This window comes from Acinonyx jubatus, chromosome F2 (assembly GCF_027475565.1).
Source record: "Acinonyx jubatus isolate Ajub_Pintada_27869175 chromosome F2, VMU_Ajub_asm_v1.0, whole genome shotgun sequence".
In the NCBI taxonomy this organism is placed as follows: domain Eukaryota; kingdom Metazoa; phylum Chordata; class Mammalia; order Carnivora; family Felidae; genus Acinonyx; species Acinonyx jubatus.
The window spans coordinates 35,823,521-35,962,650 of NC_069394.1; the positions used below are offsets into that span (position 1 = coordinate 35,823,521).

At 43.6% G+C, this 139,130-nt stretch overlaps 2 protein-coding genes and 2 long non-coding RNA genes across 6 annotated transcripts; 2 read left to right on the forward strand and 2 right to left on the reverse strand.

Annotated features, from left to right (window-relative positions):
• The first annotated feature begins 18,523 nt into the window (after positions 1–18,523).
• LOC113600635 (uncharacterized) lies at positions 18,524–86,262 on the forward strand. The gene is made up of 4 exons (XR_008292822.1): positions 18,524–18,702; positions 22,739–28,914; positions 56,335–56,496; positions 83,073–86,262. It is a non-coding gene; the product is annotated as an uncharacterized LOC113600635 (long non-coding RNA).
• A 1,831-nt stretch (positions 86,263–88,093) lies between these two features.
• LOC106980036 (uncharacterized) lies at positions 88,094–93,858 on the reverse strand. Of its 2 annotated transcripts, XR_003421724.2 has the most exons (5): positions 93,449–93,858; positions 92,821–92,950; positions 92,581–92,665; positions 91,915–92,020; positions 88,094–89,095 (listed from the first exon to the last, which is right to left on the reverse strand). It is a non-coding gene; the product is annotated as an uncharacterized LOC106980036 (long non-coding RNA). The 2 variants fall into 2 exon arrangements; XR_001431008.3 differs by lacking the exon at positions 92,581–92,665 and having other exon boundaries at positions 88,394–89,095; positions 93,449–93,824.
• Positions 93,859–99,320: 5,462 nt separating this feature from the next.
• Positions 99,321–104,873, reverse strand: LOC113600494 (uncharacterized). The gene is made up of 3 exons (XM_053208215.1): positions 104,840–104,873; positions 102,695–103,980; positions 99,321–100,573 (listed from the first exon to the last, which is right to left on the reverse strand). Exons 1-2 carry the CDS (start codon positions 104,871–104,873, stop codon positions 102,965–102,967), a joined length of 1,050 nt encoding a protein of 349 aa, XP_053064190.1. The 3' UTR covers positions 99,321–100,573; positions 102,695–102,964.
• Positions 103,407–111,864, forward strand: ZNF706 (zinc finger protein 706). 2 transcript variants are annotated; one of them, XM_027064118.2, is made up of 4 exons: positions 103,407–103,541; positions 107,215–107,351; positions 109,303–109,410; positions 110,111–111,864. In XM_027064118.2, the coding sequence occupies exons 2-3, from the start codon at positions 107,217–107,219 to the stop codon at positions 109,396–109,398; spliced, it is 231 nt and encodes a 76-aa protein (XP_026919919.1). In that variant the 5' UTR covers positions 103,407–103,541; positions 107,215–107,216; the 3' UTR covers positions 109,399–109,410; positions 110,111–111,864. The 2 variants fall into 2 exon arrangements, with proteins under 2 accessions (XP_026919919.1, XP_014933508.1); XM_015078022.3 differs by lacking the exon at positions 103,407–103,541 and adding an exon at positions 103,747–103,893.
• The last annotated feature ends 27,266 nt before the right edge of the window (positions 111,865–139,130 follow it).

Below are 139,130 nucleotides of genomic sequence, written 5' to 3' on the forward strand. Positions count from 1 at the left end.
AGAGAAGGCACAGAAGGGTAGAAGGCCATGTGCAGGTGGGGCAGAGACCGGAGTGTTGCAGCCACAGCTAAGTAATGTATGGAGCCCCCAGAAGCTGGAAGAGGCCAGGGACAATTCTCCTCTAGAGCCTGCAGAGGGAGCACAGCCTTGCTGACACTTTTATTACAGACCTCTGGTCTCCAAAACTGTGGAAGAATAAATTGCTGTTGACTTAAGTCACGCAGTTTGCGGTACTTTGTAACAGCAGCCACAAGAAACTAACATGGGGCGTGTCTGGGAACCAGGCACACCCCAGGTTCGACTTTGTAATGCAGTGTGGGAACCCTGAGCTGTCATCAAAGCCACCAGGCACTAAAAGTGCTTTCCTGGGGGAAGCAAGGAGGGGTGATAGGAGGGATGCGAATTTCACATAAGGAAAGGGACAGGGTCCAGCCAGTCAGGGACTCATCCTGAGGTCAGTGCTGTCCGCGAGGCCGGGCTCAGTCTCGCAACACCGGCCTTGCTGAGCCTCAGTTGAAAGAGAGGGTCACTATACTGTTGGGCCTCAGTGAGGACCTCGCTGGTGGGATGGAATAGCAGTGTCCAGGCACAAGGTGGAAGCAGCACTGAGAGTGGCCAAAAGTGCAGGGGGCAGAGTGGCCATATGGCCAGGGATCCCCAGCTATACAGGTGGGGTGGGACCAGTGGCCACGCTTTGCAGCAAACACAGAGAACAGTGTCCCGTAGGCTACAGTCAGAACCCCGGGCCCAGTTGCGGGAACCAGCCCAACACCTGTGCAGGAAAAGGGCAATCCAAGGCGTGGCTGTGGTCCTAGGGATCCCAACAGAGGTGGAGGTCATGACCACACATTTACACTTTGGCTTACCTGGCATAAAAAATGATAGCTGGGACTGATGTATGCTGGCTTGGGCTAAGGGCTTGGCACGCTCACCAAACCCCTCTAATCCCCATTGTACAGATGGGGAAACCAAGGCTTAGGGAGTGTGAGCACCTGCCGGTTGCTCCCTCCACATGTCTCGGCTGGGATCTGTGCGCAGGTCTGTCGGCCTCCAGACCCAAGGGCTCACACTGCCTCTCCCTGGGGGAAGAGTTCACTTTCACAGTCACTGCAACCACTCTTTGCAGCAAACCATTTTTTCTCTTTCCCCACTTTGGAAGGAATCTCTTCATCTCTATCTCATTACACACTTACTTGCCTTATGAAATGGAGCATTGCAGATACAACCCTTGCTCAGATGGATGGCTCGGGGCCTTTATCACTGGGCTGAGCACTGCGCAGTGACACCTTGGGGCTGTCTGTCCTAGCCCTGCAGTCCCAGGCCTTCAAGTCTCACCTTCTGTTCTTTTCGTCTTCCTGTTCCCAGGCCTCCTACCCTGATGGATGAACTTGAGTTTGTCTTTGCACCTGCCCCCGGCAATTGTTCTCTCTTCCACCTCTGCTGTGTACCTGAAAACTAAGTAGCCACATTTGAATTCCGTCTGCATTAAGAGTAAACAGTTTCTAATAGGAGCTCAGTGTCTCTCTCAGGCATAAGTTACATGAATTTGTCTCTATGCATCCACTCTACAACCATTGTGTTGGTGTAAATGCTCCCCTCTCCCACCCTGATTCACTTTTAGAATGGCATCTTAACCACTGAAATTATTGGATTGGGGAATCTCTAAAGAAATGAGATATTGCTATAATCTCCATCGTCACTTTCTTTTTTTTTTTTAACGTTTATTTATTTTTGAGGCAGAGAGAGACAGAGCATGAATGGGGGAGGGGCAGAGAGAGAGAGAGACACAGAATCGGAAACAGGCTCCAGGCTCTGAGCCGTCAGCCCAGAGCCCGACGCGGGGCTCGAACTCACGGACTGCGAGATCGTGACCTGAGCTGAGGTCAGACGCCCAACCGACTGAGCCACCCAGGCGCCCCATCGTCACTTTCTTTAAGTGAGGAACCTACCTTTCTATTAAGTGACTCTGAGCCCTGTGACTAGCGCCTACTTTCAGGAGTCCAGAGGTCACCATCAGGGTCCAGTGGCTCTACTGCAAGAGGGTAAGAATGCGGGTCCCGTTCCTCACTGAGGTTCCAGGACAAGCACCCTGACGTCTACGCACCCCCCTCAAAGAAGCTGCCTGAAATATTTGTGTTACCCTCTTCATGGGAAGAAATAGGATTCAAGAGTTCAAATTGTAACCCATTATTTTATTGTAAAATACAGTTATATACATGAAAGTAAAGTCACTGTTGACCTCATCGCTTAAGAACATTAAATGTTCCTTGCGACCCAATATTGCCACCTGCTGACCAAAGCAAAAACAGTGAAATTGGGCACACAAAACAGTATGTGCAGAATGTGTAACAGCTATATCACCTTTAAAGTGAATACGGATTACAGCAATCTGTGTCTCATCGCAAAACAAAACAAAACAAAAACAAAAACAAAAACCTATGGGATTCCCCACCTTCGCCCAGGCAAGCATCAATGTCAGATTCCTTTTCCTTTCTTGACTTCTTTAGAAATATGCTTCCATGTAAAATAAGAAACCACAAGGTTATTTCTTTTTTAATGTACTTTAGCCCTTACAGTTAATAAATAAGAACCGTAAAAAGAAAATAATAATGGATGCACTCTCTGGTGATGAGCGGAACTAGAGAAGGCATGGCGTGTGCTGAAGAGAGACCTGCTTTCACAGTTCCCCTCTCCCATGTATTAGCTGTGTTAACCTGAGCCCTGGTTTCTTCATCTGTAAAATGGAAATAAGAATACCTTAGTGTATAGTCCTGCAGAATAACCCGCATTTACATGGCTCGTAGCACAAGTACTTTAGTTCGTGTTGATTTAGTCTTCTTTTATTCAAGAAAAAAATTGTTGTGTTAACTAGGCACCCATCCACCATAGCTCCTCTAGAACTATCTTAAAAGAAATATAATTTTAAAGCATAAATCCCCTACAAGACTCTAAAAGTAAAAGGAGAACTCAGATGGTAGAATAGATCTTTGGCCCTTTCTTTTTAAACTTCATGGTTCTTGGACAATGATTTTCACTGAAAACTTATCAAAAAATAAAACTTGGTGAAGTAAGATTATACTCTTAAAAACATAGATTTTACTTCTAAAGCGAAGCCAAGACTTTGATCTGAGGAAGCAGACAGTTAAAGAGATCTGAGTGCCTGACGGCTCCATGAGCCGTCAAAATCAGCAAGCCTCCAAGAGGGGACTTAGTATGTGGGTCTTCAAAAGAAAAATGTTGCCTTCGGAGAGCCAAGATGACTTCCTTGATATCTTTATCTGTTATCCTGACGTGAAGTACCTCCTACTAAAAGTATTATAATTATTTATTTTAATTTAACAGATCAGTATAGTCCCTATTAAGAGTGCACCAGTTAAGAAGGTAGATATTGGAGTCAGATTGATAGGCTCAGATTCCAGGCTTGAGCAAGCTACCCAAATTCCCTCTACCTTCCTTGCAGGGTTATTACTAAGGTTAATAAATCAGTGCATGCGATTGCATGCAGCTGGAACAGTGCTGGGCCCAGAGCAAGTACTCAGAAATGTTGTTTATGTAAAGATATTTTGTAACATGGGAGATGCCATTCTGAGATTACTTGGATGAAACAAGTTCCCAAATGAGAACTCACATGTGAAGTGCTCAATATATGTTAGCTACTGCCCTATTGATAGCAGTATTATAATAAATAATAAATTGAAATAAAGAATCACCTCCCAGGCTTGTGCTAGATGCACAAAGGTCTGGAGGGGAGAAATGAAAATACGCTATTGGAAGGTCTGTGTACTATATGTGAAGTGATACAGTATCGCTGGAAGGTAGATGGATAAATTAAATATATACTCTAACTCCTAACACAACCACTAATAAAAGAAAACAAAGAATCATAGTTAATCAGCCAATAAATGGAATCGCTAAAAATATTTAAGGAATCCAGGGGTGCCTGAGTGGCTCAGTGGGCTGAGCATCCAACTGTTATTTCAGCTCAGGTCATGATCCCAGGGTTGTAGGATCGAACCCTACATTGGGCTCTGTGCTGAGCCTGGAGCCTGTTTAAGATTCTCTCTCTCTCTCTCTCTCTCTGTCTCTCTCTCTCTCCTTCCCCCATCCCTCTCTCCAACTCATGCCCTCTCTCTTTAAAAAAAAATAAAATATAAAATATTTAAGGAATCCAAAAGAAGACAGAAAACGAGAAAAGAAAGAAGACCAAATGGTAAAACTAGAGAACAAACAGTAAGATGGTCAATTTATCTTTTTTTTCAACGTTTATTTATTTTTGGGACAGAGAGAGACAGAGCATGAACGGGGGAGGGGCAGAGAGAGAGGGAGACACAGAATCCGAAACAGGCTCCAGGCTCTGAGCCATCAGCCCAGAGCCTGACGCGGGGCTCGAACTCACGGACCGCGAGATCGTGACCTGGCTGAAGTCGGACCCTGAACCGACTGCACCACCCAGGCGCCCCAAGATGGTCAATTTAAACAAACTATACGGATCATCGTGTTACATGTAAATGGTCTAAATAAGTACAGAGACTGTCAGATTGCATTCGGAGGGAAGACCCAACTGTGTAGGGCCTTTCATAAATACACTTAAAATAGAAAGGCACAGATGGGATAAAACTAAAGAGATGGGGAAAGCTAGACCATGCCAACACCAGTCAAAAGAAAGTTGAGTAGCTATATTAATATTAGAGTGTATTTCAGAGCAAAGAAGATTACCAGGAATTTTAAAAAGGCAATTTCTTAATGGCAAACGGGTCAGCTCCTCAAGAGGACATAAAAATCCTAGATGCTTATGTGTCTAATAATAGAGATTCAAAATACATGAAGCCAAAACTGACTGAACTTTAAGGAGTAATAAATCCACAATTACAGTCTGAGATTTCAATGTGTCCCTCTCAATAACTGATAGGACAGGTAGTGAGCAAACCAGTGATGATACAGAGAGTTTGAACATCATTAGCAACCTGCTCAACCTGACATTCATAGAACACTACCAACAGCAGAATAGACGTTCTTTTCCAGTGCACACAGAACATTTACCAGAATAGACCATATTCTGGGCAACAAAATAAGACTCAAGTATAAAAAGACTCAAGTCACACACATTATGTTTCCTGACCATGATGAAATTAAATTAAAAATCAGTAATAAAAAGATCTCTGAAGTCCCAGAGATGTGGAAACGAAGTAAAATAATACACTTTGACTAACCCCTGAGTCAAGGAAGAAATCAAAAGGCAAAATAGAACTTAATGAAAATGAAAACACAAAATGCATGGGATTCTGCTAAAGAAATACTTAAAAGGAATCTCATAGCACCAAATATTCAGAAAGAAGAAAGCTGTCAAATAAAGGACTTTAGCTTTTATTTCAAGAAACCAGAAAAAGAAGAGCCAATGAAATCCAAAGAAAGGTGAAGGGGAAAATAATAATAAAGATAAGAATAAAAATCAATGAAAGAAAAAAATCTAGAGAAGTAATAGAGAAAAATTGATGAAACCAAAAGCTTTGAGGAGATCAATGAAATTGATAAATCTCTAGCGAAACTGATCAGAAAGAAAAGAGAAAAAACACAAATTACCAATATCAGGAATGAGAGAGGTAGCATTGCTACAGATCCTGCAGATATTTTAAAAAATAATAATGGGATAATGTGAACAATTTTATGAACAACTTAGATGAAATGGACAAATTCCCCGAAAAATACGAACTAACAACTCACCCGAGAAGACACAGAGAACCTGAATAGCCCTAAATCTACTAAAGAAATTAAATATTTAGTTAAAAATCTTCCTACAAAGAAACTTCCTGGCCCAGATGCTTGTTTAGTGAATTCTCTCAAACAAACACTTAAGGAAGAAATAATACCAAATCGACATCAAATCTTCCAGGAAATCCAAGGTCTAAGGCTTACCAATTCATTTTATGAAGACAATATTACCCTGATTCCAAAATCCGACAAAGACTTTATAAGAAAACTACAAAGGAAAAAAAACGAAAGGAAAGGAAAGGAGAGGAGAGGAGAGGAGAGGAGAGGGGAGGGGAGGGGAGGGGAGGGGAGGGAAGGAAGGGAGAAAAGAGAAGAAAAACTACAGACCAAAATCTATCATAAATACAGTTGTTAAAATTCTAAATAAAATTTTAGCCATTCAAATCCAACAATACATAAATCATGACCAAATGGGGTTTATCCCAGATGTGGAAGATGGGTTTAATATTCAAAAATCAGTCAACACAATTCACTATATTAAGAAATTAACAAAGAAAAGCCATATAATCATCTCCAAAAAAAAAAAAAGGATTAACAAAACTCCAGTATTCATTCCTGAAGTCTGGGTCACATGTTATGGCTGCAAAGTTTCCTTCCTCTCTGCTCCTGAGAACTACCCCCACTCCCACCCCATCCACCACCACCGTCATCCTTTCCTACTGGCCTCTGAGAGTCCCGGCCCCTCTCTCACTATCTGCCCCAGGTGCCCACAGGGGCTGAGGAACCTGTTACCGTGAAGAAGGCAAGAAGAAAGATTGGGGAACAACTGGCCATCTGACAGCCATACAGTGTTCTCTTTAGTGTTTGGGTGTCTGCCAGTGGAGATGCACCATTTCTTAGTCAATTCTGTATCCCCAGAATCTAGCCCAGTGCCTGGCACATAGTAGGTGCTCAGTAAATGCTTACTGAATGAATGAGTCAAGAGCACAAACCTTCCATTGTAAACTCAGTAAAGATAAAGTAAAATGCATTTTATGTAAGTAGCGCATTGAGGATACTCATTACCTGCATTCTAATCTCAAAGTCTAAATGAGTTCTCATTTCTTTAACAATGGAAACCTTTGCATTAGAGCAATAGACAAGAGGCAGAAAACAAAAAGACTTTACTTAAAGATGAGCTTAATCTCCCCTTCTGAGTTCTCATTTCACCCTCCTCCTTTACTCAAGACAACCACAAACCCCTAAAACCTTAGAAGGAACTTGTCTTTCTGTTGCCACCAGAGTAAGACAAGGAACTTGTCTTTCTGTTGCCACCATGATTGTCTGCCTGTCCCAGGCAAAGGGTAGCACCAATCAAGGAGAGGAGAGGGGGGATGGAGATGAGGTTAATTTTGGTTTTACAGTGTCCAGGAACATGGTATTAAAGAAAACACTGCTGGTAGGATAACAAAGCAGGGTTTGGAAAAGCTTCCTCCAGGCTCTGCCCAGCTCCCTCGCTCTGGCTCTAGCTCTGGCTGTGTTCTCTCCTTTGCTCCTCACAGAGTTCAGTCTAGTGAGAAGGGTGAACGATTACAATTCAGAATGATGGGTAACGTCCTGGGGTGTGGTCAAGATGTTCAGGGCACAGCAGAGTTGGCAGGTGGAGTGGCTGGGAGGGCTCCATGGAGCTGGTCAAGCTTCAGAAGAGATTGGAGCGCAAATGAGAATTAGCCAGCCGTGGGATGAAGGCAGGGGGTGGTTCTAGACTTAAAAACAGTTAAAGCAGGAGGCAGGAGAGCACTGGCATACACACCCAGGGAACTCCTGATGGTTCAGTGAGGCCCATGTGGAAGCTGCCACATGGGGCAGGAGCTAGGCTCACCATGCCAAGGAATTTGGATCTCATCTCTTGGTGATAGAGAGACATTGACAAGTTTTAAGAAAAGGAGTAACATCATTGGGTTGGGTCATGGAGGCATTCTGGTATGAATGGTATAGGGGATAAAAGAGGGAAGACTAGGGACGAGAAGACTAGTGTAATCATCCAAGAGAGATAAGTGAAGGACCGGCCAGGGCAGTAACAGAGAGGAATGGAGTGGGGAGGAGAGACTTGGGAGCTGAGGGGGAATCTGACAGGCTTTGAACAATGATGAGCTCTAAGAGAGTGAGAGAGGAAAAGTGGGCAAAGGTAGTTTTCAAATTTCTGACATGAGCCATTTCAAGCTTGATGGTGCCATCACATTTTAGGGAGGCACGGTTGGGGAGCAGAGAGACTTCATAAGTGGTGAGTCTGATTTTGTCACACTGAGTTTAAAATATCTGAGAGATGACCAGGTGTGGTGTCGGGTAGGCAGTTGGATCCTCTGTCTAGCTCAGGAGAGATCCATGCTGGTGAGAGATATCTAACACCCGATATCTGTTCAAGGTTCCCAGGAAGCAGGCCCTGAGATGAGAATTCATGTGCAAGTGGTTTGATCATGGAAGTGCTCCCAGAAGACACATGTAAGGGCGTGGGAAGTAGGACAGGAGAAGGTAGGAAGCCAAGGGCATTGGTTTCCCAGGGCTTCCCTAACAAAGTGCTGCCATCTGAATGGCTTGTACAGCAGAGATGTATTATCTCATGTTCCAGAGGCTAGAAGTCCAAGGTCTTGGCAGGTTGGTTCCTTCCGGGGGCTGTGAGGGAGAATCTGTTCCACGACTCTCTCTCAGCTTCTGGTAGTTTGCCGGCAATCTTCGGTCTTCCTTGGCTTGTAGATGCTTCACCCCAATCCCTGCCTTCACATTCCCCTGGCATTCTGCACATGTGTACATCTTTGTGTCCAAACTTCTCCTTTATACAAGGATGCAAATCATATTGGATTAGGGCCCACCCTTCTCCAGTATAACCTCATCTTAATTAATTATACCTGTAACTACTCTATTTACAAATAAGTTCACATTCTAAGGTACTAGAGGTCAGGACTTTAATGTGTGAATTGGGTGGTGGGTGCAAGGGGGGGGGCACAATTCCACCCATAACACCAAGCAAGGGGGAGATCTCAGGCAGAAGGCTCTGCAAGGCTCAGCCTCAGCCTCAACCTCAGGGGAACCATGGGCATAAGGAATGCCTCACAGTTGTCCCAACCTCAGCTGGGTGTTTGTGCTCCTTCTACAGTCAGTGGCTAATGGTCTTGAGACTATGGAGGAGGGGATGGGGAACCCCTGAGCACTTCCAGTGCTGTCTTTGTGTAGTTAAACAATAATTAAAAATAGCAATATTTTAGGGGACCCAAGAGGATCACGAAGCATGACATTGTCCGCTACAATAATCATCAGGAGAAAAGGTCATCACAGTTTGCCAAAGGAAGGGCTGAAAGCCAAAGACTCACATTCCAGAAGCAGGAAGAACAAGAGGGACAAGGAACAGAGTAAGTGGAGTGAAGGAGCTAAGAATTCGGGTGATGAAAGCAAGCACTCTATTCTTACAGTGATTTGGGTTCCCAATCCAAAAATCGAGACAGCTGGCTAACCAGACATGGTTGGAGACAAAAGGATATTTTAGAAATCAGGACTGAAAAATCTGAAAATATCTATGATTGTCATATCTGGGCTTGGCGGGTGCTGGGAACTTGCTGGTGAAACCCACGAACCAAGATGAAGAACACGAAGCCTCCTATTCCAATCTGCTGATGTCATTTCATGATGGTCAACAGTGTAAGAATGCACATTTTCTGAGGTTGGATTCTAGCTATTGGGAGTTTGAATGATAAAACAGCACTGACTAGTCTGGTGGTGACTAAATTCAGTCATATTTAAAATAACAATAAAAGAAAACCAAAAAGACCTGATTTGAAAAACATCACCTGAGATAAGAAACCGATTTGACATGTGAACACACTCATCGTATTTCCAGGTCTGACCAGCACATTTCTAATCAAACCACACACACACACACAAAATCTCTTCAAAGACAGAACCATCCAGGAGATGAAAGTCGCAAGAACAAGCATTGTTTTTACATACTTAAAAAAAAAAAAAAAAGATATGTGCTTCTCAAGTGCCTGGGTGGCTCAGTCAGTTAAGTGTCTGACTCTTGGTTTTGGCTCAGGTCATGATCTCAAGGTTCATGAGATCAAGCCCCACGACAAGCTCCAGGCTGACAGTGGGGGCCTGCTTGGGATCCAATCTCTCTCTCCCAAAATAGATAGATAGATAGGTAGATAGATAGATAGATAAGAGGTGTGCTTCTCAGAATGATTTGCTAAATAAGTAATTATCCAAGGGACACCATCCTTACCCTAACCATTAGTCTGAGATGGGAAAGGGTCCCGGGGAACACCTGGCAGCTGCTGCCTCAGGAAGGGATATTGGATGCTAATTGGTAGGAACGATGGCTGTCCAATGAAGGGTTTGTGAGTAGAGACCTCCCCTAGAGACAGACTGAAGGGCATATGGATCCAGAAGAGCAACTCGGTGGACGTCTCTCACAGCAGAACGGTTTATAAGGGGCTACCTTCGTGGTTCTTGTACCTGATAAGAAATACAAAAAACCCCTGAAATATTGCTGGCAGTTACTATTTAAGGATTTACTTGTTAAGTTGCTAAGGAAGTTACAGAAAACAGATGGACCATACTACTCAGGAGATGAAATCTTAAGAGTTCCTGGGGGTTATGGGGCTCCATTTCCATCCCTCCCTCACTCCATCTGGACTTTGATGTGGGCTGTGGCAAAAATACCACCACTTTCCTGCAGCACTGCAGAGTTTAAAATATGGCAATTTCATGCAGCTACATTGATGATATACCTCAGTTAGTGTCTTAGATGTCATACTTGTCTAAGGACCTTGCCTTTCAATTCCTTTCACAGTGGCTGGGAAGTAAACCTTTATGAAGTGAATAGAAGAAAATATCAACTAGTAAACAAGCAGTTGACATGTATACATCAAACTCTGGGTTAGATGCTTATACGTGTAATTTCACTTAATCTTCATGATAATCCTGAATTGATGATCGGAGACGTGCCTTCAAGAGACTATGGCTCTAGTTTGGGAAATAAAGCCAAAAAGAGAAAAATTAAATGATAAAAATAACAGGGCACAACAATACAAAATATTCATTTATTCATTCAATAAACAATATATTGTGTTAGGTGCCTGCTACGTGCCATGCACTGTCCTGGGTGCTGGAGAACCAATGGCGAGGAGCTCATGTTCTTTTTTTTTTTTAAACGTTTATTTATTTTTGAGAGAGAGAGAGAGAGAGAGAGAGAGACAGAGCATGAGTGGGGCAAGGGCATAAGAGGGAGACACAGAATCTGAAGCCGGCTCCAGGCTCTGAGCTGTCAGCACAGAGCCTGACGCGGGGCTCAAACTCGTGAACCATGAGATCATGACCTAGGCCAAGGTCGGACACTTAACCGACTGAGCCATCCAGTTGCCCCAAGGAGCTTATGTTCCACTGCAGGAGAGATTTGATGACGAGGTAAACAGAGAAAGTATGTGGGGACAAGTTAGATAGTCAAATTTCTCTGGAGAACCCAAGGCCACCTAGAGTATAATGTCAAATGAACTTCCATAAAGAGGAAGAGGAAGAGGTGGCCTGTGGCTGGGCCATCAAGAGGGAATTCCCACAGGAAGAGAACTTGAGTTTGTTCTCAAAGGATGAGTAAGGTGTAATTCAAAGTTGCAAGGTTAGTAGCAGAGCTGAGATTTGAGTCCAGGCAGTGTGATTTGCAGAGTAATACTTTTAACCAGGGGTTGACAAGCTATGGCCCATGGCCAGATTTGTTCCACTGTCTGTTTTGGAAAATACAACTGTTTTTCTGAGAGTGAGAGACAGGTCACAAGTGAGTGAGGGGCAGAGAGAGAGAATCTCAGGAGGGATGGGGCAGGGGGGTTGGGTGAAGAGAGAGAGGTGGGCCTCACCCAAAACGGGGCTTGTGCTCACCTGATGCAGGGTTGGAGCTCACCCACTGTAGGACTCGAACTCATGAACCATGAGATCATGACCTGAGCCAAAATCAGATGCTGAACTACTGAGCCACCCAGGCGCCCCTGAAAATACAATTTTACTGGAATATAACCAGGCCCATTTGTGTTGACTATGGCTGCTTTTGTGCTACAAGGGCAGAGAAACTGTGTCCCATAAAGCCTAAAATATTTACTATCTGTCCTTTACTGAAAAGTTTGTTGACCCCTGACCTTAACCATCTCACCCTAGTGCTCCTATGGGCTAGGTGGACACGAGGGAGACCAATGATAAATTAAATGGACCCTTCTCTGAAGGAAATCACAGTCCAGTTAAAATAAGGACCCTCCCCAGGGCATCCTGCTCTCACTGGGTAACGTAAAAATAATAATTAACAAACAACAATGCGGCGGTAGTAACAATGATAATCATAGCAAACATTAATGAGGACTCACTGTCTGCCAGGTACAGTTTATAGTTCTTTACACATATGAAGTCACTGCATCCCCCCAACAATCCTGCGAAACAGGCACTCTTATTATTGTCACTGTAGGCAGGAAGAAGTCGAAGTACAGAGTTTAACAGCATTACTCACTGAAAGTTGGGATTATAAAGACACAAGCAGGCATTCTGGACAAGGAGAAGAATGCAGGGAAACAAGAAAGACAAGCACCAAATTATGGCAATGCAGGCTTCAACCTCCACACTAATGGGTCAGGGCAGTAGCTCCCTGGTCAATTAGAATTAGAAATGTAGAAGATACATTTTACTGAAGGACCTGATCATTAGAAGAAATCTATTCTGACAAAGTCTGTGGCAGTAAATCCCACCAGGAGGTACCCTACTTCACCATCAAACCTTAATTTCTCATAAATGGGAATCTAAGCGGAGTCTCGTGAGAAGAATGCCAGCATCTCTGAAATCACTGTTGTGGACAAAACTTTTGCTTTAGAATAGCAACTCACATCAATAGGCGCTCAGTAAATGCGTCTGGAATTGAAGTATATTTCTAAAGCACAAAGATGGAATGTTCTTCTAACCATTCATTTCCTGTAGCATCAGGAATGACTCACATGAGCTCAAATGGCTCAAATGGCTCACGTTGTTCCTGTACCATTTCAAAATGAGGAGAAGAAAAGGAGCTTATCTCTATTCAAGTGCCAAGTACTCTGCTAGGTGATTTACATCCCCAGCATATTACCAGGTTTAATACAAATTTTGAAAATATGAGGATTTTTGCTTCTGTCCAGGGGCCAGATTCACCCTCTTACCTTAAGCAACTGGATAAATGGGCAAAATATATGAAATGATGTCTTTCAGACATTAAACAATAGGTACTACAGGGCAGTGATCACTGAGAGAATGGAAACAAAGGAGGTGAGTCCTATGAGTATCCGAGCTTGGGACTTGGAATAAGTTTACAGGCTGCAGTGCAGTGAAGATGGCCCCAAACAGAGTCTAGTAGTCTCACTGAGTTGAGAAGACTGAATTCAGAGCACAGGGAGGCAAAAATGATAAACTTTGCAGAGATAATGCTGGAGAAGACACATGCAGCGAGCGAGAGAGAGAGAGAGAGAGAGCGGAACACTTCAAAGTTCTTCAGAGGGATCTCCTTGTAATCTTTGGTTGTGTTGTCCTCATCTCCATATGCATGTAAGGAAACCACTGAGCAGGGAGGGGGAATAATCCCTGGAATAGGTTAGATATAACAATTCCAAGAGTTCTAACAAATCCTAGATGACTAGATTAGTTCATATACACTAGCCCAATTGGGAAATCTTCCCGTGGAGCACTGGATAGTCATCATAGGGTGTTCCTCGATAGTGGGGCCAAATAAGTTCTAGATAAAAGACTATTCTAACCATTCCTTCCTAACTAATCGTAAATCAAGCTTTGAAAGGATCAGACTCTTCCGAAGTGATGTAACTGAATTCCAGAACAAAGCCCAACAATATTTAAAGAATATATCAATATATCCAGCATCCAAGAATGTAAAATTCTCAACATCTGGCATCTAATAAAAAATTACCAAACATCAGGGCACCTGGGTGGCTCAGTCAGTTAGGCAGCCGACTTTTGATTTCAGCTCAGGTCATGATCTCAGTGTTCATGGGTTTGAGCCCTACATTGGGCTCTGTGCTGACAGTGAAGAGCCTGCTTGGGATTCTCTCTCTCTCTCTCTCTCTCTCTCTCTCTCTCTCTCTCTGCCCTCCTCCCTTGCCTCTCTCTCTCAAAATAAATAAATAAACTAAAAAGAGAGAGAGAGATTACAGGTCCACAAACTTTAAAAAAAATTACTAGACATGGAAAGAAGGAAAATACAACTCATAAACCAAAAAAAAAGAACAATTTTTAAGTGAAACATACACAGAAATAGCATAGATGATAGAACTGAATTAACAGATATGAGTGGTACATGAGCTATTAAAAATACAATCCATGTTTAAAAAGTCAGAGGAAAACATGATGTGACAAGGAGAGAAATGAGAGACATAAAAAGACCCAAATGGAATTTCTTTTTTTTTTTTAAGTGAATTCATTTATTTTAAGAGAGAGAGAGCTTGAGTGTGCATATGAGTAGGGGAGGGGCAGACACAGAGGGAGAGAAAATCCCAAGCAGGCTCTGCCCTGTTCAGTGCAGGGCCAGACAGGGGGCTGGAACTCACAAACTGTGAGATAATGACCTGACCTGAGCTGAGATCAGGCTTCAGATGCTTAACCAACTGAACCAGCCAGGTGCCCCCCAAATGGAATTTCTAATATAAAAAGTGCATAATCAGACATGGAAGAAGAAAATGTTAGCATATTTGAAAACAAAACAATTGAAACTATACGAAATGAAACAGAGAGAGGAATAAAACTGAAAAAAAGAGTGTAAGAACAGAGTGTCAGTAATCTGTAGAACAATATAAATTGGCCTATAAATTGAAGTTCCAAAAGAAGAGAGAGAGAGAGTATTATAAGTTAATTGTGCCTGCCCTCCCCAATTCATATGTTTAAGTCCTACCCCCAGCACCTCGGAATGTGACATTATTTAGAGATAGTTTCTTTAAAGAGGTATTAAGTTAAAATGAGGTCATTAGGGTGAGTCATACTCCAATATGACTAGTGCCCTTATAGAAGAAGAGAAAATTTGGACATAGACATGCATAGTGAGAAAACCATGTGAAGATACAGGGAAGACATCCATTTACAAACCAAGGTGAGAGGCCTCAGAAGAAACCTGCTTTGGATTCTGTGTCTCCCTCTCTCTCCCCCTCCCCTGCTCATGCTCTGCCTCTCTCTGTCTCCCAAAAATAAGTAAATTAAAAAAAAAATTTTTTTTAAGTGAATTTAAAGGCACCTGGGTGGCTCAGTTCGTTAAGCTTTGACTTCAGCTCAGGTCATGATCTCACAGTTCATGCGTTCGAGTCCTGCATCAGGCTCTGTGCTGCCAGCTCAGAGCCTGGAGCCTGTTTCAGATTCTGTGTCTTCCTCTCTCTGCCCCTTCCCCGCTCACACTCTGTCTCTCTCTCTCTCTCTCTCTCAAAAATAAATAAATATTTAAAAAATTCTTTTAAAAAGTGAATTTAGCAAGATCACAGCATACAACAATATAGACAAATTGTTTGTATTATTAAATACAATCATAACTGAAATTATTAAAAATGCCATAGGCAATAACATTAAAATATTAAATTCTTTATTCGAAATTTCATAAAACATGTATAAGTCACGTACATTGAAAATCATGAACCATTACTGAGAAAAATTAAAGGCGGCTAGATATACCATATTCATGGTTCAGAAGACTCAATATTGTTGAGATGTCAATTCCCCCCAAATTTTGATATATAAATGCAACACAATCTCAGTCAAAATCCTGGCAGGCTTTTGTGGAAATTGACATGCTGGTTCTAGAGTATACATGGAAATGCAAAGGAGGTACCATATGCAAAGCAATTTTAAAGCAGAAGAACATCTGAGTTATACTAGCTGATTTCAAGGTGTGTTCTAAGTCTACAGCGATGATCAAAAGTGGTATTGATGTACATAGGTATATAGATCCTAGAACAGACTAGAGAATTCAGAAATAGAAATGTGCATGGCCATTTGGATTTTGGCAAAGAAGCCAAGGCAATTCAATGGGGAAAGAATAATCTTTTCCACGGGTGGGGCTGAAATAGTTGACTATCCATATGTAAAAGAAAAAAAAAAGAAAAGAAAAATGAATGTTGACCCTTATCATACACTATAGATAAAAATTAACCCTGAATGGATCCTGTGACCTAAGGGTAAGAAAACCTTCAAAGCTTTTCGAAGAGAACACAGGACAAATTTTAGTGACCTGGGCTGGGGAAAGATTTCTTAGCTTGGACACATGAAACATGAACTACAGAAGAGAAGGTTAATAAATTAGACTTCACCAAAATGAACAACTTTGGTTCTTCAAAACACATTGTTTAAAAATGAAAAGACAAGCCACAGAATGGGAGAAAATATGTGCAAATCATGTATCAGATAAAAGACTGTATCCAGAATATATATAAAGCAGTGTTACCACTCAATATAGTTCAGAAAAGGAACTACTCAATACAAAAAAAAATAAATAAAATGGGCAAAATATTTGAACAGACACTACACCAAAGAAGACACATAAATGGCCACTAAGCACATAAAAAGTGTTACCAGAAAAACAAATGACAATCAAAACTACAATAAGTTACTACTGCAAACACATTAGAATGGCTAAAATTTTATTTATTTATTTATTTTTGAGACAGAGAGAGAGCATGAACAGGGGAGGGTCAGAGAAAGAGGGAGACACAGAATCTGAAACAGGCTCCAGGCTCTGAGCTGTCAACACAGAGCCCGACGTGGGGCTTGAACCCACGGACCGCGAGATCATGACCTGAGCCGAAGTCAGACGCTTAACTGACTGAGCCACCCAGGCGCCCCTAGAATGGCTAAAATTTTAAAAGACACATAACACCAAATGGTGGTGAAGATGTGGAGTAACTGGCACTCTCATACATTGCTGGTGAGAATGTAAAATGATATCACCATTTTGGAAAACATTTTTTATGGAGTTAAATGTACACCTGCCATATGGCCAGCACTCTCACCCTCAGGCACTTACATTGCAGAGTACAAATGTATGTCTGCCCAAAGACCTTTATACAAATGCCTGTACTAGCTTTATTCATAATAGCCAAACACTGGAATTGAATGTCCATCGACTGGTGAACAAACATATTGCATAATATTCACAAAATAGAAAACTACTTAGCAATAAAAAGAAATGAACTATTCATTTTATTTTTACTTCAGGCTAATCAAGTGAGGCAGTGGGCGGGGAGAAGAAAGAAAGAAACCTGTCACTGGTTGTGACAATTCATTATAAAGACCACTGTACTTGAACTGGCCGGGAAGAGACTCTTGATAATAGCAACAACGTGGGTGAATTTCAAAAGCATTACGCCAAGTCGGGGAAAAAAGAATAGAACACAAAGATTATAATACTGTATGTTTCCGTGTGTATGAAATTCTGGAAACAGCAAAATTGTGATAATGGGAAACAGAGCACTGGCTTCCAGGGGCTGGCGTGGAAGGGGGGTATTGACTGCTAAGGGGAATGCGGAGAGAGAGTGCAGGAGGGACAGAGAGAGAGAGGGAGACAGAATCCCAAGCAGGCTCCTCACTGTCAGCACAGAGCCCAATGCAGGGCTTGAACTCACAAACCATGAGATCATGACCCAAGCCAAAGTTGAAACCAAGAGTTGGCTGTTTAACCGACTGAGCCACCCAGGTACCCCTTATTTATTTTAGTTTAGTTTAGTTTAGTTTAGTTATTTTAATTTAATTTTACTTTACTTTATTTTTTAAATGTTTATTTTTGAGAGAGAGAGGGACAGAGTGCAAGCAGGGGAGGGGCAGAGAGGAAGAAACAGAATCTGAAGCAGGTTTCAGGCGCACAGCTGTCAGCACAGAGCCTGATGCGGGGCTCCAACTCACAAACCTTGGGATCATGACCTGAGCCGAAGTCAGACGCTTAACCGACTGAGCCACTCAGGTGCCCCTCATGATTTATTTAAGTAACCGCTACACCCAATGTGGGGCTCGAACTCACAACCCCAAGATCAAGACTCTCATGCTCTTCTGAGTGAGCCAGCCAGGCGCCCCCGGGGGGGAACTTTTTAGGGTGATTATGCTCAACATCTTTACCGCAGTGGTGGTTGCACAATTACATGTGTAAAACAAAGCTCATCAAATTGAACACTTAAAATTGGTAAGTTTTTGTTGTATGTAAATTATACCTTTCGTAAAAGTGACCTTGCCCCCAAATGAAGCATGTGTCATCTCCAGTCCACAGCTGAAGAAACTGAGGCATATAGAAGGTAAGGAACATGCCTAAGTCACAGAACTAGCCGGTAGTGGGGCTGGGATTCAAACACAGGTGTCCATTTGAGTCCGTAGCTCATCTTTTTTCGTCTGTGTTTCGCTTCCTTCCTTGCTATTCATTGTATAAATAATTATTAAAGAATTGTATTAAAAGCACTTAAAAACTAGCAGAACAGGACCTGTATTATGAAGGCCCCTTGCCCAAGAATGTCTGGTAGTCTTCCCCTTGTGATTCTTACTCCGAAACCCTACCTTCACCTGGCTTCGTTTGGAGGCAGTACACCCGCACAGGGCGTGTGTGTCCTCCCTCTGGGACTGTCGGGTTTCTCGAAGGCGCTGCCGTGCCCACACTGCCTGCCTCGCCCTGCACCTTCTCCTCAGATCCAAGTCTTAGCTTCCCTTACCCCAGCCTCGAATTCACCCCATCCCATGTGCAGCATTTACACTTGTATTTACCAGTTCCACGTGTTTGTTCTTATTTATCTTGTTCTTTCACCTGCAGGCCTACAGAGTCCCTAACTAAGCCAGAAGCGTTGTGGAACGCTGCTGATCGGGTCTGGGTGTCCCTGACTCCCACCTCACATTGCCCGAGACGACATCTTTGACTCCCACCTCACATTGCCCGAGACGACATCTTTGACACGCCTAGAGCTCCAATTTGGATCTTCTAAGCTCAATTTGGTTCAGGTGAGCCAACCTTTATTAGGTGTCCACTGGGTCTCAGGCCTGTGAAGCTGCCATTACCCATCAGCGCCGTGCGCGTGGTAACAGGAGTGTGAGTAAGGCCCAGGCCACGACAGCAGACGGCGCGGTCTCCAGGGTGAGCGGGGGGCGTGATAGAGGGTAGTGTGGGGAGGGAGCTGTCTTCACAGAAGAGGTGACCCCTGTGTTGGGTTTGAGTGATGGAGAGGAGATGTACAAATTCCTGGGAATATCCGCCCAAAAGCATGGAAGCATCCATGAGTGCACGTGTCTAGCAGAGGCTGGTACTGTTGGGTACAGAGGCAAAGGGACAGGGCGGGAGCTGAGGGCCAGAAGGTAGCAGGAGCCACACAAGGGCAGGCTCCCGATGCAAGAATCGGGAGCCAGGTGGGGTGCCTGGGTGGCTCAGTCAGTCAAGCGTCCAACTCTTGGTTTCAGCTCAGGTCATGATCTCAAGTTTTTGAGTTCGAGCCCTGCACTGGGTTCTGTGCTGACAACTTGGAGACTGCTTGGGATTCTCTGCCCTCCTTTTTCTCTCTGCCCCTCCCCAGCTCTATTTATTTCAGTTATAAATAAACTTAATCAAAAATATAAAAATAAAGGAATCAGGAGGCAGGTGTGCTGTTACCAGGTGAGCTGTTACCAAATAGGGGCAGACTCTGGCCCAAGTACAGGATGCAAAGTGATAAAGGGAGCATGTATGAGCTTTGACTCTGTGTTAGGCACTTGTAATCACTTGACGTGTGTTAGGTCACTAATCCTCACAATCCTATCAGGTAGTAAGACCATTGTTAGGCCCATTTTACAGATGAGAAAACAGAGGCCTAGAGAGGGTAAGTAATATGTCCACAATTTTTTTAAATTTTGTTTTTTTAACATTTATTCATCTTTGAGAGACAGAGAGAGAGAGTGTGAGTGGGGGAGGAACAGAGAGAGAGGGAGACACAGAATCTGAAGCAGGCTCCAGGCTCTGAGCTGTCGGCACAGAGCTGGATGCGGGACCTGAACTCACTGGCTGCGAGGTCATGACCTGAGCCGAAGTCAGAAGCTTAACCGACTGAGCCACCCAGGTGCCCCCACAATTTGTTTTTAAGATGCGAACCCAGGAAGTCTGACTCAAGAGCCCAACTTTAACCACTTTGCTACTCTTGTCCCAGAAATATTGGAAGGACTTCAGTTATTTATTTATTTTTTTTATTTTTTAAAGCTCATGTATTTATTTTGAAAGAGACAGAGACAATGGCAGGGGAGGGGGAGAGAGAGAGGGAGAGAGAGAATCCTGAGCAGGCTCCGTGCTGTCAGTGCAGAGCCCGACGTGGGGCTTAAACTCACAAAACCATGAGATCGTGACCTGAGCTGAAACCAAGAGTCAGATGCTTAACCGACTGAGCCACCCAGGCGCCCCAGGACTTCAGTTTTTTAAATGCCTCCAAATAGCAGTAGGCCTATCAGAGGGAGCAACTAGAGTGTAGGCAAAAATTTTAAATAAGGGAAATAAACCAGTCTCAAAATACCAAGGCGAGAGGTATTTCCCCCCCCCCCCCCGAAAAATAGCAAGATATTTATAGACCTCTTAGTATCTGGAATAGAGGGTTATCATCTGTAGAAGATTGTAATTTACAAACATCATAAAGTAAAAATTCGTTGATGACCCTTTAAGGCAATGCTGCTCCGATTATGCCTTCCGAGCTGGGTTTCAAACGTGTCTGGAGGGAGGTGGCATCTTCCTGGGCCACAGCTACCTTTTCTCCCAGAGAGGACCCAGCGGTCCCCCCCGTGCCTGTACCCAGATGTTCAGGACACAGAGGGGACACCCATGAGACCCAACACCCAGGCTCAGAACGTATGTGAGTCACAGCAGTCCTTTTGACCACTGGCATCTTCAAGGTCATAATTAACATCCTGTTGCTCATGAACAAAGTCCAGATTCCTCAGTTTGGCCTTCGCGGTCACCCACAACTACCTTTCCCAGTTCACCGGTCCCCACCTAGCCCCACGTATCTCTCCTCCAGCCCACACGACCCACTCTCCTAAATTTAGACCAGACTTGTGTATTCCTAGGTCTGGGTCTACATTCCCACTGTTGCCTTGGCCTGGTCACACCCCCTCGTCTCCCTCTCAGCTGTCCTGTCAAACAAAATCCGACCCATCTCTCCAGCCTCAGGTCAAGGACAACCTGGTCATGCCCATGAGAGGCAGCCTCTCCTGGGGGGGGTTAGTGCCTACTGGCAACATGCCTCGCTCCCAGAGGGGCAGGACTGGGTCATGCACAGGCTTGCATGCCCCCCAGGGACCAGGACTGGCCCTGACATAGACTGGGCACTCGTTAAATATTCGCTGAACGACTGCCGGGTTTACTTATTTTTTCATTTCCTCCAATTCCTGAGAACCTTCAATTCCAGAAATCTCAAATGAGTATCTGTCACACATTGAAAAGACACAGGGAAGGTATTTCAGAGCTTCTCTCCATGACCTGGTCTAGAATGTGGTATCTCACTGTTGGGAAGTTCATCCTGCTGTTTAATTCAGCTTCTCCAGCCACACTGTAGGCTGATTTTTGTTGTTCTTGTTCTTGTTATCACCTCTGTACTTTGGAGAACAGCTGGTGCCCATATTTGGCATAACAATTTTTGGTAGACCTTAGAATTCTGTCACATGATCTGCTATCACACAGGGTAGCGTGATGTCCCTGAACAGAACCCCATAAGGTGGAAGCCTCCACACGGCATGACGAGCACACACGCATCATAGTCCTGTTTTTCTCTAATCAAGGCCTCCTGTGCATTTGAAGGTTCTATGAAATTAACTTTCTCCTTCTTGGTTAAATAATCTCTGTTCCCCCCAGAGATTATTTCTGGCCTTATCCAATGTTTTCAAGTTGAAATAGAAATAAATATTCTTGTAAGGGTCTAAGGAAACTTCTAAGTATATTAAATCCTGTGTGTACCTGTATGATGTGTGTGTGTGTGTGTGTGTGTGTGAGAGTGAGAGAGGGGTGTGTATGTGGGGTGTGTGTGTTTGTGATGGGTGTGTACGTGGGGTGTGTGTGTGTGTGTGTGTGTGTGAGGGGTGTGTATATGGGGGGGTGTGGGTGTAAGTGAGGGGTGTGTATGTGTCTGTCTGTCTGTCTGAGGGAGACTGAGAGATTATTGAGCTGTCCTTCTAAAGATCAGGTTACGGTATAAAAATGCTAAACTAGGGGCGCCTGGGTGGCTCAGTCGGTTGAGCGTCCGACTTCAGCGGCCTGCGAGTTTGAGCCCCGCATCGGGCTCTGGGCTGATGGCTCAGAGCCTGGAGCCTGCTTCTGATTCTGTGTGTCCCTCTCTCTCTGCCCCTCCCCCATTCATGCTCTGTCTCTCTCTGTCTCAAAAATAAAGGTTAAAAAAAAAAAATACTAAACTAGTCTGAAGTTTACCGAACATGCGGTAAGCATTTGGAAATCCGCTTAAGTACTTGGAATCTTCTAACAGCTGGGCCCTCTGTCATTTTAGCTCCAGGAAATTGATCAAAGACCATCAATTAGCCCTTTATGGGGTCACCTCAGTCTGGCCTCAGAGCAACAGATGTGGAAAGGGGCGAGAGAGCAGTGTTTCCCACAGAGTGTGAGCTTGGCATTTTTCACTTTTGAGAGCTACTTGAAGATTCCTAGGTGTGACTTTCCTGGCACGGACCCAGCGATTCTTCGCTGCCTGGATCAATCCTAGAGGAGTGGCGGGTTTTGGTTTTGCATTTGTGCTTTAGGTACAATCTTCATCATTGTCCACACGTGCACACACACCCACAATTTCATCCACGGTAAAATCTCAATCATTGTCTCCATTCTCTCTCTCTCTCTCTCTCTCTCTCTCTCTCTCTCACACACACACACACACACACACACACACTCATCCATCGTGGTGCTTCACTCAAACTGGTGAATGTGCTGAGGATGAGGCTTGCCTTCTGCTCTCTTCCAAGGAGAGCCGCTTTGAAACAACCCACCAGGACATTAGAACAAACCCGCTTTTGTTTTATCCAGCAGATGGCGCTGTGCACCACACTCTGCTGGGCCATCTACCGGTAACGTCGAGGGACTCGACAACCTCAGGGAGGTTGTTCCTCCAAAGCCTGGAGTTAGGGCGAGGCTCCACTCTGATCCACTCTCCTCTCCTCTGCAATCTTATAGACATTATGCATCCACCACAGCCGTCAATGGATCCTAAAACGTATAAAAACTGCTTCCTGCTAATACATTCATTCAGGAACCTTCCAGTGAGTGTCGCCTGTGTGACAGGTGCAGTTCTCAGAGCTGGGGGTATGGGGGCGAGCAAAGCAGATGACTAAATGATGCCCACTGCCCGTGAGACGATGAAAACATACAAATAAATCTGTCACGTAACGTAATCTCAGTCATCAGTCGTACTCGGAAGAGAAAATAAGCAGGTTCTTTCAGTGGGCTGGTCTGAGAAAGCCTTTCTGTGGGGTGACAGGTGAGCAGAGGCCTGAATGATTCACAAAATGTGGCTCCAACCTCCAGGGCCCCTGAGAATGACCTGAGGAGCTTTTCAGCACCCCTGAGGTGTGCTGACCTAATTGGTCAGGGCCAGGGTCGGGGCGCTGGGGGTTTGAACTCTCCCAGGTGGTCTTAATGTCCAGCCGGGGTTGAGAACCATTGACTCTCAATACCTCAGCAGAAAATCATGCCCCTTGGTAGAGTATTTTCCTGTAACTGAATGAAAAGGGTTCCATGATAGGACTCAGAAAGGTGTCAGCGACTCTTCTCGCTGCTGCTGACTGACATATGGCGGGCTGCATCCTGGAGGCCTTGGGTTGGGATTGGACCGGTGGTGACACTGTCCCAGGCGGCTCCCTGAAGTCCAGCCAAGCTGGGCGGCTGAGCTCGCTCGGCCGGCCGGAAAACACACCTGACCCTGTGCCAGGCCTCCGGGCCCAGGAATCATCTTAGAAAGGATCCCTCTCCTACCCCCATGTGAGTACACTTGGGTGCCCTACCTGGGAGCAGAGGACCCTCCTACCACCTGTCTGTCTTAAGGTAGGGAGCACGCTTTCTGCTGTCCAGGTGACCACCTTAAGCTGCTTCTCCTACAACTACACCTCTCTGGCTTTGTACCTAACTCCCTGCCTCTCCGCCTTCTGCTCTGGAATTCATCAAGAGTCTCAGGCTAAACACAGAGGACAAACCAGTGGCTGCCAGAGGGAAAGGGCGTGGGGAGTGGGCAAAATGGGTGAAGGGGAGAGGGAGATACAGGCTTCCAGTTAGGGAATGAATAAGTCACAGGAATAAAAGGCACAGCATAGGGAGTAAAGTCAGTGACACTGTAAGAGCATTGTATGGTGACAGGTGGTAGCTACACTTCGGGCGAGCATAGCCTAACTTACAAACTTGTTGAATCACTATGTTATACACCCGAAACTAATGTAACTTTGCGCGTCAACTACACTCAAATAAATAAATGGGGAGGGGGAATCTTTAAGGGAAAGGGGCTCTCGGGACTAGATTCTGGAACTATTGAGTGGGCCCAGGTGTGCTCTGGGAGCCTCATGGACTCCAGCCCTCAGCTGCTGACACTGATTCTGTCTCGTTTGGGACACATGGGTCCCATCTCCACTGGTGCCCAACAGTGAGCTGCCTTGGAGAGCATTTCCTTGTTTCAGACAAGCTGGAGGTTGTCTTTCCCTCGTCTGAAATGCTGGCCAGGAATGGCTCGCCACATCCACCTTCCTGAGACTCGTGCTCCAGGGCAGATCTTGCCCTCAGACACTGAAGTGCTCAAGAAGGCGAGCGGAGGATCTAGGCTGAGAACAGACATACTAAAGGGAACCCTCGGGGCGCCTGGGTGGCTCAGTCAGTTAAGCTTCCGACTTCAGCCCAGGTCATGATCTCACGGCTCGTGGGTTTGAGCCCCGCTTCGGGCTCTGTGCTGACAGCTCAGAGCCTGGATCCTGCTTCAGATTGTGTCTCCCTTTCTCTCTACCCCTGCCCATGCTCTCTCTCTCAAAAAATAAATAAACGTTAAAAGAGAGAGAGAGAGAGAGAGAGAGAAGAGAACCCTCTGTAATGAGATCTCCATGGTATTTGTCCTGGGGCCCAAGGCCACAGTTCTCTTTCTCTTTATTTTTAATCATAGAAAATTCAAAGCAAACACAGGAGTAGAAAGAATTGTAAAGTGAAACCCCAGGGACCCCGTCATCCAGCTTCAACAGGTTGTCATCTGTCATCATAACTCTAGGAGCCGGGGATAGGGAAGTACAGTAGGTTTCAGATAACATGTCATGGTACCCATAAATATGTCAGAGGCACATCTTTAACAGCATTTTCAACACGCTCACCATGCATTTATCACCTAATGCCACAGTAGTTCATATTCATATTTCCCTGTTGTCTTTTTTTATTTGGTTTTTTTTCAACTTTTGAGTGGGGGTGTAGAGGGAAAGAGAGAGGGGAGACTCTTAAGCAGTTCCATGCTCAATTAGGAGCCCAACACAGGACTCACTCCCACGACCCTGGGATCATGACCTGACCCCAAATCAAGAGTCGGATGCTCAACTGACTGAGCCACCCAGGCGCCCCGCCCTATTGTCTTGAAGGTCAGTTTGCTTAAACTGAGACCAAATTGTTCCTTGATATGGGCAAATATCGTATTCATTTTCCATTTAACCCACTTCCAACTCCCCAGTTCTTGTTGGGTGAGGAGCAGGAAGTTAGGTAAGAACATTGACAGTGACTTGAGAGGTTTAGTGGAAGGCACGTGTGGGATCTGGATGAGCCTTCTCTTCCCTGCTCTCTGAGGGAAAGACAAGCTTACTTGTTATGAGCCTTAAAATTCACAGACAGTGATCTGTTAAGTACTCATCAAAAGCAAATAAGCATTATTACATAAATCCCCAACAGTATTTCGCTATATATAAAAAAAAAGGTATTAGTTAAGCTCTATTCTCTGATGTGAAAAGTCAACTGAATCACTCAGATAATTCTTAAGAAATGCATTCAATGTTTAATGGCCTTGTTCTTAAAAGAGATACCCTCCCCCACCCAGTCAAACCACTCTTTTGAGTTTAGAAGTGTTACTTAACAAAAACAAAATCCACTGTTCTTCCTTCCCTCGGTCATTAGAAGATGGTCTTTAGCTCTTGGTTAGTTTTCATTCTTTTCCCTGGAAGAGGTTCCCCTTAGAAAGGAAGGGAGAGTAAATCGAAGAGTGCAGGGCGTTAACAGGGATCTAGTGGAGGGTAGAATGCTAAATTGTAACTTCTCGCTGGGCAGAAGAAGATTTTGCTATATTTTATTTACTAGGTTGACTCCTTTGTTGATACAAATCCCATGAGATGTTGTAATCTCTTAGCTATGCTTTAGAGGAAGGTTTTAGTCTCCTTCTGCTACTGTAACACATTGGTCAAACTCGGTGGCTTAAAACAACACACATTTATCATGGTATGGTTCTAGAGATCAGAAATCTAAAATGAATTTTACAGCACTAAAATCAAGATGTTGGCAGGCCTGGTACTTTCTAGGAGCTCTAACCGAAAATGCGTTCCTTGCCTCTCCCAGCTCCTAGAGTCCGCCCACATTCCCTGGCTCGTGGTCCCTTCCTCACATCACTCAGACCACTTGCTTCTGCATCACATCTCCTGCTACCCGCCCTGGTCTCCTGCCTTCCTACTATCAGGATCCTTGTGATCATGTTGGGCACCCGCAGGTCATTAGGATGATCTCTCCATCTCAAAATCTTTCATTTAAATACATCTGCAAAGTCTCTTTTTTGCCATATATGGTAATATTTACAGTTCAGGGGATCAGGATTTGGGCATTGCTTAAGGGAAGGAATGAGCTGTTGAAAATCCAGGCCTCATAAACCACCCCAGAACTCTCTCTTCTTTTAGTCTTCTTGGGGGTGGCCAGTTGACAGTCACATACACTGTACTCTGGGAAATCCAAAGCTGGTCATTTGTTGAAGGGTAGAAATTTGTGGGCCCCGAAGCAGATAATATGCATTTTCTCCCTTGTGAATCAAAATTGTTCAAAACTGTGAGTATCCATAGACAACTATTGAGATATCATCATCAAATAGCTTCAGTCTTGGACTTCTGTGGTTTCTATGGGGTTGTGCAAACATTAGGTACATTTGCCATCCCTCTCAAATCGGGGCAGGGTCTAGGACTGCTTTGACCGTGTCCAGGCCTTAGGAGTCAGACAGCTTTCACTTCCTGTCTCCCAGAACCCTGGATCTGGAGGCCTAATCTTCCACGTAAGAAGTCCAACAACCTTGCTGGGGAGATTGCATGGAGAGGTCTGGAGGTTGCTGGGAGAGGAAGAAAGCCACAGCCTCCCAGCTATCCCTGCCAGGGCACCATTTATGTGAGCAAGCTGTCGTGGATCTTCCAGACCAGCTCACTCCGGCTGAATACCACCGAATGACTCAGTCTACACCACAGGCAGAAGAACCACCTTATCAAGTCCTCTCTGAATTCCTGATCTACAAAATTGTGACATACAAGAAAGCGGTTGTGGTCTTAAACCTCTAGGTTTAAGTCTGTTCTGCAACAATTCGATGACCAGACAGAATTTGGTGGCCACTACTCACACACGGTGTGCTAGTCACTCTCTAGAGGGGCTAAGGGTAGAAACGGAGGGGGCAGCCATCCCCAAATCCCAATCCACAGTATCATCAGAGAGTATAGATTTGGACCTTTCCTGTCTACATAGTGAGAAACTGATGGATTGACTCATCTCCGAAGTGAGGATCATGGCAACAAAGAGTCAGAGTTTTTTTGGAGTGACAAATGGAATAAGAAGAGTTTTGTAATCTGAGAAGGCCTATCCGGATGTCGTACTTAGTAGTGGTAGTTATAGTAACGGTGTTATAGGAGAATTAAATGGAGAACACTCATTCTCTGCTTGTTTAATATTGTCTCCAAGGGTGGGTGTTGATAACAGGTTTCGAGCAATATGATTTTGCATCATAACTCATTTTCACTGTTGAGAAGGAAGAAAAGGACAAGGGAAGAGGAAAACAAGTTATTATTTTTTTCCTCCCAGAGAGTTTGGGACCTAGAGTGTTACTTGCTAATGTATTACGTAATTGTAGATTATGTAATTTGTGGACACATGTATTCTCTTCCTGTCCTGAGCTGACCCTCCCCTCTCTTGCTTTCTCTGATCCCCGTGCAATTTTCTGTGTATCTTGCCACTACAATAGAATGAAAATGTATTTTTTAGACCTCAGCTGAGCCTGTGACTGCCTATTTAAAACCAATTGCCCTCCAGAAAGTTTGATCAAGCCTCGTGCAAACAATGATTAAAGAGCTGGAGCGGAATAAGTCGGCCTCTCCAGGGAAGACAGTTCATGCAATCAAGGCATGAACTTGAGCCCAGAAAAGAGCCAGCACATGTAGTGCCTTTGCAGACATTTCAAGTTTAGTCTGTCCATACTGAGGTCTGCAAAAGATTAGAAGCTGGAATTCTAGGCCTGTCAGGAACCAGACCCACACAGCCTCTGGGACCAGAGGCCTTTGGTCACAAGATACGGGGGCCTCTTCTCAAGCAACTGAGACAGAACATGCAAACACGTATTTCTGTCTTGTAGAGTAAGATTCCTGGGCCGGATGTCCATTTTCAATTTTAAAAACTGGTTCAGAATTCTCCCTGTGTTCTTAGCCATAAGAAAGGCTTTGCTCACTGTTGACTAGCCTACCCTGATGGAAAACAAACAGAATGTTAGGTTTTGAAAACAACACAAATCAGACTTCCCTGCCGGACCACCCTGTTTAAGGACAGCAGGAGAGATCCAGGTGGCTTTTCTGTGCTTGAGGTTTTCACCTTTTCACTGTGAGAGTTGCTCTGAGTACGGTTAGCACAGCTCTTGTGAGGTCAGGGTGCCATCTTCCAAAGACAGGACCCCTTATTTTGAAAGAAACCGGCTGCATCCTAGGCCAGATATTGGAAGTCAGAGACCGGAGGGCATCCCACGGCCTGGAGAGAAGGGGAAATTGCCAATACTGTGTTTCCCGGTGGTGAGCTGTGTTTGTTCAGGCGGAGAAAGCAATGAAAGTGTTCCTTTCTCCCGATGAGGTGAAATTTCTCCAGACCAAATTCCCTGACACCCAGTGATTATACCTCTGAAGCGGCCAAGCCCACAGCACACAGGAAGCAACAGTGACGTGCCCTGGAGAAGACACAGGTGCTACTGAACTGAGACGGTGAGGGCGGAAGGAGGGGGTGGAAGCTCACCCCGGGGATCCAGCAGGAGCTGGGGACGCAGGGCTGCACACGGGCCAAAAGGAAGGGATTTGGGATGGGCACACTTGACTTTGCCATTGGTGTGTGCCTTTGGCGAGTCCTCTGACGACTCTAAGTTACATTCCTCATTGGGAGAATGGGGATATCGTCTATTTCATGGATTCTGGGTGAGAGTGCCTGTTGCAGGTCATGTTCACGGCACAGGACGAGGGAAGAATGGGGCCGCTGAAACATAAGAAACCGGTGAGACTGAAGTCATCGATACAAGTCATTCCCAGCTTGGGGGCAAGGATGGGGCTTCTGTGCAAGGCTTAGGGCCTCAGTCAGGATTGCTCTGTGGGATCCAAGGAGCTGGTGGTGAGTGGTCCTGAGTCTCTGCGGGGTCATTAACCTCTTCAGCTGTGCCACGAGGCAGGCAGGGCCTGGGACTGCAGGCCATAACAGAGCTGACACCCACGGCAGGCTGTGCATACTCTCCATTCTTTTTATTTTAAAAAATTGTTTTAATGTTTATTTATTTTTGAAAGAGAGACAGAGTACGAGATGGGGAGGGGCAGAGAGAGAGAGGGAGACACAGAATTGGAAGCAGGCTCCAGGCTCTGAGTTGTCAGCACAGAGCCCGACACAGGGTTTGAACTCATGAACCACAAGATCACGACCTAGGAGGAAGTTGGATGCTTAACTGACTGAGCCACCCAGGGGCCTCCATACCCTCAGTTCTTAATGAAGGCTTGTAGCGACCCAACTCGTCTCAATTCCAGGTTATGCCGCTTTCCCAATCTTCATGTACCCATCTGGCAAGCTTTCTTTTTTTTTTTTAATTTAATTTTTTAAATTTACATCCAGGTTAGTTAGCGTATAGTGCAATAATGATTTTAGGAGTAGAAGCCAGTGATTCATCCCCCACATATAACACCTAGGGCTCATCCCAACAAGTGTCCTCCTTAATGCCCCTTACCCATTTAGCCCAACCCCTCCAGCAACCCTTCCATCAACCCTCAGTTTGTTCTCTGCATTTAAGAGTCTCTTTATGTTTTGCCCCTCTCCCTGTTTTTATATTATTTTGCTTCCCTTCCCTTATTTTCATCTGTTTTGTATCTTCAATTCCACGTATGAATGAAGTCATATGATATTTGTCCTTCTCTGACTAATTTCGCTTAGCATAATACCCTCCATGTTGTTGCAAATGGCAAGATTGCATTCTTTTTGACTGCCAAGTAATAGTCCATTGTATATATATATAAATCATGTCTTCTTTATCCTTTCATCTGTCGATGGACATTTGGGGTCTTTCCATAATTTGGCTATTGTCAATAGTGCTGCTACAAACATTGGGGTGCAGGTGCCCCTTCGAAACAGCATACCTGTCTGTATCCCTTGGATAAATACTTAGTAGTGCAATTGCTGGGTCCTAGGGTAGTTCTATTTTTAACTGTTTGAGGAACCTCCATACTGTTTTCCAGAGTGGCTGCACCAGTTTGCATTCCCACCAGCAATCCATCTGGCAAGGTTTCACCCATGAAGACTCACCCACTCTGATGAAAGTTGGACTTTAAATGAATATTTGGAAAGGGATTAGGTGGCAGGTCTTCATTTCCCATTCCTTTTTTGCAGCTGGTATTCCAAGTCACCAGTCACCAAAATAAGCCTGCTTTTTTACTTTAAGCCAAAAATTTCTGTTGATAGACTGATGGTGTACAAATGGTGACCTTTCTGGATTTGCAGAATTCTTTGAATACATTATTTATTAGCTCACAGGTGCTGCATAGAGTTGTAAGATAGATGTCGAGAAGGCCAAAGAAGAAAATGCTAAAGGAAATTCTATTTGTGATAGGAGCTTCACAGGATTTCTGAATATGTTGTGAAACCTATATTTCGGCGTCTGCCTCTGCAATGGCCATGGATGTTAGGGTAAACAAGTAAACAACTTGGCTTCACTTTTATCGTTTTGGGGAAGTCTAGCTTATTCAGGGGGAAAAAGGGCCAATAGCAAGAAATAGTATCTTTGCAATAATGCCTTTTCCAAATGTTTTGCATTTGCTCATCCATGAGATAATTGTGACAACCTTGTGATGGAGCAGGAGTTAGGTATGGTGTCAACATCGACACCTGTGGGAACAAAGTCAGAGAGCTGTCTCTCTAGGGCCCTGGCAGAGGTCACAATGATAGTGACAGAGAAGGGTTGGAGCCAAGGTTTCCTGTCGGCCTCTTACTGATGAAAGTTTTAAAAATGTTCTTTCTTTTATTACGAAAGTAATACAGGGGCGCCTGGGTGGCTCAGTCTGTTGGGCGTTCGACTTCAGCTCAGGTCATGATCTCACCGCTGATGGGTTCAAGCCCCGCATCGGGCTCTGTGCTGACGGCTCAGAGCCTGGAGCCGGCTTTGGATTCTGTGTCTCCCTCTCTCTCTGCCCCTCCCCTGCTTGCACTCTGTCTCTCTCTCTCTCTCAAAATAAATAAACATTAAAAAATAATAAAATAAAAGTAATACGTACTCATGAAAAAAATTAGAAAATAGAGAAAATTAGAGAACAAAAATTACTCCCAATTCTACCACTCAAACACCATTATTGTTAACATCTTTGATCCAGAAGATAAAGGACTTCTGTGTGCTCCCCTCTACACGCTCAGGTATGCAGTGAATACCTGCTCTTAGCAATCTTACACTAAGTGAACTGTCATACAGATCCTTGCTTGGCATTCAGAGAGACAAGTGGCTGTCTACTCAGTATGAGCTGAGCGGCACCAAAAGAGAGCCAGTTGTGCCCACTCCCTTCCTCTGGGACCATTATTAAGTCACTTCTTAGGCTAAGTAACCATGTCTCCAGAAAGCAGGTCCCTATTAGTTGTAGTTAGGTCTTATGAGATGAGTAACCCATTAGCATCCGTGAACAGAGACCGGTTTCTCAGATTAACTGGCTCAGAACAAGACTCTGATGGAAGGGAAGGATGGGTAATTGTTTGGTTTTTTTAACAAATTAAATGCATTATTTACTTGTTTATTTTATTTTTATTTTTTTTTATTTTTTAAATTTACATCCAAGTTAGTTAGCATATAGTGCAACAATGACTTCAGGAGTAGATTCCTTAGTGCCCCTTACCCATTTAGCCCATCCCCCTTCCCCCAACCCCTCCAGAAACCCTCTGTTTGTTCCATATTTAAGAGTCTCTTATGTTTTGTCCCCCTCCCTGTTTTTATATTGTTTTTGCTTCCATTCCCTTGTGTTCATCTGTTCTGTGTCTTAAAGTCCTCATATGAGTGAAGTCATAGGATTTTTGTCTTCCTCTGACTAATTTCACTTAGCACGATACCCTCTAGTTCCATCCATGTAGTTGCAAATGGCAAGATTTCATTCTTTTTGATTGCCGAGTGATACTCCATTATACATATACCACATCCTCTTTATCCATTCTTCTGTCAATGGACATTTGGGCTCTTTCCATCCTTTGGCTATTGTTGATAGTGCTGCTATAAACATGGGGGTGCATGTGCCCCTTTGAATCAGCACACCTGTAGGATGGGTAATTGTTAAAACTAGTGTGAGGAGTGTTTTCAAAGCCATAACAGGGGCGGGTGGTCTCTCTGGTCGATGACACCTGACATTCTACTGCTGCTGTCATCATCATATGACAGGACAGATGGTTTTCCAAAGATGGAGATATCTATCTCATACAGCATGTCCTTCTTACAGTGCGACTGACACCCAGTCACTGAGAGGTAGAGTCTGTTTTCCTTTCCCTTGAGTCTAGGCATGAGCCTGTGACTGTGCTGACTACTGGGGAATGGCGGAAGTGAAACTGTGTGACTTAGGCTGCTAGATCCCAAGAAGGGTAAAGCTTCCACTTGGTGCTTGCATTTCTCTCTCTTCTTCCCTTCCCCGCCATCTTCTCAATGTTCACTTCTGGAATCCAGCCACCATGCAGTGAGGAAGCCAAGACTAGTCCAAGTAGAGAGATCACATGGAGAGGAACTGAGACCTTCGGCCAACAGGCAGCACCGACCACCAGACACGCAAGTGAAGGAGCCTTCAGAGGATCCCAGCTCTCAGCCTTCAAGGCTTCCAGCTGAGGCCCAGCACTGCAGAGCAGACACAACAAGTTATCTCCATTCTGCCTCGGCTGGATTTCTGACCCACAGAACCCATAAGCGTGCTGGGTAGCTGTTTATGCCACCGAACTGAGGGGGTAACTGTTACATAGCCATAATACTGGCACATGCATCTAAATGAAGAAAGACACCTACCCAAGAAATCAGATGCTCGCTTTGTAGAAACGTATCAGTAGCTTCTGACCCTCATGCTATAAACCCTGCAATCTAAGAGCGAAGACAAATGCCCCGCCCAAGTTCACCTTCCTTGCATCTTTACTTGACTAATTCTCCACTTCACCCCTTCCCCGGGTCAGAGGTGCTCTAGCCAAGGTTATCTGGGGACCATATGGTTCCTGTAGAATCCACCCTTTATCTCTCTTCTTCTAGTGTCTCCTCAGTGTGGAGGATGGTAGAAATTTGGAGGAATGGGACACATAGGCTTGTACGAGGGGCAGCAGGTCAGAGGTTAAGGTGTACAATCTTTAGACACATGCTCCCAAGAGTGTGTGGTCGCTGTCATGTCTAATATTTTTAACCCAGCCCAAAGTAGTGCATGTTCAAGATTTTTTAAAAAATCCAAGTCATGCAGAGAGTGAGAAGTAAACGTTTTCCTATCCCCTCTTCCCATGCCAGCAGTGGTCACAATTAGCCCTGGGTGGGACAGTGTTAGCACAAACCCTGGAACCATACCCCCTCACCTCGAATCCCTGCTTTGTGAGGGGACTAGCTATGTGACTTGGGCCCCAGGTCCCTCATGTGTACAATGGGGACAACTTATCCCCTAAGTCGTGAGTTGCTGCAAGAGTTACACGAGCTAATAGAGGTAAAGCACTTAGGACAGGGTCTGACGCACACAGTCCTACTTGGGATTAATCATTCCTACCATTACTGCTGCTGTTAGTATTATCATCATTCCTTGTAGGGTTTTCTGTGGCCTTAATGGGTTCAGGAGATGGAAGGTATTGGGAGGAAGCTAGAGTTAGGGAGAAGGACTCCCAGACCATAGGGTGGCCGCTGTGGAATGTAGTGAACACCCTCCACGTCTCCTCACTGCAGCCCCTTCAGGGCTGGCTAAGCCCTGGACGCCTCTGCCAGGTGTCTCTAACCACACTTTCTAGTTGGTGGTAGAGTAAGAGGCTAAAATGTTGCTACAAGAAAGGAGGGAGGCCCAAGCTGGCCCAATCCTGACGGTTTGGGAATCCCGAGAGGTTGTGAGATGAAAATGTATTCACCTGGCCCTTTTAAGCAAGGACTCCCTCCAGCTTTCATCTTTGGAATTCTGGGAGGTTGTCACACATCTGGTGCCTCCTGCCCCTACCCCCATGGTTGTTGGAGGTGAGTGTTGCACGTGTAGGCATTTGGTAAATGTCGCCAAATGAATGTGCCTGTGATGTTCCCAAGTACCTGGCAGAGAGGGCAGAGTCTTCGGTTTTCTCCATGTAAGAGGCCTCAAGGGGCAGTCAGCCTGGGCCCACTGATAGATAAGTCATCTCATCTCTTGAGTGGAGTATGGTTCGGGACCCAGAAATTTTCTTTTCTGTATCAGTTTGGATGCTTTTGGTAGCAAACAATAGAAAAACCTGACCAAAAGTAGCTTCAATATGAAGAAAAACTAACTATTTCACCTGACCAGACGCAGAGGGAGGGAGGCCCTGGGTTGCTAGCTCTGGGACTGACAAGGGCATCAGGAACTCAGGAGATTTTTCACCAAGGAAAACTTTCCCATGGTGCATCCCCTTCCCTCCGATTTTATCTTACATCTCGTTGGTCAGAGGTATGTCACATGACCATGCCCAACCCAGTCATTGGCAAGAGGAGTGGAGTTACTATGATTGTCTTAGACTAATTGGCATTCATCTGAAGACCTGTCCAAACGAGCAGGCGTGGGGAAACAGGGCAGAAAGGCGTGCTGCAGATAGGTAGTGGATGACTTCGCTTTCTTATTCCAGAAAGCTCTCTTCAGTGGCACATGCAATTTAACAAGATAATATTCAACAGGATTAAGTGATGAGGATGGAGAAAAAAGAAACGGAAACAAGGATACAGAAGGTGAAGCCTGAAATACTATCGAGTAAAAAAATGCATGCCACAACATCCTCTAGGCTTGCGAAGTGTAGGCCATGCATGTGGGTTCAGTAGTCAATGCCAGGAGGGTTTGCCTAAAGTTGCAAATGGCGGCTTGTGGGCCAAATGTGGCCCACTGATATGTTGTTTGGGTCCTTCCAGTACTATTTGTTTATGTTTCAGTTGGATGGTCGCCAACCTTAACAAATTGAGACATTTCCTATTGTTGGAAAGCATTTCTGGCTTCTCTTTAAAAAAAACAATCAGAAGATATGGAAGGTACAACAATACTGGGCCTGCCTTCCCAGATGGCAGCATCAGCTGGAGCTGACAGCTCCCCTCTGAAGGACACACGTGCTCTCAGTTCTCACGTGGCCCACCCAGCCCACGCTCCTCATGGGAAATGCCCCATGGGCCTCCAAGTGCGTGAGCCCAGAGTTAGCTGACAGGGTCCCTAGGATAGTAGCCAACCAGTTCCTCAGGAGAATGTGGGTATCCCAACCCTAAGCCTGGACCTCACACAGGGACCATTGGGATGGGATGAGCTCCCCCACCTCACCTCACTGCAGAGCCCTGGAAAACTCTCACAGACTGTTTCTTATTAAGGCTTTCTACACAAACCAGGGGGCAAAGATGGGGGTGGGGGGCACACGGACAGATAAGGAGAGGGGCATGGACGCGTTCCACCACGTAGGGATAACTTTCCAAAAGAAAGCTTCCAAAGGTGCTTCCAGTTTGAAGAGGGCTGGACTGAGGGCAGAAGAAGAATCTGTCTCCATAGTTTTGAGATTAAAGGGAATAGGAAGAGGTTTGGCATGAAGACTGGATTTGGAGAATGATTCTCACTGTAGAACAGTTTTACAATCTGTCTCTATTTGGAACCTCTGATAGTTCCCTCCAGAGTTAAAGAGGCCTTAGATTCTAAGGCAAGAATTTTTCAGTCATGTTACTGCAAATGTGAAACTCTTTCTCCAGAAACAGGTAAAGAGGTCCCCAAGCAGATGCACACACAGATGGGGCTTATCTGATTTCCTGTCCATCCATGCCCACACACTGCAGGCTCTCTGGAAAGGTTAGATAATGACAGTGACTCAAGAAGCCAAGAATGTGAATTATGTGACGTGCAGCCCAGATCTGACCCATATATGGTTATTGTTCAACCCACCAGAGCAGCCTGGAAATGAGCTGCCATCTTGCTTTTTTTTTTTTTTTAAGTTTATTTATTTTTGAGACAGAGACAGAGCATGAATGGGGGAGGGGCAGAGAGAGAGGGAGACACAGAATCGGAAGCAGGCTCCAGGCTCCGAGCCATCAGCCCAGAGCCCGACGCGGGGCTCGAACTCACGGACCGCGAGATCATGACCTGAGCTGAAGTCGGACGCTCAACTGACTGAGCCACCCGGCGCCCCCATCTTGCTTTCGAAAAGGGGGAGTTTTGCAACACATTTGTGTCTGTGTAATAAACAGTTTGTTGGAGAGAGAGGCAGATAGAGACAGACAAGAGAGATTAGACCGAACCAAAAACCTGCTTTTGACTCCCTGCAGCATGCACATACCGCATTACCACTTACCCCCCAATCTGTGCTACCTGGTCTCCATCAGAATGGTAAAGGCCTGCAGTGGAACCAGAGCAGGAAACCAGAGCTAGGATGTTAGCTAAAGCAACTGGAAATCCATTATAGCATTATATGCTTCACTGAGCTCCTTAACCACAGAGAAGCAAGCACAGGATCTACTGCCATGATGTGACAAGTGGGGACAGCTGCTGTCCACCTAGACCTCGAGGGCAGGGAGACCAGGGCCTGAACTGCTGCTGGGATCTAGCGGGTCAAGGAGAGGAAAGAACAGAGACACTCAGAAGAGCTTAAGTGGATGTGGCCACCCTCGTGTTAACAAGATTTTGCCAGGATTGAGCCCCTTGAGGAAGAGGAAAAGCTCACATCGTGTGGAGATAGCAGACGACCAGAGACCTGGGGCTCTGGAGAGAGACAGCTTGGCTTTGAAACATGGCTTTGCCCTGTATGATCTTGTACCACCCATTTAGCCACCCTTTGCCTCGGTTTCCCTACCTTTGAAATGGGTATGAGACTAGCCCCTTAGAGGAACAACGAAGAATTGTTATGAAGACAAAATGAGACTATATAGGTAAATCTGGACCCAGGGCTGGACACAAAGTACTCATATAATGTTGGTTTATTCCTAGCCCCCTCCCAAAAAATGACTGAAATTGTCATATAAAATACAAAATTTATCCCTGACTACAATCAGAAAAAAACAAGAAGTCAAATGAGGGAATACCCTTGTATTCCCTTGTAGCTTGATAGACTGCAACTCAAATTTCAGAGTTCACTAATGTGATTTCAAAGAGGCCTAGCATTTTTCAGCAGAGGAGGGAAAAATCAAGTTAGAAAGTGTTCATTCCATTTCCACCATGTGCCTATCACTACTGGGGGGAAAGGGTAGAATAATAATTACATAATTAGTACCAATTTGCATACCAAGTACTGCCTACGAATGATCTGTGTTCTACGCTATCCTTCAAGCTAGAGATCATCCCTACTTTAAAAACGAGGAAATGGAGGGGCGCCTGGGTGGCTCAGTCGGTTGAGCGTCCGACTTCGGCTCAGGTCATGATCTCGTGGTCCGTGAGTTCAAGCCCCGCGTCGGGCTCTGTGCTGACAGCTCAGAGCCTGGAGCCTGTTTCGGATTCTGTGTCTCCCTCTCTCTGACCCTCTCCCCAGTTCATGCTCTGTCTCTCCCTGTCTCAAAAATAAATAAAGGTTAAAAAATAAATAAATAAATAAATAAATAAATAAATAAATAAAATGAGGAAATGGAGACACAGGTTAGGCAACTTGGCTAAGGTCACAGGATCTGGGATCGGAACTCGGGTCTGTGGGCTGCCACTGGTGAAGGTGATGTTAATTACCGAGTGCCTTCTGGATGCCAGGCAATGTGCCGACCTCTCCTTCCATTGCTTCATTTGCTCTTTTCACACCGCTGCAGTGGGGCAGGTAGTAGGGACAACTATTATGCCCATTGTACAGATGGGGAAAGATTAAGTGACGAAGGGTCACAGTCACATAGAAGAAGTGTCAGGTGTCTGCCCTAGGTCACGGTGGCCCAAAGCCCAAGCACTTACCTCTGTCTTAACAACAGCAAGAGGCACAACCGGTCACAACACAAAACTCTGCATAATTACAAGGGCCCTTGGTTTGTGTGAACAGCCTGACTTTGGGAAGAGACTTTATTTTTTTCTTAGCACTACAGATGGTTATTAGCAAACACTCTCTCCTAGGAAGATGTATTCAATGTGCCTGCCAAGGAGGTTGTTCTCAACCTCTCATGGTGACCTAATAAACCCAAGGTCATGGGAAACCTCGTCTCTAAGAACATGTAGCTGAAAGAACAAGACATACTAAAGTAGCTTGGATGTAGCTTGAACTTTACCGAGAGAACACTTGAGTGATTTTATATGAACTAATTACAAGACCTAAGAGCATCCTGAGGGGGTGCCAGCCTTATTTATAATTAACGCAGGTAAGTCTATGATTTGTGAGTCCTATCTTTTATGGACAGCATCAGTGAATCATCCTCCAACTACACAACTTTTTTCCACAGACCCAGGGGAAAGGGAATTCTCAAAAACCGGGGTTTTCACCCCACCTCTTCCACACCCCTTCTTCTTATCAATCCCCAACCCTTGTTTTTTAAGAAGTCAAAACACTTTTTACTTCTATAAAGAGAAAGGTATGGTTGACCCCTAATGTGTGCTATCCGATATGATAGTCACAAGCTACATGTGGCTAGTAAAGTATAAGTTAGTTAAAATTGAGTAAACTTGAACATTCAGCCTATCAGTCACACTAGCCACATTTCAAATGCTTCATAGCTCTCCGTGGCCAGTGACTCTCGCTATGGACAGCAAAGATCTAGAACATTCCCATCGCGCAGGAAGCTCTATTGAATAGTCCTGATCTACAAGCTCCAATGTGAGGCGTAGGGCTTCTCCTCGGGTGACTGTTTTTGCTTGGACTTCCCCGGAAGCAGACTGGGGGGCAAGTGGTTTATCTGAGAAGTACAGGGAGCACGGGCAGGGAAGCGACCCAGAGAGAGGGGCAGGCAGCGAATCACCTGCTTAAATGTGTGGTGAAACTGAGAGATGGTGTAAAATAACACATCTCCAAATTATCCTTTCCAAAGAGAGGGGGCTGGGGCATTTGTACACCACTCCAGAGAACTGCTTCCAAGGCTCAGAGTTTCCTAACGCTTTTTTTTTGTTTTAGGAAAAATTCCATGATGTTTGTTTCTTTTTGAGAGACAGAGAGAGACAAAGCGTGAGTGGGGGAGGGGCAGACAGAGAAGGAGGCACAGAATCTGAAACAGGCTCCAGGCTCTGAGCTGTCAGCACAGAGCCCAACATGGGGCTTGAACTCACGGACCGCGAGATCATGACCTGAGCTGAAGTCGCACGTTTAACTGACTGAGCCACCCAGAAGCCCCGTTTCCTAGCACTTCTGATCTACGTGCAGGTGGGCAGAGATTTCGGAGGTTGGGCAGGGGTGGGAGGGGAAGCCCCTAAGTTCAGAGGCAGAGACTTGCAGTGGATGTTAACAAGAGCCCCCAAATTCTGAGAGATATGGATGTGGCATAACACTGACTGCTATACGAATGCTTAAGGGTCACATCCTTCCCAGAATTTTGCCTAGAACATTACGTCCATGACACTTCCCTAATGTTGGCACTGAAGGTCTCACATCCTGGGAAATTCCTCAGTCCCAGGAAAACTGGGACAGTTGGTGCCTTAGTCCATTCAGGCTGCTCGAACAAAATACCACAGCCTGGGTGGCTTATACACAACAGAAACTTCTCATAATTTTAGAAGCCGAAAGCCCAAGACCGGGGTGGCAGCATGGTCAGTTGAGGGCCCTCTTCCAGGTCACAGACTTCTTGTATCCTCACATGGCACAAGGGGGCTTGGGAGCTCTCTCATCGGGTCTCTTATATAAGAACACTAGTTGCATTCGTGAGGGTGCTAGTCTTATGGTCTAAGTACCTCCCAAAGGCCCCACCTCCAAATACCATCTCATTGCAGATTAGGATTTCAACATATCAATTTGGGGGTAACACAACCTATCAGACCATAGCACTTGGTCACCCCAAATTTAGCAGACGCGGTTGAATGGTGGCAGGGTGTTCAGGAAGAGGGGGGAATCAAGAATGAACGACCCGTTTCAGATTTGATTAATCGTGGGGGCTGCCAGCACCTGTGAAAAGGAACAAAGGGGAAGCTGGTTTTGAAGATACGATGGTGCCATCAGTTTGGGACAGATGGCATGGGAGGTGTCTTTGGGACATATAGGCAGAGGAAACTGGGCGTGGTGAACGTCACCCTGGGAAAGAAATAGCTCGATCTGCTATGACCAGGAATCCTTCCTGATGAGCACTTTGCTTTCCTTTGATCCCAAACCACATATTTGTCTAGAATACCAATTTAAAACTTTGTGACCGTCGCCTGAAATGGTTATGAAGGCCACTCTGGCACTCAGAAAGCAGTATGCCATGAATGTCTAGGATTTGTTCCTCGATGCAGCCGTCTGTCACCTAGCAGGGGACAGGCAGGGATCTGAGCGCAGGGAAGGTCTGATGGCCACTGTCAGTAAAGTTGCAAATACAAGTGTCCTTGCATGAGGGAACCACACCAGCTGGTGGGAGGTTGTACCTACGGCCAAAGGGTGGGATGGGAGCGGATACCTGGGAGGTGGGAGGAAGGCTCTACGAGCAGGGAGGGCTTGGAGAAAAAGAATGAAAATCGTTTGGTACCAAGCTTGACAGGTATATGAGAGGCCTTAACACTCAAGCCCCCCCTTCACTGATTTGCCCAAGACAGACTCTGGTGGCTCTGGTTAACCTCCCCTCTCCCCCCGCCTCCCACCCCCTTTACTTTGATACAGCTTCTCCATGGTAACTGCTCCCGTTTTCTAACAACTCTGACATTCTTTGTTTGGCTTTCTGGGCACCCTTAAACCAGCCAGGGCGATACACTCATTGTTGTTAACACAGTAGATCACCTTCTACTACTTCACACTTACTACCTTGCTTGATCCCCACAGTCACCTGGCGGATGAGGACTTTCATTGCCATCTTCGTTTTTACGGAAGACGAAATTGAAGCACAGCGAGATTTAGGCAACCTGCCAGAGTCACTCAGCTGGCAAGTGGTAGAGCTGGTGTGTGACCAACATGATGTCAGTGACTAGGGAGCTGGAGAGAGGTGTCCCAGCGCGGGCCCTCAGCCCTGCAGCCCTCTCTTTCCCAGCCTGCAGATCCTGGAGAACAGCCTCTGCCCTCCCAACCGCACGGCTCCACTTCCCTAGCTCTAGCTGATGATGCCCGCGGTCCCCTGCCTTTGCCACCTCTCTCCTGGGCTCCTTCTTCATCCCACATTTATTTTATTTTATTTTTAAGTTTATCTATTTGAGAGAGAGAGAGAGACGGTGCCAGTGGGCGGGGAGGGAGGGGGTTGGGCAGAGAGAAAGGGAGAGAGAGAATCCCAAGCAGGCTCCACCCTGTCAGTGTAGAGCCCAACGTGAGGCTCAAACCCGTGAACCATGAGCTCACAGCCAGAGCCGAAATCAAGAGTCGGACGCTTAATCGACTGAGCTACCCAGACGCAGCTCACCCCACGATATCATATTAATGATTGAACGGATCAATACCTTTACTCCTCTCCTTCAGAAAGCATAGTCCTTTTTAGGCAGCTATGTACTGTGCTACATCCTAACCCGGGCTGGGAGTCAGGGACCTGAATTTGACACAAAGCATTGTCTCTTTTCTGTGTGTTTCTGGTTGCTTCCCATCGTTGGGTCTCCCTGGCTTCCCACATCTAAACAATTAGTTGTTAACTTGGTTGGTGTTTTTCGGCACAGACAAAGGATATCAGAACCATGGGGTGTAGGGGGTTCGGGACTGCTTCTAGCTGTGTCGTTCAGGCTGTCCTTGGTCACCTTTATCAAAATGTATCTGCCCTGTGTTGCCTTTCCCCCAGACCTCTGCCTTCTAGATGACACAAAGCAAACCTGACAGGTACCTCCCCCAACCCTCTGTGATTCCAAATGTGACCCCCCCCCCCCCCCCCCAGTTAGAATCACCGCTTTAGAAGGGTTCCTCCTCCTGATCGAAGTGTGTTTCATCCTGTTAGAGGGCTGGGTGGAAAAAAGATTGTGAATCACTCATGGTTCCAGATGATCTTTCAGATCCATGGCAGTGCTTACCCTCCATGAGACTATGATTCTGATAAAACGCTAGTGTGAACACCTAAGTCACCTCCCTGTGGTTTATGCCGCAGAGCAGAGGAAAAGATAATTAGCCTCAAAACACAATGGAAGGGGTAGAGTAGTGGAGGCAGGACCGATAAGCCGGTCGGTCACACTGTGAGGCACAGAAATGTTCTGCATAGTAGGTCATCAAGAACTACCCTGGGTTGTCTGGGGGAGGTGGGGAGGCTCACCCCTGTAGAGACAGGTCTCAAGATTCACATGAGAACTCAAAGCTGCTCTGTCCTAGGAACTCTGCTCAGTTAAATCTCTGCAGAAGGGGCTGTCCACTCTATTCCTCACATCACTGATGAAATCTGTCTGTCCTGTTCTCAGTGCTATGCGTTAAGTCAACATAAGCATTTACTGAGCCTAGGATTGGGGCCAGATGGGGAGCAGGGGAGGAGGGGGCAAAACCCAAATAAGCTTTAGGCTCTGCTCTCAGGAGGTCTCAGTCCAGCCTCCTCCCTTAATAAGGGGAGAAGGGAAGCTTGGGGAACGAACTAAAAATAAGGCCCTATCCTCATTTATTCATTCACAAGATTCTTCCGGGTGATGAGCACACCTGGAGTGCTGACAGTTTTCTGAAGGGAGTGAGGCCAGGGTGTTGTCCTCTGCCCCACGCCAGGCCTTCCCTGCTTCCCCCAGGCCTGGCGGATGGTCCATTCCAGTCCACCGGCCCAGGCGATGACCCACTTCCCGGGCGTTTGGACAGTTGTGCTCAGACCTGAATTCTTCCAGCTCCCCTGGAAACTCAGAATCTGGGCTGCCATCCCCACGAAAAGATAAACACACCAGCTTCACGCTTCTGCCTAAATTATATTTCTACAAAATTTCTAACACAACAGGGTTTTTCCATTACCATAGTAACTCCTGCGTGTGAACAGCAGACTCCAGAGAGAAGAGAATAAAAATGCAGAGAAACCCAGGCTTCAAAATGGTACCTGGGGAAAGGGGCAGGCAGGTGAGGCTGGCCAGCCATAGGCCTGGCCCTGCGGGGGAGCCCGTGGTCTCCATCTGGCCTGATCCAGGCCGTCGGGGCCGGAGGGATCTGTGATTCCTTTTGCAGCTATTTTTGCCCATAAGTTACAGTATCTGGAGGCCCAAGGACACTGACATTGCCCTGGTTTTCATTTGGTTGACTTTCTCTTTCTTTTCTTTTTTCTTTTCGTTTCTTTTCTTTTCTCTTTTCTTGCTTGCTTGCTTTCTTGCTTGCGTTCTTTCTTTCTTAGATCTAGGGGAAGATACTTTTGTTTGCAGATGGTGTCATTCTGTGGCATAGTTTGAAAGAGACAGGATGCAAACAAGGCTGAACACGATATGGGTACGGAATCAAAGAGCCGGAAAGGAAGAGCTGCCATGCCCCAAAGCTGAAAGTGCTCTGTCCCCCCTCACCAGGGTGGCCGGCCCTTTGGTCTTTGTCCCTTCTGGGTCACAAGGCCATGGGTACAAAGAGCCTCCATTCAGGCTTCCCCAACAAGAGCAACAAGCCAGCAGTATCTCCCGTCTCCGAGTTAGGCAGAGTATTATAAGGTCCATCTGCCCATCAAACATTCCAGGTCTACAGGAAGTGGCCTACAGCCTGGGTTGAGGGGAAATGGATAAAGACAAGGGCATAACTGACGTCATGCAGGCAAACTGCTGACCACAGTGCCTAGACTTTGAGCTAACAGGTTTGCTGCTTTAAAATAGCAGCGGGAGGATTGTTCCCAGGGTCCCTGCATCTGAGAAGCAGTGGGCTTCCTCCTAGGGTCACAGTTCGTGAAACAGGTCCTGATTCCTGAGACAAGAATTATCGTTGAACTTTTGGAGAATGTTGCCTCCGCGTGTGTGTGTGTGTGTGTGTGTGTGTATGACTCAGATACACGGACACAAACTTTTCAAAACGCTTAAATCTCTCAGTGACGTAGATGGCGACACTCCTCTGTGTTATGCATTCCTCTAGACACCAGGGCGGGAAACACGTAAAGGACTAAGGTTTCAGTAACAACAGACCGCGGAGCACTAGGAAGGCACCGTGTCTCATCGCTGGGCCTTCACAGGCGCTGGCCTCTCTTCCCAGATCCCTTCCCCACACTCTCCTGTGCCTCTGTCAGTGGAACTCTGAACATCCTCTCGTGCTAAGGGCTTCCCTAACCTAGCTTGGTTAGGAGCTTAGCCTAAAAGAAGATGCACCGTTTCCTGCCTGCGATTTGACTAAGCTGCCGCCACCGGGGCATGGAAGTACCTCTGCTAGAGCTTGGCAGACAGTGCCGAGCAGACCAGAACAGCTGCAAAGGCAAAACACCAACCATCATCCCTTATCAGACACTTCCTGGGGGCAGGGTCTCTGCCCCGGGCGAGGTGGTTTCATATCTCATTTAAATTCTCTCACGGGTGGGTGTCTTCGCGTGTCCAGCTTACAGATCAAGAAACTGAGGCTCAGGGTAAAAAAAAAAATAATAATCTTCCCTAAATGGGGATGGGATGTACAGCACAGTGAGTATAGTTAACAATACTGTGTCACATATTTGAAAGTGACGAAGAGAGTAGAACTTAAAGGTTTTAGTCACAAGAAAAAAAAAATGTGTGACTCTGTGAGGTGATGGATGTTAGCTTATTGTGGTGATCATGTTGCAGCATATACGTATCATTGGGTCATTACTTTGTATACCTGAAACTAATGTACTATTATATGTCAATAACACCTCAATCGAAACAGAGAGATCGGTACTCCTATTTAAATTGTGGTAGTGTAACAGTGAATGAAATAAAGTTGTATCACTTTTTTAAAAGGTTTCTTAAGTAGGAGCGCCTGCCTGAGTGGCTCAGTCAATTAGGCGTCTGACTTCAGCTCAGGTCATGATCTGACAGTTTGTGAGTTCAAGCCCTGCATGGGGCTCTGTGCTGACAGCTCAGATTCTGTGTCTCTCTCTCTGCCCCTCCCCTGCTCGTGCTCTCTCTCTCTCTCTCTCTCTCTCTCAAAAATAAATAAACATTAAAAACATTTTTTTTAAATAAATAAATAATGAAAAGTTTCTTAAGTCAAACAACTATTAAAGGGCAAAGCAGGTGTTTAAACACAGGACTTGGGCCAGTGCCCATGATCTTTACTAAGTGGCTTCCTTTACACGTTCCCAGGCTTTCTGTGGTGCTTTCTTCACCCACGTGTGTAGACAAAGATTCTAAAACAAAGCAATGTGGCCATTTTGTGCCGATAGCTTCCTGCCTCCTTTGTAAGCCTTGGTCCGAATCCTGGCAGCAACAAATCAAGAGCTAAATTCTGAAGAAGTGATGCCCAGGCATCACTGGCCCATGCAAAGATCTGGGCAATTGGCCCAGGGAAGGTGTGTGCTTTGTTTGGGGTAGGTCAGCATTTCTATTCATGCTCCATTGATTTCTAGACAAAATTTATGTAAGTCCTAAAAGCTGGAAGCTCTGTCTTGGATTTAACCCCCACACAGTCTCTTCTTTCTGATTTGTTTTAAAGATATAAATAAATGTTTTTAATTTTATTTTTTAATTAAAAAATTTTTTTTTGAGTTTACTGGCTTATTTGGAGAGAGAGAGAAAGAGAGAGAGAGCACAAGCAGGGGAGGGGCAGAGAGGAGAGACAGAATTCCAAGCAGGATCTGCACTGTCAGCACAGAGCCTGATGCGGGGCTCGAACCCACCAACCGCAAGATAATGACCTGAGCTGAGATCAAGTTGGAAGCTTAACCAACAGAGCCACCCAGGTGCCCCAATTTTATTTTTTTATTAAGATTTTTATTTTAATTACAGTATTAACATGGTGTTATATTAGTTTCAGGTGTACAACATAGTAATTTAACAATTCCATATATTACTCAGTGCGCATGATGATAAGCGTACTGTTTAATCCTCATCACCTATTTCACCCATCCCCCTACCCACCTCCCCTCTGGCAACCATCAGTTTGTTGTCTATAGTTAAGGGTCTGTTTCTTGGTTTGTCTCTTTTTCCCCCCTTTGCTCTTATGTTTTGTTTTTAAATTCCACGTATGAGTGAAATCATAAGGTATTGGTCTTTCTCTGACTTACTTTGCTTCGCATTATACTCTAGCTCCATCCATGCCATTGCAAATGGCAAGATTTCATTACTTTTTATGGCTGAATAATATTCCATTGTATGTATATACACCACATCTTCTTTATCTGCTTATCAAATGATGGACGCTTGGGCTGCTTTCATAATTCGGAAATTGTAAATAATGCTGCAATAAAGACAGGGGTGCATGTATCCCTTTGAATTAGTGTTTTTGTATTTCTTGGGTAAATGCCCAATAGTGTAATTACTGGATCATAGAGTAGTTCTATTTTTAACTTTTTGAGGAAGCTCCATACTGTTTTCTAGAGTGGCTGCATCAGTTTACATTCCCACCAGTAGTGCACAAGGGTTCCTTTTTCTCCACATCTTCGCCAACACGATTTTTCTTCTATTTTTTTTTTTTTATTTTAGCCATTCTGACAGGTGTGAGGTGATATCTCATTGTAGTTTTGATTTGCATTTCCCTAAAGATGAGTGATGTTGAGCATCTTTTCATGTGTCTGTTAGCCATCTGTATATCTTTTTTTGGAGGAATGTCTATTCATGTCTTCTGCCCATTTTTAATCAGATTATTCATTTTGGGGTGTATTGAATTGTATCAGTTTTTATATATTTTGAATACTAACCCTTTATTGGATATGTCATTTGCAAATTCAGTAGGTTGCTTTTTGATTTTGTTGTTGACGTTTCCTTCACTGTGCAAAAACTTTTTATTTTGATGTAGTCCCTATAGTTTATTTTTGCTTTTATTTCCCTTGTTTCACAGACCTATCTAGAAAAATGTTGCTATGGCCAACGTCAACGACATTACTGCCAATGCCCCCTTCCAGGATTTTTATGGTTTGGGGTCTCACATTTAGGTCTTCAATCCATTTCGAGTTTATTTTTGTGCTTGGTGTAAGAAAGTGGTCCAGTTGCATCATTTTGGATGTTGCTGTCCAGTTTTCCCAACACCATTTGTTGAAGAGACTGTTTTTCCCATTGTATATTCTTTCCTCCTTTGTCGAGGATTAATTGACTGTAAAATTGTGGCTTTATTTCTGGGTTTTCTATTCTATTTTATTCTTATTCCATTGCTCTATGTGTCTACTTTTGTGCCATTTTTTACTAAGGATAAAATGCACTTTTTTGTAAAAAATGTAATGTTTATCATAGAAAATCAAACTAGGTTTAATCAAATGTATCAACAAGAGCATAATATATTGTCGTAAACAAGGATTTCCAACCTGCTGTGTAACTAAATAAGAAGTCAGTTAAACACCTGGTTTAGCGAAGGGCAAACACGAGTCACTGCCACCTCATCCCATACTTCCATGCTGGTTCTCATTTAAGGAAAACACACAGTGGTCTCCCTGGCTCTTTCCGTTAGAAATGCATTGGAAAGCGACAAGCCCAGGGAAAAAGAGAAGAAGCTGTATAGCAAGGTAGAGGTGAAGTCAAAACTCTACTTCCATTACCTTGGGGGAAGTGGAAGAGACGTTTGTTATATGTTCACCAGGTCTACATGGAAGACAGTTTGATCACAAAACAGCCCAGGGTTAAGATTTCATTTGTGGGGCATGGGAAACATGGCCATGTCCTAATTCTTTCTTGGGGTCTCAAAGTGTCTCTGGTCATGTACCCATGTTTAGGGCCGAAGGAGATGTTAATGCTGTGCCCGCAGGCCCTCCACAGATGCCACAGTGGCTCCTGCCTTGAGATGACTAAAAGGATGGCCCTCCTTTCCTTAGACAGACTGGCTCGGTGTCAGAAGTAGAGGCAGGGAGGTATTGTCAACTGCAATGAGTCGAGTCCACAGTTTATCCCACAATGGATGCATTCGGCTTTTTTAGAACCTCAATGAGATTTTCAGTGATAGTCAATCACCTGTGAGATATTTTCGCCTCTATGAGACGTTTCTTACAAGTCTCTCTTGGGTTTGACTCAATTGGTTGAAAGCTTCTCTATTGTTCTTGAAGACAAATGCAATTCCTTTTAAGTTATAAACCAGCACTTAGGTCTTATAGTTTAATATGTCTTCATACCACCCCCGTTTGGAGCCTCCATAGAGACGGATGCATTGCACTGCTGCACGGAATATTCCATCTCAACCAGTTGGCAGCCCCCAATACTCAGTCCGTGAAACACAATCATAAAGTTCCTGGGCAGTAGATTAGACACTTTTATTTACCTCATACTTGATGGGGAAGTTATCGAGGTCTCAACATTTTGATAATTACTGGTAGAGGCCCAAATCCTTTCATGAACAGGAAGCAGGCTGAGAAGTCTTCTTTCTGATTTTTGAGGCTTAAAATTCTTCTTTCATTCAAATTTGTGTTTCTGATGAGGATGTGTCAAGGCCGATTTGAAAATGTCAGACGCTGTTCATCACAGAGAGAAGCCAAAGGAACCCATCTGAGACACTGGATGTGTATAACTTTGGAAGATGGTGCGTTTTCTACTTAATGCAATGGAGGAATGTCATTCTGAGTGGTGCCTTTGTTGCTTCTCACCCCCAGGCCACCACACACATACTGGTGAAGGGACAGCCAGAGGTAATATGGCATGGTGAAGAGCAGGCCTTTGAAAAGACTTGCCTCCCCAGCTTGCCACTTGTGTGAGCCTGAGTGCCTCCATTTCTAGTCTCAGATTCCTCATCTGTAAAATGGGGACACCAATGCTCCTCTCAAACAGATGTTGAGGGAATCAAATAACATCGTGTATATAAATCATTCAACAGCAATACCTAGAATACAATGAATACTATAGTTTGGCAAACAAATCTAATGGACTTCATATTGGCCAATGAGGGAGGTTTAGTTCTAGTCAGGTTCCTTTGATTCACTTCAAATTCCCTTTTGACAAGAAACTTCCTATGCCAAAATATGACTTACATTTTTCTAGAGGTAGGAACTACATAGAGATTAGGTCCCACATGAGTGCAGAGAGTAGGAGCAAAGGAGAGGAAAAGAGAATAATGGGTAGAGTGGTCAGAATTCCACATGGCCCCCAAGATTCCCACCCCCCTGGTATATATTCTCTGTCTAATCCCCTTCTCTTATATGAAGAGGACTTGGGAATGGGATGGGATAGTCATGCCTGTGATTCCTTTGTGTTACATACAACTTCCATCTTAGCTGGACTGGCAAGAAAGATTTGTCCCACTGGCCTCAAAGAGGGAAACAAATTGCCATGTTGAGAACTGCTTATGGGGGCACATGACAAGGACCCGGGGAGACCTCCAGGAGCTGAGAGCTTCTTTGGCTGATGGCTGGCAAGAAAGCAGAAACCTCAGTCCTAAAAGACCCAGTACTGATTTCTGCCAACTAACTGAACTTGGAAGTGGCCCCTGAGCTCCAGCTGAGATCACACGCAGCTGATGTCTTGATTTCAGCCTGGTGGGACCCTGAACAGAGAGTGCATCTACACCTGGACTTCGGACCCCACTGGAGATTCTGAGATAATGAATGCGTGTGGCTGTAGGCTGCTATATTTGTGCTAATTTGTTATGTAGCGTTGAAATCTCTACAGAAAGAAAAGGCAATGATTAGAGAAACTTCTTCTTGCCCCTTCTGCTTCTCCCACAAGTAGAGAGGGACCTTAGAGAAGGCATGGAAGAGGTGCCCAAGGTTAAGAGTCTTCCAGCTTTTGGCACACAGGGCCCTCCACACCGCTGGTCCTTCTCTTGCATTTGGGCCTCCCTGCCTCCAGTCTCTAGTTCACCTCCCATGTTGCTGCCAGATTTTTCTAAAGTAGAAATCAGATCACATTACTCCCCCAAAAACCCTTCAGCGGGTTCCCCATCGCCCACAGGTTGGAGCAACTCTCAAGGTCTGCAAGGCTTCTGGCTCCATTACTTAGGAACGATTTGGGCACTTACAGAACATCCAACTAACAGAGGCTTCCGCAAGCACAGACCTTTCATGACCTCACCTAGGAGAGGTCTAGAAGCAGGCCATCAGAGTGGGAGCAACAGCTCACCCTCATCAAGACTCATTCTTCCACCTTCCCTCTACATCCTCCTGACTTAGCACGTGGGTTTGCCAGCTCGAAGGTGCACGCGTATTGCTGGCACTCTGCGTCTGCATTCCCGGAAGCAGCCAGAGCTGCCCGAGCCGCCCGAGCCGCCCGAAGGAACGCCTGCCTCGGGAGGGCGGAGCACGTTTCTGCCGCAAAGACCCACCCACACGAGCTTACGTGTCATTGGCCAGGACTGTCACGTGGTCCTCCCTGCACCGGAAGGGGTGAAAGGCGGGCCTGGCTTCTCCAACCGCGGAAGGACGGCTAGGGACTGTCGCGTCAGTCCAGCAGCACCGGGGCCATCGTTGGTGGCCACTCCTGCTTTGCCCAGCCACCCGCCCCCCGGAGCAGCAGGCCCCTGGTGGATTCTGAGTCTGCAACATCCTCCCCGCCTCGGCCGCCTGGCGACCCCGACCCTGGTGCAGTGCCTTCCCTGCCCCAGGCCCCAGCCAGCCCTGGCTGCTCCGAGGCATCCTGGCGACTTCCCCGCGGCCTCATGCTGGGACAGCAGGCGCTCCTGCCACAAGGGCCCTCGTTAGCCGTCTCTTTGAAGGCACGTATTTGCATCTCGTTCTTATTGTCCCAGATTTCAGGCCTAAAACCGGAGTCATACCTCCTTTCCTTGTTTCCTCGTCCCGTATCTGATCCATAGCAAATCCTATTAGCTCCATCCTCAAAATATATCTGGACTTCCGATGCTCCCTACCACCTGGACACCCCTCCCCCCCCCCCCCCCCCCCCCCCCGCCTGCTCCGCAACATCGGCCTGTCACTCCTACTGCGGGGGCCTCCACGGATCTTCCTGCTTCTGCCTCCCGCGATCCCCAGCCAGTCAGTTGTTACCCCAGCACGTTATGTCCCTCCTCTGCCCTAAAACCTTCAGATGGCTCCCCGTTTCACTTTGAGAAGTCAAAGTGCTTCTCACATCCTGTAAGGCCCATATGATCTGCCTCTACCTATTTCCCAATCTCACCTCCCACCGCTCTCCCCCTCATTAACGCAGTCCCAGCCACATTACTGGCGCCTCACCGGTCTTTCCAAACACTCTTGTGCCTCAGGGCCTTGGCATGGCTATTCCTCTGTCTACAGGGCTCTGCCCCACACATCTGTAGATGCTCCTCATTACAGTGAGCCCTTCCCTAACCACCTTATTTTAATTTATTTTATTTTAGAGTGAGTGAGCAGGGAAGAGGGGCAGAGAGAGAGAGAGAGAGAGAGAGAGGGAGAATCTCAAGCAGGCTGCATGCTCAGCACAGAGCCCAACCTGGGGCTCTATCCCCCAACCCTGGGATCATGACCTGAGCTGAAATCGAGAATCAGTTGCTCAACCAACTCAGACACCCAGGCGCGCCCCCTTCCCCCCCCAGTTTTAAGTTTATCCAACACTTTATCTCTCTCCCAGGCATATTTTTCTTCAGGCACTCACCTAACATGGTATATGATTTATATATGTAATTTGTAAATTTGTCTTTGCCACACTCCCCATAAATTATAAGCCCCATGAAGCCAGCTGTGTTTTCTGCTGTGTAACTGGCACCTAGAACACACAATAGTAGCCTAACAAATATTGATAATTAATGGGTTGAATGAATGGATCTTTGCATCCCAGCACAATGCCTGGCCCACGGTAAAAGATCAGGAAATGTGTCGAGCTCATGGACAAATAACTGGCTGAACTCGGAAGTGCAGATCAGAGAGAACAAATGTGCTGTGCAAAGTCTCTGTGAAGAAGCTGGCATTAGGACAGCGTGTCAGGAACCCAGCATCACAGCACTGGGAGCAGGAGTGTGGGGACGGGAAGAGGAGGGCAGTGACATTCAAGCCATTCATTCCATCCGGGATTAAGTTCAATTAACCCCTCAAAAGGCAACTCAATTCTGTGTCCTCTTTCATCCTTCAAGTTCAAGTTCTATTAGCAAAAGCTGCTGCCCACGGCATGAATCTTGATTTAGAGGGTAGGAGGAGGGCTGGTTTTTGTGCAGATGGAGGAAAAACACAAGAATAGGAAGCCCCACTGACTATTGGGTGGGCCGTGGAACAAAGGTCCAATTGTGCTGGTGCGTAGCCTGGCCAAAGACAAAGTGCGGAGGAGAAGAAAGGTCTTGGTGCAGTGCCCAAAATCTGGTCGCTTTTGTCACACAAGCTGTGTTTGTGACCCATTTCAACTGCTGTTGGTTGTGTCGGTCATAGAGTCAAATCTGGGCAAATCTGGTGGCTGTTTTGGGAATCTGATTCAACTTGGATACATTTTGTACCGGGTTTCTCTCTGGTGAATCGTTTCTCCAGTAAGTGGATTCATTACCTCAGACCTGGACTCCCGAAGAGACTGTGTCTCAACTGCTCAGGGTGGAAAATCCTTAACACCCGTCAGATGCAGGGAAGAGGCAGCTATCCTTGTACGCACTTTGCGAGTTTTTGAATATTTGTGTAAATAGGTTTTACACAGGGCATCTCCAAAGTGGGAAGAAACTTAAGCCCCTGGGCACGAGGCTGCAAATGAACTAGATGTGGTGGTGGGTAATTTACAATCTTTAAGATCAAGCAAGAACAAACGTGTATTTAAGGAGCCTCCGTATGTATGGTTCGGAGTTTAAATTTTGGGTTTTTTTTTTTATAGTCACCTACAGAGAATGCAAATCTTATTTAAAAAAAAAAAAACTATCATGCGACTCTATTTCGATTCCCTTTAAATCCATAAAACACTTATTAAATCTGAAGAATGTTTTCTCGTAAAATACTCCAGGTTAAGACACAGGGAGCTTAATTTTGTTGATGTTGTAAAATAGGCAACTTAAAGCTGCTTAGTATTGTATTTAAGGATAAATTGTCCCAAGAACAGCATAAAATGAGACAGTCAAGTAACAGAAGCCTGTTTTCATATTTGTGTAATTGTAATTTTACAAGCAATATAAAAATGTAATAAAATTATATTGCAATTAGGTTTTTATTAATTTTAAAACCTTTAAGAAATGATTTGGCTGCTGTGTTTCCATGTTTCTGGAGCATAGCTTTTTCAAATTAATGCTAAAACTTCACTGTTTCTATTTGTCATAAAATAAAGTCCCTGGCACGTTGTTGTCACCAGCTTTTCTTGTGAGGAAAGATCTGGTGGCAAAGAATTTATAATCTCATTCTTCAAAATTCTAGACATTTGCCTGACCTACATGTTTCTTAAATCTTTCTGAAACTTCCTTGAAAGGAAACCAGAAGAAAAAAACAACAACAACCCTGAAAACAAAGATCAAGTTTCCTTTAAAGGCTTTTTGTTTTTTTTAATGTTTATTTTTTATTTTTGAGAGAGACAGAGAGCACGAGCAGGGGAGGGGCAGAGAGAGAGAGAAGGGGAACAGAGGATCCGAAGCAGGCTCCATGCTGACAGCAGAGAGTCTGATGTGAGGTTCAAACTCACGAACCATGAGATCGTGACCTGAGCAGAAGTCAGACGCTTAACCAATTGAGCCACGCAGACGCCCCTCCTTTGAAAGTTTTGAAAGAAAAATGGATCATGACATTAATCGAAGATCACTTTTTTTCCGTGTTTGAACTGTTGACTTTACTAATTTCCTAATCTGAGTTTTTGAAAAGAGTATCGTTAATGATCAGAGTTCTGCACTTCCTCTTAAATATTAATCCTGCCAGGTTTCTTAGAAGAAACCTATAGTAATCAATTTCTATTAAACTTGATTTCAGTATTCACAAAAGGATTAATCGAAGTTGTTTAAATCACCTTAATCTTCTTGAAAGAAAAAAAGAATGTGAATTTAAAAAAATAAGTAAGTGTGGCTTCATACCTCATAGCATCATCAATGCAGCCCCACTGGCCCCAACTTTCTGGGATAATCCTGATCCAAGTCATTTTATTTTTTCCACTGATGGCAATTGGTTACATGTATAACTGAATGAGATTTAAATCTGATGAGCTTTCTTTTTCATAAGACCAAGTTCTGAAATTAGCAAGAACCATTGGTAAGACCACATATCCTGTGTTTTAGTTCAGAAAATACTGTCACTGTGGCCATGAACTCTTTTTTTTTTTTTTATAAGATTTTATTTCTTTAAGTAAGCCCTACACCCAACGTGGGGCTCGAACTTACAACCCCGAGATCAAGAGTCTGCATACTCTACTGTCTGAGCCATCCAGGCACCCTGACCATGAACTTCCTTATTGAGAACTTTAATACTACAGCTGGTGGGGTTGTCTTTAATTTCTTCCAGTTTCTCTGAGAGAATGCCAACTAAAATGGGTCTGCAAAATCTCCTTCAAAACTGGATGGCAAATTTGCCTTCTGCAGGACCACGTTCCCAGGTCATGGGGCTAAGAGATAGGGAGAGGAGGACCCCAGGCCACAAGCACCAGGTCCACGCTACTAAGTGGGCTGCTCTAAGTCCCTGTTTGCTCACTTGCAACATGGGCCGGATAAACTGTACCTTCCTCCTCCTTGGATTTTTGCAACATCGCATGAGATGTCTGTGGAACTGCTCTGGAAACCATCAAGGGCTGTCTGTCATGAGCCAAGCTAGAAGACAGGCACTCTGGATCCAACGGCCCATGGAGCCGTTCCTCCTTGCAGGAACTCAGCTGGGACGCTTGTGTGGCTGAGCTTGGCTGAGAGGCCACAACCCGGGTAGAGCTGGGCCCAGAGAAGCTTCCCCCCCATGGCAGGAGAGAGCAGGGAAGGCAGAGCAGGGCTGAGGCAACAAAAGACTCTGGGTTTGAGGGCCTGCTGCCTCTGCTCAGATGAGTATCTGGGGTGAGCTATGTGTGTCCCTTGACTACCAGCTTGACCTTTGGCTGTCTTGGGGGAGATGGTCTGTGGGACCACCCCAAAAAACACCCTGGGCTATGAACCGTAAAGGGCAAAGATGCACGGTCCTCTTCTTTTGTAAATTCACGTGACTGAATAAAAAGTAAATAATAACATTGACCCTCCCTTTCTATCAACTCTCGCCCCAGTTCTCACCCCTGCCTTTAAGAACCCACTTTCCTTACTCCTGGGAAGAAAGAAAGCAGCTCTTTCTGCTGATTGCAAATGATCCTAGTGATAACCCTGAGTTCTAGTTACACAAACGAAAGGGAATCTTGTGATCAGACCCAGATTCGCTGTGTCACTCGTATCCACCTGTATACAGTTAAAACCTCTCACCGAACTAGAGATCCATTTGTACATGTAGCAGTCGTCTGAGCACAGTGTAACCTTGGATACCAAGAAACCCAACTTTCTCAGTCTCGTTGCTAAGGCAACAGGACAGAGTGGGTGTGGGGGAGCCCAGCATGTCTATCTACATGCTGTGCTACCAGCAGGAGGAATGGGATGGAGGGATGGGGAGGGTCTTGGGCTGCCCACCTCTCCGAGGCCTTAACTACAAAGGCTGCAGGGATAGTGTAATGTCCTCTGTCACTGATAGCCGGGGAACCTCTACGTGAGACCCTATTTTATACTCCTGGAGGGATGCACAGCAGACAGAGTAGGCTGGGAGGGAGGTAGACAGAGGTGGGGTGAAGGAGAAGGACGCTGGTGAGTTGAGAAGTGTGGGGTAGGGGGAGACAGCAGCCAGATGAAGCTTGGATCCTGATATTACCGGTATTGGTACTGTGCCAGCAAGAGTCTGGTATTTCTGCCACAGAACCGAACATAAGTGAGTCTAGAACATAACCCTAGCCACAAAATTCACACCAGTGGATTATGCATGTTGGCCTGGTTAATCCTATAATGAACCACCAGGGAATGGTTGAAAAGTAAAGCCGAACACTTTAGAATATTCTAAAGATCAGGTAAAAGGAGAGAAAGGTACTAAAACAAGAAACAGTCTGCTTCTCCCACATTGCTCGTTTGACCCGAGACCCTGTGTTTACTCTGATCTACAGAGCCCAGTGCCCTTGTTCTCCTTCAGGACGCGGAGGGAGAAGAGGGTCCCTAATGCCATCTGGACCGTCGTGGAGAATCAACTCTCAGGTGCCTTCCATCCAGGCAGTGCCTCCAGCGCCAGGCCTTCACGACCCCGAACCACCTGTATCCACCCTATTCAGGTATCATTTATAACTCTTACTATTTTGTTAGAATAATTTGTAACCTGTTTAAAATATAGGGAAATTCACCAAGACACAGAGGCAATAGGACATTAATCACTGAGTGAAAAATTCATCAAATTTTCGAGGGAGGGCAAGGTCAGTCAAGGAGCAGATAGGAATGCTTATGTTGGCTCAGCGACCGGACCCAGCCAGAGCCAATGAGATTCAGTGGTGACCACTGCAGGGACTTCTGGGGAAGAGAGCGCTGTATCTGCCGGGCATGTGGGGCCACAGCCATCTGGCCAAGCTGTGGAGCTCGAGTATGGAGCCAGCCAGCACACAGAAGAGTGGAGCCAAAAGATGCAGCAGAGAGACCTGGGTCCTCATGACTTTGACTGAGGCCCCCTCACGCTGCTCACGCTGGGCCTGAGCCCAGACTCCTCTTTAGCTCTTCAGTGCGATGCACCAATACATTTGTTCGTTTGTTGCCACAGGCAAGTGAAATAGCCCTAAACCAAGGGATATATCCTGTCTGACGTTGGGATGAGACAGAGGTGGGGGGGAAGTCGGTGGCCAAGGACAGAGGCCTCAGGAGCAGGAGTAGCATGACTGATACGTAGAGAGGGAGGGAGAGAAGTATGAGTCACTCAGGTGTAGTGGTTATAAGTCTAAGTGAGGCAAAACCGAAGCACTCCTAGTTTTCTTTTTTTCCCATGTGGTCGAAGAAGTGATTTTTGTATACTGTTGCAGAAATACATGGTTGGACCTTTTATTTAATAATCGCTGGCACTGGCTTAGTTCCTTTGCATAATTCTACCATATTTCCAAAAAGCTGAAGAGAGGAATGTACTCCCCCCAACATATCCCACACCATTCTCCTCTGCCCTCTACCATACCATGTTTATGTAGCATATGTTCTTTTCAGGGCATGTTTTATTTTCCCCTTCGGTGACAACTGTCCAGGGCAAAAGAGCTCTTTACATAGGTGCTGCTTTGTCCCCAAAATCTACTGCCCCAGTTTGGTAGAGGACTAACCACTACCCTCCCTTTCCTCTTAAATTCCTGTTGTCTGGCAACAGAAGGACAGGTTCTCTGGTTATCTTCAAGTATATCATTCTCAGCCTCACTTCTGTTTCTAGAACAGTCATTAAATGTGATCTTCCTTGGATTTGTATCTGTTTTCCAAAGTGGGTCGAGAAGAACGCAAGTCCTCTGAGACGTTCCTCAAAAACAGAGCTTGAAGTCCAATTTGGAAAATATCACACACCATAACCCCCATTGGAGATTCAGTGTGCACTTTGATCTTGTGGCCTTGAGAGAGTCCTACAATTTAAATTTTGCTTAGCCCACCTTTTCCCATGTTCTGCTAGCAAGGGATTTTCTTTAATGTTGTGTTGCTAACATTCTTCTGAACAGGTATTCTATAGAGCATGCTTTGTGAACATCTGGCTTAAAATAGAGTGAATTGTACACAATCTTTTATTAACTCTATTGTTATAAGAATGTAACTTTAAATAACCTGAAGCAGATGAGGAATGTTCTTTCACCTTCTGCTTTGATGAAAGCAGAGGTTTTTTTAATGTGCAAATGGGTATGAATTCATCATTTTCATTATTTTTCTTCAATCCTGCAACTCCAACTGTTGTTCGCACTGTAGCCGTGCAGGAGGCCAAGCGAGAGGAAGAACAAGGAATGCCTCTGGGTTTTCTCTCGGGGAAAATGCATGATATAAGCAGGAACAAAGGTAGTAGCCAAAAACAGGCAGCTGAGGTAGAGGAGAGCTGCGAGACAGAGCTTGGATCTGTGATGATGGCATTGAGAGTGTTAGAAGAGGTGGTGTGGTCTCCTTCGTTGCTACCTTCCGCTTCCCAAAGGTTCAGAGGAATACGGAGCCCAGGGAATGGAGAGGCAGAGCTGTTTGAGGTTCAAGACAGGGGTCTTGAAAGGACATCTTTTCCCTTCTTGTTCCCAGCGTGGAGCCGCGTATACAATTATGTTTTGAACACAATACGTGCCGAGCACAGGGCGAAGAGTTTAATATACAATGTCTCATTTAATACCCACAAAGGCCCCGAGAATGTAATTTTTCACCGATATGCAGATGAGGAAACAGATATAGAAGCTGACCTCAGGTCATCTAGGTGAACTGGTCGAGTCCCTGTATCTCTTTACCAGGATGCTACAAAGTCGCACATCACGTGGGCAGCTCACCCCCCTTCGTCCCAAAGAGATGACATGGGAGTGTGGCAGGTGTGTCCAAGGCCTCAGGCCCACAGCCTGATAAGACTGATCTGTGTTAACTGACAGCCCTAAGTTGGGACGTGGGCACCTGAGCACCAGTCTGGGAGGAGACCGGAAGCCAGTTGACTGTCTCCAAAGACTTGTGAGCGGTTTTCAAAGTACCTGGATAGCTACTAAAAGGAGAGAGATGTAATTGGTGTATTTGACTCATATTTTCATTTTGCAGTAGCATGAAAATGAATTACTTTTATAATTAAGCGAGGCTTCTTGGTTTGAATAAAAATACAAGGGGAGTAGATAGGGGAAAAAAAAACTAGTCTTTTTTGGGTAATAGTTATTACCCAAATCAACGACTTGTAATAATCAAGGACTCAAGAACAAGTAAGAATCTTAACACCTTCTGAGTTTTTTTTTATGAACCAGGGAATTTTGATGAAAATGACATGAGGAAGTTTTGGACGATCCGCAGCACCGTCTTCGGTGAGGAAGGGATGCCCACACTGAGTTGGGGGGTGCCTGGCAGTGGAAAAGAAACGAGGGAGAAATGTCTTTGAGGAGTATTATCTGCCAGGCTACGTATGTTTTCACCTTCACCTGCCGTCTGAGAGCCGGGGCTGGGTCACCCTAGCTAAGGCACACATTTACCTTACATAGCCATCTGTATAACTTACCTAGTACCTAACTTTGCCTGGTAGTATCGTTAACTGTTATGTGTCTGATGCCCCCGCGATTTCATACTTAGACATTCCGCTTAACATAAGCAATGGTAAGAGTGAGAAGCTGAAATCAGACTGATCTGGGTTCCCATGCTGGCTTTGCAAATTGGACAAATTACTTCAATTCGGTTTTTTCCCCTATGAAATGGGGATAATAAGAGTCCCTTTCAGAACAGTGAATAATACTGAATTAACTTTGTAAGGTGACAGACGGTAGCTAGACTTATTGTGGTGATCAGTTTTCAGTGTTTACAAAAGTCAAATCATTGTGTTATACACACACGCAACTAATAGAATATTGTATGTCAGTTATATTTCAATAAAAAATAGTCCTTTTCTCAAAGAGTTGTTACGAAGTTTAAAAAGCATGATGCATGGGAAGTTCTTAGTATAGTGCCCAGCACATAGGAAGCACCCAAAACATAATAGTTTCCCTTCTTAAGAGGAAAGCTCTTTGATAATAGGTAAAAATTTAATAACTATTTGTAAAGTATTTTTATGCATATTATCCTGATCCTTATACAGGGCCTTGCAATTAGGAAGTAGGTTATTGGGGAGAAATTGGCATTCTTTTGCAATTATGGCGGAAGAGTAATTGATCCAAATCTTTCTGGAAGGCAACATGGTAACAGACCAAAGACGTATCCTCAATGCTTTGAGACACGTATACAAACAGGCATATGCAGAAAGGTTCATCATAGGGGCACTTGGCTGGCTCAGTCAGTGGAGCGTGTGACTCTTGATCTCAGAGTTGTGAGTTTGAGTCCCATGTTTGGTGTAGAGATTACTTAAAAATAAAATCTTTTTTTAAAAAGGTTCATCATAGGGGCACCTGGGTGGCTCGGTCAGTTAAGCGTCCGACTTCAGCTCAGGTCATAATCTCACAGTCAGTGAGTTTGAGTCCCACATCAGGCTCTGTGCTAAGCAGGCTGGAGCTGCTTAGATTGTGTCTCCCTCTCTGCTCCCCCACTCACGCTGGTCTCTCTGTCATCCAAGATGAATAAATTAAAAAATAATAATAAATAAATACATACATAAAATAAAAGGTTCATCATAATCTTATTATTAATAGTGAAATTTTAGAAACAACGTAAATGTCCAGCAATATCAGATTGGTTAATAAATTCTGCTACATCCATATAACATGTATGAGGAAACTTTTAGTTGCAAGTTACATATCATTGCTCATGCTAGCTTCTGTCGAAAAGGGGATTTACTGGCTTAATCAGGAGAGGCAGGCCTAGCTCAGATGCTACTGCTCTGTAAGCCTTCTCTGACCCACCAGGCAGGAGATATAGATTTTTTTTGTATCCTTTTATGCATAAGTCCTAAAACAGTGCCTACTCTAGGCTAGGAGCTTAAATTAGCAAACAAATAAATCAATGGTTTTAAGTGAGGGATCACAAGGAAATCAGTGTGGCCTAGAGGAAAGAGGCTTGGAGGCAGAGAGACTCAGTACAGGACCTACCTCCTTGGCTTTTTAGCTGTGCGACCTTGGTCAAGTCAACCAACCCGAGCCTCAGGTTCCTCATGTAAAATCCTAGAAGCCGCTTGAACAGATAACTGTAGAGGACTGAAGAAGCCATCTATCTCTTTAAAAATATTTGAATATATATTTTTCTAATTATCAAAGCAAGGGAATGAAATAACATCTTTTGATGCCCCCTGTGTAACTTCAAGATTTTAGCCTACTTTTGTTATCTATATTGCAGGTCTATATAAATATAAGCCGGGATTTTAGATGTTTCTTAAAGTAACGTTCTTTCATTCATTCAGTCAATGAACACAATATACATCAGGCGCTGTATACAAGTTCTGACAGAGAAAGAGATTTTTAGAGAAATAATAGCGAGGCTATGTGGAAAGGGCTGTCAAAGAGGTGTGATTAAGAAGTCTGCTATGGAGGGGCACCTGGCCAGCTCAGTCAGAAGAGCATGAGACTTTTGATCTCAGAATCATGAGTTTGAGCCCCACGTTGGGTGTAGAGATTACCTAAAAGTAGGTAAGGATACTACTATGGAAACACATAGGGGTTGGGGGGCTAGAATTCTAGGGCAGATGGAGGAGAGTCAGTCCTTCCCCCAAATCACTGCCATATGAAGCTTGGAGTTTGCTGAAGATGTGGGGTTTTTCTCCAAGTGCGGAGATAATGGTCTTCCAGTGATGTCATGCGGTGGCAAAAAGGGCAGAGAAGAGGTGCCTTTGATGGGATGACCGGATTTATGGTTTCTTCCCATGAGGTAGGTGTGATAGGACTGATCCCTTGCACTGGGGAAGCCCCCCAGGGCTCTGGGATTCCATGCCCTGATGAGGGACGGTGTGGACTTCCTGCTAATGGAGGCATGAGGGGCCTCCACTCCAGGGGCGGGAGGTTGTTGTACCCACCTGGTAGAGCAAGAGACCTTGGTTACATTAGAAAACCGTGTTCCGTGCTGTGCTGGCATCCCCACTTGCCAAGATTCTATCTCCGGTTCCAGTTACAAGCAGGAGCAAAGGCAGAGTTAGCCGGCAGATGTGTCTGGGGCCCCCAGGCTAATTCCATTCCATTCCATTCCATGTCTGTTGTCTTCTAGTGTCTTCAGCTTCCAAGGTCCCAGATTTCTGAAGCCCTAGGGCTGCCTGTCTTGGTGGCCACCACATGGGCATTCTAGCTCCCATCACCTTGCCAGGAAGGGTAAGGAAACACCCAGGCTTCAAACATAGGAGCCCTGGCTCTGGGTGCCCCATCCTGATTGTCCCCAGTGCACCTCCTTTTTTCTGGTTTTCCCATTGTCCTAGACCCACACCTATTTCTTCCTTTCAACTGCTAACACCCTCTCCTCTGTCATTCTGTTGAGAACAGTGAGAACCTCCAAGTGCTCCCTGGTGCTGAGGCCTACAAGAAAAGGTTGGATGGGGTGTATTTTGAGCTGATCCCCCTTCTGCCCACTTGCCCTGTAAACAGGAGCCACCTGCCATTCCTCCTTCATCTCACAGCTTGGAACGTGAACCATGCACCAGGGATATGGAATCTGCAGAGATGCATTTCCTGCACCTTAGGCCATCCCTGCATCCCTTCAATCTCAGGATTCTCCATCATCTCCTGCTGGGTGCTCTGAGGACACAGCCTGTGCAGAAACAGAACCAGGCAACACTACCCGGGAGCATTTGGTGGGTGCTGGGGAAGTACTTCCCCACGATGCTAATGATGGCAACTTGGCGCTGAGAAGCTCGTTAGCAAAAGCATTGAAGACGCCTGCCATAGCTTTCAAACGCTGACAATCCGTAAATTGAAATTAACAACGAATAAAAAGATAAGGAAAGCGCACACTCTCCCTCACTCCAGCTTCTGTGGATGTTCTTAGTTACCGAAAGAGAACTGAAGCAGGAGGGAGAGAGATCCCGGCTGCGTTCCCCTTGCCACCCTTCTTCCCGCAGGTTTTGCCTTTTCCCAACCGCCTGGCGTGTGTGCGTGTGTGTGTGTGTGTGTGTGTGTGTGTGTGCATGCGCAGAACCTCCCTTCTGTTCAGCTTGCCCCCTTGCCACTCCCCATTTTGCGAGATTTCAGCTCACAGTCAAAATGGGGAGATGGCCAAATTGTAAAAGCAACTGCAGGCTGCTGCCGCCCGCACTCAGTGGGGGTGTCTCGATGCCTCGTCACCGCGGCCTGAGCAGGCCAGTGGGTGCACATGTCCGTGCGTTTCCTTCTGCACTGCACCAAAATACTGTCACTGGAAGGTAGATGGAGCCGTAATTACAGCTAACCGTTTGCTATTCAAAGGCTGTCCTTTTTGGCAGCTTCTACCTTTTGGAAGAAAACGAAGGGAGTTGACAGCAGGGTCAGATCTTTGCTTTGCGAGGATGGTTCTGGAAGCTATGTGGAAAACAGATCTGAAGGGTGCATTAGCTCGGGAGGTTGGTGGCTGCTGCAGGTAACTGGGAGAGAGATGATGTGGGTGTTCTCTAGTGACCCAGGACTTCCTGTGTCCACACCCTTTTGTGATGTGGCATCGCCACTCCTCTGACGAAGAGGTGTTTATCCTTCACACCTTTGAATTTGCCCTCGTCTTGTCACAGGGTTTTATCAGTAGAGTGCAGTAGACATGACCTTCTGTGACTTTCAAGCCTAGGCCTCAAGAGGCCATGCAGCTTCAGGTTCTCCCTCTTGGAACTCTGAGACCACCATGCTACCCAGAAGTCAGGCAAGCCAACTGGATGATGAGAGACAAGGTGGAGAACTGAGCATCCCAGTCAGATAGTCATTCCAGCAACCCTCCGCCTACAACTGCTAAGTGAGCCCTGGCAAGACCAGCCCACGAACCACCCATCAGAATAATAAATGAGTGTTGCTTTAGGGTAGGTTTGTGAAGCAGCCCAGATAACTGAAATAGACAGTGTTAGTGGGATTCATTCATTCAACAAATATGTTGGGGCACCTATTATGTGGCAGGCTCAATTGCAGGTACCAGGAATCCTGCAGGTGAACAAAATGGATGCACGAGCCTGCACTCTAGCGGGGGGTGGACTGGAGAAGGGGTAAGTGTGAGAAATATTTAGGGCCTCATGACTGACTGAAAATGGAGGGTGCAGGGGAGAGGAACAAAGTATGGCTTCTTGGGTTTCCAGTGTGAGCAGTGAGGGCAATGGTTGGGCCATCCCGAGATAGCAAAGCAGACTGGGAGTGGTCCAGTTTTGAACACATGCGCACCCATGGAACAGCAAGATGGCAGATGTAAGGAGGCGTCTGAAGCTTAGGAGGGGTATCAAGATAAATATTTTGGAGTCGTTTTATACCGTACAATTCAGCAAATATTTATTGACTGACAACCATGTCAATCATTCTGAGGCACCAGGAAATACAATGACAAACAAGAGATGGTTTAGTGAAAAAGATGAAAACATTCACTGTAGCAAGTAGTTTAACAGAGACAATGCAGAGCTCTGACACAGACACGGAGAACCGAGAGATTGAATATAGACTGTGGTTGAAATCATGACACTGAGTAAGGTTATCCTTGGACTGCACAAAAGAAGAACAGTGGATGGGCCAAGGACAAAATCCTGGGAAATATTAACATTCATTTTTGTGCTTAACAGTAAGGGAGAAGACATACAAGAAAGGGTAGGAGATACTGGGGGCCAGGGAGGGGCAGGAAGAAGACGGGACCAGGGAGAGGAAGAGAAAACAAGTTGCTTTTTTGTCACTGACCAAGGATTTTAGGGGCAAGAGGCTGGTGAGAAAGTAATAGGCTAAGCATGTTCAAATTGTTTCGGGGTTGTTGGTGGAAACTGTTGCAAATAGGTTCTGATTTCGCCTAGATGTGCTGTGGGCTCTCAGAAGCTTTATGGTGGGGGGTGGGGGGGCACTGATGGCTGGTCTGCTTCCAAGAGTGCCCAGGAGAGGCTTTCCTTCTGCAAGTCCCTAAGGGGCTCTGAGCCCTGCTGCTACTATAACATCAACTGCTTTGTTTTCTCACACGCAACCCTGGATTCCCTTTTAAATGGTTGATTTATATTAATTTTGCTCTTACTCTTTGTTTCTTAATATCAGGGAGTCATCTCATCTGGGGCCCCAGGTTTCGTGAAGCTGCCCCCAGCTATAGCCTATCATTCCCCACAGGAAGATGCTCTCCTTCATGAAGGCAGGACACAGAGATAACCCCACAGCCAGCTCTTACTGTCTGCCTGAGGAGGACACGCTAGCCCAAAGAATTCTGTTAGGAGTTGAATTGTGCCCCCCAAGAAGTTATGTTGGGGTACTAACCTTCAGTACCTCAGAATGTGACCTTATTTGGACATAGGATCTTTACAGAGGTAATCAAGCTGAAGTGAGGTCATTTGGGTGGGCCCCAATCCAATATAACTGGTGTCCTTATAAAAAGAGAAAATTTGGACACAGAGACAGATATGCACACAGGGAGAACACCATGTGAGGATTGGAATACGCTGCTACCAGTCAAGGAACTACCAGAAACTAAGACAGAGATTTAGAACAGATTCTTTGCTAGTGCCTACAGAGGGAGCATAGCCCTGCAGACATCCTGATCGCCGACGGCTAGCCTCCAAAAGCGTGAGACGATATATTTCCAAGTCATTCAGTTGTGATGCTTTGTTGTGGCAGCCCTGACAAAGTAATACACACAAAGTAATACAACTTCCAGGTCTTGAATATCCCAGAATTATTTGATTGAATCTTTGAAATGTATCAGAATAGAATTTTTATTCAATGGGATTCAACTGGATCAGGAATTAGGATGAATTCAGAAGAGCACTGAGTAAATTTTATCTCTGTCTGCTGAATGAGTAGCATAAAAGAGGAAGCATACACTACTCGAAGAAAACAAATTGTTTTCAAACTCTCATTTGGTTTAGAAGTACTTATTTACATATAACTGAGGCACTAACTAAATGCGGTTTCTTATTTATTTACTGAAGTGATCACCCTCCCCCTCCACCCCCCCGCCAGGGAACATTCCTGATTCCCATGCTGGGTCTCATAGGCTAGTTGGTAGTTCAGATGTGTCTTTAACTTAGATTGACTAGTTGTCTCCTCAGCTAGTCAGAACAGGTAAGATTTTATTTTGTTGTTGTTGTTGTTGTTGTTGTTGTTGTTAGAGCATGCATGGGGGAGAGGGACAGAGGGGGAGAGAGAGACAGAGAAAATCTTAAGCAGGCTCCATGCTGAGCGTGGAGTTAACGTAGGGCTCGATCCCATGACCTGGGGATCACAACCCTAGCCAAAATTAAGAGTCAGACACTCAATTGACTGAGCCACCTGGGTGCCCCTAAACAGGTGAGAGTTTAATGCTAGCTCTCCTGGGTAGTTTCTGCTTGCCTGTCCCTCCTATTTTAAGCCCTGGAAGGCTGACCCCTGTGGACTGTAAAAACAGGTTCCCTTCTAGTTGGGTTCAGCTGAAAGGAGGTGCTGGTGGGAATCGAGGGAGGGGGAAGGAGGAGAGACAAGGAGCAGCATTTATTCCCCAGGGTGTGGTGCTCCCTCCCTTCAGATCACGTGGGCTGGCTGTATTCCTCTGGGGAAAGCCACAGCTCTGGTCAGGGCGGTGATCCCTGCAGCCCTGTCTGGGTTCAGCGAACCACTCCCTGCCCTGGCCCTAACTCATTGAGGGCTTTTACCTTCAGTGTCCCCACATTACTGCAGTATCCCTCGTCCTTACCCCTTATAATGCTGTCCATACCTTTGTAAATTCCTGTAGACCCTTTATTAAGCCCTCCTGGGATTATTTAGTCTGAACGTGCCATCTGGTTCCTGCCAGAGCCCTGATGAATTTGCTAGTGAAGTGTACCAATGCTTCCCATATGTCTGAGGCTGTGCTAAGGACTTCATGTGCATTCACTCATTTAATCCTACCAGCAAGCCTTACAACATTTAATCTTACTAACAACAGACTCACCTTCACACCGTGTTTTACTCAGGCTAATATTAAAAAGTGCTTGCATTACCTGAACAGCCATGACAGATACCAGAAGAACTTGGGAATCCACAGGGGTGCAGGAAATGTCATGCTGGGTTAGATATTTACCACGAAGGTGGGAGGAAGAGATATTCAACTATGAGTAATCAAAATGTACCTTTTGTAAAAAGAAGTTGGCTCTCTAAATAACGAGGCCTGGTACGGATGGGAGTGGGGAAAGGGTACCTGGGGAGGTGCCTTTCAGCGAGGGGCAGGAATTCCTTTGCAGCCAGTGGCAGTGTGCCCTCTATCCCTCGCCCCCACCCCCCATTGCCCTCTGTCTTTTACACATTAATAGTTCTTTATAAATATTGATGCCCGAGATGGCCTCATTAATATTTATTAGCCCATGCCATCCTTCTTCACCTGGGGTTTAAGGAGTGAGCCATCAATTTGGTGCTGTCAGAGGTGACGTGTGCAAGGCTCCCTGGTGAGAAGCAATTAGATGGTCTCCCCTCCAAAAAGTATTCTGATATTCTTAAAGCACCAATATTTGCTGGGGGGACTTCAATAACATCTTTAGATTTTTCATTTTGCTTGACTCCTACTTACATTTTCAAGCTCAGAAAACTCCCTAAACAGCCTGGTGGCTTTTAAGGTGACTAAATTGCAAACCCTTCATCCCCAGGGGTTCCCCAGTGGCTAAGGCCGAAGCCATTCATGCTCTGCTGCAGGAAAAAAAAAGATTTGGAAGGCAAATTCCTCCAGGACTTTGAGTCTGTAGGTCTGTGGGTGAGCAGAATTACAAAGGCCACACGCGCCTTAGCACCACCCCTCTATGTCCCAGTCCCTGTGCCAGGGCTAACATCCTGAAATTGAAGCTCAGTGTTCTTTCTGAAACAGTGGCTAAAACAGGCTTTCAGAGTCAGTGATCCTACCAGGCTAGTGCCCCAAATCCTGTTTGCCTAAACACAAAGAAACCCTGGTTAATTAGCAAATGTACTTTGCTGCTCATGTTCTTGCTGCTGAAATGAATAGTAGTAACATGTGACTTGACGGACAGTTCTGTATCTAGATAGCCGGTTCTCTCTACTAAATTTAAACTTTCAGAAGTCACCGAGGAATTTCAATAACAACTATATGGGAAAAATAGATCAGAGAGTTACCGATCTTTGGAGCGGAGCAGAGCTGAAATTCTTGTTTTTATAGGAGACAGAAGGTCTACAGTCATTGACCCAAAACCACACGGCAGTGTTTCACGGCAAAGGGTCCACCACGAACTCTTGATTTCAAGTGCGGTGCTCTTTTCACAATGCTCATTATATGAATAGTGAGATGCTCTGGTGGTCCATTGAAAACATCACCGGAAATCCCAAGGTCTGCTCTTTCATTCTTGCAGTTCATTCATAATCTAACTCTGACTACCCACATAATCTGCATCTCTTTCTATGTATCAAAGAGCTTGGCCAGAAAATAGCATAATTTTTAGGAGTGTGTTTGATATAACAAAATTCAAAAATTGCAATAATGCAGAATATACAAATAATATAATATGAACCACACTTTTGTGGCCCAGATATTTTGTTCGTTCTATTAGTGTTTAGATAGAATGCATGAATCACGGGGGCAGGGACTATATTGGTCTTCTTCATGTTTTCCTCAGAGTGCCTAGAATATAGTTAGTACCTAATAAATATCGCTGAATATGGGACTGTTATGAAATATTGGTACAAAAATTAGAACTGTATAGGTCATATCACACAAAAGATATTAGGATATTCTTAAGATGACATCATGATTGTCAGATTTTTTCTTTTTGTCTTCAGATGCCTTTATATCTCACTGCTGGCCTAGGGATATTATTTGCTTCTGACATTAACTATTGTTTTTACACAATATTACAATTTCCATGAGGTTAAGGACTATCTCTATATTATTCAACTCTGTACCTCTATAACTGAGCCCCAAGCTTGGCACGGAGTAAGCACTCCATAAATACTGGTGGTTGTGTTTCTTTTTTACAACTCAATAAGAGCGTTTGCTGAGTCGCCATTTTGTGGTTGTCAACAAGATTTGCAGCTCTTCCCTCAGAACACTGGCCGATTTCAGGACTCTGTAGCTAGCTTTAACACTTAAATGGTAACGAAAGACAACAAGCTGCCTAACTTTGGGCCAGATGAGCTCTTAGCATTTATAAACACAGTCATAAAGTGCCAATGAGAGTACCAGACAGTTCGGCTGTGGGACGGAAGAAGTAAGAGTCCCATAAGCCTTCAAAGGACCAACAAACCTCCTTCTTAACCAACAGGAAAAAACAACTGGCAGCTCTCTTCACCAACTCTACTTTCTCACCCAAGGGGAACGTTCCTAAAGTATTCGCTCTTTTGAGAGCTTACAGATGGCAATGACTTAAATGCCTCTTTAATACTAGTAACACACTGCCTGATCCTCACCAAATTCCAAATGGCACCAATTGACTAGATTTGCAAAGTCAGATGCTTACAAAAGTCCGTGCCAAATGTCTGTCAATTACATTCTGAACTAGTAGGCAAAGATGTGAAGGAAAAAGACATTCCAGATAAGGGTATGACATGGAGGAAAGTATGGTGATAGGAAAAGAACAAAGAGTGGTTGACATGACGTACACCAGTGTAAATAAAGCCGTTTCTGAACAAAAGATAAGATGAAGCATATGGGCCGGGCTCATGAATTCCTATTCAAAGTTCTCAAATTCCACGTGACTTAGCTGTTGCCGCATAACAGACCATCATAAAATTCACTGGCTTAAAATAATAAATATTTAATGTTATTGCCCACAGTAATAATATCTTGGGCAGTTCTTTGGGTCTTCTCCGGACTTCTGCAGCCTGCTGTGGTGTGGGTAGACAGCCCTGCTGATGTTGGCTGATTCCTCTCACATGTTACACGGTTGGCCGGCTGTCGGCTTGTCCAGGAGAAAGTTAACAATTGTAGGCTGATGCTGCTCTTTAGAAAGACCTGCTTGCAGAGATGACCCTTGGCTGGTATCTGGGAACTTGAGTTTTGGAATGTTCTCTATGTTATTAACTGTATTGTTTTTCAACTGCTGATGTAACAAGTTGCCACAAATTTAGTGGCTTAAACTAACACAGGTTCATTATGTTACAGTTCTGGAGATAAGAAGTCCTTGCCTTTTCAAGCTTCTAAAGGTCATCTGCATTCCTTAGCTCATCACCCTTTCTTCCATCTTCAAAACCAGGACCATTGCAACTTCAAGTCTCTCTCTCTCTCTCTCTCTCTCTCTCTCTCTCTCTCTCTCTCTAACCTCTGCTTTTGTCATCACCTTTCTTTGACTCTGATCCTAGATAATCCAGGAAAATCTTCCCATCTCAAGATCCTTCAGTTATTCACATCCTCAGTGTCACCCTTGCCATGTAATTTACCATATTAATAGGTTCTGGGCATTAGGACATAGGCATATTTGTGTGTTTCAGGTTCACTAACTGATGATGGAGAATACAGTGGGTTAACAAGCTGGAAATTTAGAGATTAAAGCCATTAGAAGGTTATGGGAAATTGTTCAGGATGAAATAATCAGTGATTGGAGGTACGAGTCAGAAAAACAAGTTATTTACTTGAAACTGGTAAACAAACAAACTAACAACAAAACCTGTGTTAGTCAAGACCAGGTTGGGTAGAGCTTGTGGTATTTATATTTGTTCATTCAAATATTTATTGAGTGTGTACTATATGCTGAGACTACAGAAGGAATAAAGTAGACATGTTTATATCTCCATAGAGTTTACCTTCCAGTTGGATGTTTCTAAGAAGGTTTAGGCTGATCCCTAAAGAATGGAAAGAGGCAGTTCCACAAAAAAATAAGGGGTTCCAAGAAGGGAAATGGCATGTGCAAAGCCCTGGGGTTGGAAAGAATGTTATCCTCTGTAAGTGTAATCAAAGTTCTAGGAGACTGAAGAATAGAGAATGAGGGGGAAGGATGTACCTAAGGTGGCAAGGAAGGTAAACAGATGCCAGTTCATGCAGCAGGGGCCTTATGGCCACAAGAAGGACACTAGATTTCATTCTTAGCATAACTAGAGTCCCTGAAAGGTCTTGTTCTTCAAAATGGTAACTTTACTGTTGAGGGACAAGAGTTGTAGTGGGAAAATCAGTTAGTGCCTTACTACTCAGTGTGATCCATAGACCAGCAGCATCAGAATATTAGTCCCTCCCCAAATCTAGAAATAGAATCTGCATTCTAACAAGATCCCCAAATGATTCATTTGCACATTAAACTTTGAGAAGCACTAAGCTGGAAGATCATGGTAGCTTGACCCAACAGAGTGACTGGGGAGGTGGGAGAGTAGAGGGAATGTCTTAAAGATAGTCATAGGCATACAGAATTTGAGTTGGGATTTAAGGCTGGTATAGGGAGGACAATGTTTAAAACACAGATATTAGTTAGATGCAGGCATGGAACACTAGTCTTTGGTGTCAGAGATGTTTTCAGGCAGAAGTCCAGTACCCTGGAGAGCTCCCCTAAACCAATAGGTTTTTGGAACTGAAGTCTAAGGATCCACAGAGATGCCTTTTTAGACTCAAAACTTTGAAGTCATCCTTGACTGTATTCTCTTGATAAAGCTCTGATGATCACTGGGTTAAATCCTATGATTACTGTAAATCATCTTCAATACCCAAAGAACTTTCTGTTCCACATGATAGAATGGCCGTGGTATCTGCTCTGACTTGCACACTCTAGTGTGTCCTAAAGGAGGCCAATAGGCTGAGATGAGGTGAAGGTAAGACCTTTTCTTCCTGACACTATTTTCCCTCAAGGATGTCTTCTTTTCTGGAACAGGAGCTAGAGTTTGACCTAGCTTCAAGGGCTCAATCCCAGAATAAAAACTGTCAGAGCATTAAATACAGTGATAACTCTGAAAGGGAAAAGGGTGTAGAAAATGGGGGAGATTATGAAGGAAATATCAGCAGAACTTGGTGAAGTATAGGGAGAAGGCAAGTGTGGAATTCCAGAACATGTAACTGATGCCAGGATCCTCCTATCGCCCTCACCTGTCCTGCCTAGAAGTGTGTGTAGCAAGTGTAGAGAATTCCATTAAAATCCCACTGACCCTGTCAGATACCAGCAATATCATTCCCAGTAATACGATTAAACTGAAAAACAAGTATAAGTGAGGGTATGAAGCAATTCATGCATTATTGGTGGGAATGTAAAATGGTAGACCATTATGGGAAAAAGATCTGACAGTTTCTTAGGAAGTTAAATATATACCTACTGTGTGACCCAGCAGTTGCACTTGTAGATAAAACATACATCCACAAAGACTTTTTAAGAATCTTTATAGTATCTTTATTCATAATAGCCAAAACCTAGAAACAACCCAAATGTTTCTTAACTAGAGGAGAGGTAAACAAATTATGGTGTATTTGTATAATAGAATATTACTCAGCAGTAAAAAACAATGAGAGGCTCATACACACAGTAATGAGAGTAAATATCAAAAACATTATGGATACAAAAATTGTAGTATATTCATATAATGAAATATTAGCAATTAAAAAAATCAGTTACAAATGCATGCAACAAGGATATATCTCAAAAACAAGAATCCAGGCACAGAAAAGTAGACCAAAAAATAGCATACTGTATGATTACATTTATAAGAAATTGCTGAAAAGGCAACTAATTCATGCCAGTGGAAGACAGAAAAATTGTTGCCTACTGGTTGGGCAAGGATTAAAAGGAAGTGGACAGAAGACAACTTTCTAGGATGACAGAAATGTTCTACATCTTGACTGGGGGGATTGGTTACTTAGGTATATACTTTTGAAAGAATTCATCCAGTTGTAGTCTTAAGATCTCTTGAGTAGTATTGAATATAAATTTGGCCTCAATAAAAATAAGTTTTTGAAGCACCCGGGTGGCTCAGTCAGTTACGTGTCCAACTCTTGATTTCAGCTCAGGTCATGATCTCACTGTTGATGAGATTGAGCCCCACATCGGGATCTGAACTGACAGTGTGGAGCCTATTTGGGATTCTCTCTCTCCCTCTCTTTCTCTATGCCCTTCCCCCTCCTTGCCACCTCTCAAAATAAATACATAAATGAACACTAAAAATAAGTTTTTAATTAACAATAAAAAAATCCCATTGATCTCTGCTTCATTCCAAGGGCACATGGACCTATATATTGCTGGCTTATTTTACTCTAGAAAAATTTGTGATGGATACTCAGTCTTTCTGGTCTGGAAAGAATGTGGCAGAAGGGCTGGCAGTTTGCCCAAGTTGATGCAAAACTTGAGGCAGCTGGGCTTAGCAAAAGCTTTCACCCAACCTCTGAACAATGCTTGTAACCACAAATTGTAACATCCCCACTGGAGCCTGTGTGTCAATAGAAATCTAATTTAGAGTGGGCTCCCAGTCCTTCTAAGCCACAAGAGCCTGATGAATTGCTCAGCTGTTCTTTCAGGCTGTTCCAGTGTCAATGGCAACCAGGGAGGAAGAAAACCCAGGTTTTCAGTGTTGCAAAAATTCAGCCTAGTGTAAAGGGCCCTGAAAGAGGAGCCAAAGAACAAGACAACAGAATAATGAGACCCCATGCTCCTAGATCTCCTCTTTTTTCCCCATCACCAATTTAGTCCCAATTCTAGTTGGTTCCCACCCAAAGTGGATTACTTCAACCAACATGTTGTATTTACTATGACCCAGGTGCTATGCCATGTACTTAGAATGCAGGTAAAAGATCCCAGTCCTTTAGAAACTGTCTGGTGGTATTACCTGCTATCACATCCGGCATCTAATTTGATCCTTACAACCTCTCTGAAAGGTAAGTAAAGCAAGAATAATTACAACCCGTTTTGCAAATGAGGAAATTGAGGCTCAAGAGAAATGAAATCATTTGCCCAAGGCTACATAGCAAGTAGTAAATTTAGGATTTGAATTCAGGTGTTCTTGTGCTCGGTCCCATGTTCTTTCTAATGCATATTAAAGATGTATGTAAAACAGGTATGTGTCCTTCATCTAGTCTAAATTCATTGAAGTCTTGAGTCTGAAGAATATTGGGACTCATAAGCACAGAACTGATGGGGAGAAAAGGAATTGGGACCAGTCAGTGCTTAGCCCTCCAGGGGTAATCCAAGATATTACTTGTGCACTGTCTGAATAGACACAGAGGGAACAGGCTTTGCTCATTCAGGCTTTGCTCATCCACATCCACAGTGATGTGATCTGATGGAGGAATCTGATGAGGGATGGTGAATGTTTAACCAGCTAAGTAGCTGGTAGGTTAACTAATTTCATTCATTGTCCATCAGTGTCATTCATTAGTCTCTGATCTATGGGTGAGAGGCACCAGAGGCCCAATGAGGTAGGTGGAGCACCAAAGTCCCAATCTAGTAGGAGGCAACTCAAAGCAGCTTTTCACATCTCTGTCCAAGTTCTTGGTAGAAAGCCACAAATTTGGACTCTAACTCCCTTTAACAAAAATAATCTATTAAGAATACAGGTGGAGACGCCTGGGTGGCTTAGTTGTTTGAACTTCCGACTCTTGATTTCAGCTCAGGTCATGATCCCAGGGTTGTGGGATCAAGCCCTATGTCTGGCTGTGCTGAGTAAGGAAACTGCTTGGGATTCTCTCTCTCTCTCTCTCTGCACTCCCTTTCAAAATAAATAAACAGTAAAGAAGAAAGAATATAGGTGGCTCACAAATCCATAGAAAACTTGAACATCCAGCCCTCAGGACAAGAACTAGAGTGATTCTGAGGATTCAGGTAACAAGGACAAAGGGAAAATCTCTTCCTAGTGCCAACTTCAACAGTTTTCTGTCCTTTCTTCTTTTCAATCAAGATTCATTATCCAAGGGGAGACAGCCTGATTGGCTTAATATGGGCCATCTGCCATTACTTTGGCAGTCCCCAGAAAATTGCACAACAGTCTCCAGAAAATTGTATGCACTATGTGAAGACTTGGTTCCTCAAAGGAAAATCAGAATCCCATTAATTCTGTTTCCAGAAGAAGCAATGCTGAGAAGGCAAAAAACTTGGATGTCCACTATAGGATTCATAGGAAACTGAAAGGCTAGGAAGGGAAAGCAATAAGGAGACCGGGTCAGAGAATTAAACAGCAAGAAAAAGTGAGAGCTCCTTGTAGCCCAGAACTTACCACCATGCACCAACCCCAGGTAAAGAGCAGTAGTGAGTCTTAAGCTAAGGCTCATGAGATCTTTATTGCCTTACTCAGAACAGGCTCAGGAATTGGAAGAATTTGAGACTGCAGATAGAATAATAACAACATTACATATAACATCTTGAAGAAGCTAAAAAAAAAAAAATCAGGGGCTAGCTGGAAGGAAGGAAGGAAGTATTCAGCTCACTGTATTTTGTGGATAGTAAACAATAAGAATCAAATTACTTGGATTTAAATGATTTAAATGATGAAAATGCATTACAGATATAGGAAACAAAAACAGCTGAAGATGTCTTAGCATTAGATACACTTCATCAGAGAAAAACAGTCCATTGGTTTGAAGTTTGTGCCATGATGCACCATTCAGAATGCTTAGGTTGTAAGCCATAGTAAAGCTTTACTTATTCTGGCTTAAACAAAGGAAGAAAGTTAGTTTGTTCAAAACAAGATACACAGAGCTAGGGCAAATTCTAGTAACAATAAAATTACTAATTCAATGATACCATTACAGCTTATACCCAGTTTGAGTAGTTCTCAAAACTATTGGTCTCAGGACACTGTTGATGTGGGTTATATCTATCAACATTTGTTGCAGTAAGAACTAAAACTGAGAAATACTCAATGTTGTTTTGGTTTCAAGTATATGGAAAAAATCGGTCTTATACAGATAACGTAGTTAGAAAAGAAAGGAGCATTTTAATAGTCTTTTCAGATATTATAGGTATTCTTCTTTGATACTATACTCAAACCCAAGATTAGTTTCCTGAAGATTGGTTATAATGTGGATCTGAAACCCTATCAGTGAAGTTTTTATGTTCTGTTACATCCATTGATCTATCTTGCATGGATCTTTAACTCTTGCATAATCTTGTTAAAGTCAAGCATTGGTCATTTGGAAAATATTAGTTCAATGAGTTATGCAGATCTTTTAAATATTGACATATTTCATTATACAATATCACAGTAATCTAATTAATTAATATCACCACTGATCTTATCAGAAAAGTCTTTAGGGGCGCCTGGGTGGTTCAGTCGGTTGAGCATCCGACTTCAGCTCAGGTCATGATCTCGCAGTTTGTGGGTTCGAGCCCCGTGTTAGGCTCTGTGCCGACAGCTCAGAGCCTGGAGCCTGCTTCGGATTCTGTGTCTCCTTCTCTCTCTGCCCTTCCCCCACTTGTGCTCTGTCTCTCTCTGTCTCTCAAAAATAAATAAATGTAAAAAAAATTTTTTTAATAAAAAAAAGAAAAGTCTTTAAATATTGGGAAGCTATAAGTAAGTATAGGAAAGCTATCAAGCTCACAGAGACAAATACAAATTTTCCAAAATTCTAATTTTGCTCAAAAGCTTGCCCTTTATCACTGGTAACAGATACTGTCCATTGTTTTCTCTGAAGTGACTCACTTTGTCCAAATTTGAGATAATGTCTACCAAATACTCAAATTTAAGTAACCATAGTTGGTCAGTCCTTCTTTCAAGTAAAAAAGGAGCTAAACCGCAACCCCACAATCACATGCCTGCTTTCCCTCAAGACAATTATCATATTTTTCAATAGGCAGAGAAGAAATTTATGAAAACTTGCCGTTTTTAAAAGTACGGATATCAAAAATGCATATTCAAGGGTCAAAATTTAATGAATTAAATTTTTTCTTCATCATCAAAGACATTAAGTAAAACTAGTTGGGGTGTTTTTTTCTGCAAGTGCATGGTGCAGTGCAAGAATACAATGATACTACTACAGTGTGTATAATATGTGCCAGTGACTCGATTCATGCTGATGCACCGACAGTGCTTTTGCATCATGAGTGCAAATGTCAGTTACAGAGGAAAGGGCAAATAATATCTTAGTATTATTATGAAGATAGTTTTGATCCCATAAAACTCCTGAAAGGGCCTGGGGAACCATACTGTGAGGACAGCAGACTTAGGCTTAGCAAGATCTGGAGTACAGGGTGGGATCACTTTACCCTGAATCATATAGGAGAGAAGTAGGTACTAAACAAAACTAGGATTCTGTTAGGAAGAAAGAGGGAATAATGGATACAGGTAGACAATCAGCAGTGTCTACTGTGCATGGGCACAATACATGGGAAGTGTAGCACAGTTAATATGGTTAGCTGCTGTGGAATTAAACCAACAGTTATAAGCACCTTCCTAAGTATTGTCAAGATAACTGGGTATATACCTGCAAAGTATGAAGTTGGACCTCCACCTCAGACCGTATACAAAAATTAACTCAAAATTGGTCAAAGACCTACATGTAAGAACTAAAACTATAAAGCTCTGAGAAGAAAACCAAAGGGTGACTTTTCATGACCTTGGGTTTGGCAGTGTTTTCTTAGATATGACACCAAAAACACAATGAAAGAAAAAAAATAGATGAGTTGAATTTCATCAAAAATAAAACTTCTGTAAATCAAAGAATTAAGTAAGTGAAAGGACAATCCACAGAATGGGAGAAATATATGCAAATCATACATCTGATAAGGGCCTACTATCCAGAACATATAAAGAACTCTTAAAACTCAACAACAGAAAGACAATCCAATGAAAAAAATGGGCAAAAGATTTTAATAGATAGGTATACAAATGGCCAACAAGCACATGGAACGATTATCAACATCACTAGTCATTGGGAAAATACAAACCCAAACCACAGGGGGATATTCACACCCACTAGGATGGCTATAATAAAAGAATAAAGAAATAACAAGTGTTAGCGAGGATGCAGAGAAATTGGAACCCTCACTCGTTGCTGGTAGGAATGTGAAATGGTTCAGCTGCTTCTCATAAAGGTAAACAAAGAATTGTCACATGACTCAGAAATTCCTCCCCTAGGTACATACCCAAAAGAATTGAAAACAGGTGTTCAAACAAAAACTTGTACACAAACATTCATAACAGCACTACTCACAGTTGCCAAAAGTTGAAAACAATTCAAATGTCCGTCAACGGACGCATTGATAAGCAAAATGTGGTATGTGGATATAGTGGAATATTATTCAGCCATAAAAAGGAATGAAGTGCTCACACACACGCACATATATATATGTTCATATATACGCCATAGATGAACCTTGAAAACGTTATGCTAAGTGAGAAAGCCAAACACAAAAGGACACATATTGTATGATCCCATTTATATGAAAATTTAGAATAGGCAAATCCATAGAGCCAGAAAGCAGGTTACTGGTTGCCAGGGGTTGGGGGAGGGGGAAATGAAGAATAACTGCATAATGAGTACAGGGTTTCCTTGGGGGATCATGAAAATATTCTGGAACTTGATAGGGGTGATGGTTGCACAACATTTTGAGTGTACTAAAAGCTACTAAATTGTACACTTAAAAATGGCTACAATGGTGAATTTATATTATGTGATTTTTTACCACCACTTAAAGAAAGCAAAACCAAAACCAAAAGACCCTTCCTAAGGTTGCACAATAGCAAATAAGTGGCAGAGATGGTAAGGCAAGTGAGTTAGCACAGTGCTAGAAGTCTAAGTCCTCCAGCTACTGCAGAGCAACCAGCACATAATCCGCTAGGTTCAAATCACACGCGGCAGGCAATACCCGATAGAGAGACAAAGATTCTACCAGACTCACCTGATAAGGCTGTGAGTGTGAGGCCAACATAGCTGTCTCAGTGGCAATACATAAACGCATTGATTGAATATACCACCCTGGAAAAGGAGACCTGGCTATGGATGTCACAGTTAAAACAGACCTTGAGGGGCGCCTGTGTGCCTCAGTCAGGTTAAGTGTCTGACTTCGGCTCAGGTCATGATCTCACAGTCCTTGGGTTCGAGCCCTGCATCGGGCTCTGTGCTGACAGCTCAGAGCCTGGAGCCTGCTTCGGATTCTGTGTCTCCCTCTCTCTTTGCTCCTCCCCTGCTCACACGCTCTCTCTCTCTCAGAAATAAATAAAGATTAAAAAAAAAAAAAGTAAAAAAAGTAAAAAAAAAAAACAGACCTTGAAAATATTCTCATTAAATATGTAAAACATGTTTCAGAAATTTCAGGAAAGTCATGACATGCTTAGGGAAACATAGCTGGTTAATGGAAGAACCAGGGAAACATAGGTGGTTAGGCTTAGGGAAACATAGCTGGTTAGTGGAAGAACCTGGTCCAAGAGAACCAATGTGTCTTGCCTCTTTCTACCACAGGATCTTCAGAGTTGGAGAAATTCCATAAACATCTTCCAGAATAGTTACAGTCTGAGTGTTTAAGCCAGGGACTATATTTCCCCTACACATCCCCTGAAATATGTGCACAAAGAGAAACCTGCTATCTACACTTCTAAAATAGCTCCTACCTGTGTGCTCTCAGTCTTGGTTTGTGCCACACCCAAGTTAGAGAGCTGGCTTTTCTGGGACCATCCCCCTACTTCACCCAGAAGCCAGTCACCAAACCTGCCAATTTTCATGTTGGAACAACGGAGAGGATCTGAACACTCTCCTGTTCTCATCACGATTCCCTAATCTTTGGCTCGGACTGTTTCATACACGTCTTAAATGCTCAGTGTTACCTATGGCTCTATCTCACATGGACTCAAGAGGCACATGAACTGTGGATGGGAACTTAGAGAGTTCCAATCTCTATGTATGACACTTCTGGTAGGTGGGATTGGATCTGGGCGGAGCAGTGTTCTCCTCCTTGGGCCTGGTTCCAGGTTAACAGTGACCATGAAAATAAGCTGTAAATTAGTTTACAAGACTGACCTCAACAATGCCAATTGAGACAAAGTCTTGATAATTGATTCCTTCAGAGGCACAGAGAAAGCGATCTTGACTTAGTGGTACCAACACTGGATTGTCAGGTTTCCTTAGCAACCTGCAGTCCTGCCCTTGGTGACAAATTGGGAGCTCCAATTTCCTTCTAGCTCTAAAAATTCTCATTCTATGAATATCTGTGGCTTTAGAGAGCTTACTAAAGGGAGAGTGGTACAAAAGAAAGACTATTAAACTTGACTATTAAACATGGACTGTTGAAATAGAAGCAGGGACACAGATGGCTGGCTAGGAGGTAATGTGATGGAAGTCAGAGAAGCAACAGGCTATGTTTCGTTCTCCCATGGGCCAAGTATGATATCAGGAGCATCCAATGGCAATTCTAAATTAACACAAGTTTAAGCTTGCTCCAGCCCACTCTGTTAACTAAGGCAGGGTAATGAGTACATATTGTTGAAAGCTTTCTTTTTAAAATGGCTATACACTATGAACTTCAGGAATTCAGTTGTCACATTTTAGAGAAAATGTCATTATCCAGAACTATTCTTTGCTAACACACGCTGAGCTATTACTATGTTGTACCATTAGAAGCACCTGTTTTAAGTCCAGACGTTCAGACCCAAGGGCAGAAGTTCATGTTCGATCTGATCCTGCGGCATCTGGAGGGACAAGGAGAGAAGTAGGAAGACTGTCAAATGGGGCCTGAACTTCCCAGTTCAGGACCTGCAGTGATACAGGTTATCCGTCTTACAGGAACAAAGTACATAATAGATTGCAATCAGTGTTCTTGAGCAAGATAAACTAAGGGTGGCTGTTCCCTTTTCTGTAAAATATGTGTGGTTTGGGACAGGGAATCTGAATAACATCCACCAGTCCCTTGCTTGTGGTCCCTTTTGTTTACTGTTGCTGTTAGTTTCTCTTTTGATGCAAATATCTCCATGAAGAGTTTGGGAGAAACTTGTCCACATATATCACAAAGAAGCCAAAAAGACAGTCAGGGATGTCACCAGGAGCCCCAAGGGAATGACAGAGCAGGCCAGGACATCTTCTTCCTCTGCTGGAGGCCAAGGCTTGCCTGCAGAAGCCTGGCTGCCCATAGCATTTTCCAGGCCCGCCAGGGATCCAGGAAGAGCAAGTCCCCAAGTTCTGGACAAAAGAGGTAGCAGAGAGCTAACAAAACTCCACCTTTGCTGCTAGTGAAAGCTAGGTCAGGGAGCATACCTCAGGGTCATTGCCCAAATGGGTCTGCTAACCCCGGTCAAAGGTCAGCCTCCACCCAAGGGAAGGTGGAATCTGTAAAGTAAACACATTTGCAGGGGGCAGCCTCTGGTTGGCCTGGAAGGAAAATAAAGGAGAAGAATAAAGTCAACTCATCCTTGCTGAGGAGCTACGGCCAGTCACTCTGCCCCGGCAACAGACTTGACCAATGACTGTCAGCCACCACCCAAGGTCTTACCCACCTAAGACCGCAGAGGAAGCAATGTGGTAAGAGGGCAGCTGTATGGAGGGAAATCCTTCACAGCACCCCTAAGACAAATAGATATTCATGGGAGGCTAGGAAAACTTATTAAATCTTGCCAGTTTAGAAAATAGGAGTATCTCAAATATTCATCCCCTTCCTGCCGAGCTTTGGATTCTAAAGGCTGTTTGTTCACTTGTAAGATCTATTTTGCCAAGGCCTTGAACCTGAAAGTCTGGCAGAGGGGGGTAGGGACAACAAGTGGCTTCCATACCTGGGGCTCAGTGTGTGCTTGAGGACAGGGTGGCTGCCCCCTCCCCTGCTGCCAGTATCTATGGGAGCCTTGAGCTGCCTGCATTCTATTAAATACCACTTGGATGTGCCAGGGACACTGGTCATCTGCCCAGAGCTCTGTTCCCCCTCCAGCTCCCTCTGAGAGAAGACCTGGCCTTGAACCTCTTCCCAGTTGGCTGGAGGCTCTTCCCCCTCAGTCTGGTTCCTGCTAGCTCTTTTCCTGCCTAGATTTCACCTCCTCTCACATTGCCCAGATGCTTCTAGGATACCCGCAAATCCCTGAGAACTATTGGCACTGCCCTTCCCTTGTTCCCTCCCTCCCTTCCTCCTCCCTTCTTGGATCAAATATTGGCTTGAGAATAGCTGGCACTCAATCCAGAGAGGCAAAGAGAACTGGCAGTAAATGGGCAACCTCCTCTCAGTGGGCATTTGCCCAGCATGGCACAGTGAGATCAATGTAAGAACCTGGTCCTATGCCCCCCCCCCTCCATATTTCTAAGCATCCTCTCGTTTATACTCTTACCCTCTTCTTTCTCTGGCTCTTTTTCGTTGTTCTGCCTTATTGGCTATGTTCCTTCTCTTCCTCTTTCTATCTCTAGGTGTTAATTTGGGTTTTTTTTTTCCAGCCTCCTCCCCAGCCCCCTTTCACTTCTTCCAGCTACTCAGCCTCTCCCACACATAACTGTAATCTGGTTGCCTGGATTTGTACAATAGCCTCCTAAAAAACCCTCTGTGGATGCAGCCTCCACCTCTAATTCTTTCTCCACTTTAGACAGAGTGACTACTTTATGTCACTCTCTGATTCAAGACCCTGCATTGACTTCCCAGCAGCCACAGAACTGAGTCCAAACTCCAATATGGCAGACAATGTCCTTCATATGTGCCTTTCTTCCGTCCACTCAAGTGTTTATTGGTTTAGCAAACAAATTAGTTCAGCCAGTGAGTGCCTACCATGAGCAGATATTGTACCAGGAGCTGAAGATAAAATAAATACACAAATATTTTCAAATAAAACCATGTCTGGGATTTGCTTCAAAATAATCCAAGGAGTAGGGGAGGAGAGTTGGTCAAATGGAAGAGGCATAGAGAAAACAAGACTGACCATGAATTGATAGTCACTGAAGCAGGCTGATGGAGATGGGACTTCATTCTGTTATTCTCTCTGCCTCAGTGTAGGTTTGAAAATGTTCTGTTAGAAAAATGATGGGTAGGGGCGCCTGGGTGGCGCAGACGGTTAAGCGTCCGACTTCAGTCAGGTCGCGATCTCGCGGTCCGTGGGTTCGAGCCCCGCGTCGGGCTCTGGGCTGATGGCTCAGAGCCTGGAGCCTGTTTCCGATTCTGTGTCTCCCTCTCTCTCTGCCCCTCCCCTGTTCATGCTCTGTCTCTCTCTGTCCCAAAAATAAATAAAAAACGTTGAAAAAAAATTTAAATAAAAAGAAAAATGATGGGTAAAGAGAACTGGCAAGTCCTTGGCTTCCCTTTTCTCATGACTCTCCCTGTGCTCTATGCTCAGAATCCCTGAAGCAGCTTATTATCGCATGATTACAATTTGTTGTAATTGCTTGTTTAATTGTCTGCCTTTTCTACTAGGCTACAAGCTCTGTGTGCACTAGGCACTCAGGAAATGCCCACTGAATGAATGAGTCTGATCAACTCTGGAGGCAGTTGCAGAAGCACCGGCACAGCAGAGTCTGGTGGAGGACAGGTGAGGCAGAGGACGGGCTAAGTGGGCACGCTGGCTGGGCACCACAGTTAGGTATTTGCACCCTGGTCTAGCAGCTTTGGGGCAGGATCCACTTAGAGTCGTGTCCTAGACATTTTCCGGACAGAAAAATGTTGAAGCTCATTTTGTAACGTCTGGATGAATGATCTGGTAATACTTTTTCTGGCTTTTCAATAAATTGTGAAGTGAGTCAAGAATGACATTTCTTGTAAGTTCCTTCTCAATAATACACCACCTGCCTCCTGCCATACTTGAACGCAGAGCAGATAAATATGAGTTGTATGAAATGACATGATTTATTATTCAATAGAAGTGTCAAGTGCAGGACACTTCCACCCGGTGGACATACATAGCTGGTCATCAGGCCTTTCCTGAACTGTCCCGGAAGTGGCCACTCCAGTCTTGCTGTCTCCTGTTATTTTGTAAATAGCATCAATCACCGCCCACAGTCATGCGTAGTGTCCTGATTGGTCGTCTGCCTCCCTGCCTTAGAGTGTAAGCAACCTATAAACAAGGGCTCTGTCTACTATTAACTGGGCACAAGGTAGGTGTTCAGTGAATGCATGACTGAAGCTGGTATTTATTACCGAGCAGAGCCCCTCTGCAATAACAGAAGCAAACGTTTTTTATATAGGTTTGTTTTTTTTTTTTTTTTTTGGTCTCTGCATCCATGCAAGACTTTATAAAAGCATTCTTTCAGTAAAACATACAAAGGTAATAAAACATTTTAACAACATGAATGAAATGAGCAAAAGAAAGACCTCTCTTATCCCGTGATCTCTCTCTGCGATGAAAAGAAGTTCTGAGTAACATAGAGGGCTTCTGATATAAAATGTTGACAGTGTAATCTCCTTTTATTTTTTTACAGTGGAGTTCTTACATAAGTACTGTCTAACCAAAGAACAGTCTCTAGTATTTACAGAAACGAAACCATATTTACAACCCTTTGGGATTTCTTCCATGATAGGATTTTTAATGACTACATGTTTTGTTGTATGGATTTCCTTATTATTGTGCCTTTCAGTTAATAGTAATTTTCATTATTTTAAGTGCTGTTGCTATTAAAATGTTTGTATTAATAGTTACATCTTTGTGCTAAATAATTACTTCTATGGAATCAATTCCCTATAAACAAATTGTTAAATTGAAGGATATAAATATTATCAAAACTTGGGCTAGCTTTCCTTATTTCCAAGTTCTTGATCTATAAAACTGAGTAGATTCTTAACTCCTCCCTGGAACTAGAGTCCTGCTTTTTGTCCCTCCCAGTGGCTGGGAGATTGGCTCTCGTATATCGGCCTCCCAGATGTCTATTTTATATCACAGGCGTACCTCTCTGTCATGGCTCCCTTTCCAGATTTCCAGATTCTCTGCCCCACTGTTCTGTCTTCTGAGGCACACCATTTTTCTGAACCATATTTGACATTACCAGACCCCTTGCACAGGGTCACCCTTGCCCTGGTGGGTGTCCGGAGTCAGGTGCTGCCTTCCCCTAATGCCCTCTCTATCTCGTGTGTAAACATACACAATAGTCTTAAGCCGTGACAACTGTTACAACGTCTTGGCTTTTATGGCATATTTCTGGTCATCTCTGAAACTTACACATTCCTGCTTCCTTGCTCATGTACTCCCAAATGTAACTCTCGATTGTAACTTTATTCCTTTAATAAAATATGATCTTCTTTATAATGATCAACTATGTGGCATGGGTTCTGGGATGCCTCATGGGAAAACCGCATGACAATTACTGACAGCCCATTAAGAGTAATGACTCTAATTATCTTAATCATAAAGGAATGATATTTAACGTGTTTTAAAATTTGTTTTATTACAGTAAAATACATACAACATGATGTTTACCATTTTAACCATTTTTAAGTGTATGATTCAGTGGCATGTAAGTACACTCATAATGTTGTGTGACCATCACCATAATCCATTTCCAAAACTCTTGCATCACCCTAAACAGAAATTCTATAACCATTAAGCAATAATTTCGTATTCCCCTCTCTCCCAGCCCTGGAAACTTGTATTCTACTTTCTGTCTCTGTGAATTTGTCTCCCCCCCCCCCCCCACCATGAGGGAGGGAGATCATGAGCAGGGGGCAGGGGCAGAGAGAGAGAGACAGACAGAGACAGAGAGAGAATCTTAAGCAGGCTCCATGCTCAGCAGGGAGCCCAATGTGGGGCTCGATCTCACAACTGTGAGCCAAAATCAAGAGTCAGATGCTCAGCTGACTGAGTCACCTATGCACCCCCAACTTTTCTATTCTTGATATCTCACATAAGTGGAACCATACAGTGTTTGTCTTTTTGTGTCTGACTTATTTCACTTAGCATCATGTTTCCAAGGCTTATCCATGTGTCAGAATCTCATTCCCTCTTTATGGCTGAATTATATGACATGTTCAACTCAGGACATTATTACTGCAGTTTTAAGCAAAATCCACCAGGTGGCAGAGGAAAGGACTCAACAGAAAACATGCACATTTCTAATTTAAATGAATAATGGCAAATAGCTGATTACTTCTGTTAATAGAAAAGACCTGCAGACCTTTAACATGAAATTCACTCTGCGAGACATAGAACTAAATGGGCGATTTAAATCCGATTTAAACCTGAACGCCAATCTTTGCCTGAAGATATTTGCTACTAGAAAAAAAAAAATGGTGCTTATTCTGATTTGCCTTTGCACAATTTCCTTCTTCTGGGAGAGAGACTTTCCAGTTCTCCCCTCTCACAGTTCACAGGATGCACCAAGTGCACCATCTCCCACCCCCACTGGGCTCACCGTGGCCACAGCCTCCCCACTCCCACCAGTGCCCAGCAGCTATGGAGCTTCTCCATGCTTCACCACTAGTAACAGATTTTTTTAAAACTCAATTTATTTAAGCTAAAAAACCTCACAAAACAGTTCATCCATTGCTCCCACCCCTAACCTTCTCCCACCCCCTCTTGTGCAACCACCAATCTGTTTTCCATAGCTGTGAGCTTGAGATATATATATTATATATATATTTATAATATATATGTTATATATATATAATATATATATATTAGATTCCGCATATAAGAAAGATCATATATTATTTGCCTTTCTCTGTCTAATTTATTTCACTTAGTGTAATTCCCTCAAGATTCATCCATATTGTCACAAATGGCAAGATCTTATTCTTTATTATAGCGGGGTAATAGTCCATTGTATATATATACTACAGCTTTATCCATTCTTCCATCCACTGATGGACATTTAGGTTGTTTCCATATCTTGGCTTTTGTAAATACTGCTGCAATGAACATGGGGATGCACATATCTTTTCCAATCAGTGTTTTTGTTTTCTTCAGGTAAATACCCAAAAGTGGAATTGATGGATCATATGTTAGTTCTATTTTTAATTTTTTGAGGAAACTCCATGCTGTTTTCCATAGTGTATGGTTGCAGAGCTTACATTCAGATCTTTAATCCATTTTGAGCTAACTTTTGTATATGGCATAAGGTGGTGGTCAATTTTCATTCTTTTGCACATGGCTGTCCAGTTTTCCCAATACCATTTATTGAAGAGACTGTCATTCCCCCATTGTACATTCTTGACTGCTTTGTCATAAATTAATTGACTAAATGCATGGATTGATTTCTGGGCTCTCCAGTCCTTTCCATTGATCTATGTGTCTGTTTTTATGCCCGTATCACACTGCTTTAATTACTATAGCTTTTTAATATAGTTTGAAATCAGAGAGCATGATGCCTTCAGCTTTGTTCTTCTTTCTCATGATTGCTTTGGCTATTTGGATGTCTTTGATGGTTTCCTGCAAACTTTAGGACTCTTCTATTTCTAAATTCCTTCCTAACAGATCCTTAAATACTACTCTTTTTATGGAAAAAGCATTAAGGAAATGCTTTACCTGCTGTGAAGGCAAATTCAAAGTAACAGAAGTAAATGATGTAAAGAGAAAAAGAAAAAATATTCCCTATAATTACAAAGAGGCCAATAAGTAAGCAGATTAGATATTTTGAGTTATTCATAGAAATCAACATGTTTTATATATAGGATCAATCTCATGATTATTTCATTTGAGAAGTCCTTGATTTGTTTTCCATAAATTTCCAGAGGGATTCCCAATTAGTCTGCACACTGAATTAAGACAGTCCCTCTACATTTCCCCTCTCTGACACATACTTTGGGATGGCAATGAAGCAGGAATGATGTAAGAAATTTTCAACAGTTGTCTAGCTTATTTTTTGTTTGGAAGGAGGAAGAAGATGAATAAGAAAATAAAACTCACATTTGTGGAGCCAGAATTCCTTTTAGCAAATAGATTGATCATATGTTTAGAGGGTGGAAAATGACTGTCCATTAGTAATTCTGCAGGTGCATCATGGCACAGGGACACTTGAGGTTTTGGTGTGAGGGAGTCAGTGACATGGCATGTGAAGTATTCAGCTGGAAAATGCAGAACATCAGTCAGCTGCTCTCAGAAACGAACTCCACTGATAATACCAAAGCCCTGCTCTGACATTAAAACCCTATGGCCCGTTTTGTCTTATTGAAAAACACAGTGCTTGGCAATTTTTTCTAAGCTGACAAACATCATCCTATGGGAGCAGAAGGTGAGAGCTGTCCCATAGTTTCAGAACCTCATGTTAGTCTCGGTTGGACTTGTCTAGCGAGTCGACTCATCCATTTCCCAACGAGGCAGCAACCAGATATATTGGCATTATTCAGGATCACGCCCTGCTGTAAATGCTTATTCAGCCGCATTTCCAATATTTTGGAGCTGCTACTTTCATTCCCATTTCAATACATGTTTATGACCTGAATTTTTAACTCTGCCGCTTTTTTGATCACAAATCAGACTAAGCATTTATATTATGAAAAAAATAATGCTGGGCCAGCTGAAAAGTACACTCTAATTACAATAATAATGTAACAGGAAAAGAGACTTTATCTGATAATTAAAGAACTCTGGCGCATCATATTATAGCAAATTTTATGGGATGCTGCATTTTATTGATGAGTAAGAAAAACAGGGGTTGGAATAGATATGTTTCCTCAAAAAGTTTTGACTCAAAAACAGGAAAAATTCTCTTCCTATTTCTTTCAATTTCTTTACTTTTCTTTTCCCCCTATTGAATTTCCTCCAAACTGAAAAAGTTCTTTTAAAAAAAAGCCAGTTTTCAACTTAGTTGTAATTAGGTTTTAATCAATGCAACTGTTTTTAACATTGTATACTGTCTTTCTCTCCAGTTAATTGGATTATCTTATAAACCAGTTAACAGCCTGCAGTCAACATATTCTATCGGGCAAAATATTGGCTTCCATTAAGTGTCACGGAGGTGTTATTATCTCTGGGGGAAAAAATGTAGAAACGGAGACACAAAGAAGTAGCATGAATGGCCCAGCTGATGTGAAAATGTCACATTTCCTGAACTGATTGGTGAGAATAGTTGGCTACGCTTTGGGTCCAATCCCCTGGTGGGCCAGATAATAATATGCTATCCTGGTCACAGATTCTGGCGAGCCAAACGTCTGACCTGTGTAAGCCACATGTCAAAATATAGATCAGGCACAAGAAGAATCTGTGTATATACCTGTCCTCACGGGCAGAAAGACCGCCGGAAGCACGAGCCCTGCTGAGACGGACGAGTAGTGAAATTAAACACTAAGGTTGACACATACACACACATATACCTTGCAAATGTGAACTATGCCAGGTATGCTGAAGTATCCTGATGACTGTGTTGGAGGAACCCACATGTCACGCTGCATTTGTCCCAAATGACACATCACTTGTTTATTAAAGACATCCTTCTCTTATTTGTCCTTTAAATTCCAGGCCACTAAAGATAGCTCTCTTTAAGGTTAACCAATTCATGTTCTTTGTTGACTTTCTGAAATTATAAGAAAGAAAAAAAAAAGTTAAAATGTCAGCTAAATAAAGTGAACACTTGGGTATTTGGGTACTCCAAACCTACTTTGGAAATAAGAAGGCTATGAAATATAAACTTCTCATACATCAGATGTAGCAAAGTTACCAGCATATTTTAAGAATCCAAGTTGTGGGGCGCCTGGGTGGCTCAGTCGGTTAAGCGTCCGACTTCGGCTCAGGTCATGATCTCGTGGGTTCGAGCCCCGCGTCGGGCTCTGTGCTCACAGCTCAGAGCCTGGAGCCTGTTTCGGATTCTGTGTCTCCCTCTCTCTGACCCTCCCCCGTTCATGCTCTGTCTCTCTCTGTCTCAAAAATAAATAAACGTTAAAAAAAAAAAAAAAGAATCCAAGTTATCATAAAAGACAGCTGTCTACTCCAAATCCCTTGTTTTTTCAGATTAAGAAACAAGAGCCAGACATGATAAGAGATATCCCTGTGGCACCCAAAAGAGCAGCAGGGCATAGTCGTGGCAACAGAGAGAAGCTTGCCGCCCATGTTAACCACTATTTAAGTCTGATGCAGGGCATCAGCAGTTCACAGGCACAGAAATTCTCCACGCTGGAATGCATTCCTGAGGCAGTGTGGTGTAGGGGAAAGAAGGCAGGGTTTAGAATCAGCTTTCCATTCCCAGTTCTGGCTCTTTTACTTACTAGCTCCCCACCCTGTAGCTGTGTGACAGTGACAAAAGTAACCTCTTGGAGCCTCAGTTTTTTCGTCAAAAAATTGGGGATAATCAGACCTAACTGTGAAGGTCTGATGTGAGGATTAGAGACACACAGTAAGTGGCCAAATTATAGCTATTATCATCGATAAGAGGCTTGACATAATCGTGAATTCAGTTTTTTATTTATTTTTTAGTGTTTAGTTTCCATGCAAGTTAGTTAGCATACAATGCAATAATGATTTCAGGAGTAGATTCCAGTGATTCATCCCCTACATACAACACCCAGTGCTCATCCCAACAAGTGTCTTCCTTAATGCCTCTGACCCATTTAGCCCATCCCCCCACCCACAACCCCTCCAGCAACCCTCAGTTTGTTCTCTGTATTTAAGAGTCTCTTATGTTTTGTCCCTCTCCCTGTTTTTACATTATTTTTGCTTCCCTTCCCTTATGATCATCTGTTTTGTATCTTAAATTCCATATATGAGGGAAGTCATATGATATGTGTCTTTCTCTGACTAATTTCGCTTAGCACAATACCCTCTAATTCCCTCCACGTTGTAGCAGATGGCAAGATTTCATTCTTTTTGATTGCCTAGTAATACTCCACTGTATATATATACCACACCTTTATCCATTCATCTGTCGATGGACATTTGGGCTCTTTCCATACTTTGGCTATTGTTGATAGTGCTGCTATAAACATGGGGGTACATGTGTCCCTTCGAAAGAGCACACCTGTATCCCTTGGATAAATACCGAGCAGTGCAGTTTCTGGGTCATAGGGTAGTTCTATTTTTAATTTTTTGAGGAACCTCCATACTGTTTTCCAGAGTGACTGCACCAGTTTGCATTCCCACCAGCAGTGCAAAAGAGACCCTCTTTCTCTGCATCCTCGCCAACGTCTGTTGTTGCCTGAGTTGTTAATGTTAGCCATTCTGACAGGTGTAAAGTGGTATCTCATTGTGCTTTTGATTTGTATTTCCCTGATGATGAGAGCGATGTTGAGCATTTTTTCATGTGTCAGTTGGCCATCTGGATGTCTTCTTTATGAATTCAGTTTTATATGGGAAGACAATACTAGGGACCTAGCTTCAGTAGGGCATGTCCTATGACTAATGGTTCCAAAATAACAAGCTGAAGTGATTATCTGTCATTCTCCACCTCTATCCCCACATGCCTGTCACATTATACTTTAAGATAAAACATTTATTTTGGGAATTTGACCCAGTCTCGGGGTTGGATGCGTGATCATGAAATGCTATAAAGCTACATGGCCTGCGTGGGGACTGAGTTAGAAGTCTGGATTATCATTTGTAAGGTGTCCTAAGCAGGTGAGCCAACCATACCTACAAAGAACATGGAGGCCAGGGAATTCTCCCAGTTTCCACACTCAACAAACATTGAATGTAGATCATTGTCTCATTTGTACCCATGAGATTTTAATTTATGGAAGTAATGGAATGACGAAATGGCGAGGTCAATGCCATTGAAAAAAGAGTTTATTACTTACATTACCACAGAGAAGGGGGCCCACCACACCACGCAGGGTCACAGGGGGGGTACCAGGTTGTAGTTAGGACACAGAAGCAGGCCAGGGGAAAGCCTAGGCCAGCGCCTTTATCGGGGTTTGTGTGGGAAAGTCAAGGCTGGGCAGATCAAACATTTTAGAATTAGCCAGTTTGAATAATTCAGGCCAGTTTGGGGCTATAGGGATGATCTCTGATTGACTGGTACCTGGCCCTGGGATGACTTAGGTCGGGGTTAACACTGGTGTGCTGTCGGAGAGTCAGGGAGAGTGTTGAGGGGATACACATGAGACTATACGTGCATACGGAAGGCATAGTTCTAGGCAGGTTGCCATTATCCTCAGGAAGTAGCTAGCACCGGGAGGGGCAGTCTCTCCCTGGGGCTGGAAGGCCTCCCAAATATTAAAACGCCATAAGACACGGGAAACAAAAAACATGATGAACACAGTGACATTAGTTTCAAACAAGTGTTTCCTTCTTCATACTATTTTCTAACCATCCCTCAAACACTTAGAGTTCTCCTATAGTATGCAGAAACTACATTGTCATCTTCTATGTAAATAGTGAGCACCCTTGGTTTCAAATCTGTACCTGGGTGGGGCACCTGTGTGGCTCAGTTGGTTAAGCATCCAGGTCTTGATCTCAGGGTTATGAGTTCAAGCCCTGCATTGGGCTCTGCACTGGGTGTGAAGCATACCTTAAAAAAAAAAAAAAAAAAAATGCAGCTGGATGGAGTTTGGAGTGGTTTTAATTCTGCCTTTCATAAATAGAGTTCTTTTAAAAGACCATGAAGTTCATGTTGAGTCATCAAGTCATAGACGTTCAAGGACTAGAGGGGTCTGGGAAGTCACTCAAACCCCCTCTTTCATTTTATATCTGGGGAATCAACCATTAAACATTCTCCGGAGTCTCAATGGCTTAACTACTATTAAAATCAAACACAGAATATAATTAAGCATGTAATTAGAAACATTAATAACCATACTCAGCCAAAAAGTAGTTACATTTCAGAGTGCAACTAAATGCTTTTTCTTGTCTTCTCTCCTCCAAAGTAATGGTTCAAAGTGGAGACGTTAGAAAAATGTCTCTGCAGATCAGCAGAAGTCAGGGGAAACTACAGGAGTCATTTTCAGGACAGATTTCTCCGTATGGAATCAGCCTGCCGCCACCAATGCAATCAGTGGACTTTGGACAAAATCAAAGCCATCAGCTAGACCAAGACAGCTCTCTGGTTAAGATCAAGGCAAAGGCCCTCACCCAGTAGACATCTGTATGAATTGCTGTCTGGGGAAGAATGAAACACTCCATTCTTGACTTTTCTGTTTTGTCTCGGTGTTTCCACCTGTTTAAGAGTAATAATGTAAAGGCAGCAAGGACAGGCACATTACATTTTGGATACTTTTCCCCCTAGCTGATTCAGCTGCCTGAGTCTAAAGATAAAGACGGTATGCCGAGAACTAGAAAAATGGAACAGGGGAAGCCAAGGCATGTCCTTACCTGGAATGAGAAGCAGAGACTAACTGCAGGGAGATGCCAAGGTGCTAATAAAACCTGGACTCATTATAATACCCGGAATTGTTCATCCGTCTTTCTGAAGCACCGAGCACTATGAAGACATACATACTGCCTGGAAACAGATACTGTTAGAAAATGATTAGAAACGCAGACTATTTTGTTCAGTTAGTTGTTGTTTTGTCACAGTAACGCATGCACACAGTTAAAACACCCTACTAGTCCTATCAGGCTAGTTAGGAAAAACAGTTTCAGTTTCCTGCCTGCCGTTTTCTCTCTTTTCAGCCACAGCTGTGTACAATCCTGTCCGTCAATTCTTTTGGTATTTACCTCTACACTTCTGCAAAATATTCTTATACTACCATTTCCTGCAAGTTTTTCTCAGTGTTACGCATCATCCAAGGACTTCCCACTGTGGCAAGTAAGAATTTAGCTCGCTTTCAGTGCTCTTCCCACCTCCTTGGCCCCATCCTGCCTCGACTTCGCATCCCTGCATCCTCCGAATTAAGTTATATTTGTAGTTATAATTGTGGTTAGATCCATATCTACATTATTATTGCTGTGTAAATGCTATTACAGCATGCTCTGTGATACTTAGAGGAGGACTTCTAACCTAGTATGGAGGGATCATTCAGGTGTATCTTCATTCGACAAGTGTTTATTGATGCTTACACCCTGCCAAGCACTGTGCTCAATGCTGGTTACACAGGGGTAACCAGGGAGCTATGGGCCTTCCGTTGTGATGTAGAACAGTCAGCCCAGGATCTGGAACCAGACTGCCGGGGTCAAATATTTTCCACCTTCGGCGTGCCTGGGTGGCTCAGTTGGGTAAGTGTCTGACTTCCACTGGGATCACGATCTCTTCGTTGGTGGGTTTGGGTCCCACATCGGGCCTGCATTGGGCTCTGCGCTGGTGGGATTCTCTCTCTCCCTCTCTCTCTCTCTCTCTCTGCCCTACCTCCACTCCCACTCTCTCACGCGATCTCTCTCAAAAATAAATAAATAAACTTAAAAAAAAATCTTTTCCACTTTCTAGTCATGTAATCTTGGGTAACTTACTTAACCATTTTATACCTCAGTTACCTAAGAATTGTTGACACAATTACATGAATGAAAATGTGTGAAGTACTATCAAGTATGTGTAATAGTACCTGGCAGAGAGTAGGCAATACAGAAATGTTACATATTATTGTTTTAGGAGTCAAATGGAAAGGAAACATTTACATATATTCCACGAACTTATATATATAATTATATATGGTTGTATATGTATATACATACGTGTTTATGTATATGTGAATATGATGTCTATATTTATAATAAATTACTAAGAATGAAAAGTACAGAGTGCTACAAGAGTACTAAACCAGACGAATCCTTGTTTGCCTGTTTATTTGTTAACACTTTAAGTATATTCAGTTTATTGTGTGTCAGTTACACCTCAGCAAAGCTCTTTTTATTATTTTTTTAAGTTTGTTTATTTATTTTGAGGGACCAAGAGAGAAAGCATGAGGAAGAGAGGGGCAGAGAGAGGAGAGAGCGAGAATCCCAAGTGGGCTCCGTGATCTGAGTGTGGGGCTTGGACTCATGAACCATGAGATCGTGGCTGGAGCTGGAGTGGGACGCTTTAACTGACTGAGCCACCCAGGTGCCCCAACGGAGCTCTTTGTAAAAGTAAGTACCTGAAGGTTTTCCTGCATTCATTAGCCACCCTTAAAGGAATCAATAACCTTGACGCCATCCACTCAAATACTGTTCCACACCCCACTCCATTATAGGTTTTCTATTCTTTTTTTTTTTAATTTTTTTTTTTTTTTACGTTTATTTATTTTTGAGACAGAGAGAGACAGAGCATGAACGGGGGAGGGGCAGAGACAGAGGGAGACACAGAATCTGAAACAGGCTGCAGGCTCTGAGCGGTCAGCACAGAGCCCGACGCGGGGCTCGAACTCACGGGCCGTGAGATCATGACCTGAGCCGAAGTCGGACGCTTAACCGACCAAGCCACCCAGGCGCCCCTAGCTTTTCTATTCTTTGCTATTCAATATTTTTACTTTCATGAGCATAGTCGACAGTATAAAATGCTTCCCTTTCTTAGAATTGCCTTTTGTATTTGTGTTTCTCTCTTTTTTTAATTTTCTTATTTGAGTATAATTGACAATGTTATATGAGTTTCAGATGTGCAACATAGTGATTTGACAGGTTTACACATTATGCTATATTCACCACATGTGTAGTCACCGTATATTGCTGTTACAATATTATTGACTATATTCCCTCTGCTGTGCGTCTTATTCTTATGACGTATTTACTCCATAACTGGAAGTCTGTATCTCCCTCTTTCCTTCGCCCATTTTGCTCATCTCACCATTTCCCTCTGGCAACCATCAGCTTGTTCTCTGTGTGTATAGGTCTGATTTTGCTTTTCGATTATTTATTTTTGTTTTAGATTCCACATATGAGTGAAATCATGTGGTATCTGTCTCTCTCACTCTGACTTATTTCACGTAGCATCTGGGTCCATCCATGTTGTCTCAAAAGGCACGATCACATCCATTTTCACGACTGTGTGATATTCCAATGTGCGTGCACACTTGTGTGTGCGTGTGTGTGTACCACATCTCCCTTATCCACTCATCTATCAGTGGACACTTAGGTTGCTTCCACATCTTAGCTATTGTAAATAATGCTGCAATAAACATAGGAATGCATATGTCTTTTTGAATTAGTGTTTTTGTTTTCTTTGGGTAAGTACCGAATAGTGGAATTATTCGATCATATGGTATCTCTATTTTTAATTTTTTGAGGAACCTCCACACTGTTTTCCACAATGGCTGTCCAGTTTACATTCCCACCAACAGTGTATGAGAGTTCCTTCTTCTCCACACAGAGGAATCCTCATTTAGATGGGGGCTCAAGGAAGGAAGGTTTTTCTGAGAATGTGATATTTTAGCTGGAATTTGAAGAAGGAATATAAAGTAGACATACTGGAAGGGAGGGCAGGGCATACAAGAGAGGGGAGGGCATATAGCAAGGCCCCATGGTAGGGGGGTGGCTCGGTCAGTTAAGCATCCGACTTCGGCTCAGGTCATGATCTCGCGGTTTGTGAATTCAAGCCCCATGTGGGGTTCTGTGCTGACAACTTGAAGCCTGGAGCCTGCTTTGGATTCTGTGTCTCCCTCTCTCTGTCTCTCCCCGACTCACACTCTGTCTCTGTCTCTGAAAAATAAATAAGCATTAAAAAAATTTTTTTAATATAACAGTTTTATTGGGATATAATTCACATAAGATACAAATCACTCATTTAAAGTACACAATTCAGTAGTTTGCAGTATATTCAGAGTGGTGCAATCATCACCACAGTCAATTTTAAAACATTTTCATCATCCCAAAAGAAAGTCTGTACCCATTACCATATACTTCCCATCTCCTTCCAATTCTCCCAGCCCTAGGCAACCACTAATCTACTTCATCTTTAAAGACTTGCCTATTTTTGACATTTCATATAAATTAAATCACACAATATATGATCTTCTGTGACTGGTTTCTTTCACTTAGCATAATGTTTTCAATATTTGGCCATGTGCTTCATGCATTTTTATGGGTGTATAATATTCCATTTAGGGATTTTTTTTTTTTTAAATATATATATATTCCTTAAATGGAATATTATATATATAATTATTATATGATATAAATTATATAATATAAAAATATAATATATATAATTATTATATATATAAAATGTGTATATATGGTGTGTGTGTATATATATATGATGTGTGTATATATATATATATATATGGTGTGTGTGTGTATATATATATATATACACCACTTTATCAACTCATCAGTTGATGAAAATTTAGGTTGTTTCTACTTTTTGCCTATTATAAATAGCCAAAATGCTATTTTGAGCATTCATGTACAAGCTATTGAGTAGATGTATGTTTTCCTTTCTCTCAGATATAGATCTAGAATAGGAATTCCTGAATCGTATGGCAGCCCTATATTTAACCTTTTGGGGAACTGCCAGAATATTTTCCAAAGAGGCTGCACCATTTTACATTGCAAGTATGGGGGTCCCATTTTTTCCACATCCACTCCAACACGTAATTCCGGTCTTTTTTTATTACATCCACCATTTTAGTAGGTGTGAAATACTATCTCAGTATTTTGATTTGTATTTCCATGATGGCTAATAACAGTGAGCACCTTTTCTTGTATACATTGGCCATTTGTATATCTTCTTTGAAGAAATATCTACTCAGATTTGTTACCCATTATTTAAATAGGTTACTTCTTTTGTCATGAATGCTTTTGGTGTCATATCTAAGAAAGCTTTGCTTAACTGAAAGTCATGCAGATTTATTCCTATATTTTCTTCCTAAAAATTTTATACTTTAGCATTTACACCTAGGTCTGTGATCCATTTTGATTAATTTTTGTGTACGGCATAAGATAAGGTTTCAATTTCATTCTTTTGCACGTGGATATCCAAGTGTTCCCCCACCATTTGTTGATAGGACTATTCTTTCCCTGTTGAATTTTCTTGGCATCTGTGTTAAAATCAGTGTGAATATTTCTGGGTTCTCAAGTCTATCTGATTGACCAAATGCCTGGGGTTTTTTTTTAATTTTTTTTTAAGTTTTGATTTATTTATTTTTGTGAGAGAGTGTGTGTGCAAGCAGGAGAGGGGGAGAAAGAGAGGGGGACAGAAGATCTGAAGCAGGCTCCGCGTGGACAGTAGGGAGCCTGATGTGGGGCTTGAAATCATGAACAGCGAGATCATGACCTGAGCCGAAGGCAGATGCTTAACTGACTGACCCACCCAGGTGCCCCCCAAATGTCTGTTCTTCTCCAAGTACCATAGTCTTAACTACTGTAGCTTTACAGCCAAGTTTTGAAATTGGGAAGGGTAAGTCGTCCAACTTGGGTCCTCTTTTCAACGTTGTTTTGGCTATTCTGATGTAAATAGAGAGCAGACTCCTCCTCCCCTCCCCGTGTCTCCTCTACTCCCAATACTTCAGAACAACACTACTTCACTTCTGACACCAGACATGTAGGTTTTCCAAACATCAAACAATTTTGCAACATCAGCTGGGTGTCCTACAGTTTAACTCAATTCTGACACTATCTACCCTGGGATATCATCAGGTCTCACAGGTTAACAGCTCAGTCCTACAAGACAGTGCCCTCTGCCACCACCCCTGCCCTTCAGATGTCAGTAGCAAGTTCAGGCTGTTACCTGTGCTTGTGACTAACCTGCTATAAATTAGAGGTCCCCATGATCACCTCCTTAGGTTTGATTAATTTGCTAGAACAGCTCACAAAACTCAGAGAAACATTTACTTATGTTTAAACTGTTATTATAAAAGACATTATAAAGGATACAGATGTGCAGCCTGATAAAGAGGTACATAGGGCAAAGTTCAGAAGGGTCCCAGGTGCAGAGGCTTCTGTCCCCATGGAACTGGGGACAGTTCCCCATGGAACTGGGGACATTCCCAGCATGTGGATAAGTTTGCCAACCTGGAAGCTCATCTAATCTTGCTCAATAGTTTTTATAGAGCTTCATCTCCAGCCCCCTCCCTTTGCCTTCCTAGAGCTTGGTGGTTAGGGCTGAAAGGTTTTTTTTTTTCTTCCAAATTTTTATTTAAATTCTAGTTAACATATAGTGTTAACATTGGTTTCAGGAGAATTTAGTGATTCATTACTTACATATAGCCCCCAGTGCTTGTCATAACATGTGCCCTCCTTAATACCCATCACCCATTTAGCCCATCCCCCACTTCCCTACCTCCATCAACCCTCAGTTTGTTCTCTATTGTCAAGAGTCTCTTATGGTTTGCTTCCCTTTCCCTTTTTTTTCTTCCCATATGTTCATCTGTTTTAATTTCTAAATTCCACAGATGAGTGAAATCAAATGGCATTTGCCATTCTCTGACTTATTTCACTTAGCATAATACACTCTAGGTCCATCCACGTCATTGCAAATGGCAAGATTTCATTCTTTTTGATGACTGAGTAATATTCCATTACACATATATTATATATAATATATACATATATATGTATATAATATATGTGTAATGGAATATATATAATGGAATATATATAATATATATAATGGAATACATATATAATATATATAATGGAATACGTATATAATATATATAATGGAATATATATGTGTGTGTGTATATATATATATTTATATAAAATATCTTCTTTTTCTAATGTTTGTTTTTGAGAAAGAGAGTGTGAGCAGGGGAAGGAGGAGAGAGAGGGAGACATAGAATCCAAAGCAGGCTCCAGGCTCTGAGCTGTTAGCACAGAGCCCAACACTGGGCTCCAACTCACAAACCACAAGATCAAGACCTGAGCTGAAGTCTGAGGCTTAACCCACTGAGCCACCCAGGTGCCCCTATATACCACATCTTCTTTATCCATTCATCTATTGATGGACTCTTGGGCTCTTTCCAATAGTCTGGCTATTGTTGATGAAAGTTTTAATCCTTGGGGCTCCTGGGTGGCTCAGTTGATTAAGCTCAAAGCCTGGAGCCTGCTTCAGATTCTGTGTCTCCCTCTCTCTCTGCCCCTCCCACCCCTCCCTCAAAAAGAAATAAACATTAAAAAAAAAAAAAAGACAGTTTTAATCCTCTACTCCCTTGTTTGATATGTTCACCAGTCTTATCTGGAGACCATCTAGGAGCCCCACCCTAAGCCACGAATTAGCATAAATTCAGGTAAGCTCAAAAGGAGCTCCTTATCAATGACAAAAGACACTCCTATCACTCAGGAAATTCCAAGGGTTTAGGAGCTTTGGTTGAAGACCAAATCTATTTCTTATTTTACCCCGAGTTCCTTGGAATTTCCAGGTGAATCTCAAAATAAGCTTGTTGATTTATGCAAAAATGACAGCTGAGATTTTGATAGGGGAAGCACTGAATCTGCAGATAAATTTGGGGAATATTGCTAGTTTTATAATATTACATTTTTTGATCCATGTACATGGAATGCCTTTCCACTTATTTAGGTTTTCTTTAAGTTCTTTCAACAATGTTTTGTAGCATTTAGAATATAAGTTTTGCACTTCTTTGTAAAGTTATTCCTAAGTATTTTATTCTTTTTGATGCTATTCTAATAAACTGCAGTATTTTAAAAACCAATTCTAACATCTCTGAAATTGAGATACTGTACAATCAAGGGTATCTTAGCATTATGCCATAGTACAAGTGGCAGTAATTTTTTTTTTTTTATCTTGGTGGAGATAAATGTGATTTACCATCAATAGGTTCTTTGATTCAATACCATACGGTATTAAATGTGAAATGTCTATAAAACATTAAAGTGGAAATGGAAAATAGGCATTTGGATATATCAATTTAGAAATCAGAAGAGAATTGAACTAGAAGATAGATGTAGGGTCATCTGAAGTTCATTATTTTATTATTAAAAAATTTTTTTTTCATGTTTATTTATTTTTGAGAGAGAAAGAGACAGAGCACAAGCAGCGGAGGGCCAGAGAGAGGAGACACAGAATCCAAAGCAGGCGCCAGGTTCTGAGCTGTCAGCACACAACCTGACACAGGGCTCAAACTCACAAACCATGAGATCATGACCTGAGCTGAAGTCGGATGCTCAACCGACTGAGCCACTCAGGCACCCCCGAAGTTCATTATTTTAAAGCCACAGCAATGAATGAGATTCCTTTGGGAAAACAGAGGTTCCTGCCCTGAGAAATCACAATAAGAAGTCGATTAGAAGAATAAGATATAGAAAAGGGAACATTTTTGTTTTGAGTTATTGTTGTCATTATTGCTATTATTATGCATCACTAAGTGGAAGGACCTATGGGGCCAGGACCTTGCCTCTTTTATACTCTAACTAACGAACCTCTCTAAGCTAAGCACTTTCCTATATTTAGCTATTAACCTACATATCACAGATAAATTGGGAAAAGTGATTCAGAATAATCCGTTCATTTGAGAAATAATATATTGATTAACCATCAGCTCTCTCAGCCCTGAAAATCAGACATGAATACAAATAAATCAGTCTTTTCAAGTCTCCAGAGAAGCATTTTAATCTGATTGTGATTTTGGATTGAAAATAGGCACATGCTTATTGCATATTAACCTAGAGTAATTTTCTAAAGGTAGAAGAAGAAAACCAGTCAGTAGAAATACTGCAGCATTCACAATTAAAAGCAGAAATGTGTATAAAAATCCTTCCAAGGCGTTCATATCCCATTTGCTGCCACATTTCTATAGAATAAGTAGGACACCAGCTGGTAGTAATGCTAATTCATCCGCCTTTCCTTTACTGTTTGTCACTTCTCAGATGCTGAATCTTATCCATTCCTTTTTTCCTTTTTTCCCTTCAGATTTCAAATGCCCTAACCAACATATAGTTACTATAATACCACACCCTCTATGCAGTAGTTCTCAACCAAGGGAGTTTTTTGACCCCCAGAAGACATGTGGAAAGGTATGGAGACATTTTTCTTTTGTCAGAACTGGAGATAGGGTGCTACTGACTTCAAAAGGGTACAGGACAGGGATGTTGCCTCTCATCTTACAATCCCCAGGGCAGCCCCTCATAACAATGAATTATCTAGCCCAAAGCATCAGTAGTGCCAAGGTTGAGAAACTGTACCAATGGGGCTGAGTTTTTAGGTATATGAACTTTCCGGGAGCACACTCCTTAGCTTTTACCAAATTCTCAAAGGTGGTATAATGCAGAATTTTAAGGAACACTGGCTTAAATGGATGTTTCACCTAGGCCTTGGTAACAAGTGGCATATTAATACTATTTCACAGCAAAAATCACTTCTCTAGTTAAGACGACCTATCTTAGCTGGCCAAATTTTGCTGTCCCTTTCCACTGCCCACTATGATTCATGGCCAAACACAACTCTTTGGATTTCCTGTCTCTAGGTTCTCCAAATACCACAATCCCCTTCTAGTAGACAGGTTAATACAGTTATTATGGTTATGGTGAATATTGATTAAGCTAGAGCTTCATGATATGCCAAGTTTTGGTTTCTCTAGACACCTCCAGTTCCTTTGGTCAGTATCTATTTGGGCATGTGGTGATGAAAATTAGCTTACAACTGAAAACTAAAGAGATTAAAAAAAATTTTTTTAACATTTATTATTGAGAGACAGAGAGAGACAGAGCAAGAGCATGGGAGGGGCAGAGAGAGGAGGAGACACAGAATACCAAGCAGGCTACAGCCTCTGAGCTGTCAGCACAAAGCCTGATGAAGGGCTTGAACTTACAAACTGTGGGATCATGACCTGAGCTCAAGTCGGAGGCTTAAGCGACTGAGCCACCCAGGCGCCCCTTTCCTGGTTATTTTAAACAGTTCAGTTGTAATATTTGTATCCCAGTCCAGCTAACCTGGGATGTAGTTATATTAATAGCAACTCCTGCGCACTTACAGGCAAATTTGGGAGAGTGGAGGCTATGGGCAAGGTGACTGGGTCAAATGCCAAAGCCTCCCTTTTCCTTGTTACGAATAAATCTAATTAGAAACCAACAAGGGGGGGTGGGGTGGGTGCACGAGAGAATAAAGCCAATGTCTAAAATGCCCTTTCCAGATAATCAGCAGATACAATAATCGTTACAATCACAATCGCTCTTAATCAGATACTGGAAGTTGGCTGTTGTGGCCTATAAATCAAGAGAAACCAAACCAACCCAACTTAGCCATTTCCCCCAAATATTAGCAACTCTGTATAGTTAGTAGTCCGCTAATCCGATCAGGGAGCCCTAGCCAGCAACACTGCGGCTGGAATCCTGAACTCCCTAAAAACTCCAGATTGGTAAAATAAATAAATAAGTAAATAACCGGGGTTTCCGTGGGAACGCGGTAAAGGGAGGCCGATGAGAGAACAAAGGCCGCGTCCCTATTAGGAGCTGCCGGGCCCACGGGCCGCACTGGGGGCGAGGGCGGCGGTGCGTCCGGGTGGCGGGCTGCCCGGTGTCCCACGCCGCCGCGGCGCTGGCGCACCTCTCCCGGCCAGTCCCCGGAGCCACAGCATAACAGGGCGCCGGCGAGGCGGGAGGCGAGTGCGAAGGGCCGCGGGGGCCGAGGCTGGCCGCCGCCCGAGTGAGTGTGCTAGCGAGCGACTTGTGAAACACGCCGCGGGCCGTCACCCAGCAGGACAGCGAACACGCGGCGCGGCGCCGGCTGAAGCCGCCTACATAGCGCACGCGGGAGAGGAGGGGCACCGGGGACAGAGGGCGACGTCCCCTGCAGTTCCCGTCTCGCAGGGGTCGCCGGCGCCGCCAGGCCCCGCCCCCTGGCGCTTATGTAATGGGGGCGCGCTGCCATTGGCCTGCGCGACCGGAAAGGGCGCAGGCGTGCGAGCAGAGGAGGGGCGGGGGAGGTGGCCGCAGCAGGAAGGCGAGTGGGCGGCGAAAAGCGGGCGGGCGCTGGGACGACTGGGAGAGCTGCGCGGCGTGCGCGGGCACGAGCGTAGTGGCCTCCCCCGAGGCTGAGGCGGCGGCGGGCGCGCGCGGCGGCGGGTTCGAGGCGCGGGCTGTTGTGCTCTCCGCTCTCCTCTTTCCCCTCCTTGGCGGGTGGAGGAGGCCGAAGCGGTGCTGGGCGCGCTCCCCCTTGCTCTCCCTCCGGCCACCTCCCCCGGCCCTCTCGCGCTGCGCGGTCTCTCCGACACAAGACTGTCCCGGCCCGGGTGAGCGGCAGTGGGGGCGGCGCTGACGCCGCAGGACGTCCGGGAGCCGGGGTGGGGGCCCGGCGGCGGGGTCGCCGCGGGTCGCGAGGGGCCGCCGGCCTCCCCGTCTCCCGGGCGGCGGCCCGTCCTGTCCCAGCGCGGGCCGCGGGCAGGAGGGAGAGCTCGGGCGCCTGCCAGGCCCTGCAGGTGGCCGGGTTGCAGGCCGCGGAGCGGAGCGGTAACCTTACCCCTTGGCGACAGCAGCTGGTCGGTTTCTCGAGGCCCGGGCTCCCCGTGGCCGAAGGGGCCGGGTTTGGGGCGGCCAAAGCCTCGGGGAGGCGCGTCTCGGGCCGGAATCTGTGCGGAGTGGCGGGTAGGTGGGGGCTGTGTGGCCGGACCGGGGAAGGAGCTCCCCGAGGCTGGAGAGGCCGGTTGGGAAGGAAGGTGGGCCGGGCTGCAGCTGGGGTCGCTCAAGTGTTGGGTGAGATAGACCTTACTCCTGGTGCTTTTCTCTACCCTCGGTGAACGGATGTAGTTAAAACGTGGGGGTCAGGATGTTGATCACTGCCTGGGCCTCTTCGTTTCAGATGGTTATGGAGAATGATCCTACTTCCTGGATCGAAAAATCTTTTCTTACTCAGTTGTTTGGGTTTTAAGAGGATCTTAGGGGGCACTCCTTACTTGTTGCCTCCTGTAAAAGCTCTTCATTTTAGAACAACTCTTTATTCGTTCTACTTCCCTCTTTGCAGCCCTCTCGGAAAATTGCAGTAAATAAGAGTAACATTAAAAATCTGCGTTTAAGGTATTTGTAAGTGACTTGTTGCCCCTGAGTTTGTCGTATGTAATTAAGAAGTTGTGCTGAAGATTGCGTAGAAAATTCGATTTGGCTTGAGAGCATTTCTTAAGTTGAGCTGTCCAAAAGCAGGTGGCTTGTTCGTTTGCATTTCTGCTTTCAGAAAGGAAATTAATGCAGTGAGTTGTTGGAAGTTAGGGGCCTACCCCACGCATTTAGACTGTTGATTCGATTTCCTTTACGGGGTGTTCAGTTTTCTGTTTTAAAAGTAAGAACAAGCGACAACAGTCGTTACTTATCAAAGCTTTTATGGTTTTATTTACTACTTTAGATGACAGTGGAAAATAGGTTAAATCTGTGGTGTAATGTTATATTTTAGGAGAAGTGCTAGGTGCAAAAGTTAAAAATAATATTCATCTCATGACATTGTACAGAGCACTGCCTGAAAGTGGTATCAGAATAGCTACTATCTGGTAATTACCAAAGAAATTTCTGGAATTAGTGGCATTAAAACAATTGAGGTTACCCGCAAAATCAGTGTTCGCATGCGTGGCAGACATTGTGTAGAAGAGTTCAGAAGCCTGAGAGGACTGAAGTATTCTAACATAAGGTACTGATACGAGATGTTATAATAGGCTGGGATACATAAAGATTGCATACCTATTAGCATCCCCATCATAACTCAAGTATCTCAAAACGGTTTCTGTGGGAACAGGTTTGATATGCTGCCGTAACATTTGTAGTTAAATATACTTAAAATCATTCCGTTTGGCTCGGAAATAATAAATATTTGGCTTTTGAAAAGCGAAAATGGAAGTTTGGTGTTCAAGGACTAACACATCTGGTAATATTTACCATTATATGGGAACGGGGTTCTTACATTAGGCTAGCATACTAAAAATTTTTGTAGTTTGTTAAAATAGCTGGCTTTTTAGAAAAGCATTGAGTCCCTTCTATATTTTACTTGACTTTCAGTTCAGTGTTAAATACTAGTGGGAACTTGTCCAAGCAGTGTATTTATGTATTCAGTTTCCCTGTTTCCTTTTTTCGGGAGAACCTCATGTGCTTCTATGAAATGCTTTGCTTTTATATTCATTAACTAATTAGGATCCCAGTCAGAAAAAGCCAGTACTGTTTTCTGGTTAGAGGTGATGTAGGTCCATGTTATGTTCATGCCCTGCAGTGATTTAGAAGTTTAAAACTTAATTGCATTGCTAGTCAAAGCTATACATAGGAATTCTACTTAGGACCCAATTTCAATACATTTAAAAGGTAGCTGGGGCTCCTAGGCCCTTTATGAGCGGGTTTAACGTGTGTTGCCCAAAAGAAGACTTTAATGTTTTTTTATTAAGTTTTTATTTTAATTCCAGTAGAGTTAACACGTAGTGTTATATTAATTTCAGGTGTACAATATTAGTGATTCAATAATTCTATACATTACTCAGTGCTCATCATGATGAGTGTATTCCTTAATCCCCATCACCTATTTTCACCCATCCCCCTACCCACCTCTGATAACCATCAGGTCTTTATAGTTAAGAATCTGTTTCTTGGTTTGAGAAGCCTTTAATTTTTTTTTAAGTTTCTGCAGTTCTTCTTTTTTTTGTTGTTGTTTTTTTGTTTTTGTTTTATAAGTTTATTTGAAGAGCGAGCAAGAGCAGGGGAGGGAGAGAGAGAATCCCAAGCAGGCTCTGTACTGACAGTGTGGGGCTTGAACTCAATAACCGCGAGATCCCGACCTGAGCTGAAATCAAGAATCAACCAACAGCCACCCAGGTGCTCCAAGAAGACTTAAATTTAATGAAAAAGTAAAAGTAACTTTTTCAGTGACATTTATTTTTAACCCATTTAGCTTCATTTCAGACTATCAGTAGTAAAAAGCGGTACCTTTCATTTTTGTAAAGGTACCTTTACCCTTTTTACAAGGTTTATTCTCTCAATTGGGAACTAATTTAATCTTATTTAGTAATTTCTCCAGCAATCCTGCAAAGATCAATTGTTTAGAAAGATTTAGAATAGCATAGTGGTTTTATGTAACCTGAGTATTTAGGAGAACAGTTCCCACTGCTCTTAGGATCTCCTTCAGAACCTTTAGATGACAGCTCTAAATTTCTCTTAAATTGTAAGAATCTTAATTCATGACAGTTAATACTAGAAAGGGAAAGTACCTTTGCAAAGTGATCAAGCAATTGCTTGGGGAAGAGTGCTAAACTTTTTTGGTAAAGTTTTGAAGATTACGTACGGCAGAGTGTACAGATCTTAGATGTACAGCTCAGTGAGTTTTTACAAGTGAACACACCTATGTAACCATTACCCTGATCAAGAGAGACAACGTATCAACTGCCCCCCATGCCCTTTTTTCCCAGTCACCACCTCCTAGATTAGCTTTGCCTGTTTTGAACTGTATGCAACCCGTATGTTGTGTCTGGCTTCTTTTCTTCAACACTGGATACGACCCTGTTACTTGTAACCATAGTTTTTTCTTTGTGAATGCAGGTAGTATTCCATTGATAAGTATACCACAAGTTATGTATCCATTTTATTAACTGGAATTTGCACTGTTTCCAGTTTTGGAAACAAGTACTCTGGACATTCTTGTACTGCCTTTGGGTGGATATGTACATTTGCATTTCTGTTGGGAAATGCAACATTTCTGTTGGGTGTATATGTACATTTGCATTTATATCGGGAGTGGAATTATTAGGTTTATAGAGTACACCAAAACAGTTTTCGACAGTGGTTGTACTAATTTATTCTCTAGTAGCATTGTATGTGAGAATTTGAAAACCCATACATTTTGACTGACAGCTCTATAAAACTTACGTCTTCAACTCTTGAGAGCATTACCATACTTTGATTACTCGGTATTAATCACTCTAATGCCTCAACTTCTGTTTTTAGATATGGCTCGTGGACAGCAGAAGATTCAGTCGCAGCAGAAAAATGCCAAAAAGCAAGCTGGACAAAAGAAGAAACAAGGACATGACCAAAAGGCTGCTGCCAAAGCTGCCTTAATATATACCTGCACTGTCTGTAGGGTAAGGGGAGTGGGACGGCATAACCCTCCTGTGGACAGTTCTTTGCTTAGACGTTGCTGTATCGAGGTTAAAGTTTTGCAGCCATGGCAAAATAGATAGATTGGAGAGCTGCTTATTTTAGGTTTCCATCCTCAGTTGTCTCTTCCATAAGTATTTTTTTGAATGGCTCCTGTGGACAGGCACAGTTCTCTAGGTGTTGGGGGAAGGGAGTGAGCAAAGCAAAGTCCTTTTCCTCGTGAAGAATAAAGATGTCTTCTTCAGGGCAGATACTACACTTTGAACTTTGTAAGAAGTCAGATCTACATTCTTAGTTTAGAGCTGTACGAGACACAAGTATACCCCTGGTTATGTAATTGTCTTTTTTCTTTACTAAATTCTTAGGAGGTCTGCAAAACTCTACGGAGTATTTTTACGTTAGGGCCTTTCCTAGAATTCATACGTTTTATTAGATTTGAAGAGTAGTCATAACAACTATTGAGTGCTTATCTGGTGTTCTACACGTATGAGCCCATTAATCCCCAAAGTCACCCTCTGAGATAAAGGACTTTTATTATTCTCATTTTACAGAAGAGTAAACTGAGCCATGGGGATTAAATAACTCATGCAGGGTCATCCAGCTAGTACAGAGAAGAGCTGGGATCTGAAGCTGGGCAGTCTAGTTCCTGAGCCCACCCTCCAGGCCACCATACCACACTTCCTTTCAAAGAAGTTTTTCTTCAGTTCCAAGCCAGTTTCTTTCTTGCTTTTTTGTTTAAGCTCAGCACCTTTGAAGTTCGTGAATAGAAGTGCCAAAGGAAAAATACATAGTGACGGTGGTCCAGTACATATGCATGTGTACATATGTATATGTATTTTTTTCCAAAGCCCCACACCTTGGTAGGGTTGTGGGAAGGGATCTTGGTAAGACACGATTCCAAAACTAAAGTTTATCATCTGAAGGCATTACTGATGAAATTGAAGTTTCTAACTACATGAAAGTTCTTGTTAAGAGAGGAAACCTATTACATTAAGTATCTTGTTCATACTGAGCTTTGAGACACTGAAAATAATGCAATTGAGCAACTTTAAATTCTCTTTGGAAAGAGACAGGGTAAAAGTAAATTTCATTAAATTACTGATGAGTAAATGCTTCGATTTGAAAGTACTACAGTAGGGGTGCCTGTGTGGCTCAAACATCTGACTCTTGATCTCCACTCCTGAGTGGGATTGAGCCCTGCAGTGGGCTCTCTGCTGACAGCACAGAGCCTGCTTGGAATTCTCTCTCTGCCCCTACCCCGATTGCACGCGCCCCTCCCTCCCTCCCCCCCCCATACACACACACACACACACACACACACACACACACACACACACACAATAAGTAAATCAAGTTTTAAAAAATAATAAAAGACCTAGAGTAGTTCACCTCTTTAAACTCCCAAAAATAGCCAAAATAGCCAAAACTTGTATTTCGTGTTTTGTTTAACTGCCTGAGCAAGAGAATAAATTACTGAAGGTCCTTGCCTAGGGAAGTTGGTGTAGTGTAACATTTGAGAACTGAAGTACAGTATGAGGTTGAAACAGGTCTTGGGCAAATTACACTCTAGGTTTTAGTTTCTTACGTGAAATGAGGAATAATAGTAGGAACTAATTTAAGATTACTGGGAAGGTCCTATGAGAATTCAGGTAACCTGCTTAACATAATGTGTTAAGTAAATGTTATCTCTTGTTTCCTGTTAAACAAGCGGAATCCTTTATGTAACCCACCTATTCTCCATATGTGAAATACGGTTATACGTTAGGAATTTCTTTGTTACAAGGTCCTTTTTCATATGTCAGCCACTAGTTGCAGGAACTTCAAAGTATTTTGAGACGATTGTCTATCGTGAGCAGGCTCAGGATTTGAAAAGTTAACACATTTTTATTTCATGAATAAGGTCTAACTCTTTTTCTGCACATTTTTAAAAATTAGACACAAATGCCAGACCCTAAGACCTTCAAGCAGCACTTTGAAAGCAAGCATCCTAAGACTCCACTTCCTCCAGAATTGGCTGATGTTCAGGCATAAAGTTGTTTACAGGTAGTTGACCTTTTGTCTTTTCATTTGTTAATGTCAAGGTTGTATAGGAGAGCAAAATTATCTTCTGTAACTGAAATTAATGTCTACCTTTTTTCTAGCTGAGATTTTATTGCTTCCCCTTTTTTAAGTTAGTGTTTACCTTCACAACTGTTAAAAACCCATTTTCCCAAATCAGATCTTCTCAATGCCTTTGAAACACCCAAGTTTTTACTACTGTAGCCCAAAATGGGGGGCTGAGGTGATGCTGGCCAGCTCTGGTCCAAGAATGGAAGAGACTTACCAGCCTAAAGAAAGTAACCATTACAAAGGCATTTGAGGGTCTTGCTCCCAGAAATGATGCAGAACAATGTTCCTGAGTGCCTTGTTGCAGGTATTTTAGAGTGTTTAACAGAGCTTCTGAATGCGTTGAAATATGTAGCAAAATGTGGGCTTACACTGTATAAACTTGATAGTGGCTTGAAAATAATCAGTTTACATTTTTTGTGTGGTTTTTGTTTTCCCTAAGTGGTGGTGATGGTGTGAGATAACTTCCTTTTTAAAGTAAACTTATCAAAGATTTGTGTATAAAATCATTGACAGATCCATCAGAATGACTTGGTAGCTTATGCATGTGGTGCATTTTTCTTAGACATTTGAAATGCATATAAGTGGTATTTGTGCAATGCTTGCATTCACTGAAAATTCCATTTATGTTTTATAGGTGAATTCACGACACCTTTGGCTCTTCTACTGTCTCAGACCTTAGGTAACAAACCTGCAGCTGCTTTTCTAACAAACTGTTGATCAGCAAAAATAAAGGGGCTACAGAAACACTCATTTTTATGCTGTTCCCTTTTGGGCTTCATGCAAAGACAATTCTGTGTAAATGTACAGTTGACTCTGATTTGGAAATCTGAAAATCAGTCCATCCTTGTTATAAAAAATTTTTTTACAATTGTAATTATATTGATGTTCATATTGTGTAAAATAACTCATTTAATAAAGTAGTACTTTGATTTTACAACATCACAGGATAAATGGTTCTAGAAATTCTGTTCTAACCTTCCACATTATTTGCCTTATAAAAATCTAATGAATTCGTCAGCTAGAATTGCAAGCGCAGTTCCTATCTCCCTTTCTCAGCTCAGTGGCAGGTTCGCTAGTTACATTGGAGCAGACTCATTCATAGTTTTATTGGCAGCTGCTGGTCTAGGTGAAGAATGACTTACCTGCTGCCTTAGTATGTTACCACCATGTGTCATTTCCCCCTCTGATCATTTCCTGTGTTTGAGGTTGGAATATTTTGGCCTGCTGTGTGACCTGGCCGTAGCTGCCAGCCAGGTATACCCTCTAGATAACTGACAAATTCCTAATGTGGTTGGATTTTCAGTGAGCCCTTCTGAAAGAATAGGTTCTGAAGTATATGCCGTAACGAAATAATCCAGCTTTCGTTTAATACAAAACCTGATGGATCACATGTGAACTGGTAAAGATCTATCTTATATAAATTACACCTATGGATTCTTTCACAATTCTTCAGGTTCATTAATTTGAGATTAAAACTCCAAATTTGATGGAATTTATTAATAATTTGGCCAATTTTATGAGTGGTTTTCCTTAATAGGAAGATTGGAATGACTTGCTGCTGGGTTAATTCCCAGAACCTTCTCCCTCCTTTCGTTTGTAAGTGAATGGTTGGTTTTAGAAGTTTACTTTGTACTGGTTCCTGAAATCAAAGACTGTACAGTATGATTTGTCTGAACTAGAAAAGTATTAAAATAGGCCAATGTCCACATTCTTTTGGCTCTAAGGATGGGGAAGTGGGTTGGTTCCGATGGATGAGGTATATCCCATCCAGTTAAGGAAGACTAATTTTAGGGTCCTTCTAATTTGCTTTTGTCAGCTATTAGCTTTACTAGTGAAACTGCTTTAACTCGGTTTAAAATTTGAAGTTAATATAATAGGAAGAAAACTCAACTATTTACTGGTAATTGCTTACAGCCACGAATCTGATCCTGTGGGTCACAAAGCGCGTTCCCTCTTTCTGCTGTAATTCATCACTGCATTTGTTTCATAGCTGTGCGTATTCTGCCCACCTTGTTTGACTTCACTGTAAGTTTAAAATAAGATATTTACGAGGAAAAGCTTCAGTGGTGATAGTTTCTTAGCAACTTCTGTTACGTTCTTACTTTAAAATAGTCTTTTTTTTCCGTGTAATTTCCTAAGTTCAGATTTAATATCTGTTGTTTCCTAATATGTTGGTTACCAGAACATTAGAATTTGCCTGATTGCTTGTGGTGGGTATTACAGAAGTTCTGGTTAAATTACAATTTAAAGGTTTTTAAAAGTGCTTTGACCATATGTATGTTTACATTTAGTAACAAATCATTTACAAACCATTCACAAGTTTTGGTTTTATTTTTTTTTTCATTTGTTTTACTGGCTGTAATTCAGAATAAAAGCTTTTTGTTCTTGCATTTAGCCCTTTTTTATAAGCAGCTGAAGACACCATATTTAACTTTATATCTCAGTGATAGGAAAATAGCTGCATTGGTCTTGCATAAGACATTGACTCTCATGCTTCATGTAAGGATTATTAGTTACAATCCCTTCTTTATTATGTTTGAGTTAAATTTGCTCCAAGGGGAAAATTAAAATTCTTAAGCATCCTCATTATTTAATTTGAAGATTCTTTAACAGACCACAGCAAAGTTCATTATAAAACTTATGGTGTCTTCAAAGACTTTATAAAATCTGAGACACTGAGAGAGAATTGGTCCGTTTGTATTCTGTATTTCCACTAATTGCCAAAAGCAATGGGGTTAAGGTTAAATTTGTTTCATTCTACTTCATATGGATCTACATCCCCATGTTTAACTGACACGCTGGGGGCTCAGTTGTGTGCTGTAATGTCTTATTAAAGAAGATATTAAAGAAAACTAAACTAGTCTAATTTCTTCTACATTCTAGGAGATTTTTATATTGCCTCTTCCCATTTTTTTTTTTTTTTTTTTAATTTCTCAACTCACAGTTGCCTCTTGAGTGTAGAGCTCAGTCATTCTAAAGGCAGCAAGAGATTTCTTTCATTTCTCATCGTTTTTCCTGAAGTTTGGTCTATTTTAGGTGTACGGAATACTTAACAAGGGGAAAGGAAAAGGTTGTCATTCTGAAGCCTTCCTGTGTAGAGTAAGTGTAAGTTGTTGGAAGGGAGAAGTAATTGGCTATTAATATGAAAATAATACTAAAATGAAAAATGTTTAGGTCAATAAATTGAATGGGTAAGTCCTTTAGGACACAGACTCCGATTTGAGATAACACTTTGCTTTTATATTAAGGCTACTGCATAGCTAGTTAATCACATCATAATGCAAACTTGAGCTATATGTAGCATGAATAAAATAGAATTTCCAATGTTACTATTTTGGCGAAAAGAATTCTTGTGTTTCATTTTTATTAGTATGTGGAATATGCTCTATCTGTTTTAAAATGCAGTTAATGTCAAAGCCTTTTTCTAAAATACAGTGATAGCCACAGTCCAAACTGTAACTAAAATACCATATTTAAATTTAATCTGAATAATTTATTTGTGCTAGAATTTTCATTTTGGGGAGTCTTTGGTTTGGTTTGATTTTGGTCAGACATATGCTTTTTTGAGTGTATAAAAATGAAGATTAACACTAGGGGTTGTGTTTACTGAAATCTTTCAGGCTTCCCTAATTTTATCTGTTGTAAATGTTTCAGAAAAACCTTAGCCCTTCCTATGTATAGATTTAATAAAACATCTATATACTTTATTGAGAAAATAGATGTTTTATTAATGAAAGTTCAACCTGTCATTAGTTGCAGATTACCATATTGAACTGAAATGTCTTCTATTTTAAATGTTCTTTGGGTAAGCTTTTTACTGAGTTACCATCTTTTTGGATTTTTTAATTTTTGGTTTTGAATAGGCATTCTCCAATTTTTTGTACATAGTAGGGCTCCAAATTTAAAATCTGCATATATGGAGCCAGACTTTAATCATTTGTGTCCATATGGGCATATCTGCAATGTGAAGTAATTATGTTAAAATCCTATTACTTTTTCATCATTTTTTATGTATACACCATCATTGTTTTTATAGGTGATATCATTAGTAAGCTTAGGTTTTTGTAGACCAAATAAGTACCTTACTTTGTCACTGTCTTCAGTCTTATAAAATTCTAAGTGTGACTTGCTTTTTGGATTCCGTATTATTAAAATTTTAATTAGTAAGTAGGCCATCATAATATTTCCTCTACAAGAATATAAAGGTGTTTCTCAAAATTAGATTTACAGTTAGGGTGACCATGCATCCTGGTTTGTCAAAGATAGTCTTGGTTTAAATATTAATTTAGTACTAAATATCAAATTTAAACTAGATATTAAGGTTCTTCATTATAAATCTTAATATTACCTCCTTTTACTTACACATGTCGAGCAGTTCATTGGTCACTTGTCAAACAACCAAGGTCTTTTTTTAAAAAATGTACATTTTTGGGGCACCTGGGTGGCTCAGTCGGTCTAGTGTCCGACTTTGGCTCAGGTCATGATCTTGCGGTCCATGAGTTCGAGCCCTGCATCAGGCTCTGTGCTGACAGCTTGGAGCCTGGAGCCTGCTTTGGATTCTGTGTCTTCTTCTCTCTCGCCCCTCCCCCGCTCGTACTCTGTCTCTCAAGCATAAATAAACATCAAAAAAAAGGTTTTTTTAATGTACATTTTTTTAAAAACCTTATGGCACCCGTACTGCTTAGGTTTTGTCTTTTAAAGTGTTTCCATCTATTTTTATTTAAGTTTGTTGGTTGGTTGGTTTTTTAAATCCTACTGAGACTTAAATATCTGGTCAAATGAACTAGATTCCAAAACCTTGAAATGCCTTTATTCACAAGCACTCATATGAACTTAATATTGTTTGTGCTGAGTTGTTCAGACTTTATTTTTTTTTTAGTGTTTATTTTTGAGAGAGAGACACAGCACGAGCAAGGGAGGGGCAGAGAGAGAGGGAGACACAGAATCCGAAACAGGCTCCAGGCTCTGCACTGTCAGCCCAGAGCCCGATGCAGGGCTTGAATCCATGAACTGCGAGATCACGACCTGAGCCGAAGTTGGACGCTTAACTGACTGGGCCACCCAGGCGCCCCACAGACTTACTTTCTGATCATCTTTTCACCCAAAGGACTTAAGGAAAATGTCCAGTTGGGATTAGAGGTACTGCCGCTTAGTACAGAACATTTTTACTGAGGAGGGAAGGGAGACCTGCAGTCTTGGCTGCAGGTTAGGTGTCCCCTGGGCTAATAATAGCAGTGAACACTTGAGGCAAAGCTTGTGATTTTTGATACAGGAAGTTTTAAAGGTGTAGTATAAAGGCATTCTCATCCCCGTGCCCAGTATCAGTTTATCCTACTGTTACAATCTTAAACATTACTGTGGTGTGTTTATCACAACCAAGAAACCAGCATTGGTATTTTACCATTTATATTACCATTACCAGTTTGTCTATTAATTTTTTTTTTTTTTCTTAAAAGATCCAGTCCAGAATACCACATTGCACTTAGTTGGCATTCCTCCTTGGTCTCTTGCGGTCTACAGTGGATTCTCAGTCTTCTCTTTGTTTTTCATGACCTTGACACTTGAGGTGTGTGGCAGCATGTTGTATAATGTTCCCAGTTCGGATTTGTTTTTCTCACGATTGCATTAGGGTGTACTAGGTTTTAGTGAGGAAGACCACAGATAAAGTGCCCTTCTCGTTGCATCCTGGGGGAAGATGATCCCCACATGACATCATGGGTGATGTTAGCCTTCATGGTGAAGGTGCTGTCTGCTAGGTTTCTCCACTGGAAAGTAACATTTTTTTTTTCCCCCTTTTTTCCAAGTCCAGCCCTTAACTTAAGGTGAGTGGGGATTTGGCTCCACCTCCTGGAAGGGAGTATCTATGTGTATTATTTGGAATTCTTCTATATGGAAGATTTGTTCTTCCTGTTATTTATCCATATGCACTCTTGATATTATTTATTTTGTTATTCAAATTAGTTCAGCTTTGGCCAGTGAGAGCTCTTTCAGATTGGCACCTGTATCCCTTTCATATGCCCCCTCTTTTTTTGATCATTTCCTTACTTTTTACTATAAGAATTGCATGCTCATCTTGTATTTTCTCTGCCCTGGTCCTCAAATGAGCCATTTCTCCAGAGTCCTGAGTCCTTTTATTAGAGAATGGTGTTTAAAAACCGAGATCTGGGGGCACCTGAGTGGCTCAGTTGATAAAGTGTCCAACTTTGATTTCAGCCCAGGTCATGATCTAACAGTGGGATCAATCCCGGCATCAGGCTCTGCACTGAGCCTGCTCGCACTCTCTCAAAATAAAGAAATAAACTTTAAAAATAAAGACCAAGATGTGGCCACTAAGTAGGAGGTTGTTGTTTTAAGTTACCAGGATATTTACTGAGAATAATACATGTGAAATTGCTTTATAAACTGTAAAGCATAATATAGAAGTAATTCATTATCATGAAAGAAATAAGCAAAGGTCAAAAAAAAAAGGTCCTTTATCTTTAGAAATTAAAATGCATTTTACATAATTTTAGGCTATGGGGTTAAGTGGTGTGTTTTATAAATAATAACTTCTACAGGAATCTATACAAAGGAGAAGACTTGTGGGTTAGAGAGGTTGATTTGTGCCTGGAAGGCAGGGAGTCAGCTGGGGAGGAGTGGGAGTAAATGGGGGGAGTCCAAATGAGGGTGGCTGAGTGAGCAAAAGCTCAGTTTAAGTACATAAAGTTTCTTTGAAAGAAAGTGAGTAGGCCAGCCAGAGCATAAGGCTTGAGAATGAGAGCCTTTGAGCCCATGGGTGGGAGTAGGGAGCAGTCATTAGAATGGGGCCAGACTGCAATGTGTGCACATCATAATAAATAGTTCAAATTACTCCCAACGCTGTCAGGACACTTCCAGGGTTTGGGGGCAGGAGAGTGACACGATGGTAGGAAGACTCATATTTACCAAATATTCAGTTGGTGCTTTTTATTTTTAATAGAGATCTTTTTACAACTTTTTGGACTTTTTTTTTTTTAACAGTATACTGTCTGTGGTTTCACTCTTGATTATGCAAGTTCATTATGTATGCAGATTTACAGGCAAAAATTTTGTCCTGCTATAATGCAATGATACAGCTGGGCCCAAAGAGCTGTATTTTGAGATGTTTGCTTGGCCCTAAATGGTCCCAGACTACAGTGTATCTCTACATGATCCTTTTTGTGTTCTGCTTCATTACAAAAATAACATCTTCAGTGCGTACAGAAATTGGAAGAATATAGTAAAGTTGGGTTTTATGTAGTTGCTCTTTGCACATTATGTTTTCCATGTCGCTTAATATTATAACAGGTGGGGTCTTTTCATGTTACAAAGTTTGTATAAGCCATTTTTGTGGCTGTTTAATGATCCATGCAGTAGATTTGCTATAGTCGGTGTTTTTTCTTATGTTTTTAGATTCCACTAAGTTTGTACGTTAGGTCAATTCAGGAAGTTGCAGTAAGAAAACAACCTTTCATGTTTCTAGAGCTTATTTCGGATCCGCATTTTGTTAAGTTCTGTTATTTCATGTTTCTGTATATGTATATGGATTTTCATAGTAACAAAAGAGATTGTATTTAAGTCTTGTTTTGAATAGCCAGGAATATTTCTAATAGGAACAGTTTCTCAACTAGGATAGGAGGTTGTAAAACATTTAAGGCGGTAGTTGAATGACCAGTAAGAAAGATGGCAGCATTAAGGTTCAAATTCGCCTCTGCTTTTTCCCAGCTGAGTGAATGTGGACAGGTTACTTCACCCTTCTGAGCTACCGTATCTTGTCACATTAGGAAACACAGAACCCAATCTCTACCTCAAAGGATGGTTCTAACTTAAAGAGAAAATGACATACAAGTTCTTACGCAGTCAGTTGGTGCTCAAGAACTTAGCTCTCTTCCCACTATCTTCCTTCTGCTAAAAGTTAGTACGTAATATGCCTCACACACGCCCTTCTTATTTTTTCCCATTTCTGCTTGTGTTTTTTCTTACTGAAATAGCTTTTTTTCCCTCTAACTCCAGTCTCTTCCTGTGGAAATGCAACCCATTCTTCAGGGCTCAACTCAACTGCTGATATTTTTCTGAAAAGTGTCTAGGTTTCTGAAAAGCAGTAAAAAGGAATGGGTGTTGCAGAGCACTACCTCAGCAATGTCTATTTACTTGCTATGTATTTTGTAAAAGGGAAACAAACCCAATATGATGGAGCCCTGAAGGGGAACAGGATTTCCCTGGGTCTTCACTTGGCCCTGGTCAATCACAACTCAGAAGGCTGTAGGAATTTGCAGTTTGCCAGTAAGTCTGAAGTGCCATCATTCTTAATTTTTTTTTTTTTTAACATTTATTCATTTTTTGAGAGACAGAGTGAGACACAGAGTATGAGCCGGGGAGTGGCAGAGAGAGGGAGACACAGAATCTGAAGCAGGCTCTAGGCTCTGAGCTGTCCACACAGAGCCCGATGTGGGGCTCGAATTCACAGACTGTGAGAACATGACCTGAGCCAAAGTCAGACGCTTAACCGACTGAGCCACCCAGGCGCCCCTGAAGCACTGTCATTCTAGGAAAGTAATACCAATGAGAAGCTATTCTAAAAAATATAGATAGGTAATCTGTCTTGATTTTCATAAAGCACAAAAGAGGATATCAAAGAAAGGATAGGATTTTAAATTTTCTCATAGTCTCTGGGTAATTAATTGCGTGCATTAGCTTTTAATTGTGAATCCCCTTTTCCTCACCTGCACTGGTTTTTGTGTGTAGTTTTCTAATCTCTTCCCCCAACTACATTTACTTTCCCTGCAATAAGAAACTCTCTGGAAGCACAGTTCAAGCCACATCCCCGCCTCTGAAGCTGTCAGGTGTTCCCACCACATGAATATACCCCCGTGCTGTGGGACTGACAAGTCGCCTGCAGTCTGGTCACTGCACTTCCTGCCAGCCCCTTCTGCTGCCCTGTCTGATCCCATGCTGTTCCTTGAGTAACTCTCACTACCCTTTCCCTGCGTCCACATGATTTTTCTGTCTCTTAACTAGTGTGCCATCTTTCTCTTCCATTCTTTCAAGTCCTAACTCTAACTTTTCCTGGCGCCTAGGATCACTCTTTCTAGCTCTCAGCCACTTGGAATAGTCTTTTATTTTTCCAGCACGATGTATACTGTTCTTACTTAGGATTCTTAGGAACCAGGAATTGTCTTGTTATGTGCCTACTTGAATGTTTATGATGGAGTATGCAACTGTTCATTACCTTTAAGTGGAATATTCCCTGAATTGTAAGAAGTCGTTCTTGTTGCTTTTGTGGATTACTTTTAAAATTTTTTGGATTTCCTTTTTTTAGATTCCTAAAGTCATACCGAGTGCTTGTTACAGGCAGTGCCATACATGTGGAATACTTCATGGTTTTCAAAGTCGTTTTTCCTTTTTGAAATGCACACAAAACATGAAGTCAGGGGACAGCTTGATAATACATCTTAATTTCATCAGGGCAGAGTAATGTAATATAAGTGGACTTAAGCTAATTTTGAACTTCTGTACTGATACGTTTAATAGATGTTGTCAACGTATCACCTTCCATAAACCTCTGTCTTGTTCAGTTTAAAGTGTGTGTGTGTGTATTAGCAGTTTGCAGGTACCACAAAATATGGAGGGAAGCCAATAGAGAATTACAGTTCGGAAAGATTTTAGGCTGAAACACTAAAGTGACACGAACAAGAATTAGTTTAAATGGAATAAACGTTAAGTCCAATTAGGATTAATAAAAATCGTATTGTATGAGCCTAAAATATGGACAGAAATCTGTCTTTTATTTTCTTTCTTTCTTGTTTTTTTTTGTTTTTTTTTTTGTTTTTTTTTGATGTGAGAGCCAATGTGTTTGTTATAGGCACATTTGGAGTCATATTTTGATTCAAATAGGATTTCCTTGCTTTAAAAGGTGGGAATGCAGCCTTACTTTAGGAGAACACACATAATTACACACAGTGTTCCTCATTCATTGATAGCCAGTTTTCATGTGAAATTGGTGTTTGATTCTTGGTGTCTTTGTTTTCGGTGTTTTCAAATGGAACAGTGCTTGGCTAAATTCCATTCGGTGGGAAAAGAGGTTTAGTATGTTGAGTTGACTTGAAGCTATGTTTGTAAGGGAGGCACTTGGAAAGTTGTTGATTGTTCTAGGGGCTGGTCTGGAAGATCATGGAAGTCATTACCTGACTGTAAGAAACGTCGTCACAATGCTGGATCTGGCCCAGGAGCAGAATGACTGGTTATGGACTGAGCTTCCCTTCCCTCAAGTTCTTAGCAAGGCAGCTGTCTGATCATGTCTGGGACAGCGCAGCAGGGCTTTCTAGCACGTGGAGGGAGGTAAAGTAAATCAATTCCAAGATCCCTTCTCATTCAATAATCCTATGATACCAGGGCACGCACAGTGCAGGAGCTATGTAGGTAGTTCTGTACTTTGAGCAAGTTTTGTCAAGAGAGAAATAGAAAAAGTAGTGGGAAGAACTACTCTTACATTGACTTATTTTAACATAAAAACCACTTGATCTTTAATTTGTCCTCATCTTTCTCAGATGTTTATAAGCTTTACATGGGGAGAATGTTGAGTCAGGATAGGTGTCCGTATGTCTTTATCACATTTGGACTTGAGATGTACATCCAACTATAGGGTATATTTGTGTTCAGTATTTTAATAGGCTCTTAGATCTCAAACTTAGTTTAGAAGTGTTTCTTTCGGGGGCACCTGGGTAGGTTAAGTGTCCAGCTCTTGAATTTGGCTCAGGTCATGATCTCATGGTTCATGAGTTCAAGCCCCACGTCGGGCTCCACACTGAAGATGTGGAGCCTGCTTGGGATTCTTTCTCTCCCTCTCCTTCCTTTCCCCACTCACTCACTCTCTCAAAATAAGTAAACTTTTAAAAAAATGCTTATTTTTGTCACCTGGTGAATGGTATATAATAATATATATATAGTTTAAGTCAGGACTATTCTTCATGTCCATGGACTCCAAACTTCAATTATAAAATTATGTGAGTAAAAAAATTCTTGACTGGGGCACCTGGGTGGCTCAGTCACTTAAGCATCCAACTTCATCTCAGGTCATGATCTCACAGTTTGTGAGTTCGAGCCTCACGTCAGGCTCTCTGCTGTCAGCCTGTCAGCATAGAGTCTGCTTCAGATCCTCTGCCCCTGTCTCTACCCCTCCCCTGCTTGTGCTCTCCCAAAAAGTACATAAATATTTTTAAAAATTCTTGAATATACACTACTAATGTATTTATAAATTATATACATGTGTGTTCGTTGTAATTATAAAGCAACACAAAAATAGACCTTAAATTAGGATGAGATGAAAAAATTCTTTTTCTCTTCTGTTTTTTAATTGTGGTAAAAGACACATAACAAAATTTACAATCTTAATCATTTTTAAAATTTACTTATTTTTAAATTTATATCCAAGTTAGCATGTAGTGCTAAAATGATTTCAGGAGTAGATTCCAGTGATTCATCCCCTACATATAACATCCAGTGCTCATCCCAACAAGTATCCTCCCTAATGCCCCTTACCCATTTAAGCTCATTCCCCCATCCACAACCCCTCCAGCAACCCTCAGTTTGTTCTCTGTACTTGAGTCTCTTACGTTTTGTCCCCTTCCTTGCTTTTATATTATTTTTGCTTCCCTTCCCTTATGTTCATCTGTTTGGTATCTTAAAGTCCTCATATGAGTGAAGTCATAACGATACTTGTCTTTCTCAGACTGGCTAATTTCGCTTAGCTTAATACCCTCTAGTTCCATCCATGTAGTTGCAAATGGCAAGATTTCATTCTTTTTGATTGCCGAGTAATACTCCATTGTATATGTATATATATATATATATATATACCACACCTTTATCCATTCATCCGTTGATGGACAATTGGGCTCTTTCCATACTTTGGCTATTGTTGATAGTGCTGCTATAAACATTGGGGTATGTGTGCCCCTTCGAAACCTGTATCCCTTGGATAAATACATAGTAGTGCAATTGCTGGGTCGTAGGTTAGTTCTGTTTTTAATTTTTCGAGGAACCTCCATACTGTTTTCCAGAGTGGCTGCACCAGCTTGCATTCCCACCAGCAGTGCAAAAGAGATCCTCTTACTCCGCATCCTCACCAACATCTGTTGTTGCCTGAGTTGTTTATTTTAGCCATTCTGACTGGTGTGAGGTGGTATCTCGCTGTGGTTTTAGAAAGAACATTTTAATAATTTTTTTCCAACATCCCACTGAATCATATTAGCAGCTGGAACACACACACCTCACTTTTTTTTTAATATATGAAGTTTATTGTCAAATTGGTTTCCATACAACACCCAGTGCTCATCCCAAAAGGTGCCCTCCTCAATACCCATCACCCACCCTCCCCTCCCTCCCACCCCCCATCAACCCTCAGTTTGTTCTCAGTTTTTAAGAGTCTCTTATGCTTTGGCTGTCTTCTACTCTAACCTCTTTTTTTTTTTTTTCCTTCCCCTCCCCCATGGGTTTCTGTTAAGTTTCTCAGGATCCACATAAGAGTGAAGCCATATGGTATCTGTCTTTCTCTGTATGGCTTATTTCACTTAGCATCACACTCTCCAGTTCCATCCATGTTGCTACAAAGGGCCATATTTCATTCTTGTTGCCACGTAGTACTCCATTGTGTATATAAACCACAATTTCTGTATCCATTCATCAGTTGATGGACATTTAGGCTCTTTTCATAGTTTGGCTATTGTTGAAAGTGCTGCTATAAACATTGGGGTACAAGTGCCCCTATGCATCAGTACTCCTGTATCCCTTGGGTAAATTCCTAGCAGTGCTATTGCTGGGTCATAGGGTAGGTCTATTTTTAATTTTTTGAGGAACCTCCACACTGTTTTCCAGAGTGGCTGCACCAGTTTGCATTCCCATCAACAGTGCAAGAGGGTTCCCGTGTCTCCACATACTCTCCAGCATCTATAGTCTCCTGATTTGTTCATTTTGGCCACTCTGACTGGCGTGAGGTGATATCTGAGTGTGGTTTTGATTTGTATTTCCCTGATGAGGAGCGACGTTGAGCATCTTTTCGTGTGCCTATTGGCCATCCAGATGTCTTCTTCAGAGAAGTGTCTATTCATGTTTTCTGCTCATTTCTTCACTGGGTTATTTGTTTTTTGGGTGGGGAGTTTGGTGAGCTCTTGATAGATTTTGGATACTAGCCCTTTGTCCGATACGTCATTTGCAAATATCTTTTCCCATTCCGTTGGTTGCCTTTTAGTTTTGTTGGTTGTTTCCTTTGCTGTGCAGAAGCTTTTTATCTTCATAAGGTCCCAGTAGTTCATTTTTGCTTTTAATTCCCTTGCCTTTGGGGATGCACACACACCTCACTTTGGAAACCATTGTTCTTTGGCATAGAACTTGGGACCTTGGTTTCCCATTTGTTTTTGAGCTGAAGAGCTTCTAGCAACTTAAGGATGCATATGGATCCATAAACGAGTAAAAGTCAGTGAAATGTATAAAGGGTCCACGCTGCATATAAAACATGCAAAGCCTGCAAAAAGTATAAGACCCAGTGTACCCTTGAAAAAGTAGACTGGTAGAAGGTACACGGCAGCACTTCTTGAGTAGTTAGCCCATTTAGTTTGGAATGTGACACTGTGACTTAAGACTGAAGAGAGAGATTTTCCTTAATGTGCATAATGGTGATCTTTGAAACCCTAGAAATGGTGTTTATTTCTAAGGCAGTATATAGTAAAAAGAAAAAGCTGTGTGTAAAACTTTGGAAAGCCTTGCCATTTGGAAGATGGGTAGAGAAGGAGCCAGGAACAGTGACTAAAAGAGCAGGTGACAGGGACACATTGAGCGTACCAGGATACTACGGGCTCCGGGAGTCCTGTGAGAAGAGTGAGCAAAGGCCGGGCAGTCAGAGGCGCGAACTGCCATCATTCAGTGAATGCCTGCTTCGTGCCAGGGTGTGGATTCGATGCATTTCTGAACTGCAGCGGTCGTCATCCCAAATGCTGCTCTGAGGTCAAGGAAATGCGGTTTCGGGAAAATAGACGGGTTAGAACCTGGGTAGCAAGGAAGCAGATGTAGACCACTGACTTGAGAAGCCCAGGAAGTGTCCTGTGGTAAATGTCCATACCTAAGTCAAGGCTTCCTTCAGAGAGGCCCGGAGCCCTGATGGCCAGGGAAACCTGATTGTAGTTTGGCACCAGTGCTCGAGCTTAAAATGTACTTGGCGTTGTCTATTTTTTAGGCACAACTAGCTTAATTTATATTTAAAGTGTTGGCATAAAATACTTAGAAACAAATATGCCATATTCAAATATAGCATCTTAACCGACGTTTTCAGTGTTTTAGTCCTCGGTGACATAAAATATACCAGTCATTCTAGGTAGCATGAAAATAGAGGATACCAAGTTATTGGTTCATTTATTTAGGAATATATTGACATTACGATATCCTTCCTGGCCAGTTGTTTAAACTATGAGACTTATTTTAGTCTTTTAACTCAAATGTAATAGTGGTTATTTTCTCAGAAAAACTCCCAGAAGTGCAATTTTGGAGTTAAAGGTCTATACACAAGCTTCCACCCTGGCTGTCCCTTGACGTGGGTAAGGAGGCCATGCGTCCCAACGTGTTTTGCGTGGACAAATGGCAGAGGAGCCGTTCGGAAGCTCTTGTTAGCGGTGCAAGGAGGATATTTTTAAAATCTATGTTAAAGCGTTTTTGTAAAGTCTCGAGCCCTTTGAGGTGTAGTGCAGTGTTCTCCAAGACCGTGTGCGATGTGCTGGTGTGTGCTTTCACGCTATGAAAAGCAAGCTGTTAACTAGTGATTGCTGTAAAGTACCAAAGCTTGTAGACTCTTCTATGAATTAGAATGGTTTCAAGACTGTCTGTCCCCTGCAAGAACACCACGTAGTAGCATTTCAGCATGCTTTCTTCAGAGGGAGAGAAAGAGCTCGAATTACGTGCAGCAGGTAGAGAACCACACATATAAACTCCAGGTATGCCTGGTTGTCACAGATGCGAGTGTGAAATCGCATGTGCATCATAGCAGGAAGAAGATAGTTAAGAGTCACTGATGCGGGGGAAATCGCCTAGGCCTGTGTCAGTCGGGCGAACTTAGATTTGAATCTATCCCTGCCATTGAGAATCTGAGTGACTCTGAGCAGTAAACTCACTGCACATCTCTGAATCCCACTGTTCTCGTCTCTGAAATGAGGATAACCACCAGCTATTACATGGTAGAAAGGAAAAGCCTCAAACGTGGCCCTTGGCCATCTGACAGGTAGCAGCACTCCCTGGAAAAGGAGGTTGTGCAGATACATTCTGGCCCAGAGCATCCGGTCTGGATAGGTGCAGATATTCAAAATATTTGATGCTGTTTTGTGTTTTGAATGGATAGGTGGTGGGAAATACCTGTCTTAATTTGGAGCTTTTCTCCCCTTCCCTTGTTCTTTACAGTCTGGGTGGTGGTAATTAGTTTGTAGATAATAAAAGTAACTCGTGCTTTGTGGTAAATCATTCAGTCCGTACAGACAGATGGAAATAGAAGCCCCTTACTTTTCCATCCACACTGTGAAACTGGTTTTGTTTGTTGGTTGGTTTGGTTTGATCGGTTTGGGTTTCGGCTTCCAAATTCAAAGTGCCACTATTTTTTAACGGTTTGTTTGCACTGTGTAAAGGGGGAAATTCCCATGACCAGAGTCACCCTGCTCAGCTGGGCCTCTGTGATTTAAAACACCTTGAAAGCTCTAACTACAAAACTCACCAACTCAATATAAAACCGGATTTTAATCGGCCCGCCTTGTGAAAGGCTCTAATTGAAGAGCCGGCCACTTGAGGGAAATGCCACAGCCCGCTGGACACGCCCTACGTGAGGGAGGCCTTGCCTCCAAATCCACTTCCATAAGGGTGTTTGGTTGCATGAGCAAAGAACTTGAGGTTTACTAGTATTTTGTTGTTTTGTTCTCGAAAGTCTAACTACAGGCCTAAAAGAATTAATCTTCCTGTTGTGGGATTGATGTGACTACCGTCAGATCCCTGGGGGGAAGATAGATTACAAGGAAAACTTGGAGTTTCAAAGGAAATGGTTTTAACATACCAAGACCACGGAGTGACGCTTGCGTCGAAATACAGAGGTTTGCCTTTCATATTCTAAGCTAGTTCTTCATTAACATAACTTGATCTAACGTGAAATAAAAAGTTCAGGGTCAAACGTTTTCACCCAAGAGGTTTGAAATTAGGATCCAATTAACCCGTATCCAAAGCTGATTAGTGGCTGTACCAGTCTGACCAGCCCTGCCACGTACCATATTAAGATGCTTCCGCCCAGTAGGGAATAACTTAACCGATTATCCCAAATGATGCCCACTCCTCAGCCACGCTGTCCCTCTGCTTTCCGTAACCTCCTTCTGCCCTACCAACAAAAGGGATGACAGAATAGGGGCCTGGCAGACCCTGCGGCAGCACTGTGGCCCAGGACCTGTCTGACCAGCCCGCGCCCCACCAGTTGTTAATACCGTATTTGGAATGTTCGTCCCTGTGCCAACAAGAGCTGAATGGCACAGCAGCGATTAATCCACAACCAACATTTGGCAGTTTTCCCCTTAAGACTGAACAGAGGAATGTGATGGATGCTTTAAATGGTCAAATGCAAAACCGGGAACGGCAAATCTCAGGGGAAAACCACACGCTTGCTTAACTCTCGTAATTCTTCTGTATTGTCCTCTATTCCTTCTCCCTTTTCCATCTACTCAAATCTTCTCTTATGGCAGCCTGAGAGGACACTGCCCCATTTTGTTTGGTCCATGTATCATTGGGTCTTGACGTGGGTACCTCGAGTCGGTCAGTGTCAGCTGTTCTGTCAATGACGGGATCGCTGGCAGTGTTGATCTTACTGAGCTACTGTTCTAACACTGAGATCCGCTTATTTTTCTTCTAAGGAAAGGCAAAATGTAATTCTGCCCTGTGGCTTACTACTGCTACCAGAAGTTTTATTGACCTTTCATTAGCCTCCCAAAGATCTAACAGTCTACTCTTTTCAGTTCTGATCGTGTCGAGGGGGATGATTGTTTCTTGTCATTTGGGATGAAGCAGTAGGGTGTGAGAATTTAGAACGTGGGCTCTGACCTCACCTGTGTTTGAGTTTCAGCCCTGCCTTTTCCCTTTGTGACTTCAGGTAAGTCACCTAACCTGGCCAGACCTATGTAGTCATTGGCAAAGTAGGGACGATGATGAGAGTTAGTTACCTCTTAAATGGGATGTAAGCCCTGGGTGCTTAGAGCGAGTGTTCGGTAAATGTTCACCATACACAATAAGCAATCTACTTTTCTGACCCTGGCAGATACGCCACTTGAATGGGAAAGTCACTTGATTACTCTGAGTTTCAGAAAATGGGAAAGCACCTATGGGACAATTTGCTCAGCAGTTGCCGAGTGCCTTTATGGGACATGATAACGGACAAAACAGACCATTGGTGTTCATGGCGCTTACACAGAAGTAGGGCAAAAAGGATTGATTTTTCAGCCAGAGAAGGTGAAGAAATGCCACGTATACAAGTTATAGAGCCAAATGTGCTTCTCCCTCACAAGAGAGTAGGTTTTATTCTCCACAACACGAGTGAAGCCTTCTAGGAGCTACAGAGACCACGTCAATAGAACCAAGCAAGGGCCAGTAGTTGGTGACTTCATTTACTGAGGGGTTTATAGATGCCTGCGTATGAACCTAACGCTGCCTGTCTGGAGCACGGGCCTCAGTTGTGCCAGAACTGACCAGGTCAGCCAGTGGTTACCTCTTCTGCTGGCTCCTGTGGGGGCAAAGGTTAAGTGACATCTGGAATGTATCTGGAGTGGTCTGGAACCCCAGGTGGTAAACCAGAAGTCCCGGGGCACGGGTGGTGTTTTTTTTTTTATCTCTTCTAGTTGAAGGCCTCGCCCAGAGGAGGTATGGGAAGGGAGCAGATGGTTTCACACACAGTATCAGGTAAGAGTTTGTTTTTTGGGACTGCGGTTTATAGTATCAATATTTCAAGGCCCTAAAGGGGCACCTGGGAAACTGATGCCGAAACGGGACATGCCTGTGAAGGACCGAGGGAGAGGGTAGGAATATTCTGGAAAGCCTCCAGACTACCGGGCAGTTCTCACGCCTGTGAAGGGAGTACTGATATGAAAGGAAGAACTGGGGAGAAGCGTCAGACTGCTACACGGTCCTGAGAAAGCTTTCTGCCAGGCCAGTGGGGTGTTCCCCTAAGCACAAGTCGCCCGAGAGAGGCCTCCTGTGCAGGGGAGGGCTGGGCAGTGGTCGGGGGCCGGGTGGGCAGCGGGTAGAGGGTGGCCCCAGAAGGAAGACCGCTGGATCCAAGGGGCCCCAACTGGGGCTGTCAGCTGGGTTCCCATGGCCTAGGAGGTTTGAGCAGCACGCCTTCACAGGTGCCAGAGACCCTACAACCGCATACCTTTATGGGGAGCTGCGGCATATGAAGGTCGGTCCTTAGGAATCTGTAGACAAAAGACCCACCTCTGGATCATCATTCAGTACCAATCAGCCACGTATCAGGGCCTGGGGGTGCAACCCTAGGCTTGATAGACAGGTCCTGGCCTTCATGCAGTTTGTAGTCCGCTGGGAAGACAGGTATTGTGAAAGTACCACAGGTGTGCCCTTCTCTAGATAGGTGGCCGTCAGATTCCTCTCAGGAGGCCAGGTAACCTCGGCCTTGCAGGCTGAGGAAACCCCAAGTACAGAGCCCGGAGGCAAGAAAGAGCCTAGCCTGTTCTAGGACTGGAAGGGCCCCGTGCGCTGGAGTGAAGGGAATATTCGGGATGGTGTGGCATGGGATGAGGTTTGGAGGTGGGCAGGAACCAGATAAGGCAACGTTTTGTCACCTGTGGTGATGCTTTTGGACTTTACTTCAAATGCAGCGGGAAGAATGGAAGATGTTCTGAGAAGGAGAGGGATGTGACTCGATTGGCATTTTGTCGGGAGCACCCTTCCTGCCATGTGGAGGATCATCTGGAACGTGGCGAGCGGGGGAGTGGGAGACAATTAGGAGACTAACAACAATCCTGGGAGATGGCGGTGGAGACTTGGTCCTGGGTGGTGGCAGGAGACGAATGGGCTGACTGAAAAGATTTTAGAGGTAGAACCAACAAGACTTGCCGATGGCTTCTCTATGAATGAAAGAAAAGGAGGAATCAGAGCCCACTGCCAGGCTTCTGGCTTGGTCAGCTGGGCAGGTGGTGATGCCATAAACTGATCTAATAGGGAAGATGGGTGAGGGGAGAGTTTTGGGAACAGCATGTCAGGAATTTAAGAACTCACCCCTGGACAGGTTTGCGATGGCCATTAGCCCAGCGGCAATGTCAAGTATGTCGTACTTGAAGCACGTGGGTCCAGGTGCATATATGATTCTCAGGGAGGGATTGGCTGAAGATAGAAATTACAGAGTGGTCAAACATGCAGAAGGTATTTATTTAAAAAAAAAAAAAATTTTTTTTAATGTTTATTTATTTTTGAGACAGAGAGAGACAGAGCATGAATGGGGGAGGGTCAGAGAGAGAGGGAGACACAGAATCGGAAGCAGGCTCCAGGCTCTGCGCTGTCAGCACAGAGCCCGATGCGGGGCTTGAACTCACGGACCGCGAGATCGTGACCTGAGCCGAAGTCGGATGCTTAACCGACCGAGCCACCCAGGCGCCCCCATGCAGAAGGTATTTAAAGCTATGCGACTGGGTAAGATCACTTCGAGGAGAGGAGCCCTGAGCAGAAGCCAGCAGTCAGATGAAGTAGAGGAAGAGGAGTCAAGAAAGGAGAGCAGAACCAGGGGAGGAACAAGTCGAGCACCTCAGAGAGGAGGGTGCCTCAGGGAGGGAGCACTCACTCACTGGTAAGTGTCTCAGAGAGGAGAGCCAGGAAGAGGAAGCTAGCAAAGTCTTGGCGGCAGGTGGGCATATTGGTGATCTTAACAAGATCATTTTGGAGTGAGTGGTGACAAGGGAAGCCAAAAATAAATGGGTTAACGAAGGAATGGGAGTTGGGAAGGTGGAAAGAGCAGGGGTAGAGCGCCCATCTCAAGAGTTCTCTTGTGAAACTGAGGGAAGGGCTAGTCACTGGAGGAGGAGAGTCTGTGGAGTCTCAGAATCTTAAATATGTGTGTGTTCTAAAAATGGAGTTTGTTCGGGGCGCCTGGCTGGCGCAGTCAGCACCCGACTCTTGATCTTGGGGTGGTAAGTTTGAGCCCCGTATTGCGTGCAGAGATTACTTAAAAATAAAATCTTGAAATAAAATGGGACAAGTTGTAAAAAGAACATCGGGACTAATAGTCTTTGTCCCACTTTGCCGAGATTAGATCCTCAAACAAAACAAGAACAAAACCTGCCTGCAGCCACTGGGTAGAGACGGCTGGGTCCACATGCACTCCCACTGGATCAGGACGGTTGGGGTGAGTGTTAGCAGGTAGGAGTCCTTGGAAGTGGTCCTGAGTGGCATCAGTCAGATGTCTCTCACCTAGGTGTGAGGTGATGAGCCGGAAGCTCCTGAGAGTGCTGAATGAGGACTTCGGCAAGGCCGGCTTCTGACGGCTTCGATAAAGACCTGTGGCAGCAGGAGAGAGAAGCATTCCCCTTCCTCAGCAGGCAACAGCAGCAACTAGAGGAAGGGCCAGGTTGGCACGCGGGCCTTGGGAACATGAAGACGGACACTCAACAAGTAACGAGGTCTCCTGAGATCCAGCCGCACCGCACGCTGCCAGTCAAGATTTCCCAGGTGTAGGGCAGACCAGCAACCGGCTATTCATAGCACAAAAGGTCGTGAGCCAAAAGTCATCTGTTGTCATTCCTTTTGTGAGGGTTTTCCAAATTCTTGATTGTTTCTGGCAAGCAGTTGACACTGGAGAGCAACTGTCACGCCAGAACGATGGATTTCTGGTAAGAGCCAAAGTCTACCTGGGAAGATCTGGAAAAATGTGCTTGCCAGAAATTCCATAATTTCACCAAAAGGCCTTTACGCTGACATTTGAAAGGGTGAGAAAAGGGCTCAGGTGAAACTATAAATGTTGGTATTCATAAGAAAGTGTGTGTGGCTGAGACAGAGCAGTTGGAGAACATGGAACAATGGGAAAGGGTAAGGAATCTTATATTGGGTTTCAAGTTAGGAGATTGCATTAGGCAAAGGGAACTTGCGATGTTAACACCTGGAATCCCCAGGTACCCCAGAAACAGGGTGAGGACTGGGATATGGAAGGCCTAATGTAAGGGATGACAGGGTCAGTGTATGTCCCCAAATTAGAAGTGAAGTGACGACAAGTGATGTCACCGTGGGGGTTATTACAAAACTTGAGGACCACGGGATCCAGCATCTGTAGGCCATGGTCTCCGAATCCTGATTCGAGAGAAAGAGGCAAGATGCAGTTAAGCATGTAGTTCAGTTCTCTGATCCTTTACCAGAATGGTCTACTAAAAGCGCGCGTTTGGCAAACTTGTGACGTGTTGATGATTTCATCTCTGAGATGAAGAATGAAAAATGACAGCCTATTTAGATAGACTTTGCTCCTAAAAGGAAACATGTATGGTTGCAAGTTCACAGTTTCATATAGAAAAGGTATTGGGGCGCCTGGGTGGCTCAGTCAGTTGAGTGGCCGACTTCGGCTCAGGTCATGATCTCGCGGTCCGTGAGTTCGAGCCCTGCTTCGGGCTCTGTGCTGACAGCTCAGAGCCTGGAGCCTGCTTCCGATTCTGTGTCTCCCTCTCTCTCTGACCCTCCCCGTTCATGCTCTGTCTCTCTCTGTCTCAAAAATAAACATTAAAAAAAAAGAAAAAGAAAAGGTATTGAGACTAACAGTGGAAAAGGGGTGTGAGAAAAAGAGCAAACACCTTGCCCAGATTCTAGTAGGGAGAGCCTGGGTAAGCAGAGAGCATAGCTCTAGGGCAGGATGGGGTCAGCTCTGGGGTGTAGGAGGCTTCGCTTGGATGGGGTGCACATTGTGTAAGTTTAGAGACCCCTGGGTAGGACTTCATGGCCAGAAAGGAAAAGGGGCCATGGTATAAGAGAGAGAGAGCCCTCAGAAAGGCAGTTTGGTCACATGAAAGAAGGCACTTGGGTACCTCAGAGGCCCCGGGACAGTGACGGAGCGCTCTCCTGGGTGGGAGGTACCCGGAGGGCTCCTGAAGCTGAGGCTTTTCCACCTGGGGCTAGTCAGCACTTAGAAATTGTGTTTAGATGTATGGAAACCAATTTGACAATAAATTATATTAAAAAAAAAAAAAGAAATTGTGTTTAGAGGGCAAAGGTTAAGAAAGGAGGGGCATGGTGTAAAGACAACAGCTGACCAGAAATTGCAGGACACGGCTGGGGAGGGATTGGTAAAGAATCAACCCAGAAATGATGGGGACCTTCCAGAAAACATGGCTTTGTCAGCATCTGTTTCTGTGGTCCAGGATCAGGCTTTTCCCTTTGGATCTGCTGAACTCTAAGCCATCCCCAGTCCATCAGGGTCACGACTAACACTGAGAAGTTCTGCTGTGAATATACTGGACAGTGTCCCACGCATGTGCCACTGGCTAAGGCTGTGGACGGGAGCGTCAGCATCGTTTGGCCTGCAGGTAATAAATGCAGATTCCTGACCACCCCCGCCTTCCTTCTGTCCCCAACCACTTCAGAATGGAGCTCCACCCCCCAGGAATCTGTATTTCAGACATGGTCCTCAGATGATTCTATCTAAAAATAGAGTTTCAGAATCACTAAGCTAAGTAGTCTGCCCCCACCCCTGATGCTCAGGGCCCCCATGGGTATGTGGGTTTACAGCCTGGAGGTTTCTTTTTATCTGCCACAGCTTTGCTGCAGCTGAAGCGACAACAGACAAGATTTCCTATGGAATAGAGCCTTAAAAAAAGTCATAACTTTTCTAATGGTTCGATTTGCAGTGATTTTCAGTTCTACACGTTAGAAAAATACAGATGTCCAGGCCCCCAGCCCAGATCAATTAAGTCAGGATGTCTGGGGGGGGGGCGGGGTTCCAGGCTTTTTTTTTTTTTTTTTTTCTGTTTTTTTTTGCCTTTATCTTTCAAAGTGGTTCTGATGTACAGCCAGGGTGGAGAACCATCCCTGTTTAAACGTTAGAAGGACTCTATTCTTCGTGATACCTTTAAGTCAACAAATAACTCCTTTCCGGTTCCTCTCCATCAAAGATAGCTCTCTGAATTAGAAAGGATGAAACAAATCTGGTTAAAAGAGAACACTCTATAGAGGTGCCTCACAAAATAGATTTGTGTCTCTTGGCCCCAAAAACTTGCTTTCAGGGCGCTGAAAAGATTTGCAGATAAAACTGAGTAGCCATGGGTTCTTACAGGGCATGGGAAATGAGAACGTCAAAAGACAGGAGTCACAGAAACATCAGCCCAATTGTCCCAAAGGTGACTCATGGACAGTACAAGCCAGTAAGTCCGCATCTGTTTCCTGGAAACATTATAGCATGCTTAATTAAAAAGTTGTGTGACTTTAAAGAATCAGTAAGGAAGAGCAGACCGTTCCTGTTTGGGTAGGTCAGGGAGTGCTGGCGATGGAGGTTGTCCCCACATCTGACAAGATCGCACAAAATAACCTCACATGCCATGGGGGAGAGACGTGGACCGAGTTATTACTCAGTTTATGTGAATTTACAGCCTGCTTGAACACATCCAAAGGGACCTCTAGTCCTGTTTCTTTCTTTTTTTTTTTTTTTTAACGTTTATTTATTTTTGAGACAGAGAGAGACAGAGCATGAATGGGGGAAGGTCAGAGAGAGAGGGAGACACAGAATCTGAAACAGGCTCCAGGCTCTGAGCCGTCAGCACAGAGCCCGAAGCAGGGCTCGAACTCACAGACCGCGAGATCATGACCTGAGCTGAAGTCGGCCGCCCAACCGACTGAGCCACCCAGGCGCCCCTCTAGTCCTGTTTCTAATACTAAGATTCTTTAAAAGCTATAGTTGTGAACCTTCTTTTTATGAAAGTGAATTTAATGTAAGGGATTTTGTCCCAAGTGATGTTATACTCTAACTGAGGAAGATACACGTATATATTCTCAGAATTAGAAAGAATGAAACAAATATGGTTAAAAAAGGGCACCATATAGGTACCTGTACAAAATGTAGTTATGTATCTTGGCCATGCATACCCACACACAAACACATATATTTGGGGACAGGGTTGGAATAGCCCAACTCATATTCTTCCACATTAAACCCGTCTAAAACCTCCCCCTCCCCCCCGTAACACTGTGCAATAATATGTAACAGACTGTGGCTTATTGGTCTCTTGGTCCAATCTCAGCTGTTGTTTTTCGTCTTTAACTTTGGTGACTCACTTGCACTCCGTTCTTAGTTCTTACGCAGATAATAGAGAACCGTCTTAGCAAGAGCTGCCCTGATTTCACTCCCTTGCGGATGTCCGAGGCCCAGCCTGCTGTCACGCAGTGTGTATCCACACTCTCTGCACAAGTTCACCTCCTAACAAACCACACGGGCTCCAAGCATATTCTGCAGACTTAGCAGAAGACTGCATTTTGGAGATGTTTGCTTCTCAAAGAATCTCCCGTTACACACACACACACACACACACACACACACACACAAGCCACAAGGAAGGCTGGGAAATGTCTTTATTTGGGGCAACCAGTAAAAACTGATATTCTATTAAGAGAGGAAGAGAACAGACATTGGAGGACAAGTAGTCTCTCTAGCATATTCCTGGAAAATATAACATTTAAGAAGGGGGGGGGGGGGTGGCTCAGGGAGGGAGGCATCCTCACCTCATCCAAAGAGTGACATCTGGCTTAAAGTACCCAAGTCACCATCAAAAAGGCTTGTGCTCTCCCTGGCTTTCCTTTACAGGGAACACCCCTCTGCGACCTTGGGGGCTGCCCTCCTAGGGACCTGGGCCCCAGGGTGTGAGGTGTAAGGTGGCTGTGAAGGAGACCAGAGCTACTGAGCCGCCCCCAATCAGAGCCAGCCCACAGCCTCATTAGCTCATCCCAAGAACCACGGACGAGATTCTGGGCCGGAGCTAATGGTCAAAAACTGGAGGAAGATTCTCCCAGCCACAAAGCTCATTACAAGGAGAAACCAGTTTTCCACACGCACCTCTGCAACACGCGCACAGTCTGCTTTCTCGTCATTCCATGCCTCACCTGGCACCAAAGCATTTTCAGTCAGTTCCCGAGTGCTTCGCTTACACCTTTAGATTTAGCACGTTCTTTCCTTAGTGCTTCCCCCCCCTTATCCCTCCAGCCGCGTAGCACAGTTTTCTCAAGCATTTGAGCAAACCCACATATGTTCCCTCCCCCACTCTTCTTCTTGAAACAAAGAGAATGCTGCTATCCCAAACACAAAGCAAAAAAAAAAAATGCTGGAGACGATTCTGTCCTTTAGGCCCGCAGGGTGGATCTCAAGCCATGCATTCTTCTACCTGTGTGGAGCTTTAATTAGTGTAAGTGGGAGCTCTGTGCCAAGCAGATTTTTTTCCCCGTTAATAATGCTATGTCACCCTGAATGCCACCTGCGGTTTGGAAACCGACAGTGCGTGTTATTAGACAACAGCCACTAGTCCTTCCCCGGTGTGAGCATCACCCAGGGGCAGGCCGTCTCCGCCGATGGCAGCGAAGCCCCGTATTTGAAGTGCCTTGTGGTTTACACAGCGTCTCACGTGCGTGGTGTCTCGCGTTGGCCTCAGGCTCACCCCGGTAGTAAATAAGTAACATCACCCCCACTTTGGTGAGGAAAAAAACCGAGCTAGGAATGGTTAAGTGACAGAATGAGCTAAAACTGGCTCCGGTCTGTGTTGCTAATGTCAGATGTTCAAGAACTGTCCGTGGCCAAAAGAGAATGAGTATCTATTTTTAACAATGTTCTTTTCTTGCTGCCACAGTCCAACACCGCCCTAAACTTTGATTTGATCGGATTATTTTCCACCGTCCTCTAAGTCAGGCTTTGAAAATTCTTTTCTGCCTCTGGGTCTTGTTTTGCCTGGAGGTGAGGACGACAAGCGCGGATCTTTCTTACATAATCTCCAGGTCTTATATTTTTTGCTCTCTACCGGACAATTTGTAAAGTCACTCTGAATCTACCACAGTAAAGGAAAACAGTCTCTCTCACTTCTGCTGTTTAAGAACTCGATATTTAAGAGGTAAGGATTACATGTAAATACTGCTTATCCAGAAGCCTTTGGAATATTTCATTTCTGGTAGAAATGCCGGATGTTGTGTAAGCAGCATTATCCCTTACAAAGCAGCCTGAAAGGGAATTTTAAAAATTCTATGAAGGTAACAAGAACTGGGTTTTGTTTTTTTTGGGTTTTTTTTTGTAGGAAGAAGGTAGTTTGCCCAGAAAATACTTAATCAGTTTACAAGACTGTCCGAAAACAGATTTTCTCATGAACGTAGCTAAGAGTCCAATCATTGTTTTAAGGATGCTTCCGGATGGAAGTAAATGTTTAGTATTTTTAACACATATCGGTGTGTGTCTGGATAAGGTTTTTTTTTGTTGTTTTTAAAGAAAAATCACAAGTTTTATAAAATCGAAGAAACTTTAAACCCGTGTCATTTATAATGTAAAATTAATGCATTTGAAACTCAGTGGTTGACTCATGGCTCCCACATCCATTTGCAGTTCTTGTTAGCTCATATGGTTTTCTTTAAAAATTAGTGATATCAGCTAAGTGGGACTCTTTCCCACTCCTACCCACAGAGGAAAGTGCTTTTGTGAACGTGTCAGCCCCGCTCTGTCATTACACACCACCACGGAGGGCACCAGAAGCAGGCTGGCTGTTCATCCTCCATCACCAATGTTGGTACAGCGTCAGGAGCCCAATCCAAATCAGACAACCCTAAAATTTCCGCCCGTTTATTCCATGCACATAAGCCACCTTTTTAGCACCAAGAAATTTTGTATCTAGACCAGATCTTTGAAGTCTTCCAGTGCAGCCTCTTTATTTTGGACACGGGGCAACTGAGGCACAGAGAGGTCCAGCCATTTGCCCAACATCACACAGCTCATAGGTGAGCCGAGCTCCCAGGTCTGTGTGGCTCCAAAACCTTTGATCCTTCTGCCTCACTGCTGATGATTGGGTCCAGGCCCTCTCCACGCCTTTTCCTGCTCAGCTGCCTTGCACTGGTGTCCTGCTAATTAGGAGGCAATGTCGCAGACGGCCGGGAAAGCGTTCCAGGCATGGGAAGCCAGCTATTGTATCCCTCCCTGGGTCTCGGCTCCACTGTTTGCCATCAGTGTAGGTTTCTCCAGACCGAGCTGTTCCATCACTTCTTCCTGCAGGTGCTTCCTCAGTACCCTCTCCCGGATGCTTTCCAGTGACACAGTCCCCTGGTCGGTGCCTCTTTTATGTAAATGGGACCTCCCCAAAGTGGGACTCCTCCAACTTGTTCGTCATCCTTGCTTTCCCAATGTCCATCAGTTCCACCGCTGTCCGCCTTGTCTCCCAGCCCCCCAAATTCTGTCGCCTTTGCTTCTCCTCCTCCCCTTCCAGCTCTCGGCACCGAAGCAATTTCTGTCCCAGCTCACCTTCTTTCTATTCCCATGACTCAGTATTTTTTTTTTACCTTGACTGTGGACATAGTCCTTTAACTGGCTTCCTTGCCCCACGTCTCTCCAGAAATACTTTCCTAACTCCGACAGCTACATGAGGTCTGATGGCTGCTGTCCTCACTCCCTGGACAGAGGAGCTGCCCGTCCTGGATTCCAGTTCTGCTGTGCCTCTGCCAGCCCTGTGGCTTTCGGTACATGATTTATACCTTCGGCCCCAGTTTCTTCACTTACAAAATGAAGATATTGAACAAGACAGTCTCTAAAGAGATGCCTCTGGTTCTGAGCTGTTAGGTCTCCCCGCTCTGGTCTGCCCACCAGACTGCTTCCAAAGAAATCTTTCTAAAACACTGATTTTTCCCCCCGTAATATCCTTCAGTTGTCCCTCTTTTCACATAAATGCCAATCTCCATATAGCCTGGCATTATGGATGCCCTACAGGTTGGTGCCGAACAACCCCCCCCCCCCTTGCCTTATTGTTCCCCACACTCAAGCCAAACTCAGCTACTTGCTTGTGGTCACACTCGTGCCACGCTCCCACCTCTTTGCACCGAGCACCGTCTGCCTTGTGCCGTAAGCTTGCCGGCAGGGGCCACACCTTCTTCACCCTTGTCTCTCGCACAACACCAGGCATGGAATAGGCACTGAATAAGCAGTTCTCGAACGAATTTATTCAGCCCAAAAATTGCACTAACATTTTTTGGCCATCATATCATATCCTTGATTCCTACTGGGCTTCTGGTCAAAATCCTTAAGCTTTTAAAAAATATAATCTTTAATTGAGTCTTCTTTTGTCCTTTCCTTTTGCCCACCCTTTGAGCTGATATTCAGAACTTCAGCTGTTAGTTTAATTTTCGTCCATTGTACTTGTCTTTACAAATGTTTTGTTGTTGTTGTTCTTGATTCTCTTATCTAGTTTATTGGTTTCCCATTATGTTAGCCACAGGTACAATGGGTATACTGACCGTCCCACTGAAGTTACTGATAGTAATGTTGAACAGGAGAAAGACGAGTATGGCACCTCATTCTCTAGCTTGACAATGACCTCTTATCTAGCAGTTTTGGGATATGGTTGTTTAAACACATACGACTAGTTGCTCATTTTATTATAAGTCATTGCCTATAGAGACAATGAAGAATAACCTATACATTCATTCAACTCATTTATTAGTGATTTATTATGTTTTAGTACTCATTTTATTTACTTCATTTTAATTACTCGTATTTATTAACTCAGTCATCACACGTGAGCCTGGGTGTTAGGCTTCGTCTAATATAAAACAATGATGAAGATTTGGCCCCTGTCCTCTTTGAGCTGCAAAGAGCAAGTAGGACTCCTCCACAGACCAGTGTAGTCCAAGGTAGAATGGGGATAGGTCAAAGGGCTTTGAGAGTCAAAGGGCGGAAAGGCACGTGTCTGCCTGGATGAAGACTTACAGAATGAGTAGGACTGTCGTCAGTGAGGACGAGGATATTAAGTGCAGGCTAAGCTGCTGTACCAAAGAGGTCCACCAGACAGAGGCTTTACTTCACTGGTAGTTCATTTCTCCCTCAACAGTCAAGGTAGGTGATCCAAGTCTCTCTGCTCTGTCCTCAATATGAGGTTTCCACTTGTGTGTTCAAAGTGACCGCTCCAGTCCTCCCCATTGCCAGCCAGGGAGGCAGGGAGATAGAGGCCAAGACGAACCGCTCAGTCGTTTTAAGGATATAACTGGGAAGTTGCTTATGTTGCTTGTATCCATGTCATGTTGGCCGGTGCATAGTCCCATGACCACCCCCAGTGGAAAAGGAGTCTGGGAAATGTAGTTTTTCATGGGGTAGCCCCATGCCCAGCCAAAACTATTACTTTTGAAGGAGAAAACAGATTCGGGGAAGGCAATTAACAGTCTGCCACAGGGAGAAAGAGAAGGATTCCATGTGAGGAGAAAAACTGTGAAAGAGAGAGCTGGTGGCTTAAATTCTCAGCTGACTGGAAGCAATCGGGGACATAGGTTTGGATTTAGTAGAAAAGAAGTTTAAACTTAAAGAAGAAATGCACTGTCTGGAGAGCTAGAATTCTTCACCTCTGAAAAAACAGTCAAGAAAAATGGTAAGAAGAATTTACACTCAAAGGGAGGAG

Bases quoted from the DNA above. Each gene is read 5' to 3' on its own strand.
- LOC113600494 (XM_053208215.1), bottom strand. From the start codon at position 104,873: ATGTCTGCCACGCATGCGAACACTGATTTTGCGG. The intron at 103,981-104,839 runs GTAACCTCAATT...GAGCGACCCCAG, and splicing joins TGCGAACACTGATTTTGCGG to CTGCAGCCCGGCCCACCTTC.
- ZNF706 (XM_027064118.2), top strand. From the start codon at position 107,217: ATGGCTCGTGGACAGCAGAAGATTCAGTCGCAGCAGAAAAATGCCAAA. The intron at 107,352-109,302 runs GTAAGGGGAGTG...TTTAAAAATTAG, and splicing joins ATACCTGCACTGTCTGTAGG to ACACAAATGCCAGACCCTAA.